This window comes from Sinocyclocheilus grahami, unplaced genomic scaffold, assembly GCF_001515645.1.
Source record: "Sinocyclocheilus grahami isolate Dianchi unplaced genomic scaffold, SAMN03320097.WGS_v1.1 scaffold228.1, whole genome shotgun sequence".
NCBI classification, from domain to species: domain Eukaryota; kingdom Metazoa; phylum Chordata; class Actinopteri; order Cypriniformes; family Cyprinidae; genus Sinocyclocheilus; species Sinocyclocheilus grahami.
In genome coordinates, this window is record NW_015505407.1 from 994,435 (window position 1) to 1,125,140 (window position 130,706).

General features: G+C 37.4%; 8 protein-coding genes and 1 long non-coding RNA gene across 17 annotated transcripts in view; 6 read left to right on the top strand and 3 right to left on the bottom strand.

Moving 5' to 3' along the window:
• Positions 1 to 5,754: 5,754 nt before the first annotated feature.
• Positions 5,755 to 22,371, bottom strand: LOC107597130 (akirin-1-like; the record flags this gene model as incomplete). The annotated part of the gene is made up of 5 exons (XM_016288075.1): positions 5,755 to 5,948; positions 6,070 to 6,141; positions 6,232 to 6,366; positions 7,389 to 7,535; positions 22,215 to 22,371. Coding segments are annotated over 5 exons (522 nt in total), but the record flags the coding sequence as incomplete, so codon positions are not given.
• Positions 22,372 to 24,335: 1,964 nt separating this feature from the next.
• Positions 24,336 to 27,414, bottom strand: LOC107597120 (cannabinoid receptor 2-like). Its single transcript, XM_016288058.1, has 3 exons — positions 27,391 to 27,414; positions 25,942 to 26,044; positions 24,336 to 25,401 (listed from the first exon to the last, which is right to left on the bottom strand). The coding sequence occupies exons 2-3, from the start codon at positions 26,021 to 26,023 to the stop codon at positions 24,338 to 24,340; spliced, it is 1,146 nt and encodes a 381-aa protein (XP_016143544.1). The 5' UTR covers positions 26,024 to 26,044; positions 27,391 to 27,414; the 3' UTR covers positions 24,336 to 24,337.
• Positions 27,415 to 30,862: 3,448 nt separating this feature from the next.
• LOC107597121 (proline-rich nuclear receptor coactivator 2-like) lies at positions 30,863 to 34,223 on the top strand. The gene is made up of 3 exons (XM_016288059.1): positions 30,863 to 31,033; positions 31,548 to 31,765; positions 31,962 to 34,223. The coding sequence occupies exon 3, from the start codon at positions 31,983 to 31,985 to the stop codon at positions 32,448 to 32,450; it is 468 nt and encodes a 155-aa protein (XP_016143545.1). The 5' UTR covers positions 30,863 to 31,033; positions 31,548 to 31,765; positions 31,962 to 31,982; the 3' UTR covers positions 32,451 to 34,223.
• A 2,800-nt stretch (positions 34,224 to 37,023) lies between these two features.
• LOC107597122 (protein dopey-1-like) lies at positions 37,024 to 62,790 on the top strand. Of its 4 annotated transcripts, none has more exons than XM_016288060.1 (38): positions 37,024 to 37,357; positions 38,812 to 39,004; positions 39,096 to 39,277; positions 39,357 to 39,527; positions 40,326 to 40,515; positions 40,636 to 40,734; positions 41,028 to 41,127; positions 43,545 to 43,654; positions 44,935 to 45,049; positions 45,150 to 45,270; positions 45,369 to 45,488; positions 45,565 to 45,676; positions 46,677 to 46,706; positions 47,270 to 47,503; positions 49,406 to 49,958; positions 50,086 to 50,357; positions 50,440 to 50,592; positions 50,701 to 50,801; positions 50,923 to 51,188; positions 51,283 to 53,392; positions 53,708 to 53,819; positions 54,837 to 55,019; positions 55,132 to 55,257; positions 55,344 to 55,478; positions 55,596 to 55,651; positions 55,741 to 55,845; positions 56,655 to 56,721; positions 56,846 to 56,990; positions 57,109 to 57,188; positions 57,466 to 57,575; positions 57,736 to 57,885; positions 57,990 to 58,051; positions 58,182 to 58,334; positions 60,284 to 60,420; positions 60,619 to 60,674; positions 60,828 to 60,992; positions 61,293 to 61,422; positions 62,204 to 62,790. In XM_016288060.1, exons 2-38 carry the CDS (start codon positions 38,867 to 38,869, stop codon positions 62,504 to 62,506), a joined length of 7,452 nt encoding a protein of 2,483 aa, XP_016143546.1. In that variant the 5' UTR covers positions 37,024 to 37,357; positions 38,812 to 38,866; the 3' UTR covers positions 62,507 to 62,790. The 4 variants fall into 4 exon arrangements, with proteins under 4 accessions (XP_016143546.1, XP_016143548.1, XP_016143547.1 ...); XM_016288062.1 differs by having other exon boundaries at positions 43,572 to 43,654; XM_016288061.1 differs by having other exon boundaries at positions 37,024 to 37,198.
• A 2,220-nt stretch (positions 62,791 to 65,010) lies between these two features.
• Positions 65,011 to 97,486, top strand: LOC107597123 (clathrin coat assembly protein AP180). 6 transcript variants are annotated; one of them, XM_016288064.1, is made up of 17 exons: positions 65,011 to 65,913; positions 79,440 to 79,582; positions 83,608 to 83,683; positions 83,889 to 83,991; positions 85,093 to 85,186; positions 85,368 to 85,479; positions 85,591 to 85,697; positions 85,804 to 85,845; positions 89,838 to 89,899; positions 90,050 to 90,055; positions 90,649 to 90,661; positions 91,739 to 91,857; positions 92,413 to 92,495; positions 92,997 to 93,011; positions 93,334 to 93,516; positions 95,537 to 95,617; positions 96,858 to 97,486. In XM_016288064.1, the coding sequence occupies exons 1-17, from the start codon at positions 65,784 to 65,786 to the stop codon at positions 97,166 to 97,168; spliced, it is 1,680 nt and encodes a 559-aa protein (XP_016143550.1). In that variant the 5' UTR covers positions 65,011 to 65,783; the 3' UTR covers positions 97,169 to 97,486. The 6 variants fall into 6 exon arrangements, with proteins under 6 accessions (XP_016143550.1, XP_016143555.1, XP_016143551.1 ...); XM_016288069.1 differs by having other exon boundaries at positions 65,784 to 65,913; positions 93,412 to 93,516; XM_016288065.1 differs by having other exon boundaries at positions 65,784 to 65,913; positions 91,742 to 91,857.
• A 2,092-nt stretch (positions 97,487 to 99,578) lies between these two features.
• On the top strand, positions 99,579 to 102,380 carry LOC107597131 (eukaryotic translation initiation factor 3 subunit F-like). The gene is made up of 4 exons (XM_016288076.1): positions 99,579 to 99,590; positions 99,713 to 99,836; positions 100,404 to 100,475; positions 101,576 to 102,380. Exons 1-4 carry the CDS (start codon positions 99,579 to 99,581, stop codon positions 101,803 to 101,805), a joined length of 438 nt encoding a protein of 145 aa, XP_016143562.1. The 3' UTR covers positions 101,806 to 102,380.
• A 3,278-nt stretch (positions 102,381 to 105,658) lies between these two features.
• LOC107597125 (uncharacterized) lies at positions 105,659 to 107,413 on the top strand. Its single transcript, XR_001610434.1, has 2 exons — positions 105,659 to 105,738; positions 105,884 to 107,413. It is a non-coding gene; the product is annotated as an uncharacterized lncRNA (long non-coding RNA).
• A 504-nt stretch (positions 107,414 to 107,917) lies between these two features.
• On the bottom strand, positions 107,918 to 113,311 carry prss35 (serine protease 35). Its single transcript, XM_016288071.1, has 2 exons — positions 113,105 to 113,311; positions 107,918 to 109,971 (listed from the first exon to the last, which is right to left on the bottom strand). The coding sequence occupies exon 2, from the start codon at positions 109,956 to 109,958 to the stop codon at positions 108,675 to 108,677; it is 1,284 nt and encodes a 427-aa protein (XP_016143557.1). The 5' UTR covers positions 109,959 to 109,971; positions 113,105 to 113,311; the 3' UTR covers positions 107,918 to 108,674.
• Positions 113,312 to 122,029: 8,718 nt separating this feature from the next.
• The window catches only part of LOC107597132 (NADP-dependent malic enzyme-like), an 87,927-nt gene continuing 79,250 nt past the window's right edge, over positions 122,030 to 130,706 (top strand). Inside the window, exon 1 of the mRNA XM_016288078.1 lies at positions 122,030 to 122,161. Coding sequence (XP_016143564.1) covers positions 122,033 to 122,161 — 129 coding nt within the window. The 5' untranslated portion in view covers positions 122,030 to 122,032. The remainder of the gene's footprint in view (positions 122,162 to 130,706) is intronic.

Consider the following 130,706-nt stretch of genomic DNA (forward strand, 5'->3'; position numbering starts at 1 on the left):
GGTTATTATATTTATTTTATTGGCATATATAACAGTTATCTGTATAAATTATAAAACACTATGACAAGGTAATGTTTAATTTATTATATTAATTTATTTGTTACATTTTATATTATCATCTCACACATGGATCGTCATTTTCTATAATGTCTAAATTCTAAATCAAAATACATATCTGATATGACTTAATATATAATTAGCATAAAACAAACAATATAATTCATATTCTCAAGGATTAAAGATTAAACGGAAAAAAATAAAAATGATTGCACAACCATCAATTAGGTGGTGATATGCACTAAGCATGTAAACGACCACTGAACAAAAGAAGAGGAAAGAAACAGCATGGGCGCTTTTTCTTAGCGCCCGTTTCCATAGCGACTCGTCGCTCTGTTGAGAATGTCTTGAGTCTTAACCAGGAACGTACTCTGATTTGAATGAACTTACTCCTGGACGCGTTTTTGAAACAACATACCTTGAGTAAGCAAGGTTTGGGATTAATCAACCGCAAGTTCAGAGTTTAGCTGACGGTAAGTTAACTGTGCTTTCTGGAATAGCCTACACCCCTGATCCACCACCACACGCGTGTACAGATTTCTCTTGAGAGCGCACCCAACAGAAGATAGACAAACTATTTTACCCGCGGAATTTTTTCTCTGTGGTGTTTTGCGGTGTTGGTAAATTCACCACTTAATGTAGAGTTAAAATATGTTGTTGTAACTTGCGTTACTGAGATTGTAACGAGTAATAATATTACCCAAATTTTATTAGTAATGCGTTATATTATATTACGATATATTACGTTACAGCAAAAAGTAATATACTACTGTAATATTTTTACTTTTGTAATGCGTTACTCCCAACACTGCACATGAATTAGTACTCGAATGTCTTGAGTCTTAACCAGGAACATACTCTTAGTTGAATGAACTTACCCCAGGACGCGTTTTTGGAACCACATATCTCGAGTAAGCAAAGTTTGGGGTTAATCAACTGAAAGTTCAGGGTTTAGCTGACGGTAAGTTAACTGTGCTTTCTGGAATAGCCTACACCCCTGATCCACCACCACACGCGTGTACAGATTTCTCTTGAGAGCGCACAGATCATTGCTCATTAATGTTGTTCGTTTTGAAATAATAAAAACGAAATAAAGTCTATATTTACAATATATATATATATCAGTAAAATAACCAAAAGATAGTTGTGAGACCACCACGGACAAAAAGCCTATAGACTTCCACCAGCTTTTCCGGTTCCAGTCTTCCTTCCTCCAGTTTCTATCTGAAGGGTGTGGGATCGTTTAGTGTTTACTTTTGTTGAACGAAAAAAGCAACCTATGACCCGCCAAAGTTCGGTTGACTCTCTACCTGCGCTTCCTCAAAAAAAAAAACAGTTTCGTTACCCGCGGGATTCTTTCTCTGGTGCTGTTTTGCGGTGTTGGTAAATTCACCACTTAATTTTGAGTTAATATGTTGTTGTAACTTGCGTTACTGAGATTGTAACGAGTAATATTATTACCCAAATTTTATTAGTAATGCGTTATATTACTGCGTTACAGCAAAAAGTAATATACTACTGTAATATTTTTACTTTTGTAATGCGTTACTCCCAACACTGCACATGAATTAGTACTCTCTCTCTCTCTCTCTCTCTCGGAGTTGTTAACTTTAGCTCTTCCTACATAAACAAACTCATACTGTATGAAATTATTTACAAGCCACAGGCTCTTACCTTTATGAGCAAAATTGACGGCGTATTTGAAGTTGTTTTGAAGTTGAATTTGTGATGATTTGAGAAGGCAAAATTGATCAAAAATAAGATCAATGTCCCGCTGGCCGCTTGAAACATTTTTTTTGAATCCAACAAGCAAAAAATGTTCCAAACATATTTCTAAATTAACTTTAGAACTCTATAAAGAACACTATAACTCTATAAAGAAATATAACCACTTTGCTATTAAAAACAAAACTGAGCTATTTTAATTGCTGCATCAGCAGCTGTGTACTGGGAGGAAGAGAGAGAGAGAGAGAGAGAGAGAGAGAGAAGACACGGGTTCCAGTCAGACTCAGGCCAGTAATTCTGAGAAGCTGTCGGACAAAGGCCGAGCTATAGGTCGTTACGATTTTTTGCAAGGAATGTTTAATATTTAATATTCTTATTTAGGCTACTTTCTTATTCAACTATATTATTTATTTGATATTTAGCCTATTTTAGAGTTCTGTAGGCTGCACGTTTGTTAATATGTCTGAGCCTCATTTAAAATCTGATTGGACCATTAAAAAAAAGGATATCTGTAATTTCAAATATACACACTACTTAAATGGCTACGCTTTTATCTTTGAAGGAGGTTTTTTTTATAGACATTCAACAAACTGTATTAAAGTATAAGTTTTGACAGTTAAAATTTGAAATCTTAACCATGCTAAAACAGACTATTGCTCTCTCTCTTTCTTTCGTTTTCTTTCTTTGCAGGCATGCATGATTTTTAACTTCAACCTAGAGAAGATGGACAGTTATAGGTTCAATCATAATTTTATGTACACGTGCAAATTTGTACATACAATTTTGTCTACTCTTAAAAATAAAGGTGCTTCACGATGCCATAGAAGAACCTTTGGTCACACTTGTAACTTGCGTTACTGAGATTGTAACGAGTAATAATATTACCCAAATTTTATTAGTAATGCGTTATATTATATTACGATATATTACGTTACAGCAAAAAGTAATATACTACTGTAATATTTTTACTTTTGTAATGCGTTACTCCCAACACTGCACATGAATTAGTACTCTCTCTCTCTCTCTCTCTCTCTCTCTCTCTCTCGGAGTTGTTAACTTTAGCTCTTCCTACATAAACAAACTCATACTGTATGAAATTATTTACGTGCTCTTCATTTCAGAAACAATTTTATGAAAAATAATCCTCATGGAAGAATGATTAATATATCGTTTGTTTTTGTAAACCGAAATGAACAAGTTTTTTTTATTGTAGTCTATCGAGCACGTGCTTTCTATAAATGTTTAGAAGTTGTTATTAAACGGAGCCAAATTTAGTGCCAAAATGTAGCTTTTTTATGCCCGAAACTATTTTGAATATGTAGATAATTTGAGAACAACACTTCAGTCAACTTACCACTTTCTTAATAAAGTCTATATTTACAATATATATATATATCAGTAAAATAACCAAAAGATAGTTGTGAGACCACCACGGACAAAAAGCCTATAGACTTCCACCAGCTTTTCCGGTTCCAGTCTTCCTTCCTCCAGTTTCTATCTGAAGGGTGTGGGATCGTTTAGTGTTTACTTTTGTTGAACGAAAAAAGCAACCTATGACCCGCCAAAGTTCGGTTGACTCTCTACCTGCGCTTCCTCAAAAAAAAAAAACAGTTTCGGTTCATCAAGACTTCAGTAAGCGCATCCGGTTTGTTGTCCTTATTTTACAAAAGCACAACGTTTTGTTGATATTGTGAGTGCACATAAATAGAAGTAGACCCTTTAGCGTTCCGGATGTTACGTTACTCTCTCTTACCTTTATGAGCAAAATTGACGGCGTATTTGAAGTTGTTTTGAAGTTGAATTTGTGATGATTTGAGAAGGCAAAATTGATCAAAAATAAGATCAATGTCCCGCTGGCCGCTTGAAACATTTTTTTTGAATCCAACAAGCAAAAAATGTTCCAAACATATTTCTAAATTAACTTTAGAACTCTATAAAGAACACTATAACTCTATAAAGAAATATAACCACTTTGCTATTAAAAACAAAACTGAGCTATTTTAATTGCTGCATCAGCAGCTGCAAAACGATTCATACTTAAATATGAATTCTGCATGTCTCTGTGTTAATGAATGGCGCAGACGCGCGGTTTTGTGAAGTACTCGTACTGAAACGCTCGTGCCGCTTCCGGTGATATTAACGTCTGCCGTCTCACTAATGAGGACATAAATACACAAACCAGGCTGCTACTACTACTACTAAAATTATTAAAACCTTATTTTTAAGGAATAAGCATTCAATATTTCTTCAATGTTTTAATTGTAACATTAAATGACCTTTATTTTCCAAAAAATTCAATGTGCTTAATTTTCATTACTTAAAAGATAGATTAAATTAATGTTTTATGCCTTAAAACAAAATGTACAGAATACACAACACAGAATTTCTGAGCAAAACAAATCATAAGGCTATTGTAAGAATAAATGAAACTTGTTTTATGCTTTCAAATTAGACATGCTAAAACAGAATTTGGTTACAATAAAACATAAGGTTGGACAAATAAAACATTTCATAGGGCCCTAAACGTAATATTTGTTAAACTTTTAATAAATTGATGTTAAATTGTTTAAGTTTCATGATTTTAATTAGACATGCTTTTTGATTAATAAAATGTAATTTAATCATTAAAAAGGAGTCCAGAAAAAAAAAAACGGAATCTACCCCTCCAAAGCTGTAAACCTATAGGTGAAACACTGAGGTATTTTTACAAATATAAGTACAATGTAAAAACATGTACACTATAAGTGCATTGTATCAAATTATTAATTTAAATGCAAGTACATAGTAGTTAAGGCCACTTAATATAAAATGGGACCAAACCTTTTTTGTCTAAATGGTTCCATAAAAAAACATTTCATAAAATGTTCTTTGTGGCGAAAGAAGGTTCTTCAGATTATAAAAAGGTAAGAAAGAGATGGTTCTTTAAAGAACCTTTGACTGAATGGTTCTTTGTGGAACCAAAATTGTGGCATTGCCGTGAAGAACCTTTTAAGCACCTTTATTTATAAGAGTGTATATCTGTGCAATGGAATCTTCTTCTCACCCAAAACAAATCCCGTGTGTTCAAAAATACTTGCCAATAAATCTCTTTCGCATTCTGCTAAATAGTACTTTTTCTGATACTCTTCACACAAAAGGAGGAAGATCAAATATTGGTTCGAATAAATATGATTTTAAACCGGATGGAACAATGGTTCTATAAGAGGATTGCACTTTGCAGGGATTCATATATTCACAGGGCCCTATAATAACAGGAGTGCCAGGGAGCCCTCCTACTAGATGAAGATCCTTGTCTAAGAGGCCTTAGGTTATATGGGACCCATATATTAAAAATACATAAACATTTGTTTTCATTGTTGTTGGCTTTTCTGTACCAAACTGGATGGCGCACCCTTGAGGCCCAGGGTCTTAATTTATTCACTAATAATCTTCATCTATTAGCAAACTCTCAGTAATTTTCAGTTGAAAATAACCGAGCCGATTATTTTATTTTTTTTAACAACTTCAGTGCACCATCATTATTAAATCCTACAGCAGATACCAACCAGCATATTCTTTGAAGTTTTTTTGTGTTACACAGGGGAAAAGTCAGATGTTTGGAACATCATGAAGACGAGTAAATGATGAAGGATTATTCATGTTTGAGTGAACCAAATCAAATTGACATTCAAACAAACACAAACCTACACAATTTATTACAAAATATCTGCAAGAAATCGAATCCGTACAAATGCTGACTTAACACAGATCTTTTATTTGTCAAAAAAAGAAAAAAAAAAGTTGGAGTTAAAAAAAAAACAGACTGAAGGATAGAGGAAGAGTCTGGTATATCTGCTGCAGGTCAGTCACATTACATTATACAGAGATGATCGCATCAGCCAAGCTTTTTACAGCGGTAGTTTGACATCTTTTCCCACAAATTCTTAAGAGATTAAACTTTCTTAGAATGCATCTAGATTTGCATGTTTGGTGTTGGGCCATAAGTAACAGTTCAGCAAAAGAAATGAGTTAAATGTGGATAGACCATAGCACCCAAGCATTTTTAAAGGGAAAAATAGAGAATCAAAAGTATGAGGAAATTTCAAGTGAAACGAAGGGAGCTGGTTCTACAGCAACCAGCTGCTGAGGGGTGGCTAGTACCATCTATAATGTTCCTCAAGACACATCTGAAAATAAAGAGAGACAATAATCAGAATTTGGACAAACAAGAAAAATGAATGTGGGAGAAAAAAAAAATGAATATGACAATGTTAATGGCTTGCTAATAGAGGAATTTAATATACTTACAGCTTGCAGGCCTGGCGCCATATCTTCGCATAATCTGATCCTGTGTGAATTTCACAAAGGACTCATATTGTTCTTGAGGTAAAAAGAAAAACAGCACATTAAGAACACAATTCAGTCAATTCAGCTAATACATTACTGTGTGGAATCTGCAATGTGTTGTACCTGCAAGCTTTGTGTTCAGTATCTGTTCATACTCTTCGCGCATCTTCTCCTCATGATCTTTAATAAGGCGCTCGCACAAATAGCCAACCTGCCTCAGCGTGAACAGTGGCTGATCCTTCTTCAATGATGAGGCACCTAAAAACATACACACGAATCGGAATATCCATCCTTGACCATGTCACTTTATTTTCAAAATTACAAAATCCCTACACCACAGTTCAAACTAATTGTGTTTTTTTAAAGAACTCTTATGGTCACCAAGGCTATATTATTACAATTGAAAGTAACTCCTTTTTTGATATTTTTTATAAATGTAATTTATTCCGGTGATGGCAAAGCTGAAAGTATAGAAATCTCTCCAATATCCTGATTTGGTGCTCAAGTAACATTTCTTTTCTATGTTTTTTTCAGTTTTTCTATGCAATATTTGAGTGGAAACCATGATAATTGTTAAATATTTTGTAACAAATGATAAAAAGTGACAGCAAAGACAAATTTGATGCATCCTTGCTGAATCAAGGTATTAATGTTCTTAAAAATATATATAAAAAAACTGTCACAGTTATCATGGGATGTTTCTCACCCTCATGACAAATCACAACACTTGCTACTGATAAACCACCTTTTTAATGGTGAAACTGTTCGCATGTGATCAGTTTGTGCTTTTTTGCCATAACTCATCTCTCTCTTACATTTCTGTGTATTCAAACATGAAAGAATCATCACCATTCGACTTTACTGACAACAAATTTGGCACACTGTATCTTCACACTCCACATTATACCTTCCTGTAAAGTGCAGCTACAATCCTAATCAAAAGCATCTGATCCAGCTAATTAAAACATTCAGGAACATTTAGTAACTACAGCTGGTGTGTTGGAACAGGGTTGCAACTGAATTGCAGAAGATTTCCAGGAACAAAACTAGCCACCCGTGGTGTAAATAAAATGATTGATAAATGGTTTGAGCACTACAACAACCCCACCCCACCACACCCCAACTAAGCACAAGTCTCAACACACCTAATTCAGGTCATCGGCTCCTTTGTTTCATGAGTGTGCCAGACAAAGGAGACATTCAAACTGTGCAGTGTTGGGGCAGGAGGGCTTCAGGAACAAGTCTGAAACCACTGGACATTATGTCTTGAGTGGACTGACCTGTGGGAGAGCTGGGGGAGGTGAGGGCCGGACTGGAGCTCTGGATATCAGTGGAGCTGCAGGGCTCAGTCTGGTTAAAGGCCCCTTCCAACTGCCGTCGCCTCTGATAACGGTTGTACTCCTGACGAATGTTCTGGAAGATCTGCTCTGTGAGGGTCAAAGAAAGACAATCGAGAGTTAATAACAATGATAATTGAGCTTAAATTAAAGAGAGAGAAAAAAAATAAAAAATCCGTGTCCCCCCCCCACCACCAAGTTTTTCTGGAATTCCATAATTTCCAAGGAATAAACTTCCTTATGTTCAATCATCTTCAAAAACAAAGTAGTGAAGAACAACAGTAATCACTGGCGTTACTTCTTCAAGCGCACACAATGCACAGAGGATATCCTGCTTTCAGCACAGATCCCATGACGAAAAGAAAGAGGGAAGAAATAAGTTTCACTTCAGTTTTACAATCAGCCACAATGGTACACTGACAACGTCACTAGCAAACACATACAAGAGAAAAACGGGATGGCTTTAAGGTGGGTCAGGCTTATTTCTGGAAACCAAATCTGGGTGACAGGACTGCAATGCGGAGGGGAGCAATGCAACCGGGAACATCCTGAGTCTCTTTCTAGAAAAACTGGGTTGAGTTTGGTCTTAACCTTCAACCAGTGGACGAAAATTAGAATTAGAAACCAGCATGACTTTCGTGAGCTATACTCTATAAAATTATCTTCTCTAGTCGTCTTAATTTATCACAAAGGAGAGTATTATTTGGAGGGCGAGTATCTTATCTTCCTGAATGTAGGTCATTTAAAGCTTTAAGGGTAGACATCTATCTGAGGATGTTTGCATCACTTATCTTGGGTGGGGTGCTCGGAGTTTACCCTTCTATTAGCATCGGCCTTCAACTAAAGGACGGAAAAAGGGGAAAACTCAAGGAGTGCCAGCTTCTCTAGCTTGATGCTAATGCATTCCAGCAAAGCAGGCAGTGTGACTACAACCTAACAAAGAGCCTCACTGCAGAAGAGACTTCCTGTTTACAATGTAGCTCTCATCTGATTGGTTTTTATTAGTTTAAACACAGGAAGGCTTAGAGTTCCCAATAAAGAGGTGTTATGGGGGCTCAAGCGCAACTTTACACCAGCGTTCACTCTAGAAAGGAGTACATTAGAAGAAAAAGACTCACTAATGAAGTGTAGATAATCTCTTATTGAGGGTTCTTCCTCACAATAGAGGTACTTACTTGATGACAACAGCACTACTAATGTACATTGTACGGTTCTGGCCCAAAAAAAATAAAAAATAATAAAATAAAAGGCCAAGTTAAATAGGACAAGTTCACCCAAACATTAAAATTCTGTCATCAGGTACTTGTCCTCATGTCCTTCTAAACCTGTATGACTCCCTTCTGTGAAACACGAGACGATATTTTGAAAAACAAATCTTTTTGGGGGTGAGTGGCACCCAATGTTGCTTTGCATGGTGAAAAGTTTTTGTGTGTCTTGCAGAATAGGGCTACAACTACTAAATAAAAATCAATGAAAAAAAAAACTAAATCTGATTAATCGTTGAATCGCCTTAATGCACTATACAAGAAAAACATTTCTATGGACTACCCATCTTGAAAACAGCGGAGGGTGCAGAATAAGATGCTGCGAGAAAAGTGCATAGCCTAAGATGACTTAAACATAAAAATGTGCCATTAAGCACTTCAAACAAAGCATGTAGTTTAACTCGACTTGCCCTCTCACTCAAGATCTGTTTTCCTCAGCCCACAACTTCAATTTTACGATTGCATCCTTATCTACTTAAAGGGGTCATATGATGCCATTTCAATTTTTCCTTTCTCTTTGAAGTGATACAAGCTCTTGGTGCATAAAGAAAATCTGTAAAGTTGCAAAGACTAAAGTCTCAAATCCAAAGAGATATTCTTTATAAAAGTTAAGTCAACCACGCCTACCTAAAACGGCTCGTTCTAACACGCCCCCACATGCCTACGTCATGATGTAGGAAGACTTGCATAACGCCGCCCAAATGTTCACGCAAAGAAAGGCGTAACTTTTACTCTAGCTGTAGTATTGTTGCTGCCACCATGTCATGAAGATGCGGTTTCGTTGTGAAAGCGAAACTACTTTGTTTGGCCTTCCAAAAGAGGACGGTATCCACTTCGTCATGCCTAGAGCTGTTCCGTGCTGGTCGCTGAGGAAATATATCAACTTCACGCTGTGGATTGCAGGATCGGCTTTCACTGTGGCCAAAGCAGAGTACAGCCCTACTTTGTTTGGCCTTCCAAAAGAGGACACGAATAGAAATCAGTGGTTAAGTTGTATTTACAACACTGTTCCAGAACAGTTCAACCCAAATATTCAGATGTGTGAAGCACATTTTATGGAGGACTGTTTCCTGATCCTGGAAGAGTAGACTACAATGCCGGCTGTTCTGACTCACAGACTGCAAGTAAATTTTTTATATTAAAGAATTTGCCACCGAGGATTCAAATGCAAGTTTTGAGTCTTGTTGTTTGTCATTTGCAGACATGATTTTGTGTTTACGCAGCACGCTGCAACGCGTAAAAAGACATTATAATCCGTAATTATGTCCCCACTGGATGCAACAAATGCCTAGTTTATAATGGGTTTTAATGTTTTTGTCTCGTCGCTCCGGCCGGGACACAGGGCATCACAGTATGGTAAGGGGCGTAACATTTCAGTCACACGATTCGGCCAATCACAACGCACTGGATAGCTGGCCAAACACAGCACACCTCCTTTTTCAGACCGATGAGCTTTGTAAAAATCGACACGTTTCAGAAAGGCGGGGCATAGAGGAGAAACAATAATGTACAGTATGTGGAAAAATGTTTTTTGAACCTTAAACCGCATAAACATTTCATTACACCAAATAAATGTTCTTTTTAGCAACATATGACCCCTTTAAATCTAGGGCTGCACGATTAATCAAATGCAATTGTCATGCGCATCTTGTCAGTAAAGCCGGTTCTGTAATCAGTAGTAAATCTCCATCACATGCTTTCAAATGGAGCAGCATTTACTACACAGAGCCGTAGTTCACTGACAAGCTACGCAATATCGCGTTCATAATCGCGCAATGAAATCGAAGAAATCGTTCCGCGATTATGAAAGCTGTTTGCGTCGCTTGTCAGTGAACTACGGCTCTGTGTAGCGAATGCTGTTCCATCTGAAAGCACGTGAAAATACCATTTACTAACATGTTTTTACTCCAAATTCACTTCATAACGTCAGACGAGTGTTTGAAATAAATCCTTCTGTGAGATGTGGCTTCTTGCACAATAAGACACGCAACATATTTCATAGTATTCCAAGCAGTGATAAAGGTTATGCAGTGATATAATGTCGATTAGCATTGCATTATTATTATATACTTCATTATAATAAAAATTATAATAAGATGAACTCAGATAAACAAAATATATTGTCGTAGTCGTGTGTTTCGTCACATTGAATCAATGAAAGCAGTAAAATCTTCTGTTTATTCAGCAACCGCTATAGGAATTTCTTGTTTTCTTCTGCGGGGCGTATTTGGAGTTCCAGTGCGAAAGCGCCCTCTGATTTTGGATGGAGATTTACTACTGATCACAGAACCGTACTTCACTGAAAGATACGCATGAAAACCGCAGCTTCTGCCTAATCGCCATTTATCGCCTTTCAAATTTAATTGATTAATCGTGCAGCCCTACTTAAATCTCTGTTCAACTTTACACTATAGTAAATGAGAGCCAGGCATGCATATGCATCAAACAGTGCAATAGATTAGGCGTGCATTAATTCCGACTCAAATATACTTTTCTAAAATAACTAGTAAATGGATTTTTTAAAATTTTATTTTGAAATTTAAACAAATTAAATTAATAACCAGATTAATCAATTATCAAAAAAAATCCTTAGTTGAAACCCTACTGCAGTCCAAAGAAAATCTAACAGGTTTTGGATGCCATGAGAATGAGAAAAATAAATATTTCTGATTATGCAAAAGTCAATTTTAGATACTACAGCTACAGAAATATGCAAGAAATTGTCAGAGACAGTTACCGGGCAACACCAGCCACCTTGAATGACAGGTGAGGCCCTCCGCCTATATCAAATGCTGAGACTAGGTCCAACGGGTTACTTAGCAACTGTAACCTTATATGGTCAAACCAAGCAATCAATCACAGTGGCTTCCTGAGAGAGGATGGGGAGCGATTCAAGGCCCAAAAGCACAGAACAGGGATAATACGACCACAATGGAGGTGTGGGATTAACTGGACTGGGGGGGAGGGGAGCGTAAGTGGGTGTAGAGTTGAGGCGTCTTATTCACTACACTGCCGAGGCTTTGAGGAGTGAATTTAAAAACCCCAAACTGGCAGGAAGTGCCCACAAGTTAAGGGGCTCAAGCCCATGGTGTGGTCCTGCAGTGAGCGTGATTCGCTTTGAGATTTGGTGTGTTGTAGATGATCACGTTAATTAGTATTAAGCAAAAGGCTTTCGTGTTTGAATGTTAGATGTTAGAACACAACAAACAGGATGAAGCAACCTCAGACATGGCTTTAAATATCAAGACAGAGGCTCATAAACAGATCCTGCGAGCTGCTGATCAAGAACATAAATGGATGATATTCAAATGTGGCTGTCAAGAAACATAAACCTAAATGAGGATATTAATGAGGGTTGTTCTATGAAAACAATAAGGGGCATTTGGCTTCACAAAGGCAAGGCTATCAAACACTTCAGTGGGCTTTAAGGGCAATTACATTCCTTGCCATTTCAACCAGGCACTGATGAGCAGGCTTGGGAACAGAGAATAAGCTCTCTGAAAATGTTCATGACATTTGTCATGCAAGATACAATCCCCCCTAGGACACTAAAGCAATTACACTGGCTGAAGGAACATAAAATGGGTTCTCTATATGGCACCTGATTAGAAATCCTTCAAAATTCACGCTATGACGCATGCCACTTAACTTTGTAAAAACAACTACTAATTTTAAACAATTATGTCACAAATCTCATTATTTAAACCAAACTGAATGAACAATCAAATTAACATGTAAATGATTATTCATAACGCTAACCAATTATTTTGCCATCTCAGAATACTAATAACAATAACAAACTTAGCATACTAACACCCCATTAGCCTGCTTAATTTACTCACACAGGTTACTATAATACCATTTTGTGAATCTAAAAATAGGGGAAAGAAGCAGTAAAAACACTTGAATCAGAGATGATGAATTAAGGCCTGTTCACACCACCATTTTGCACAAAAATTTGTTTTCTTTGCATTGTGATGGAAAAGAATGATGAAAGGCAAATGTTTGTGTTGGTCCAAACATTTAAATTGCATCAAATTTGTTTGTGTTAACAGGCCTTAAAACTGAATCACAAGTGATTACTTTTATCATGTTCGGCTCAAAGTATTTCAACTCTGATCAAATATTCCCTCTGGGGCTGTAACAACTAATCGATCAAATTGATTATTATCGATTATGAAAATCATCGACAACGATTCTCATTATCGATTAGTCGGTTCTGCCCACAGTGCACGTCCAACTTCAGCCGGTCGCGTCAAATTACAGCACAGAACTATGCATTTTTATGGGAAAAATGCATTTCAAAATAGTGGAGGAAACTGAATGAGATGCTGCGGGAGAGTTACGTGATCCAAGCTGCCCAAAACATGAGAATTCTTTATTTTAAAGAGCAGGTCATATGGGTTTTTGAAAAATATCTCTTTTGCAGTTTATAACGTAGCTATCCTTAAATGAAAACAATCTGCAAAGTTGTTAATCAAAAAAAGTGCATGATAAATAAAGATATTGTTTCTCAAAAGAGAGTCGATTCTGAATCGCCTTAACGCGTCATCATATTTTCGAATCTTTTGCCTGTTACCGGTATACGTCACTGGGTAACACATTTGCATAATCCCCGCCTGCCCGCGAAATATGAACAGAGTCTGACCTGTCCACAAACACTTCCGCTAGTTAGTGCGTTTACATCATGTTGAGAAGATGCTGTGTTTAAGGATACCACAGAAATACAATTCCAACCTTTTGTTGTGCGCGTGTCATTTTACCAAGGACTGCTTCTCTAATCTTGGCTTTTATCTTCATTGGCTTCTTCTAATCTTCTTAATTTTGACTAACAAGCTCTCCGAAGCACAACCTGCAAGTACTATTGATACGTTGTGTACACATTTTCAATTGAGTGCTCAAAATATCAAGTTTTTGTGCTAATGTGATGTGCACCTAGTGCAGCTTTAGGTTTCCAGGTAACGTTAAAGAAATCTTAGAATGTGTCGATTAATGTACACTGACATTGTTCTAATCACTTTGTTTAATAATAAAGAATGTAGTGTAGCGCACAGACCTTATAATCATTGTGAAATTGCTGTTTATTTTGCTGCACCGGCAGTTAAGGTTTAATGCGGGAGAGACGAACGAGTTAAGCCGGTGTTATACTTTCCGCATTAGCAATCCGGACGCATACACGGACAGCGCGGATGCGGACTACTTGTATTTATACTACCGAAAGCATACGCTGATGGTCCTCTCTGCGGACGTGTTCCATACATGCGTAGTAGATCGGCTTGAACAAACAAACATACATGTGAACAAACAATTGGCCAGAATTATTGCACATCAGGCTGTCTTTATATTGTTTTATCGACGGATTGTACAGGTTTGAGTAGCAACGGGCTTCTTCACAGCCTGCGCATGCGCAGTAGCCTACTGACCGTGCATACTTGTGCACATGGTCACAAAAAATGGGAGGCGCGGAGCCTTCACGCACACTCTCTGATGACGATTTTTACGTCACGCATACCATACCCTAGCGGACACAGAAAGTATTACAGGCTTTAGTTACAAGAACGGATTGGAGCACTATATTATTACACACATACACACATACACACATACATACACACATACATACACACATACATACACACATACATACATACAGGTCTGTCCTGACAGTCTGTGCTAAGTTTTAATCTTTACTGAATGAGCGGCGGGCGCGTGCTCGCGTGTCAGAGACGGAAAAGAGAGAATTAATAATCAGCGCAAAAACATTAATTGTGCTGAAATATCGGTTGTTGAAAGTTAAATCGAGGTTTAAAGGTTAACATGCATTGGGAGTATTTTATGAGTGTAGGAACTTTAAGGGGATAACAGCGTGTAACTGTCTGAATATAAATATCAGACGCTTCATAACTGCCTATTACAGGATAAAGAAATGACAGGAAGACGTGACTGTGGTCAAAGTGAACGTGTGTTCCTGCAGAACATTACTCTTACCTATTGGTTACAACTGAGTTTGTGATTTTTCATCTTTATTATTGTAATTTTTAATGCAAAGATTTAAACTATATACACATAACTATATAATAGTGCTGGGCGGTATGATCAAATTTATATCACGGTACTTTTCAAAATTATACCGGTTTCACGGTACATGACGGTATTTAGAGAAATGACAGGAAGACGTGACTGATCAAAGTGAATGTGTTCTTGCAGAACATTACACTTACCTATTGGTTACAACTGAGTTTGTGATTTTTCATCTTTATTATTGTAATTTTTAATGCAAAGATTTAAACTATATACACATATAACTATATAATAGTGCTGGGCGGTATGATCAAATTTATATCACGGTACTTTTCAAAATTATACCGGTTTCACGGTACATGACGGTATTTTTTTTTTCATGCATGACCGGGTGTTAACCATATTTTCTACTGATTGAGAGAGGAAATACTGCAGTATATTGACTTAGAATGCCCTATTTTACTGTCATGAGTGAATAGTCAAAAAATACCACTCTAAATAGTGACTAAACACGACCCCTTTTAATACATGTTAACCAGGAGTCCCTCTCATTTATAATCGCGGCATCGTCTGATAAAATCAACATGCATCTACACTAAAGAGTGGCTATGCGGTTGTTTTGGCTAGATTACTTTGTCTCATGCAGAGCACTGCCTGCGTCTGTGTAACAAACTAAAAACAACAAACTGATATTAACAGACGAACTACCCTCATATTTATAATTCCAAACAATCAGTAAGCAACAGGTGCTTGGAAACGCTGTTTTGTACTCATTTATTGACGAGTCGCCTGCGTTGCGGCCAACTGAATGAGCTGCTTCTCTGCCGCTCACTGCAGAGAACAGATGCCGAGAGAGGTGACACTTCTCCCGGAAAGTCAGACCTCGCGTTCGCGGGACAGCACTAGCGAAATCTTCCAACTGAACCATAGCTAAGGTTTATCCAAAAAAGTCGCTAGGTTTGTCAGTATGAATATTCTATGGGAAAAAACCTGCTAAAAGGGTCTGAAAGTTGCTAAATCTAGTGCTAAAGTCGTACTTGTGTGTGAGAGACGCAGGAGCTGATGGAAATTGTGGATGAGTTCTTCTGTGTCATCACGTTCTATTAGTTCTACAGCTTCAGTTTTGGCACTTTCACGCTTAGTAACACATACAGCTGTTCCCTCACCACAGTGCAACAGTGAAAAGGGACCCCTTTCAAACAGTGTCGCGTTCCGAATGTTGTTTAAGCAACATACACTGGTATTGCGGAATTTAAAAAATTCATATCATAAAAATAAACACCAGTATTCGGTATGAACTGGTATACCTCCCAGCACTACTATATACAATGCTTAAATTTATTAAAACAAATTTATGCAAGGTTAACAAATTATGGTTTGTGCCACTGCTGCTCTAAACTAACAGTAGGCTACTGGTGATTACCAAAATAATTTTTTAGCTTTCTGTATTGGTTAATCCTCCAATACGTGCAAGCTCTTTAGTAACAGTAGTAGGCTCTTTCTAATGCTATAATACAATTACTGCTGTTTTTTATGAAAGGCAGAGAGCTTTATAGTGTTTTTTTTTTTTCAGATACCCAATTAGTCAAAAAGTACATAATGCCAGCAAGAATGCAAGCTGTTATGAAGGGCATAGGAGGCCCTTTTTGTGAATAAATACTATTTAGTTGTTTAAGTTTATTTGCCCAATAAATGACAATAACATTTTTTGATTTAAATTTTTTTTTGACATTCATAAAATGTGTTTTCTCTTTATTATGGCAGGTGGTCAAATAAATTGTTAAGCACTGTATGTTTTCAGAGCATTCAGTTGGCACGTTTGTTTGAAGGACATTGGGCAGAATGTGGAAGTGTTTTTTGTCAATAAAAAAAATATATATATATATTTTTAATCCAATTAATTGAAAAAATCGTTAGTTGCAGCCCTAATTCCCTCCAATGTACTAGAAGAGTTGTTAATTAAATGGGAATCGTTAAAAACCTGAACCCAAATCATAAATTTTCTTATATTCCCAATCCTACTGATGCAGGGCTCGCAAAATTTCAAAATCCCTGGTAGCCCTTCAGGCAGGTACTCTTCAGATTTTGGTAGCCCGAAAATGAATTTAACTAGCCCCAAAAAATATACATATAGAAAATCAGATAGGAGTTTAAATGTCAATCAAAAATATTTTCAATACACAAATATGAAGGAAGGAATTTTATTTAACTATTTACAGGGTATCTGCAGAATTATTTTTTATTTTTTTTAAATGTATGGCGATTTATGGCCCATTTTAAGAGCTGCACAAGTAAAATGAACGCACATGAGTGGTGTTGGACAATGTCTATGGTAACACACAGTATTAAGCCATAAAACATGATTTACAGTTCAGATACAGGTTTTCACAAAAACAAATCTTATACAACAGCATTTCAGCCTTTAGACCATTTTTATGAAAAGGGATCAATCGAGCATATAAATTATTATGTCAATGTAAAACGTATAAATATCTTAATTGTTTAGATTTTTAGAAGGCACATTCACTTCGTTCTCATTTACAACTCTGTGTTTGCTGCGTAAAAACATGGTTGATATTTGCATTGATCTGACAAAGAAAGGCTTATTGGAAATGCAAATTCATTCTCTGCCACGAGGTGGCGCTTCAGGAGCTCTGAAATATTGCGGTTTCCCCGGAAACGGCTGTACACAAAGCAGCTCCGCACTCATAAACGCAGTTTTATCAGGAATTATAGGTCAAATTAAATTAAAATGCCAACGACACGTTTCTGAGGACCGTCCGTTCCCTTCAGCTACATTCAAATAAAGACACCCGCACCGCATTTTGACTTGAAACGTGCAGCGCTCACATTTATTCAATGACATCATTGCCTTTTGAAGTTTAATCCAGCCATATCGCAACTCTTGTCTTTCCGTCCCCAACTGAAAGACCTCTTGAAATTATAATTAAGACATTTCTTATACCATTTAACATTTAAACATTTTTATGGCCTTAAATTTGATAACTCGCTTTAGGAGTTTTTAAGGACCCGCAGAAGATCTGTATTTAAGATAACCCGTCGGGCTGAGTGGTGATATATTTTGGTAGCCCGACTGGAAATCACAACAGCCCCGGGACTTCAGGCAAGCGATTTTGCGAGCCCTGTGATGAGAGCTGAACTTAGCACCTACATTTAACAAATATTAGATTAAGGTATAGTGCAAGAATTTGCTTCTAACTTTACTAGTGTTATTTATTCCACCCATAGTTTACTAATCTATTCATTGTGGCATCTTGGATCTTTTTAAACGTAATAAAGCTGGTGACTGTTTTACAAGCGCTAAACAGCAGGATTTGGGCAGGTTCGCCAAGGGTCCATAAATTTCACATAAAACAGTATTACAAGTATTACAGCCTATATTAAAGGGGTCATATGATGCTGCTAAAAAGAACATTATTTTGTGTATTTGGTGTAATGAAATGTGTGCATGCGGTTTAAGGTTCAAAAAACACATTTTCCACATACTGTACATTGTTTCTCCTCTATGCCCCGCCTTTCTGAAACATGTTGATTTTTACAAAGCTCATCGGTCTGAAAAGCGAGGTGTGCTCTGATTGGCCAGCTATCCAGAGCGTTGTGATTGGCCGAATACCTCAAGCGTGTAACGGAAATGTTACACCCCTACCATACTGTGATGCTCTGTCCGGCCGGAGCGACGAGACAAACATTAAAACCCATTATTATAAACGAGGCATTTGTTTCATCCAGTGGGGACATAATTACGGATTATAATTACTTATACTGTCTTTTTACGCGTTGCATCGCGCCGTGTAATAGGGCTGTGCGATTAATCGAAATCGCGATTTGAGACATTGCAATTTCCTAATCGCAAAGCCTGCGATATGGACGCGATATTACTCTGTTCCAGAGCATATGCATGACAGCCTTGAGTTGCAGTCTTACTAACCAATAGAGAGCGAGCGCACATCCGTTCTCCCCAATCAGCACTGCTCTAGCCAACTGCGTAAACACCCACCATCAAAAAAAACAAAGAAAAAAAAAATCCAGAAACCGGGAGCGAGACAGAGTGGGATTATGGCGTCTACTGGGTCAGATCGATAGTTAGGCAAATTAAAACTAAAGAAAAACGTATGCAACTTAAGCTTCGAAATGACAGACAATGAACAAAAAAAAAAAGGTAATTTCCAAGAGCTGCTGTCACAGCGTATATCAAGGGCTCCCTTATCGGTTCTGTTTTCAGTACTGGAGAATAAAAGATACATTCTTAGATGTTTTTGTTAGTAAGTGAACGTTATCTTACACATTTTATCTCCCCAACAGATTAATTTGAAAAGTTTATAATGCATGTTGGCTATTCCCAATTCAGAAGAGTGCACACACAGCCTGTGTCTGTGAATGCTTCTCATACTCGCACCTCTCTGCCCCACGCGGCGCGAATCTAAACCTTGAAATTAAACCTTCAGCACATTTTCCACTTGCTCTTAATATCCCAAATACTTAAAATTAATAAATCAGCCAATGTAACATATGTAATACTTTAATAATTGACTTAAGAAACAGTTCTTTATTTATAAAAAATAAACAAATATTTTCTGTGAAATTCAGTAAAGTAGTTATAATCTTGCCTGCTAAAAAAAAAAAAAAAAAGAAAACAATAGAACCCCCACAAAGCAGCTCCGCACTCATAAACGCAGTTTTATCAGGAATTATAGGTCAAATTAAATTAAAATGCCAACGACACGTTTCTGAGGACCGTCCGTTCCCTTCAGCTACATTCAAATAAAGACACCCGCACCGCATTTTGACTTGAAACGTGCAGCGCTCACATTTATTCAATGACATCATTGCCTTTTGAAGTTTAATCCAGCCATATCGCAACTCTTGTCTTTCCGTCCCCAACTGAAAGACCTCTTGAAATTATAATTAAGACATTTCTTATACCATTTAACATTTAAACATTTTTATGGCCTTAAATTTGATAACTCGCTTTAGGAGTTTTTAAGGACCCGCAGAAGATCTGTATTTAAGATAGCCTTGAGTTGCAGTCTTACTAACCAATAGAGAGCGAGCGCACATCCGTTCTCCCCAATCAGCACTGCTCTAGCCAACTGCGTAAACACCCACCATCAAAAAAAACAAAGAAAAAAAAAATCCAGAAACCGGGAGCGAGACAGAGTGGGATTATGGCGTCTACTGGGTCAGATCGATAGTTAGGCAAATTAAAACTAAAGAAAAACGTATGCAACTTAACCGCGTCACAGACGAGCCGTTCATGCTTGCCGCACTCACACAGCCTGCCTCGTAATGCTCGTTTATACTCGCACCCGGCTCCGCAAGTCTCCACTCCACGAGTGCATCTGGCAGTATGGATGAGGCTTGACGCACGCACAACCTGTGTCGACTCGCGCCTGGCTCCGCGTTTAAAACAAATGTTAAACCTTGAAATTAAACCTTCAGCACATTTTCCACTTGCTCTTAATATCCCAAATACTTAAAATTAATAAATCAGCCAATGTAACATATGTAATACTTTAATAATTGACTTAAGAAACAGTTCTTTATTTATAAAAAATAAACAAATATTTTCTGTGAAATTCAGTAAAGTAGTTATAATCTTGCCTGCTAAAAAAAAAAAAAAAAAAAAAAAAAACCCCCCCCCAAAAAAAAAGGGCTCCCATGGGCCCGGGGGGGGGGGGGACAAGCGTTGTGATAGATTAATTTTGTTTGCGCCAGCGGCGCTGCACACACACACAAAGCCACAGCTCGGCTCGGACAGCACGTGAGTAGGCTAAACAAATATTTTCTGTGAAATTCAGTAAAGTAGTTATAATCTTGCCTGCTAAAAAAAAAAAAAAAAAGAAAACAATAGAACCCCTCCCAAAACAACAAAAATGTTATGGATTTCAGGGTTATAATGTGAATTTGTTTGGTTTTAATGTAAACTATAATGGTGTCTATTGGTGGGATGTAATCTGGCAGATGGCAACCAATAGAACAACAGTAATTCCTATTGGAATAATGCCCAAAACAAAAAGGAATTTTGTAATGGTTTAATGATTTAATGGAAACTATAAGAACTTCTGTGATGGTTTCTATTGTTTTTTTCAGCAGGGTAATGATACCCATACTGTGCTGCACATTATTGGCAATATTGAGCTGAAGCTTGACTTTGCAAATTTAAAGGGGTCATATGATGCGATTTCAAGTTTTCTTTTCTCTTTGGAGTGTTACAAGCTGATTGTGCATAGATAAGATCCCTGAAGTTGCAAAGACTAAAGTCTCAAAACTAAAGAGATATTCTTTATCAAAGTTAAGACTCTGCCACGCCCCCCCAAAATGGCTCGTTCTAACACGCCCCCACATATCTACCTCACTATGTGGAAATATTAGCATAATGCCGCCCAAATGTTCACGCAAAGAAAGAAGGCGTGGTTTCAGTAACCGCAGTTAGTGTTGAAACAGCCATGTCAGGAAGACGCTGTTTGTTTCAGTGCGAAAGCAAAAGCACTTTATTTGGCCTTCCGAAAGTAGATGCATTTAGGAATCTTTAAGATTACTTACAACAGAACAGCAATGCATTTTATGGACGACCGTTTCGTGAACCTAGGAGAGGAGGTAATTCATAATCAGCTACGGTTTTGTTATTAGTTTAAGTATTTGCTACTGACTGTTCAAATGCGGAGTTTTGCGCATCGTGTGTGTGTGTGCGCGCGAGCGAGAGAGGGGTGTGTGTGTGTGTGTGCGCGAGCGAGCGAGAGAGCGCGCGAGAGAGATACATCACAGTGGAGTCAGCTGTCTTAACCGTGGCTTGTGCAAACACATATTCATCACTGTGTCTGTCAGGAGACTCTGTTCCCCTTTCGGGCTCTGTCTTTACCTTTATTTTGAAAGATGAAGCTCGCGATTAGGGTAAGGGGCGTTACATTTCCGACGAGTACTTGAATGCCCTCGCGCACATACCCACCTTTCCTCTTTGTTTGGGCATAATGGTTCAATCCTGCTGATAAACTAACTGGCTGAACGCAGCGATAAACGTTAACCATCCAGGCCAGAGCTAGGCGTTTATAGAAAGACTTTGTCATGTGTATTGTTTAAGGTAGTAATGGTCGATGACTGCGTGTGTTCACACAAAGCCATGGGAGTTAAATGAAGCTCTGTGTCACCTAGTCTGTATTAGCGGCCGCTTTCAACCTAACGTTAGCTAGCCGAGCTCAAAACAGCTATTCATCCAAACTGCATAATCAACTACAGCCCAAACCCACAACTATACCATCCATCAAGAAACAACCTTATACAGCTATTGTAGCTGTATAAGGTTGGAATTTAAAGGTTGGAATTTAAGGGGGAATTAAATTAACGGACTGTCGAAATTCAAATACCCACTAAATTAGCTGGTTAGCTGAGATTAAACAACCCCCCATTCCCCTCCTCCATGTCAAACAAACCGACATTAAATGGCGAGAATCAAGCATTTTACCACCTGGAGTTAGCCTGTGTTCTCCACCCATAGACTGGGGCGACATCGAGTGTGACGGGCTCTCTGTTGACGGGCGAAGACTGCACCTCTGCGGGGAAGGAGTAGTCGGAGTCCCCGGTAGAGGATTGCACCTCCTCCGCTTGGGGGACTGCGGGCTGAGAAGGGGGTCAGATTATACACAGGTTTGTTTTTTCACCCAGTAATTTTAGACATTAAATCATATTTAATTTGTTATTAAGCAACAAAAACATACACGCGATACAAAGTGTAGTGCATAAATATAAAACATATATTAAAATATCTTTACTTTTTTAGTAAATCTACTACAGTAGTAATCGTCCCAACCTATGATAATAGGTCTGTAGCCTATCGGTCCAAATAATGAAAGTGATAGTTATACTTACTCAGGTTTACGCTTGCCATTGTTTAACTTTTCCTGTATAAACAGGCCTCCTGCGCCAACGTTTATGTGCAATAACTTGTTTACTATAAATTAATATAATATTAACAATAAGTTCCATATACGATCATTATCTACCTTTTGTATATTTCTAATTTAAACAGTCTTTACATGCACACTGAACTCTTTCAATTTACCTAAACTCCTTGTGGATCAGTAGCCTATTTTATAACTCTTAGAAACAAAACTTTCAATTTGAGAAGCTTTGATCTCAGATGCCCACTCCTCCAACAGCTTAATCCTGATTGGTGCCTTGCAGTTTTATGACTCTGATCAACATTTTTTGAGTGCAATAGTTTATTTAGCAAATGGCCATTTTTCTGAAGGATTTGCATATTGGTTACTGTTAGGTTTCAAAGCAGTCTTTCAACTCACAAGGAATCATTTCCTTACCGTCTCGTCACATTTAAACCACCTATATGTTCTGTAGAGACACACAGTGTGGGTGGGGTCATTTCACACTTTTGACTCCTTATGAATATCACACTTATTCACATACCAACATTTGTCAATTTTGACCCAATCCAATGAAAGTACCATAAAAAGTAAAACATGAAAAATAGCACAGAATTTTGTAGGCCAAATTGCTAAATAGATAAGTTGATATATTAATACAATTTTCATAAATATGTCTAAAACAATATAGAGCTCCTCAAACAATGCTGTTTAAATAAATTGAAGGTTGACATCTAGAAAATGTTTTTATTGATGTATTAGACAATTAATTAGAGTAAAGTAAGTATGCATTTATTAAACAATGTAGCAGTACATTTTTATAGTCATGACATACAGTATTTTATATAGTACTTGGTCTAAATACAATAATACAGCAGAACTTCTTCAACTTGAAGTTAATATAAGAAATTAACATAACAATTACATAGCATTTTGCATTCATAGCAGACTCTTTCCAACATATAAGAATATACTTAGTGTATCATAACAGTTACAGCAGTGTGAAGCAACATTTTTGTTCGCAGTCATCAATAAAGCTGAAGGTATTTTGTTTCACAGGGTAATCTATATATATTTTGGCGTCTTTTACGCTTGGGTCAAAATGTAGCTGGTGAGTCAGCTGTTCTAAATGTGTGTTTATAGGTTTGATTTCACTACTATAAAAAGGTGCTTAGAGAAACAACATTATACATGGATAGCTGATCACAATAGCCACATTATGCAGACCTATTGTATGTTCCTAAAAAATAAAATATTTTAGATTTTTAAATAGTTTTTAAAACACATTCTGTTTACAAATATATTAGCTAAAATATAGCTAATGTCTTTCTTAACGTGTCAAATGAAGTCGTCTCAATACATTCTACTCCTAAAAATATACAAAATACAATTTATAAAGAGTATTTCAAGCAGTAAAATTCCATGTGTGTCTGTGCACGTTAAAATTCTTAAGTTCTCGTTAGTATGCAAACCTTCTTCATTTGATATTTTCATATTTTTCACTGCTATTTATTTGATATCCTGCAATTTCATATCACAAAACAATGTTTTCTGGAATTGGGAAACGTACAAAAAAAAAATATATATATATACACATCTATAATATTCATACAATGAATGCTAACCTAAATTATAATCCTGATTTAAAATGTATTAAAAGTTGGCAAATTATTAATACGAAAAGGACGTTAAGTCATATTTATGTGCTGTTTTACTGCTTGTCTACGCTTTCAGAAATAGTATCTGGGTTACTATCACTAACAGCCTGATCTTTGCTCTTTTTGCTAATCCCAGAACCATTTTCCTTTCTTTGGCCACGAGTGTTTCCCAACGTACGTTCCCTGCATGCCTTGCAACATGCCAACAATGCAAACAGTTCTGCCCTCAGCTCTTTGCAGCGTAGGGCATATAGAAGCGGGTTTACACACGAGTTGACCAGGCAAAGCGTGCAACAGAAAGCGAACATTCGTTGTTGTTTGTCTGTAAGGATCACGGTGACATCCACCATCATAAAGGACAGGACAGGCAGCCAACAAACAGCAAGGATTAGGAGAATCAGACTGAAGGTACGTGCAAGTTGAATGTCCATTCGCATTCGAGCCTGTCCTTTCACGCTCTGCCTCCCCGACTTTGGTCCACCCATAGCTGCTTCATGGCGATTTGCTTTCCACAGGATGAGGACATAAGCCACTATGATAAGGAAGAGCACCACAAGTTGTAGGCCCGTCCAGAAGGCCAGGTAGTGATCATCCACATAAGGGAAGAGAAGGGAGCACGGAGGATGAAACTCGGTTGCGCACCTCCAACCCATCAGAGGAAGAAATGAAATTATAACCGTTGTACACCATAATAATACAATAGCCAGCTTGGCTCTAGTGCGTGTCAGTAGCACCTTGTAATTGGAAGCCTGGTAGATGCAGAGATAACGGTCCAACGCTGTCAGCAACAGGCTTCCCACAGAACCAGTGAAAGCCATTGTGACACCACCCAGCTTGAACAGAGAGATATTAGGGCCATCACTCTTACTATAAAGATGGAAATCTAGAAAACTGATGGTGAAGAAACAGCTGGCAAAGGTGTCAGCTAGTGCCAGGCTGCTGATGAACAGATACGATGGCCGTCTGCGCAGAGTGGTGGAGCTTGCAATGACCAACAGGACCAAAATATTCTCCAGGAATGTCACAGGGCCAGCTATCAAACAGATTGAGCTAATAGCTTTCTTCTCTGATTCGTTCAGGACCATGTAACACTCTAGGCTGTTGCACAAGCTTGCACCTGTAACAGTACGGATCAAAATTTACTCACCTTTTAGGATGAACAATTAATATACACAGCAAAATCCCCGGAGTTAAATCAACTCTGGGGATTTTGCTTCCAATCATTTTATCAATATTTAAAATATTTTCATGTTTTTTAATTAATATTTGAATTACAGTTATTTTTTAAATAAATTCAAAAGTTTGGAATCAGTATGGTTTTTAATGTTTTTGAAGTCTCTTATGCTCACAAAGGCTGCATTTATTTGCATTTATTTATATTTGTTTCAGAATTCCTTAATTAAACAGCATTTATTTAAAGTAGATGTATTTATTTTATGTAAAAGTCTTTACTTTCACTTTTCATCAATGTAGTGCTTTCTTGCTAAATAAAAGAATAAATTTAATTTTAAATAAAACTTACTCACTCCAAACTTTTGAACGGTAGTGTTTGTTGATTTATTATTTATTTTGTAATGTTTAAATGTGCAAACTAGTATATTTGTCACAACAAAACTTGAAAAGACAGACCATAGAAAATCTTTATGAGAAATAATACCTATGTTTGTAATGTTTGGTGTACTTTCATTTAAATAAAGCGCAGTGGTAGCTTCTTGATTTTGTTCCAATTCTGTCTCCATTTTCCCCAGGACAGAAATGGTCTGTTAAAAATAAATAAATGACAAATGGTTAAAAAACAGCAGACACAATTATTCATGTGCCTCATGTGACTACTGCCAATAGAAACATGAAAAAAAGTTGTTTGAATTTGAAGTTCTGAATATGACATGATTAAGAGAGATAAACCACACTCACAAAACCCATTTAAAGTCGAACATGTCTCCAAGCAACATGTATTAATGCACTCTATAAATAAAACTGCATTATTCAGACTACATGGCTTAGATTTGGAAGAGAAGTGAAGTTATCCTTAATGTAAAATAATAAGCCTGTCCCACATGTCTATTCAGGACATTTTTGAATATAAACTACTGGTCACTGTGCCCTAAAACTGTTCAATAGATTAGAATGTTAGATAACGCCCCCTGCTGGGCAAAAGACGACACGAGTTTATTACAAGAGAAGGATTGACAAATAGTTCGTATTTTCACAATTATCCACTAGAGAAAAAAAAGAGCATAGAAAAGATTAAGCATAGGAATTTTTTTGTTGTTCTGTAATTACCTTACAAGCATAGTGCAGAAAGCAGACACATTCTTTGATTAAGTATAGAATAAAGACTAATCTGTTTAGTTTGGTAAATAGTTAAATGAAAAAGCCTGCTCTTAGAGGTTATTTTTCACTGTTCCCTCCTTCCACTTTCACTTTATTTATCCTTTCCTTACAAGAAGCAATAATATTATTCTTTGTATCCTCCCACATATTCATCACAAGGCATATTAGCTCCATGCCATCTCAATGTTCTTAAAATTTCTGAAAATATTGGAAAATTTTCAGTTAAAGCTACTTCTGGTGTTAGCTCCAACAGAAGGGCTTCCCCTCAGAGTCTTGGTTCCTCCCAATATTCCTTCCTCGTGTATTTTTTCCTAACCATTTTCACCTTTGGTGGCTCACTGGGGGTCAAAAGGCATGATTTTACTTTATACCTTAAGTTTCCTATTTTCTGTAAAGGTGCTTTAGAACAATGTGTATCGTGCCAATGCCAATATTGGTTTGAACTGAACAAAATAAGACAAAGGTCTTTACAAAACACAGTTTTGCTTTCAGAAGCTGCTGTTATTTGAAAACTTAAACACCGAAAAAAAACATACTGTATGCAATAAAAATGTGTCACAAAAATGTAATCAGGCTACAGCTCTTTCACACTCACAAGTGAAACGTAGGAAGTTCTTAAAAACATATTTGTCATTTAATAACACACTATGACATATGGCTTACAAATAAAGACAAGAAAAAAACTGCTGTTCATTAGTACCCATTAGAGTTGTTTAATTTCACACTGGATTTTTGCATAGCCTACACATTGATCAAATGAATTGGTTCTTACCGTCGTGTTTTGCTGTTGGTAAAAATTGTCTGCTGTTGGCAGATATGGTCTTTCACAAATCTCAAACCTCTGATTTCAACACAAGAGCATACACCACACCCCCAGTGAGGGAAAGAGAGAACCAAATTTTCATTATTATGTCCTTCCAGACAGCTGTTAGGGAATGAACTGTGCTGTATTCTTCACTTCTGAGCAGGTATGCAGATGATTAAAGAGACTGAAGTGAGGAGGACACATTATTGAGGAGAGAAAAGCAACAGATGGAAAGTACCAAAGCTGTTTTTCTCTGAGATGAAAACTGACAACCAAAGAGGAACCTTAGTGTCTCATCACCACACGATGACATACGTGTAATAAATGCTGAAATATTTCTTTTTACCACAGCTTCCTCATGACGTTCTTCCCTCTGTCAACAATCATTTTAATAATTTAACAAAAGACACTAAAACGTTTTATTCTGTAACATATTCTTCCCAAGGCGGATTAGCTCAATGCCACCTCTGTGCGTCTCAGAGTTCCTAAAATTTCTCATCACCACAAGATGACAATAGGGTAAAATGGCGAAACAATTCTCTTTATTACATCTTCCTCGTCTTGTTGCTGACCTATTTCACAAATTTGATCATGGAGAGCAGATGGTGGAGTAAAATATCGGTTACCTCTCACTGCAGCTGTCCCAATTTTTTATACATTTTCATCCCTGTAATTGCTTACTCTTTGAAAGGCTTTGGCTGAGAAGCCATTTTTGTGAGGAACTGTAAAAAACAAAACACTTTGAGCTCCCAGTAAAACATAGTACTAATGAATAAAAAAATAAATATGTTGATGTTTTATTCTTGGGCGAGTGTAACCCACAATATACTGACAAATTTAAATCTGCCTGTCATCAATATCCAAACGGAAAAATTAATGTCCGCCTGTGATATCTTTGAAATTATATTGTCTGTAACTCTGTAACTATATTGAGTGTAGTGTTATTTTTAAGTAACAGATGGCGCTTGTGAAGTAACTTCAAATTGGCTCAAGTATGAGAATGTGTCGAAAGCTGGCATCTATCTATCTATCTATCTATCTATCTATCTATCTATCTATCTATCTATCTATCTATCTATCTATCTATCTATCTATCTATCATATATTTAGCCATCTATGAATAAATTGACCATAATATACCATAACATATACAATAATATAGCTCTTTAACATATACAGTGGGTACGGAAAGTATTCAGACCCCCTTAAATTTTTCACTCTTTGTTATATTGCAGCCATTTGCTAAAATCATTTAAGTTATTTTTTTTCCTCATTAATGTACACACATGACAAATTTAAATCTGCCTGTCATCAATATCCAAACGGAAAAATTAATGTCCGCCTGTGATATCTTTGAAATTATATTGTCTGTAACTCTGTAACTATATTGAGTGTAGTGTTATTTTTAAGTAACAGATGGCGCTTGTGAAGTAACTTCAAATTGGCTCAAGTATGAGAATGTGTCGAAAGCTGGCATCTATCTATCTATCTATCTATCTATCTATCTATCTATCTATCTATCTATCTATCTATCTATCTATCTATCTATCTATCTATCTATCTATCTATCTATCTATCATATATTTAGCCATTTATGAATAAATTGACCATAATATACCATAACATATACAATAATATAGCTCTTTAACATATACAGTGGGTACGGAAATTATTCAGACCCCCTTAAATTTTTCACTCTTTGTTATATTGCAGCCATTTGCTATGCATAATAAATACTTTACATGATTTGTCTTTTGAGTGTAACAGTAGTAGGCCTGTCATAAAAGTATATGCTTTTTGTGTGCATGTAGATGTTTCTCCCTCAACATTGTCAAATTTGGTCATTTGACCTCTTCTCAAATCGTGTTTGACCGACAAGAGCCTCCCACCCGACCTACTTTCCAAACATAGGATACAAACTTAGGCCAAGCCCTCTGGAAAGCTTTAAACCAATGTTGCACCCAGAGGGTGTGCACTTCCGTCACCAAATAAGGATTTTGATTAAACAGGCAAACAAGCGCTACATTATGCAACAGGTCTGCTTAAGGAATAAGCAGGAGTAGGTTATTTAATCCACATATGAAGGAATTTTAAATGAGAAAGCAATCATAAATAGCAATTATAAACATTGACAACTTTCAAATGTTTAAAACAAGACTAGCCTCCTTCAATAAAAGTTACTAAATGTTTTTTTTAATTAACATTCTCTAAACTGTGCAATTGTCACAACGGTTTAATGAGACATCACAACTCATATCTGCAAAATGTAATAACTCCCCAAAACATGCTTCAAAACCTAGTTCTGTGCCACAATAAAACATGAATAAAAATGTTATGTTAAAATATTTGTCAAAACAACAAATCTCTTAACATAAGGCAACTACATATTGTATTTTTCTAAATAAGTCTAGCTTAGATTGTTTCCGTTTAATTCATTTAGACCTGTTCAGATAAAACAAGGTTGGAAACAGGTTAACAGGTAGAAGGTTTAAATTTGGCCCGATAATGGTTATCTGTCTTCTTACAGCTGTTCAACTTAAAACATTCTCAGAGTTGGAGTGCCATAAACAATCTAAGCAGACATTTTGTTTCAAGAACACCAAATGGCCCATATGCCTCCTCCAAGCCATTCATTGATTTATGAAGATACACCCCCAAAATAACACCTTTATCTGTAGCTTTTCAAACAGTTTTCCTCCCATTGTCATTTGGCAATAGATACCACTTCACAGGTTTTTATCTATGTTGTCACATGCCAGCAGGTGGTGTGTAGCCTATACTTCTTAAAGAATGTGTCAAGTTTCTTGGTTTCAAGACCAGCTAGGCCTATTTCCTGTATCCCACTCACACCTTTCCAGTGATTGTGATATTGTCTGCGAAGTGTCTATTTTATTAGGTTATATACAATGGATTTAACAACATCTCGACATGCTCACAATTCGGTTCTTTTTTGTCTTTTATCTCTGTATTCTTTAATCTTTTCCACAACATATGGAAGTGTCTGAAAGTTTACTCAAGTAGATCAGATTCTTAAAAGTAATATTCCTAAAAACTATTCTTGTATAAGCGAATTGGACATCTAAAGCCTTTAAAAACTGCTTCACTGTTAATAGAATTTGACAAGGCATATACACCAGTGTTGTGCCCTTCGATGATGTGCCGCCATGGACATTTATTAGTAGGTTAACGTTTAAGTGTTTGCGTTTTGAGATTAAACCAAACCGGAAGAAGCCATGTGATCATTTTTTATGCCTTCGAGTTATTACAGTAACGCGAAAACCAAAATTCCCCACAAACAAACACGTAACGCTCGGTGACGTAGGAAGGATGGCAACAGGCGTGTTCTTCGCTCCTATTGGTCACGCGTCAGCAGTTCTGCTCCCTGATTGGTCGGCACACCACAAATCTGAACTACTTAGGCTTTGTCGAGGATCCATTTTGTTGTTAGACGGAGACAAACCAGAGAAGGAGGACAATACCATTCCGCTGTAGCCTCAGATTTGAATAAACATTCACATATCGGGAAATATTTTTTCCATAAACAGCTACAGCTGACAGACTCGACCAAGGGAAGACGAAGGGCTTATTCCATCAAAGCCTGAGGAAGTCGGTAAGTTGTTTTCTACTGCGTTAAAGACATTGGGAGTCGTCGACGGTACTGACGCCATGTTGAGTACGAGAGTCTTTGTTTTGGTCCGGGGCTAGAAAACATGACATAATACCAATTTTTCTTATCATTTGAAACAAGTTTTTAGTAAAACATTATAGAAATGATCTGCAATTCCGAACATACTGAAAATGTGCTTTTTTTAATCGATAACAACCGTGAAGACATTGAGCATAATCGAGGAAGATTAGATGTTATGTAATACCATATTCACAAAATATTTCCTACTATTCGTGGTTTAAATATAGCATTGTTTAAATTACAGATTATATGCAACATTGTTTTATTGTTTGACCCGAACTAATTTTTTTTACTCTTGCCATTTTCACTCTTTACACAAACAACTAGTTTATATAGGGACGTAATAATCGTGAAGATAATAAGTGTTACTAAATATTATTTAAATCGAATGCATTTAGCAAATATTATTGGTGACATAAATGGTTTCTTTTGTTAGATTCACGGCTTCTTGAGCACCGTGCGCCGAGGTGAATTCATGTTCAGCTCGTTTACACGACAAAACAACGCTCATTGGCACATGAAAACTTCAGATCTTGCTGGACACAGATGTGCAGCGAGAAGTAGATCAACTACTTCGAGGACCTGGAGCCCGATTGGTGAAGAGAAATTAAAGAGTGAGGAGTACCACGCACTCAACTTTTCTACAACAGAGAGGTACGTAGAGGAAGCGAGTGGGGGATGGGCGGGGACGCGCTTGTTGTCTCGCGCTGCACGTAGCCCGTTGTTATTGTCAGTCTGCTACACGGGCCGTTTAGTAGCCCGTTTTTAAAGCAATTTGCACTATTTAAACATTGTAATTCAAAGTGTATTTATTGCCCTTTCATTAAACAAGTTCTTTGTCTTCTGATAGGTGACATTCAGTCAAAGCAGTATGGGAGGTGGTGAGAGATACAACATTCCAGATCGCCCAGTGCCCAAGAAGAGCCACCAGATTGGCAGGGGCAAGCAGAGAAGTCTAGACCAGAATGGAGTGGTGCATTCCGCCTCCTCAGGAGCCTTAGGGGTGCCCCATCACCACAGCCATCGCAGGGGTGAGAAGGGCACCAACTATTATTGGTCTCCTGAGGCGCGGCAGGCCGCGTCTGTAGACATGAAGAATGCCTCAGTTCGTTTTGCCACACCTTATGACCAGAATTGGGAGGGTACAGTGTCCCATCTGAGCAAACTTTTGTCAGCTCAGTGTGGTCAGAACTATGCTGGAGCCAAGTTTAGTGAGCCCCCATCCCCAAGTGTGCTACCCAAGCCCCCGAGCCACTGGGTGTCTCTTCCCATGGGCGCTTGCGATCATCGTGAGATGATGACCTTTCAGTTAAAGAGCCTCCTGAAGGTTCAGGCCTAAGAAGTTCTGTCACTGCTGCTTTCTTAAGCCAATATATGAACGAAGGCTCTGCTTTGGCATCTCACCCTCTTCTTAAATGCTCCAGCTGCGTAATATATTTTAAAGCTATTTTTAGATTTGCATCTTAATTAGGTGATGACCATTTGGCAGGCAGATTTTGCTCCTGATGTCCATCACCTACATTAAAAAAAGAAACCACTCCTAGTTATTACGTCGCTGTGGCCTTAAGGGGCGGGTGAGAACTTTTAGCGGAGCCGTATGCCATGACAAATGCTGAACTGGATGTCCTCCTTAATAACTCATTGCTCTGTTATGCTCCTGTTTTGTTTTGTTCTTTTTTTTGATGGCTGTTTGTGACAGTGTGTTTTTTCTTCTCAACCATGCCTAGGAGTAGACAAAATTAACACCATTTCCTTTCTGAAATCTCGCATTGTTTTTCGCTTGCTGAGGTTTGATGCGCACTCTCGACTTGAGTTTTAATCATGCAGGGAGTGTCAGAAACCTCTTGGTGCTAAGCACAGCAGCATTTGTAGCGTTCTAGTGCATACTGCATTTCCAGGTATCTATTTTTATTTTGCTTTTTGGGAAGTAAAAGCCACTCGACTTCGTTCTGCAGGGAGACCTAAGTGAACAGAATACGAAGGGGAACAAACTTCAGTGAACATAGGTCATTTGACGAACCCTTAAGCCTAATGAGGTGGCACAATGGACCTTGTGCTTTCAACACCTGTACTTTTTTTTTTAATGGCGCTGTGCGCATTGCACTATAGGTGTTGAAATTCACCAAGGTTCATAAGCTCTATTGCAGCGTTAATTATTATTTTTTGCATCCCTTATGTTATAGCTTAGAAAACTGTGTGATTTTTTTTTAATGTTTACCAAAGCTAAGTAATCAGCAGTTTTCTGTTGGAACCCCCCCTTCCTTTACCAGATCTGGTTACAAGTGCCATAAATCATCGGGTAAGGCATTAGTGTATATCAAGGTTTTGGTTGACAAATCATTTTTGAAAAATTATTTTTTATTTTTTGACTTTGCTGTACTTTTGGAACGATTACAGAGCAAATATGCGGAGGAGGGTTATGATGCGAGAACATAGGACGGATGTTTTCTCTGGTCTCGTCTCATAGCCTTGTTTGCTCTGTGATTGTTTTGATACAAGCATCGTTTTATGGAATGTGTGTATTATGGCACGGGGGAACTGAGAAATAGGGCGCAAGTCCAGTGAGGACATGTTTACATTGTTTTATAAGAAGGCAGGCGGCTGACATCTTAGACACTGCCCTTTCTCACTTGTTATTCTTGCACTGCTGTTCATTTGTGTTCAAAAGTTTCAGACAATGTTGCTCTTTCAACTGTGGATGTGTCATGAAGCACCCCTTCCCACTTCGTTTTGAGTGTGGTGGAAACTACCTCTCTTGCAGAACGTGATGTTAATAGCCATCTTAAAGATGACAAAACAAAGCTAATGAGATTTAATGTGTGTAATAGAGCCATGTAAATAATGAAATGTATAAAATGTTGTAGCATATTGTACATTTGTGCAGGAATGTTTGAAACCTGCAGATAAAGTATTTTTTAGTAATAACACTGAATGTAAAAGTCACGCTAAGGACGTGGCTTGTTTTAAAATGCTGAAAAATATTTTGTTTAAAAAAAAAAAAAGAGAGAATTTTGCCTATAGTGCGTCAAAACCCCTGCACTGTGTGATTTTGTTGCCAGTGATCTTGCACATAATATTTTTTATTTTGTATAAGGCACTGTGTAGGGGCAAGTAAAAAAAAATAAAACATTTTGAAATTGAAAGGGACTTTTATACATTTTGTTTTTGAGTTGCCTATGCAAGTAGAAAAATAATTGTAATATTTTTGCGTTGTTATAATTCATTATTTTGCCCTTTATCCAGAGTCCAATAAAGCAGTGTTGCATTTGCCCCAAGGCATTGGTCTTTCCTCCACGGGCCAATGTTTGAAGCCAATGATGCTGCGTTTTACCTCCAGAAATGCCAGATTATATTTTAACCCTTTAAATAAAAAGTACATTTATTTTAATGGAATGTGTAAAAGTCCTTTTCCTAAATTTGGTTATCCTGAACAATTGGCTGTGAATTTATCCCAACCTTGAAAATGTCACTTGAAATGGAAGCTGAAAGCCCTTTTGGTAAGATTTGGTATGTACTAAAAGATTGTTTAATTTGGTTGTCAAAAAATTAAAATTCCTTCCCTTCCCCCCAGTACTGTTTGTGTGTGTTGTATTTTATTTTATTTTTTAATCTGTCTTTAGAGTTTAACATTAACATAAAATATGTAGTCTTTGTTGCTGTTTTATAGTTTTACAATTTTCGTTTTTTTTTTTTTTTCACTGAATTTAGAAGAACTTTCACCTAAACCCTGCAGTGAAAACGAGTTTAATTAGTCTTGCGTATAGGGTAGCAAATACATGTTATTTTAGTGATGTACAACTATTTGTTTTTGCCAGTAATCTTCAACATTACTGCCAGTTCGAGCAGCATGGCACACAGAACAACTGACACTGTGTGTTGGACTTCTGCCCAGAGTTTTGAAACCATTTACCGCCTGGCCCATGGTTGGTTGTCAAAAAATTAAAATTCCTTCCCTTCCCCCCAGTACTGTTTGTGTGTGTTGTATTTTATTTTTTAATCTGTCTTTAGAGTTTAACATTAACATAAAATATGTAGTCTTTGTTGCTGTTTTATAGTTTTACAATTTTCGTTTTTTTTTTTTTTACACTGAATTTAGAAGAACTTTCACCTAAACCCTGCAGTGAAAACGAGTTTAATTAGTCTTGCGTATAGGGTAGCAAATACATGTTATTTTAGTGATGTACAACTATTTGTTTTTGCCAGTAATCTTCAACATTACTGCCAGTTCGAGCAGCATGGCACACAGAACAACTGACACTGTGTGTTGGACTTCTGCCCAGAGTTTTGAAACCATTTACCGCCTGGCCCATGAAACCGATTATCTGTTCAGACTAGAACTCGGTGTCTGCTCATGTAGACGACAGCACCCATTGGAAACGTTTTATAAAGGTGATTTATGGTTACGACATGTCATTAACAGAATGATTTTTAGGAATTGTGGAAAATTAAGTTCTTTGAAAATATTTGAGTATACTTGGATACAACTTTTTAAATGTTTATATTGCATCATTATTATTACAATATAACAAAACAGGCAGATGATTAATGAAATATCTGCCAATAGATACTAACGTCAGACCAAAAAATAAGAGATGGAAAAAATTACAACTTAAAAATGAAATGCAAGAAATGGTTGGTGTCTAAAGTGATGTTTGCTTTAGAAAAAAAAAACGTTGATTACAAACGTAAAATTCGGGCTGCAGGGAAACAGGTTTGTATCAAGAACATCTAGCTCGCAATGGCAGACAATATCATCTTCACTATTGTAAAATGATTTACATATGGCAGTGCTTACGGTTTCACTGTTGTTTACATTCTGTGGTTCGCATGCAGTATTTGTATTTGATTTAATAAAGTTATAATTACTTTAAAGTATACACATTATAAATAATCGGGAGGCAATAGTAACTAATCCCTACAGCAAGTTCAATTCAACCCTAATTTTTAACCTGTGGTTATTTCAGCAAATGTCTTAATAAATAATGTATTTTGGGGGGAAATAAAAGTGCGCAACGTCGAATGCAGTGGTTTCTGTTTTGTTTTCGACAGCACCATCAGCTAGCAACAAAACTACATTACTGGTTTCGATGATGCAGACGTAAATTATTGAAGAAACAACCTTTCAGTCATTTAAATTGAATTCAAACCACTTAATACAGCCTGAGTAGTGAGATTTTTCTTTTAGCTAAAAGCAGTAGTAGGTGTATAGCCTATTACAAACTCCTCACTTCGTAGTACACATTTAAAAACACAATGTATTCAAAAAGCAGTTTGCTGTATGAATGCGTGGTGTATAATTTGCGTTGTAGAACAAAACGTGAAACTCTCTTCCTGTAATATTAACCACAAATCTTATTTTACACATAAATCGAAAATCTACCGTGAAAAAATGATTTCCGGGGTTTGCCTACAAAAAGTGAGGCCAGGACTGTACGGCGCAACACGGGAACTTTTATTATGAAAGATTAACAGAAAAATAGTGTATGATAGAAATTTGTATATTTGATGTACTTTTTTTTATACAGAAAACGAACATTTGAATTGTAAAGAACAACATATTATACATTTGTTTATTTTGTTAGGAAAATTCCATATACATAAGAAGAAGTGGGCTCAATGTAAACCAAATTTTGCACATTTTATAAATGACTTAAAATTATATGTAAATCTCTTAGAACAAACAAAAAACAAAAAAGCACTGAAAACATGTATTGCTCTGAAAGCATTGAACGTTATGTAATTTTCTTTCTTTTTTCCTCTCTTTTTTTCCTCTGGCAGCTAATAATGTTAATTTAACAATGTGAATATGTAATACATCATGTTCTTGTGGCATTGAATTAATAAAGCTTTAAAAGAAAAACTTTTATTATGAAAGAGTGACGGTTTTTTTTTAAAGCTCGGAACTGCTCGCGCATGCGCAGAACAAAGCATTTCACCTGTCGACGACTTTCATCAAAAATGGTTTCATCCGCAGAGTGTCAACGCTACCTGGACCGACGTCAACATTAACGCTGCGGTATAACAGATGGCTTTACTGAAAGCAGATATGTGATCTCGTCAGCGGCATCCGGGAAAGCGTTTATTGCTGTCAGTATACCCACCACCGACGTCGCATTTGGCCGTACATCGTTCATAACCTATAAATCCAACCATTCATCCATCTATCTATCCATACATCCACCTAAGACTAACAAAAACAGACAGCCCCTCACAACTCAGACCTTCTCAAAAAAATCGCTGACAACGGTAAGCAGCGGCAGCAGCTCACTGGAGACTATCCGCAGCTCTACACCGAACGTACAGTAGCTTAGCTGTTAGCGTGTGTTTATGATCGTGTTTGGATGGTTATTCTCACTCTGTGTGTGGGAGATATCGTACCAAGTGGGGTGATTTGGAGATATGTTTACCATGAACCACTCATTCGTCATTGTCACACCAGCTAACTGCTTTTGAGGACCTCATAGGGGCCTTCTCATCACATTATTTTGGTCAATTGTTCCCTATCAGCCGATCGTGGGAAGTGACAATCAGCCTGCCAGATGCATTGATACTATGTACAATTTGTTGGATTTTTGAATGTAATTCAGTTTAGTTGAAAAGTGTGGATGATTTAAAAAGGCTTCAGTTTATGGTCTTGTTTTGGCTATAGTAAAACCTGTGGGATGTTATGGTGCATCTTAAAGGGACAGTTTGTCCCCAAATAGAAATTCTGTTATCATTTACACACCCTCATGTTTTCCAAACCTGTATGACTTTGTTTCGTCAATAGACCTCAAAAGGAGAATTCAAGCAGAATGATAGCCTCAGTCACCATTGATTTTTTATTGTGTAAAAAAATGACAGTGAACGATGACTGAGGTTGCTCTTCATATGTCCTATTGTTTGGAAAAAATATGAGGGTGAGTTAGTGATGTTTTGAGGATGAACTGTTGGTTTAATGCATGGTATTCATTTCTATTGTAGTAGTTTTTTTCAAAGAAATTCATGTTTTCAGTAACATGGGAAATAACATAAGGGTGGATTAGAGTGCAGAAAAATATGGCTGTATATATTTTTTCCCCCATTCAGTGCTTTATTGTTGTTATTATTTGCCCTTTATAGCTTTAAAGTGGCTCACCTGCAACTGAGTCACACCTGTTAATAATTCAACAGCCTCTCACAGTATCTTCACCAGTGACAGTGAACAGTAAAGTGTGTTTGGTTGAGTGTAAAAATATACCATACACTAAAGCTTAAAGGGATAGTTCATCCAAAAATGTACTCATCCTCAAGTTGTTCCAAACCTGTAAGAGTTTCTTCTGTTGAGCGCAAAATAAAATATTTTGAATAATGTTGGTAACCAAAAAGTAGATGGTAGCCATTGACTTCGATTGTATGGGGGAAAAAAGTACTATGGAAGTCAATGGCTATACCGTCAACTGGTTACCATCATTATTCAAAATATCTTCTTTTGTGGTTAACAGTAGAAAGAAACTCATAACGGGTTGAAACAATGTGAGCATGAGTAAATGATGTCAGAATTTTCATTTCTGAGTGAACTATCCCTTTAATGTTGAGTGTACTGGAATCTGGGTGTGAGCTCTTTTTTCCCCATTATCAAGCATGTGATCTACACTGTAATATTACTCTTTGAGTACACTCCTTTTGATTGAGTTTAACCTTTGTGCAAACTTTTTTTTCTTTGTTCCTTTACACTGAAGGTGTGATGTTCGTACGTGACCTTGGAATTGGCTTTTAGTCCCATTGTGAAGGACGATGAATGCAGAGGAGTTGGAACTCCTCGGTGACTCGAAATACAGGAACTATGTGGCAGCGGTAGATAAGGCCCTTAAAAACTTTGAGTACTCCAGTGAATGGGCCGATCTGATCTCAGCGCTCGGGAAGCTCAACAAGGTCTTTTTCTACACCCCCTTGATCACATTTAGGAGCACTTCTAAATGTGGCAGATGCTTTACTGATCTTATTTTATGTATTTTGTGGACAGGTCTTGCAAAACAATGGCAAGTATCAGGTTGTGCCCAAGAAATTGACCATTGGAAAGCGTCTGGCCCAATGTCTCCACCCGGCGCTGCCCAGCGGAGTTCACCGCAAGGCCCTGGAGACCTATGAAATCATCTTCAAGATCATTGGACCAAAGCGCCTGGCAAAGGATCTTTTCCTTTATAGGTAGAGATTGTGCAAGATTGATTATTCTGCTACAGTGACTTTTAGTGCCTAATATATTCCTTTTCACCCTCCTCCTCAGTTCTGGCCTCTTCCCTTTACTATCCAATGCTGCTATGTCTGTGAAGCCAGTATTACTTGGGTTATATGAGATCTACTACCTGCCCTTGGGGAAGACTCTTAAACCAGGCCTGCAGGGACTCCTGACCGGTGTACTGCCTGGTCTGGAGGAGGGCTCAGAGTATTATGACAGGTAAAAGAAAAGGTTTTTAATCTAGAATGTACAAGTTTCATGTTTATTTAATATGTACACTACTGTGCCATTTTAAAAATATTTTTCATGCATCTTTTAAGGATTTTAGGCTCTTCAAGGCTTCATTTATTTGGACAAAAATATAATAAAACAGTAATATAGTAAAATATTATTACAATTTAAAATAGCTGTTTTCGGTTTTACTATATTTTAAATGTAATGTATCCTTTTGATAGCAAAGCTAAATTTTCAGCAGCCATTACTCCAGTCTTCAGTGTCATGTGATCCTTCAGAAATAATTTTAATATGCTGATTTGGTGCTCAAGAAACATTTCTTATTATTATCAATTCTAAAAACAGTTGTGCTGTGTAATATTTTTGTGGAAACCGTGATGCAAGTTTTTCCCCAGGATTCTTTGATGAATAGAAGTTCAAAATAACAGATTTTTTTTTCACAATGTAAACATCTTTATTGTCATTTTGGGTAAATTTAATGCATCACTGCTGCATAAAACAATTAATTTATTTAAAAAAAACGTACTGACCCCAAACCTTTGAACGGTATTGTATATTCTAATAAATATTCTTAAAAAAATATTAAATTAAGGAAATTTAAATGTATAAATAGAACAAATGAGCATGTGCAGTGAAATATCCAATGTTGGCCAAAATATATCCTATATTGAATAATACAGATAAAGAAAAATAATCTCCACTATCAGCTGACAACTGATATGTTTCCTGATATATTGTGTGTGCATCTCTAATCTTTAAACTTATTTCATCTGTTGTCTAAAGGACCAATACCCTGCTAGAAAAGGTGGCAGCAGCTGTGGAGCAGCCGGCCTTCTACAGTGCCCTGTGGGGCAGCATCTTAACCAGCCCTGCTGTGCGCTTGCCAGGAGTGTCTTTCGTCTTACTGCACCTTAACAGAAAACTATCCATGGAGGACCAGCTGTACATCATTGGCAGTGACATCGAACTGATGGTACACTGATCAATAGACATAATGCAAGCAAAACAGCCTTTAATAATGAATGATTCAAAATATAGAAATTGTTCAATTGCACACCACTGAACATGATGTTTATATCATTGTTTTCATCAGGTGGAAGCAGTCAGCACATCTGTACAGGATTCCAGTGTGCTAGTGCAGAGGAGCACCCTGGATCTTATCCTGTTCTGTTTTCCCTTCCATATGAGTCAGGTAACAAAACGGATTAAAAAATGTTGATTTAAAAATGATTTTACCTCTCATTTTGTCCCAATGATAGAAATATTTCCTATATTTCTTGCCAAAATCCATCTTTTAAAGATCTTGCTGTGTTGCTTCTCAGGTGGCAAAAAATTGACCTGTCCACCTTTAAAACAGATATTTGTAGATTTGGTTTGAATTATGAGCTATTCACTAGTCACAAAATAGAAATGTTAGTTTAAAGTATTTGACATAGAAATGAAACGCTAAGATGCATTATACTGTAACTGTGTGGTTCATTTCAGGCTACACGTCCAGACATGATCAGAATTCTATGTGCAGCTCTTCATGTCGTTCTAAGAAGAGACATGTCCCTGAACCGTAGATTGTATGCTTGGCTGCTTGGTGAGATACCCACACTTCACACACAAACTGTATGCCATCCATTCTTTTTATTTTTGTCCCTGTTTTCAATGATATGCCATTCCTTTCCAATGATTTGCCAACAAACAGTTTTGCTTGTGTTTGCATATCTACAAGCAGATACACTGCACGGCTGCTTTTATTTGATCAAAATTACAGTAAAAGAGTACAATTTTGAATTATTATTACAAATGACTGTTTTATGTAATGTCCCAAAGAACTGCATTTAAATGAAATAGAAATCTTTTGTTACGTTGTAAAGTCTTTAAAGTGCCCCTATTATACCTTTTTGAATATTAACTTTCAAGCAGTGTGTCATGTAGCTGTATGTGATTGTGAACATAAACTATCTGAAAGTTGTGAAGCCGACAGTGCATGATAAATAAAGTTATTGTCTATCAAAACAAGTCGTCAGGAATTCAAATTTTATTCGGCTCTACGTCACAAAGTAACACATTTGCATAATGTCTGCCCACGTTCTACGTCGCCAACTTGCTTGCCCACAAACAAGCAAAATTTCCGTGTAGTTAACATCATGTCGAGAAGACGCTGTATCCTACGCTGTGAGAGTAAATATGTTTTATCACATCTTATAATTACCACAAACTTGTTAACACTTGACACTTACCACTGAGAAACGTCCTGCTCCAGTCGTGCTTGTGAATCAGTCTCTTGTCGATCAGGCACTTCAACCGTTTCATCATCAGACTCCGGCTCAAATTGGTAAGATACAATCGATACCATCTTTTCTATGTATTGACAAGTCTCCAGGGCTGTCATTCCGTCATGGCAATGTTTCGTTTCTGACACTCGCTGTACGCGGTAGACTAATCCAGAGCCAATCGCTCTGGACCAATCACAAAGGACTGCGCCATCTGACCAATCACAGCAGTATATGCCATTCCTTTCCAATGATTTGCCAACAAACAGTTTTGCTTGTGTTTGCATATCTACAAGCAGATACACTGCACGGCTGCTTTTATTTGATCAAAATTACAGTAAAAGAGTACAATTTTGAATTATTATTACAAATGACTGTTTTATGTAATGTCCCAAAGAACTGCATTTAAATGAAATAGAAATCTTTTGTTACGTTGTAAAGTCTTTAAAGTGCCCCTATTATACCTTTTTGAATATTAACTTTCAAGCAGTGTGTCATGTAGCTGTATGTGATTGTGAACATAAACTATCTGAAAGTTGTGAAGCCGACAGTGCATGATAAATAAAGTTATTGTCTATCAAAACAAGTCGTCAGGAATTCAAATTTTATTCGGCTCTACGTCACAAAGTAACACATTTGCATAATGTCTGCCCACGTTCTACGTCGCCAACTTGCTTGCCCACAAACAAGCAAAATTTCCGTGTAGTTAACATCATGTCGAGAAGACGCTGTATCCTACGCTGTGAGAGTAAATATGTTTTATCACATCTTATAATTACCACAAACTTGTTAACACTTGACACTTACCACTGAGAAACGTCCTGCTCCAGTCGTGCTTGTGAATCAGTCTCTTGTCGATCAGGCACTTCAACCGTTTCATCATCAGACTCCGGCTCAAATTGGTAAGATACAATCGATACCATCTTTTCTATGTATTGACAAGTCTCCAGGGCTGTCATTCCGTCATGGCAATGTTTCGTTTCTGACACTCGCTGTACGCGGTAGACTAATCCAGAGCCAATCGCTCTGGACCAATCACAAAGGACTGCGCCATCTGACCAATCACAGCAGTAAGGGTTCACGGAAAGGAGGGGTTTAAAGAGACTGATTCTTTGAACTGCTTCGCACGAGTCGTTTACGAATCATTTAGAAATTAGGTAAAATTAAATCTATTTTTTGAGAAAAGTTACTTCTTTTTTGACCTTGCATGCATGTAAACCTATTTTAGGAGACTCATAAAACAATATTAGTGATCTTAAAATGGCATAATAGGAGCACGTTTTATCAATTTAATGTGTCCTTGCTGAATAAAAGTATTCTATTTAAAAATGATCTTACTGACCCCAAACTTTTGAATGGTAATATACATTAGCGCTAAAAAAACAAACACATTTCCTTGGAAAACCAGCAAATTGGCAATTATGAAAAAATTTGCTCACTAAAGACAGTTAACAGTTGCAGTGCACACTGTACTTCATTTGACAACTTCATAGAAACAACTCAAATTTGCTGAAATTTTGTTTTGGTTGACCTTATTTTGTCTCTTACTTGCTGTCCATACACTGTGGATGAACATTGCGGTAAGTTTGTATTTCTACAAGTAGCCTGGTATCATATTTTCATAAACACTTCTTTATTTATTTCCTCGTATCACTGGAAGTCAACAAAAGTGTCTAGGAAAACTGAACATCTTTGTGCTCATGTCAGTGTGCTAATTGTGTTCTTGGTGGTGTTTCAGGCTTTGATAACAATGGTGTGCAAGCAGGCCCTCGTAGCACCCGACTCAGTAATCCAGAAGAGCACGTCACACACTACTTCAACACTTATTCCAAGGACATGCTCGTTCAGGTAAGGTGAAATGTATAAGTACAAAGCAGAATGTAAAGTGCAAACCGTGAGAGTATCACCCATTTTTTGTATTAGTGGTGCAATCCAAATGTAGTTTTATGTCTCAAATTAAAAAGGATTGATGTGGCTCATTTTGTTGTTTTGGGCTCTGAGCATCAATGGGACATCAGAAATCCCTGGTGTTCATAGTGCTCTAAACAAATATTTCCAGACACAGAGAAATCAAAAGCAGTGAAGAAACTTCTAAAGTTTTCCTTCTTGACTGAGTTTCCTTTTGTTGTAAGTTCAAACTGTTTTTATGTCATGTCTGCAGTGGCACACAGGTGCATGCACACATTTTGTCAATAGGCCACTCTGTGAGGCTTCACTTCTCTCCATGTGGTCTGTATGCATGGTTTAGCTTGCAGTGAGACACTGGGCCCAGTGCAGGCACAGACAGACCCATTCAGTGCCATGCGTTTAAAACATCCTGGTACCCCTGGGGTTGAGTTTGGGGCTTCATCAGGGGGAGTTTTGTTTTTGGCATTTTCCTCTCTTGTTTTATTGGAGGGGGCATTGTTTGATTGTGTGCCATCTGGTTTGGGCCACTTGTTGGATCTCGCTTGTTTGGGAAGTAGGTTATTGCAGGGACCGTCTGTTCCTCTGTCTGTGCAGCCATGTGTGACCAAGTGTGAAATCCCTAAAGAGCTGAAACGCACACACTTGCACAGGCATTCACAGTATAATGGAGACAACTTTTTTTCTCAAGGGAAATGCAGAGGAATCTATCTTGAATACTTTAGTTACATTTAGATTAACTTTGCTGTCATCTAATGCTCAATTAAAGTTAAATTTTTAAGTCGGCATGAAATGTCTATTTTGTAAATGCATTTTATAGATATTATTGTGATTGATTCATTCATGTATGTGTGTATATATATATATATATATATATATATATATATATATAGACCTTGTAATGTTTAATCAAAATGTCATAATTCGATCATCTCAAAATCCACTCTGCAATCGATGGATAGATGTCCCTGACCCACTTTTTTTTTTTTTTTTTTTTTTTTTTTACGATAATCTGGTAAACTGGATATATGTCACAATACAGTAGAAAGTAATCTGCTGCTACTTCAGTTTCATTCCAACTTTAAGAACTTTAATAATTTAATTAATAACACTGTTAAATTTAATCTTCAGCTAATTTTGAAGTAAGGCTATTTTTAGTTACCCTTACTTGCTATTTTTGCGATTTTGTCAGTGCATGCCTAAATTTATCTGTGTGTTTGTAGGCCATGGTGGGGATCTTGCAGGGGAAGGCTAGAGGAGGGGAGGAGGAGAGCATCCTGATGCACGACTTAAAGCCATTTCGCATTCTCATCAGCCTTCTCGACAAGCCTGAGCTGGGTACAGCCATTATTACATGATGCCTTTGGTAGACAAATGCTTAGACTCATGCAACGAGTGCTTGCAATTGCCCTGATACATTTTTGTCCACTTTATTAAGGCCCAGCAATCTTAGAGGATGTTCTGATAGAAGTGTTTCGCACGCTGCACACTCAGTGCCGCGCTGAGTTGGACCTTCAGAACCAAAACCCCTTCAGCAAAGACCAAACTCAGCTTAGCAGGTCCGCACTGCTTTTGTCTCACTAATAGTTTTTACAATTGTGCAGTTGTAATGCAATATTTTCAGTGTAAATTTATCTTTTGTGGTGTTATTTTTCAGCAAATTAAGAGAAAACAAGAAAACAGCAGAGCTCATTAAAACTGCCAACCTCCTGTTTAACTCCTTTGAGCCCTACTACATGTGGGACTATATTGCACGCTGGTTTGAGGAGTGCTGCAGGTGTGTGTGGGATAATGGGAGAAAAACATAATGCATTTTTGGTCCATTCTTACTTAACCTTTTTTTCTTTTTGTAGGTGGACTCAGAGCAGTCATAACCCTGGAAAGACTGTGAGCTCTGAAATGTCAGCACGCTCATTGGTTGAGTTCTGTGAGCTGGTGGACTTCTTGTTGGACATTGTATCTTTGGTTGGTAAACTTTACACTTAGGCTACATTTACACGACAACGATGTAGTCAAAAACGGAAAAGTTTTTCCCTTGCGTTTTAAAAAAGTTTCACGTATACACGACAACGTTTTCAAAACGATTCGCGTTTACACATATCCGCGAAAACGGCCAAAAACACTGTATTACGTATGCCAGACCAGTAGTTGGCACTGTCACCTTGTTAGTAAACAGTACCTGTAGGAAAGTGACGATTATTATATGTTGTATATGCATCTCCGCTGTTGGTTGTAATATTGGTGAAGTAAATCCACACTTTTCTGAAGAAGCGTTAGCAAACTCTTGAGCAGCAACAACAGTACCATGTACTCCGCCATTGTTGTGTATGTTTTTTTGCGCTTGCCTTTAAAATCGACACGTACTGTGCATGTCTACATACCTAACACGTACTACGCACGCACATGACGTCACTGTTTTCAAAGATTCCCGTATTGGGGGTTTACACAGAAACGATAACGGTGGTGTTTTCAAAAACTTGCACTTTGAAACCCGTTTTCAAAAATATGCGTAAACGAACAGGCAAAAACGCATAAAAAGTTTCCTGTTTTTGGCTGAAAACGTTGTCGTGTGAACGGTCCCTCAGATATGATAATTTAGCAATTGAAATGTTTAGATCCCTGCTTTATTATTCCCCATTATCCATTTTCTACTTTAAGAACGTAACTTTGAGTAAACATGCTGAGATTTATGTGGTCTAATCTCCATTGGTCATTCTGTATGTTAGTTATAGGCAACTAAACTACTTAATTTTCTTAGCCTCATAGCTTAGACATTTTCTACATGTGTAAAAATTTTTATGTGTGTGTTGATGTCCTTGTGAAAGTTTCAGAGATCAGTTTTAGAGTCTTAGTTTCTCTAACACTGGTTGTGAATGAACCAATCAGGGTTTCTGAAGTGTGTTTTCTGGCCTCTGCTTGCTTTTGTCTGTCTGAAAATCTCTATTCTCTTTTTCTTCCCTCGAAGCCTACTAGAAGCATGAGGGTTATCTGCCAGGTACGGTACTGCTCCTACTTGCCTCTTCACCTCACCTTCACTTCACTCTAATTGTTTGGCTACCTTACCAGTAACATCCATATTAAAGTGCCTGTAATCATTTCAGGTTTTCTATTTCCTGCTCCCTGCTTAAAAATCCTGCATCTCGCTCTAGACAAAAATAAATGCCACTTCAGCTTCACACTGCTCACATACTCTGATCTGAAATGCCATGAAAATAGATAAGCGGAGTGATACAAAAATGAAAATGTCTCTGTGCTGCTATATTAAATTATATACTGTTATAATATTTCTAAAATGTTAAGATATAATTGCTCATCATGTTTATCTATGGATGTTGCGGAAGGTAGAACCATAAACTTGCATGTGCCCACCAATTAAAAAGCTTGTGACCCTCTTTACTGCACACATAAAGCCTAAATTGTTCTTATTTTCTTTTGCAGTTTTGTTAACCATCACTCTTGTATAGTACTGACTGTAATGCAGGACTGGACCTCCAGCTGCCATAATATTAACGTAGAACTGAACCTCACTCATATCTTTCTGTCTTTTTGCCTGTCTAGGAGACGTACATTGAGATCCAGACAGAGCACCTACCTCAGTTGCTGCTTCGGATGGTTTCTGCTCTTACCACACACCTGCAGGCCCTGGGCCTCAGAGAGCTCACCCACTGTCTGTGCCTCTGCTCGAAGATCCTCAGCAAAGTCCAGCCCCCTCTGGTGTCGCCCCTTGCACTGCCCTCTGGTCCACCTTCTGCTGCAACTACCCCTTCCGCTAGAGACAAAGATGAGAAAAGGGTGAGAGCAGACAATCAAATCATTAAAACATGTTCAGTGAATACATACTCCAAGCTTTTTCACATATATGACTGACTTTCTATATAAATTACATCTTTATCAGTACATTATAAACTTAAGCATAATATAAAGCATAATATATGCAGGGTTTACACAGTCATGGAAAGACTGGGGACAAACCTGGAAAATACATGAAAATGTCAATAGAATGTTTGTTTTTTTAGTTATGTGCAGCTCTAAAATATTTCATCATCATCTAGAATTTTCTTTTTTGAATGTTATCTTGAAAATAATTTTCTAAAATCTGTATCCAGTATTTTTCAGGGATTCTCCGGTCATGGAAAACCTAGAAATATATATGGGAATTTTAAAATTGTGATTTCCAGACCTGAAAAATTCAAACAAATAAATATATAAAATTAAAAATAATTCTTAAGTCACAAAAAATTTGTAATTGAAATTCCAGCTAGAAGTTGAAGTATATTGTATGTGATGTATATTTTAACAAATATCTCTGTCCAGTAATCAAACCTGCAGGTAACAGTAGGATGGACCTCCTTTATTTCTATAATTTCTATGAACTTTTATTGTGAGAATTGTGAGTTTTCTGCGATCATTTGATTAGTAATGAATATTTATTAGTATTTTTTAATATATGTAAATGCTGACTATTTACGCCTCCCTTGGTAACTGATGAAATAAATCAAAAGAAAGTAATAGAATCCAATTTTAATTTTAGTGGTTTTGAGAAGCTTTAATTCAAACCCAACTAGGGAAATACATTGGCACCAGTGCATAGACAGTGTGTCACTGTCACTCTCATCTCTGCCCTGTGCTTCATGTACAATGTCTTTAGGCTTTCCACACAGGATATATGTAGTGCAGATTAAACAGTAGCTTGATTTAATTGTTAAGAGTTCAGTGCTGAAATGTACTCTTTTATTCTCTGACTTTGTACATCACTCAGTACTTTATCTAACTGCCAATATCAACAGTAACTCTGTCAACTTAGAATGTCTCTAATTGTTTTGAAGTCTTTGAAAGCAGTCCCTACAGCATTAGTCTGTTAAAGACAAGCCAATATGGCCTGTTTACTATACAAGCACTGGCCTGGAAACAACCATCCTTTTGCCTGATGGTGCATGTCTTCCACTGACTCCCTGCTCTGGGGCCAATAGACAGGATAGTCCTTCCTCATGACATAAGTTTGTTAGGGTGTGTGTGCACCATGACCTGTTTGCTACCTTTCTAGGGTTATGTGTCTCTATCTTAAGTGAAGCTTCATCGAAATTATGCCAGACTCTCTGGATGGTGCCTGCATGCAGGGAGAGCAAGCAAGGGAATTAGGGATGAGACATTCATGCACAGCTGAGTGCCTCTCTATAGTGGGAGCCAAGTCTAGCCTCTGAGGCCTAAGAGTCTGTCATTTCCACTCAGGTGAAATTGGCCTCCAACCTCTCAAGCTTTCGCCTTTTCCTCCTCTGGGGCTCATGCAGTGCACTGCTTGCCACCTGAGTCTGGCTCTGTGCTGCTACACAGTTGGAACCACTTAGTTGTGGACGTCTGAATGTTTTATAGCCAACCCACAGTGAGATGGGAAGGGCTTCATGTAAAACTGTAGGGCTGCGAGTGATGTGGTCTGGGCAAGAAATGGCTTTTGATTTGACAAGCATAAAAATCTTTGCAGCCGTGCTGTCTCTCTGAGTTTATAACAATACAATATTTTTGACATGATGCATATAGGGATTTGCAAAACTACAAATTTTCAAAATGGACTAGTTGGTAGGATGCCCAAATAGTCAGCCTTAAGGAAGCCCTATATAATTAGGCTGCTTAAAGTCTTACCTGACCAAATGTGTAAGAGTAATGAATATAAACTTTTTCATTCCCTATCTTTCTCAGTCTCTACCAGTCACCCTTGAAGTCTCTGGCAGTACTGATGTATTCGATGATGGCGAGAATGCTTCCAGCAGCCAGTTGTCAGAAAGTGGATTCACTGACTTCATCCAGTACCAGGCAGAACGTGGGGAGCAACCTGATAACATGCAACATCCCGAGGATGATGCTTGCAGCCCTGAAGATGCACCTATCCAACTCAAGCCTAAGCCAAAATCTGGGTTCAGTAGTTCAGCCCACATCAAGCCCCAGGACAAGCCAGTGATGCAGTGCTGCCTTGAGCATTTCCAGCAGTTTCTTTCTTGCCTAGTGAGGCTTTACATTACCCCAGGTGGTCAGACAGAGCCAGGGAAGAGCTGCAGTGCAGAAATGGGCACTCTAACTGTGGTGGCTGATAAAAGATGCACAAGTGGGTTTGAGGAGCAGATGTCTTCAGAGCAGATGGAGTGTCTGGCTGCATTCACGGCTGCCTGCCAGCTCTTCCTGGAGTGTTCCAGTTTTCCAGTCTACATTGCTGAGGGCAACCTGAAGTCATCACCCACTAGAGAGGAGCAGGCAGGTAAAATTATCTTCTGCTGCCATTTCTAATGAGTTAATGAGTATAATTTATTTAAATACAGGGTTTGTTTTACACTCGAAATTCTTTTATGTAGCATATTTGTATTGTGCCAATGCTTGCCCAACAGGTGAGAGTGTTCAGCCAGCGTTGTGGCTTCAGACCCTGATGGATGCATGCTGTTCAGCTGCTGATTTCAGTATTCAAGCAGTGGCTATCTCACTTGTTATGGACCTTGTTGGACTCACACAGTCTGTAGCTATGGTGACAGCTGAGCGTGTGGCAAGTCCAGACTTGGGCCAGCCAATGAGTCCTAGCCAGGGGCGTGTTGCAGTGGTGATTCGACCACCACTCACACAGGGTATCTTGAAGTACATTGCAGAGAAAACCAATTTCTTCAAGGTGTGAATTATTTCCTTACTCTTTTGCATTCTCTTGTAGTCTTTCCTTCTATCTTGACCACCTTCTCGCTTCTCTCCTGTAGAGTGTAGCCCTTATTTTATGGGATCAGTTGGGAGAGCAGACCCCCCAGTACCACAAGCGCAGTGTGGAGCTTTTTTACCAGCTTCACAATTTGGCTCCCTCACCCAGCATTTGTGAAGATGTCATTAGCCAGCAGCTCATGCATCGCGACAGGGTCAGTCATACATGCACCCCACAGACACCCCACTAACAACTGGCATAGAGTTGCACAAGTATACATGCACAGATTTGTTTTCACAACTATTACCATATTTTATTTTAGAGAATACGTCTGGAGGCTCATGTAAAATTCTCAGTTCTTTGGCACCTAACCAGAGACTTGAATATCACTAAGTCCTCCCCTTTTAATCGGACCTTTGACAGGTAACAGCACTTCTATGGTAGATGAAGTCTAATTATGCAAAAACAAATATGGCTTGGAGAATTATCTCAAGACACTGTTCACTGATTGTTCAATCACATCACCGTTCTCTTCCTCTTGTAGGTCTCTGTTTATCATGTTAGATAGCCTCGGTTATTGGGATGGCTCTGTAAGTGCTGTTGGCAGGGCCTGGCTGAACCAGATTTTGCAGAGACATGACATAGCTCGTGTTCTTGAACCTCTACTGCTTTTGCTGCTGCACCCCAAAACCCATCGTGTATCCATACAACGGGTTCAAGCACAGCGCCACTGGACCCAGGTCTTTCCCAACCCACCAGAACAAGAGTGCTCTGAACCTATTTACATGATGGATATGGGCTGTACTGAAAGTAAGAGGATTCTTCTAGCAGTTTAGATTTAGTATCTACATTTATTTATCAAAACAAGTATATGCTAACAAACATACATTTGTCTCCTCTGCAGATTATAGCCAGATATCAGGGAATGGCCACAGGGGTGTCCAAACATGTAGCAGATGCCTCCCATTGGATGATATGGAACCCTTTAGTCTGACAGTTAACCCTTTGAGTGACCGTCTTTCTCTCTTGAGCCTTAGCAGTGAGAACCTGCAGCTCTGTGGCGAATATCAACCTCCTGATCAGCAGGGGGAGCACCAGAGCACAGATTCAAGTGGCTCTCAATCATCCACTGTAGACAATGGCAGCTTTGATGAACTGGAGGGAGGTGGTAGCACTGTTAATATATCTGATCCTGTACTTTGTCAATCTGTTTCATTAGAGGAAGAGTCCTTGCACAAGGCAGTGTCTGCTGTGCTTTTTGAGATAGTGGACAGTGTGATGCAAATGGTGGAGAAAGAGTCCTCTGAGACACCATCTCTTGATGGCTGGCCTCAGACAGACTCTGACTGTTCCAACTCATCCACTGATATGTCCAATGGGCCATGCATCACCCTTGCCCCCTTCTCCAACACCCAACCTAGAACGCTTCCAGAACTGGTTGCAGGGGGAACCTTGGGGTTCCTGGCTGTGACGTCAATTGATGCTTCAGGGGAAGAGGAACATCGGGAAGGCATTGCTCGTCATAGCTCCTCCCCTTCGATCATTACACTGCCGGATGGTGGTGGCAGTGCTGCCACCGAGCAGAGTCTCCAGGTTGATGACCCACACCGCAAGCGCAGCCACAGCAGCACACAGCTCAGCCTAAAGGGCAAGATTATGGAGCGTCTTGTTGACAAAGCTCCAGGAGCCAAGCCCAAAATCAAAAAGATAAAGAGGAAAGATGAAGAGAGACGCAAGACCAACCAGGCCGAGAAGAGTAGGCCACCCAGCATCTTCTTTGGTGACAGTCTTGACCTGGAAAACTGGTACAGCTGTGGGGAAGGGGAGGTGTCAGAGATTGAGAGTGACATAGGGTCACCCAGTGGTGGGGCTGCTGGTGGGGCGGGAGGATCTCACACCTCTGGGTCATCTCCTCGTTTTAACATCCATCCCCTATACCAGCATGTGCTGCTGTATCTTCAGCTTTATGACTCCTCTCGGACTCTACATGCGCTCTCTGCCATTGCAGCCATGCTACGTGCGTCACCAGCAGGATTTGTGAGTGCCATCTCCACCACCAGCATAAACAACACATACACGCCACAGCTCTCTCTTTTGCAGAACCTGTTAGCACGCCATCGCGTCTCTGTCATGGGAAAAGACTTCTACTGCCCCATCTCGCAGGACTCTCACTCCCACTCCTTCCGAAGTGCCATGTTCCTGGAGATCATCATTTCCCTTTGCCTCTATTTTCTGCGCAGCTATTACTCGGCCCATGTGGCCGCCACATCACAGGACCTGGCTGGCAACCATGCCATGCAACTGACCAGCGTGGAGGTGTTGACTTTGCTCTTCAGTGAGCTCGTCAAGGTCACTGGGGGCTCAGCCAAGGGCTTTGCGAGCTTTATTTGTGACGTACTGTCTAAATGCAAGGTGCAGAAGGTAGTGCTACACTGTTTGCTTTCCACCATCTTTAGTGTACAGAAGTGGCATGAACACCGTGTCCGTGGCACCAATGTGGCTGCGGTTGAGGAGGGCCTTTCAGAGGACAGTGTCATAAATCTGTCAGAGGACCAGTTGGACAACTGCAGCGCCATACAGTCACAACTCTTGCGTCTGCTGCAGAGCCTGGTGGTGTTGGAGCACCGTGTGATGATCCCAGTGGATGAGGGTGGTGAGGGAGGTCCGGGGTCGACTGGGTCTAGTGGAGGACCTAATGTCCCCGGGGCTGGGTTTGAGCTGATTGGAGGCGAGGTAGAGCATGTCAACCCACAACAACCTATGACTTCCCTGCAATACCTGCATGGGCAACCCATCACAGCTCAAGGCATGTTTCTGTGTGCTGTGATCCGAGCCCTGCATCAGCATCATGCTTGCAAGATGCACCCACAGTGGATTGGACTTATCACAGCCACTCTGCCATACATGGGAAAAGTGCTTAGGCGAGTAGTTGCATCTGTTGCTCTTCAGCTGTGCAAAAACCTCGACAACCTTATCCAGCAATACCGCTACGAGACGGGCCTCACGGACACCAGGTACTTATCCACTTCAGTTATGTAGCAGAGAAACAGTGACATATTGCAAAGTACACTAGTTCAAAAATGGTCAATAAAGAGTATAATCACAAACATATCAAAAAACAAACCAAAAAACTAAGTGGTTATTGTGGATTGATGTCATGTGGTAGTATATTTACATCCACAAGAGGTCACTGTTCATCATCAATTCCTCAGTGCCCTAACAATGTCATGGCAGGCTTTAAAAGGCACTTTAAGGAGTATAAATTAAATACTATGCATTTTTGAAGTAATACTTTGTTTATTAAGGGAAAGCCAATGTGTGTTTTTTAGGCCACAGTGGATGGCACTGTGTATCCCTCCTGACCTGATTCTGACTGTACTAGAAGGAATGACAGCCATAATCCATTATTGTCTGCTGGACCCAACATCACAATATCACCAGGTGAGGGAGCTAGCTAGCCATGTTTGTGTTTCATGGCTCCTAAATGCTTAAAGGGTTAGTTCACCCAAAAATTCTGTCATTAATTTCTCACCCTCATGTCGTTCCAAACCCGTAAGACCTTCGTTCATCTTCGTAACACAAATTAAGATATTTTTGAGTAAATGTGAGAGCTCTTAGACCCTGCATAGACAGCAACACAACTGTAATGTTCACAGGTCCAGAAACGTATTAAGGACATTGGTAAAACAATCCATGTGACATCAGAGGCTCAACTTCAGTTTTTCGAAGCTGTGAGAATACTTTTTGAGTGCAAAGAAAACAAAAATAACAATTTATTCAACAATTCTTCTCCTCCGAGTTACGTCTTCTGCCATTTTTAGAGAGTATCAAAATGCATACTATCCCCTAAACGTAAACAACGCTGATTACGCAGATTACGTTAATGCTCGCGCTTTATCCCCCGAACGTAAACAATGCTGATTACGTCGATTATACTCTTGGGTACTCTCCAAAATGGCGGAAGACGTAACTCGGGGGAGAAGAATTGTTAAATAAATTGTTATTTTTGTTTTCTTTGCGCTCAAATAGTATTCTCATAACTTCGCAAAACTGAATTTGAGCCACTAATGTCACATGGACTGTTTTTACCGATGTCCTTACTACGTTTCTGGACCTGGGAACATTACGGTTGCGTTGCTGTCTATGCAGGTTCATCAAAAATATCTTAATTTGTGTTCCGAAGATGAACAAAGGTCTTACGAGTTTGGAACGACATGAGGGTGAGTAATTAATGACAGAGTTTTCATTTTGTGGTCAACTAACCCTTTAAATGCTGAATGTAGTGGACAAAATAAGTGAATGAATGATAAGAGTAAAATATAATAAGAATAATTATTATTAATATATAATTTTTGTATATGTAACAATGAGTGTAACAGTTTTTCAGTATTAATCAGTGCTTAGGTGTGGGCTTTGAATTAGATTTTTTCTTCATCTTTATGTGCATGTATTCCTCAGCTGCAGGCAAATGTAGATCAGAAGCACCTTGCAGATGCCCGTGCAGGGATTCTCTCCATCTTGCACACCATCATGTCCTCCGTAACCCTGCTGTGGGGCGTCCTCTATCTGGCTGACAGTTCTGACAGGCCAGCTGCAGCCTCTGCCTGCTCCACCTCCAACATCAACCTAGGATCCACAAAGGTACCATGAGGAGAATGGACTTGTGTCTTAAGACATGTGGTGACTGTGCTTTAATCCTTCTTGTTGTCCATGTGCTGTGTTAACTAGAAGTGTTTTCACGGGTTGTCCACAGAATCTCAGGCAGCAAATTCTAGAGCTGCTGGGCCCAATCTCAATGAATCATGGGGCTCACTTCATGGCTGCTATTGCCTATGTGTGGAATGAAAGGAAGCAGGCTACAACTTCATCTAGGAACAAGGTATGAACTACACCAGAAGTCATTGGTTAATTTTCTGCCCTGAAACTACAAAACAAACATCTTTCATGTGTGTGCCTGTGTTTTAGGTAATTCCCATAGCTAGTGAGGAACAGCTTCTCCTTGTGGAACTTGTTCGTTCAGTAAGTGCCATGCGAACTGAGACTGTGATACAGACAGTGAAGGAAGTCCTAAAGCAGCCCCCAGCCATCGCCAAAGAGAAGGTAAAGTAACAAATATACCCTGACTACTCTCTTTATTCCTCTCCAATCACTGTCAGTTACTGCTGTTGGTTTTGAAGGTGGCTTTAAGACTTATCATTGCCTTTCTTAATTTTACAGAAGCATCTTTCCCTGGAAGTCTGCATGCTTCAGTTTTTCTATGCCTATGTGCAGAGGCAAGTGAATTACACTAATATCAGTATATGCCAAATGTATTCTTTAAATTACCCTGTCAGTCTCACTGCCCTTGTCTCGTCTTCTTTAGGATTCCAGTGTCTAGTCTAGTTGATAGCTGGCCATCGCTCTTGGCATTGCTAAAGGACTCTGTGCAGCTCAGTCTGCCTGCTCCTGGACAGTTCCTTATACTAGGGTAAGTGCTTTCTCACTAGCACAGCCATTCTTTCATTTAGTGGTTTTACTTATAAATGGTGGAAAATGAAACACAACGAATGTGTCTAATAACAAATTATATGAAGTAAACCCTGTTTTAAATGAAAAGTTTACCCAGTGGTTTCATATTGACAATAGACATGGGCAAACTATGTATACAAGATGTCAATTTGGTCATTCTAGGCCAGGGGTGTCCAAAGTCCGGCCAAATACGGCCCGTGGATGAATTTCAAATAGCCCGCAGCTTGTCTGTTGAAATATATTATTTGTATTTTATATATATATATATATTATAATGCCCTCCCCCCAACCCCACCCCAGTGTGTCCACATCATTGAATCTGGCCCCCCTTAAAAAAGGTTTGGACACCCCTGCTCTAGGCTTACACATATATTTATTGAAAGATCACAAACTGAATTTCCAGTATGTGATTTTGTAAGACTTCATCAACTATAAAACACATTTTATTGGAATCCTTTTAAAATATTAGGCAACATTTTATTCAGAAACTTAATTAATGGACATTTTAAAAAAGATTTCTCCTGGGAAAATTATATCAAATATGAAAATGAAAAAGCTTATATAAATGCATCTCTTAGATAGAAAAGATCTATAAGATCTCTTAGTTAGAAAATATTGTTAAATTATTGTATACAATTGTTTTATTGTTTGTACATTTCTACACTCTGTGTTTGGCATAAAATAGCCTTTCCTGCTAATGTTAAATAATAAATAAACACCTATAAGTTTACAACAAGTATTAGAAATTAATTTGAATGTTTTCTTTAGTGTATTGAATGAATTTATTCTAAAGAATCCCACCCTGGAGAGCAAGAAAGACCAGCGAGAGCTACAGGTGACCTTTCACTCACTCTCTACCCTTACTTCCATTAAAAGGATGTTTTTTTACATGGTTTACATGGTGTCCACTGTTTCTCGTACACGTGTATTTTTAATTGCTCAAAACCATGATTCCCCAGGATGTGACCCATAAGATAGTAGAGGCCATTGGCACGATTGCAGGCTCATCCTTAGAACAGACCACATGGTTGAGGCGAAACCTGGAGGTCAAACCCTCCCCTCAGATCATGGTGGATGGGACCAGTTTGGAGGCCGATGTTGAAGGTCAGTGACTGTGTATCAGTGTTTATGTAAGGCATATTCCATGTATGTCGACTCATGTTAGCATGCACATCTGCATGAGTGTATGGCGAGTCTCTCAATAACAGTATGCACATTTCAGATCTAATGCTCACAGTGATGGAGGCCTCCAGCTTCACTCCATCTGTGTACAGCGTTCACGCCCTCACATTGCTGGCTGAGGTAAACGCAGGATGCCACATTCACACTCTTTTCATTCTTTAAGTACACATAATCTAAATCTTCCACAAATCTTCCAAATCTTATGGGTTTAGCAGATGTTTGTAGGGAAATTGGAATGTTGTATTGATATCAAGCACACAAGGAACATTCACAGGTCACCAGAGGTTGTGCCCTGCCCTACGCGTCTCGTATTTTTGCTTTATTTGCTTTGTTGTGTTGATTTGGCTTTCTGTGGAAAGCCATTAATGTGCTCATGTTTCCATGGGTGTCTTTGCAGGTCCTGGCACATCTATTAGATATGGTCTTCTACAGTGATGAGAAGGAGAGAGTGATTCCTCTGCTGGTCAACCTTATGCATTATGTTGTGCCCTACCTGCGCAACCATAGGTATTTAGTCTTCAAAATTCAAACTTGTAAACACAAGATGAGGAATTGTCAATTAATTGGACACAAAGTTACTGAAGTTGCTTCAGTGTCTTGTTTATTTTTTTCATAGAAAATTATTATAGCGATCAAGATCTTGTTGCTCTGTCCCCCTTTCCGCCAGTGCTCACAATGCCCCCAGTTATCGTGCATGCATCCAGCTGTTGAGCAGCCTCAGTGGTTATCAGTACACCCGCAGAGCTTGGAAGAAAGAAGCCTTCGACCTGTTTATGGATCATACGTTTTTCCAGATGGACTCCTCTTGCGTCAACCAGTGAGTACTGTACAGCACAACATGTCCTTTCTTCTTGTTGCAGCGGTTTTACTGCCACTCACAGGGCAATGTGACCTCTAGTTGACCACATCTCTCTCTTTCAGCTGGAGAGCAATCATAGACCACACGATGACTCATGACAAAACCACTTTCAGAGACCTGATGAGTGAGTCTTCCGTTTCTACTAAATGGGCTATCCAGCTGCGCCCATCTTATTGCTTATTCATCATCATCAAGCTGATGTTTTTTTGTGAGCTTTGTAGAGAGGAACTTGCTAACATTTTGTATATGTGCAGCCCGAGTTGCTGTGGCTCAGAGCAGCTCGCTGAGTCTTTTCACCAATCGAGATGCAGAGCTTGAGCAGAGAGCCATGCTACTCAAAAGACTGGCCTTTACCATCTACAGCAGTGAGGTGGACCAGTACCAGAAGTACTTGCCAGACATCCAAGGTACAAACATCCATTGATTTCAGTGAGTTCAGTTGTGCTTTCGGGAGAACCACTATGCTGTATTCCTGCTTTACTTCAAACTGACTCCGCTCTTTCCACACCCTCAGAATCAGGGGTGTCAAAGTCTGCTTCTGGAAGGCCAATGTCTTACAGACTTGCCTGTAAGATTCTAGGGCTGTATCCCTAGACACTTCGAGCACGTTGTTCACTAGAAGTGCTGCGGCATCTTCTGATGAGATACGGGAATTCATTTAGCATGACACTAAATGAACCTACAATTGACCTATCGGTAAGCCCCTCCCCTCGAACGCAGATGAGCCAATGGCAGTCGAGTATCAGTTGCACGGGGAGTAGAACTCGGACGTCTGTAGGTTTCAGCGCCAAAGAGAAACATTGGAAGATACGAAGCTCGCATCGTTTTTATGGGGTTTATGCTTCAAAAAAAATGTGCCTGGGGCACTTGTAACAGTGATTTCAGGTATCCTGAGAGGATAGGCAATGGAATTAATTTTATCTCTAGTTCCTAAACCAAAACAAAACGGAGCAAAATGTCCCAAAGCATTCACCCCCAATCCCAATGAAGACAAAAATGTTCGTTTTCTGGTTGTCATGCTCTCATTGTTACAATTTTCATCTGCTCAAGCAGAACGTTAATGTCATCTTGTGCTTTAGCAAGGTATCTCTGGCTAAAACTAGCTAACGTTAAAGTTAGTAAGTCCACAAACCTAAATAGCGAACTGTTCTCGTGTCTTGTACAGTGTAGGACAAAAACACATAAACGAAGGTCTACATTTCACTGTCTCGTCATATTAAACTGGTTAAATGTAAATTCATTTAATCGTACCCTGCGATACATGAACAGTGTGAACAGCAGATAACAACATCCGGGATGTTGTTATCTGCGATCGTGACGAACGTAGCATGAGGCTTCTCCCGCTTGCATTGTAATCTGTAAACCCTTGCTTCCAAATTAATACCCACAATATTTATTTTCAAATCTTTTATATATCCCTCTATGGCATATTTAAGTCCCATTTGAATGGTGGCCCTTCTGTGTCCAAAATTTATCAAAACGATATAGGGACAAGGTTTTCACACTAGACAGCTGTCATTGTTAGACAGTAGCAACTCAGTGTTTGTCCGAGTTCGCAACAGTAACTAAGGGGGGCGGGGCTTACCGATTGGTCAATTGCACTGGTACCTAGGCCTGTCACGATAACAACTTTTTGTTGTGCGATATATTGCCACAGAAATAATTGTGATAAGCGATATTATTGTCATTTTAAAGACCATTTTATGCCACTGAATATATAATCATAATGTAACAGCATAATAATGCAAGAAGGCCTACACACTTCCAAATTACAACAAACTTTTAATTTTTAAGAATATTTAGATCATGGAAATTAAGTATCAAAATATTAGATACCTTAAAAAAACTGAATAGTAAATAAACATTTTCTAACAAAAAGTGCAAAGTAGAAAAAAAGAAAAATGCACAAAGAACTTGTATGTAGATTTTTCCATCAACAGATTTTTCCCTGACCTTCTTTTTTCTGTAAATGAAGGGTGCACACTATTGCTGAAAAACACAATCACTACTTAGCAGTCAGATGTCCGTATGCACAAAGGCACAGATCCCTAAACAAGAACGTATCTGCAGATGAAACTTTGTTTGTAGAAGCATTTTTTAAATTTGAACTAGCACTTCATGACTACACCACGTTATGTATGAGAAGCTGCAAAAGACACAGGCGCAAGTGGAATGTAAAATACATGGTGACATTAATATAAGTAAATATAATGGGCGATATATTGCATCACCAAAAATGATTGAGGTCATGTACATATGTTGCGCGATAAGTCGATATTGATTATTGCGACAGGCCTACTTGTACCCTGACACAGCATAAAAATAAGTTCTAAATAAAATGTTGGTGTCATTTCAGAGCGTCTTGTGGAGAGCCTACGACTCCCTCAAGTGCCCATCCTCCATGCTCAGGTCTTCCTCTTCTTCAGAGTGCTGCTACTGCGCATGTCCCCCCAGCACCTGACCTCACTCTGGCCCACTATGATCACTGAGCTGGTGAGGATATGACACACCTTGTCATTTACACATTACATATAATCACAAGCAACATCTCACAAGTAAGCTGTAAGCTCTGATGCTGAAATAACAGAAGTTCCCAAGGACAATCTAAAGAGGAATAGTTATTTGGTGGACTTTTTTGTCTCATTCTTTTGGCAAAGTTCAATAGGCTTGTTTGTTTGTTTCTTCCTTCAGGTTCAGGTTTTCTTACTTATGGAACAGGAACTCACTGCAGATGAGGACATCACCAGGTATCCATTATTAAAATCTGTAGCATTCCTCATTATTTCAGCTATTTTATCTTTTCTTTTTTATTTTAGAAGTAGAATCATGTTCCATGTAAGACATTATGGGTGATTCTGTGTGTGGAATACTGATGAATGTGCTTTCTGGCTTCTCTTCAGGACCTCGGGTCCCTCGGTTGCAGGGCTTGAGACAACATACTCAGGGGGCAACGGCTTCTCTACCTCCTACAACAGCCAGCGCTGGCTTAACCTCTATCTGTCTGCCTGCAAGCTGCTGGACCTGGCCCTCGCTCTGCCCTCTGAGAGTCTGCCTCAGTTCCAGATGTGGGTGCCCTTACACACTGAATGCTTAAAATGTATTTTAGTACAAGGCAGCAATGTTTCTTGTTAAAAGGTCATTAACAAAACCACCCTGAGACTCTGAAATTCATTTAAAAGTAATGCAATAGCTGTTTCTTTTGTAAGAGTGCTGTTCAGTCTGTTCAGGTATATTCTCAAGACTGTGTTTTTCAAAAACCTCAGTTTAGACTGTTCCAGCACTCTCTGTACTTCTTCATGGATAAAATTCATCACAAATATTGAGCATATTTAATGTGAAGGAAATAATATTACTCTATACCACAGGTATCGCTGGGCTTTCGTCCCTGAAGCCTCGGATGACTCTGGTCTGGAGGTCCGCAGACAGGGGACCCATCAGAGAGAGTTCAAGCCCTATGTTGTCAGACTGGCCAAACTGCTGAGAAAAAGAGCCAAGGTAATACAACCATGTAACAGTCACCACGATATACACTTAGGATGATAATACATGAGGAAATTTTGCCGGGCAACTTTTTTTAAGCAATGTTTCTTGGGCACTTTCACTTTGAGAATGGATAACAAATGTCTATCTGGATACTTTAGATCGGTCGTGGGCCATGTGTCTCATCTGGTTGCCCGTTAGCGGCAATAAAGTTGCCTGGCAACATTGCTTAAAAAGTTGCCCCGTGTATCATCAGCCTTAGGCCATGTCCACACGTACACGGGTATTTTTATAAACTGAGTTTTCTCCCGTTTTTAAAAAAATCTCCGTCCACATGAAAACGCAAACGCATGTTATGAAGCACTGTCAAGAGCATGCCAAACCAACAGGTGGCGATGTAATCTCAATCGTAAAGCCATGTTGGCCAATCAAAAGCCTCAAAAAGTTTACAGTAGGTAAAGTGGAGATTACACTGCACTACACAGATAACACTGCAACCGGAGTTTTTGAAAATCTTCACCCTGGCAGGCGTTTTCAAAAATGTTCGGTTTCAGTAACCTGCTGCTGCGTAGAAAAAGCTGCGGTTTAAAAAATAACCACGTTCGTGTGGACAGACCTTAAACTATGGAAATCTATTCAGTTTTGTCCTATTTGTGCCTTATTATTTTAATAGAGATTCATTCCACATCATTGGCATATAGGGCCTATAACATTTATAGATTATTCAGTAGATTTGCTAATGCTCTTAAGCCTAGGATGTTCACTACTCTCATGGGAATACCTCCATTAACTCTAGAAAAATCCAGAGGAAGACTGCTCCACACGCACTCTATCCTGGGAGCCTGGACAGCTCCTGCTCACCCTTTACGTGATCCGCAGCATGGAGCAGCTCCTCCCTTTCTTCAACCTTCTTAGTCATGTCTTCAGCAGTAAAGGCAGCAGCCGCTCAGGACCATATCACAGCCCTACTCCAAGAGACGGCCCATTCCCTGGCAAGGATGGCAAGCTGGAGAGCCAGAAAGTCTTCTGGAGCCGGGCCAGACAGAACATTGAGGAAATGGTTGAGAAGGACTTCCTTGAGGGACTCATCAAAACGTGACCTGGCATGAACAAAAAGTGAAAACTATTGAGCTATGGCAAAAACACTAACACCTCATCTTTTAAAAATGGAAGAGAACAAAAAAAAAGTTTGTACATTTTTTGATTTTCTAATTAATGTATTTTCCCCAACAAATATACTATTTAATTTTAAGTCTTTTACTTGTAAATATAGCCCATTGTGATTATTTCTTTCATTTGTTTGAGCCCATAGGATAGTATGATACTGTGCCATTCCATATTGTGGTGACTTGCCTAATAAAGAGACATATCATGTGAATTTAATACATTTTTGAACTCCCTCATCCACAGAAAACAAGGCTTGTAGCAGACCTCATGTCCATAACTAATCAAACTTGCACTAATATTTATTTCCTTTTGGATTAGTTTTCAGTGGTGTCAGCAAAAACCTTTTGTGTAAGAAAAAAAAATACATGGACAGTTATAAGTGATGTTGCTTTGAAAATGATCAAACCCATAATGAAAAAAATATAAATTGTTGCATATCAGAGTAAGTGGGAGAGAGGAAATAAATCAGAAATGTGTTACGTGCACTACAGCTGTTTTCCCCTTCTTTAAACTGATTTAACCGAACAAACCTAACGAAATAAGCCTTTAGTTTTGCATTATACTTACGTTAAGCAAACCACGCTGATTGTAATGTGCCAGGTTAGTTTGTGAACTATTCACCTAGAACGATTCTTTGACTTGAAGGATTCGAATTTGTTCATAAATTGGTGTTTCAGTGATTAGACTCAAACGAATTCAGCTATTCTAGTCGAGTCGGTGTTAATCCGTGTATCATTCGATCATTCGTTTTTTGATTTAATATTGAAAGTAGAAAAATGAGAAAACGGCTGGAGGGTTTGGTGATAAACAAACTGAAATTGCTTATATTTATTATTATTATAAGTTATTATATTTTATGAAAATCTTGCGTTGCAGTGCATATCCTTTTGAGATATCAATTATAATAAATTTTAATAAAACACAAGACTACATTATATAACTCTAACAGTAGGCTATTTAATATCTGTTGTTCTCCGGTTGTCAGTCAGAATGACAGTTCTTGCGTGAACATAGGCCTATATATACCCAAGCCAATTTATTATTCCTTCCTTTTTGTCTTGGTGTTTAAAATATTTATTTTGAAACAAATTAATTAATTACTTAAACAGACTTACTGGGGGACCAGGGTAGGCTATGACAGTTGTCATATCATACCCTGCCATGCCCAGCTGATGCAAAGAATAGAATTTATATCTACACAGAAGAAAGCCCTGTCTAGACTCTGCCCAGGCATGAGTTGTGTTGAGCTATTCATTAGCCTGTTTGTTTGATGAAAAAAGACTAAATGTAGTTGCAATAAATGCGTTAAGAATCCATACAACTGCAGCAGTGGAGGACTATTATTCTGCTGCGTGATACTGCAGAAGAACTGATGACGGCACGGTTTGATCTTCGGCTGTCCAATCAGCTGAAAGGGGCGTTTAATTCCCGCCCACGTGTAGAAATCGAATATTCAAGCTGTTTATTCATTTTTTTTTACCCCTGAGCGAAAAACGAAAATTTAAGCTGAATTCTCTTTTTTTCAATTTTTGGAAAAAAAAAACTAAAAAGGAGCCGTTTTCTCATTTTTCTACTTTCAATATTAAAGGGGTGATATGATGCTTTTTTTAAAGATCATTATTTTGTGTATTTGGTGTAACAGAATATGTTGACATGCTTTAATGTTCAAAAAACACATTATTTTAAATAATGTCATTAGTTTTTACCATCAGTTTAAGCCCGAAAGGGGAACAGACACAGTAATGATGCAGTACACAAGCGGTTAAGACAGCTGACTCTACTGTGATGTGATGCTGTCTCTCTCTCACTCACACACACACGATGCGCAAAACTCCGCATTTGAACAGTCAATATCAAATACTTAAACTAGTAACAAAACATACTTAGTCGCTGATTCAGAAGCGCCAGATTGTCATAGCAAAGTCAGAATTACCTCCTCTCCTAGGTTCACGAAACGGTCGTCCATAAAATGCATTGTTGTTCTGTTGACGATACACGGATTGTGTTCGAGTCTGAATGGGACTTTTCGTTTGTGAACGACCGGAATGAACTGAAGTGTTTGTGTGTGAACTTAACAAACAAAAACAAGGGAAGGGGGTTAAGATTATGTAAAACGAGACCGTACAACAATACACCACTAAAATGACGTAAGTACTTTATTTAAATAAAATATTTTATTTGATGTATTCATGACATTTTGCTGTTGTTTTATGTAGCCTAATAAAAAAAGTCACACCAAGCAGATGACAAACGTGATAAGAAAATTCATGATTCTTGAACATTCTTTCAATCACGGATAGTAGCCACTGAACTAATCCGTGATTGGATCTTTTAGGTGAATTGACTGAAAAGATTCGAGTCTCTAAAATGAATCAAAATCCCCACCACTAGATACCATAGCAATAAAAAGCACAAGTACATTGGGCGCAGATAGTAAAGCGCACGCAATCTGGGGTTTTAATGACGTGTGACTTGACTCGTGCGTGGGGGCGGAGTGATAGCACAAATAATTAAATATCGAGTCCAGCGGGGACCGCGGCTTCCCGTTATCGCAGCGTTTCATCCTCCTAGTTCAGCAATTGTCCAAACCTGGACATAGCCACGGGGTGAAGGAAAAGGAAGGCGAGCGGTTTTTAGAGATGAGGAGAACAACGCAAGCCGTTTGAAGGTTTGGGTGACTGCACATCGAGCGGGGTTTGTCAGGAAGATTAATCCTTGATCTGGAGGAGGAGAGAAGGACGACTGGACGAGCCGAGCATCATCGTAACAGCCTCTTCCAATACAACGCGGAAATAACGAGGAATATCTTTTAAGACTTTATAAAAATTGTCTTTAATAACCTTAAAGCCTATCGTTTACTCTTTATAAATAACTATTTGCGGTTGAAATAGTCATTACGCATCTCTTATATGCTCCCGCATCCCCACGAGGCGAATACACGGCGCAGGCGTTGACCTGAAATTTATATTATAGTAAACACAGAGTCTCGCTCTGTATGATTTAGTATTGCCTTAAATATGTCCGTTGCTCATCATCCATGGTAAAGACTTTATCTCAGCTTGGTCTTGATAACAATCACATCGTATTAATATCGCAAATTGTGGTCGAGAATCCATTTTAAAGGGCCTCGTTCTTGTGGACGCTTTGGAACATCTCGACGCGTCTCTTTGTACGGGAATAAGGGCGTTTGAATCCGCGAGGGACGGAAGATGTCGGGTCAGACTTTGACGGACCGCATCGCCGCGGCGCAGTACAGCCTCACGGGATCCGAGGTGGCTCGTGCGGTGTGTAAAGCGACCACGCATGAAGTGATGGCACCTAAAAAAAAACATCTCGAATGTAAGTGGGTTCAGGTTCAGATTACACCTTTCCTTGCCTTGTTCATACCAAATATACTTACGCAATGGGTCCGTTCACCCATCCACTTATTAATCGTTTATTTGCCCATTATGTTCATGCAATGGCTACTCAAAGGTCATCAGATACCACTGAATCGGTTAGAAAGGCATATGGTGCTGTTTTGGTGTCAGCGTTGTGGAATGGAAATGTGCAATTGCTCTGTGACTAATGGGCCCTCATTTCACAGTGTGTCTGTCACAAAGCAGAGAGACGCCAGAATGAGCAGAGAACATGGCTTCCGTCCACTGTATGGCCTGGAAAGAAAAGCAAACCATTTTTCTCACTCTTCCAAGTAATTTGTTTGGAATGTCATTTATTTGGTTTGAATGCATTTCATATGCATTTCTTCTATCTATCTATCTATCTATCGATCTATCGTCTGTCTGTCTCTGTCTAGCATGTACAATATAGGGAGAAATATGTACTTTGAATGCCAAGGTATTCTAACTATAAACTCTAGTCTAGTACCTTTTGTCTACTAACTTGTAAGTTTACCGTAAGTGTACTCCGTGTTGAAAGCATGATAGAAAGTGCACTCAGAGCTAAACTGAAGTAATCAACCTCCAGCAGCAGGTGGCCTGGAATGGTTTTGGCAGCCCCAGTCCGTTTCATTGCCTCTCAGATTCACCCCTGCTGAATTATACATTCCTCTTTCAGGTCAAAGGTGAGGATGTCACTAGGAACATTAAGTGGAGAATTTGATACAGACGTTCCACCCCTTTGATATTCTATTGTAAAACTCAGTCTTACTGTGTGTCATGTAAAATAATTTTATGGAATGACAAAATATGCATGTTATTTACCCAGAACACTGGTAGTAAAAGGAGTTGGTTGAAATTGGACACAAAACAGGCAAACTATGTAAAATACACTTTTGTGTATTAAAGTGCATGTGATATTTAAAGTAAAAATACAACAAACAAAGCTTTTAAAATGGGCTCATGCTGAAATTTGAGCACTTTCTCTTTGAAATATGGTGCATTGTGATAAATCAATGGCTTTCAAATAGTCCTGATCAGCATCACAAAAGGTCTCAGTTTGTGGCAGGTGTCCCAAGCTCCTAAGCACTGTGACACACCCACATCTGTCTCAGAAGAGCATGGGTAATCAGAACACGTCAATTAAATCGGAGATAAGCAATTCAACTGTGTGGCTCAGGACAAAATCACATGGTTGGAAGTTTTTGTCTGGTTTCCATCCATGTGATCTTCCCGTGCTGAATATTTATTCAGTTTATAGTTTTAAACCCCGCAGTATTATTTTGCTTGCACCGTTCAGCATTCAGTCAGTTTCTCAGCAATCTCTTAAATGTGCTGACTCATTAGTTCACCTCCCATTTTGTAATGTACACTCATTTCAGTATCATAACGTGGCTTGTCTTTATTTTTTTTTTAGATTTTGTGTACTTGATTGTAATTTTTTAATATTTTGATATTTTAAAAAAGCAAAAAATGAAGAAATTAAATTGCATTTTGCTACATGGACATTTCCACTGAATAGGAACAGAAGAATGCCAGTCTAAACCTGCTGGGTGGATTGTGCTGCTGAATTGGTGCATGTAGAGACTTCTTGTTTCACCTCACTTCTGAGGTTTCCAAATCCTCCCTGGGCTGTTTAAAAATGTAATTGCCTCAATTTTATGTTGAGTGACAAGGGAAACTGCACAGATGTTTATCAACATATTTCCGGCTTACTAAAGGCTTCCTTATATCAGGCCATGTGTTTGGAATGGTCTGCCTCATTAAGGGACACCAGAAGCAACAGTAGCCATGAAACAGTACTGACACTAAAGTGTCTTCGTGTCATTGCATTAGATAAGAAATATCAAATCAACTAGCATCTGCAAACAAATTATGCTAGAGCTTTTCTCAGAACTAACTTTACTTAACTTATTTTGCAATTATGTCTTACCAACTGCTGCTAAGGTGATTTTAGTGAATGCATGAAGTAATTTTCCCTCAAGTTCACCGAGGTGTCCTAGCAGTAACCATAGGTGTAGATCATTACATTAACTGAACATGTTCCGCTCTAGTGTTCATTTTGTCAGCCATTTTTTATTTAGTCTTAGTTTTACTCTTAATCTTTTAAATTAGTATTAGTCTTAGTCCTGGTGTCAAATGTACTTTTTAGTTATCATATTTAGTCAACCTTGTTCTGTTTTTGTTTTAGTCGACTAAATGTCTGAGCATTTTAGTCTAGTTTTATTCAATGAAAACTTTTCGTCACATTTTCATCATGCTGTATAATAGTTAAACTGATTAAAAAAAAAAAGAATATATATATATCAGAGTCACTGATTTGCGGATTTGAACTCTTGATATCTGGCAACCGCACACATGAAAGCTTATACTAGAGCAGGGGTGGCGAACGTCAGTCCTGGAGAGCCGCAGCCCTGCAGAGTTTTGCTTCAACCCTAATCAAACACACCTGAACATGCTAATCAAGGTCTGAAGGGTTACTAGGAAGCTACAGGCAGGTGAGTTTTAATTAGGGTTGGAGCTGAACTCCGCAGGGCTGAGGCTCTCCAGGACTGGAGTTCGCCACCCCTGTACTAGAGGCATGTACAGCAGTCTGCAATAACGTTTTGTCTCCTTTTTTTTCAACAAAAATAAAAAGAAATTTTGGTATAGTTTTTTAAAAAAAAATACATTTTAGTCTCGTCTTTTATCGTCAACGATATTGCATGTTGATATAGTCACAGTTATCGTTTATTGACCTTATCGTCGGCTCGTCATCATCTTGTCTTATGGAAAAATATCTCGTCAAAGAACATTTTTCGTCATACTTTTTGTTAACGAAATTAACACTATTCTACTCATTACCTCTGTTCAGCAAATGTTTGCGGACGAAATCCAATAATTTCAACAGGAATCCATGCAATCTGGAGTCTTATGTGAGGATGAAATATTTCCCATACAGATTTTACATTGAGTTTAATTTGGCATGTTCACTAACGGAAAGCCGTTTGAAAGTGACTTTGCGAGCTGTGCTTACATTGCTACACTTTTGACAATAAACAACTGATCTTTTTGCCCACAAAATTGCTCTAATGTCATAACACCTTAAAACAACTTTAGTCAAACAGAAAATGTCCTAATACTTATGAATGTGAACAAGCTGTTTTGGAAAATTACTGGATAAACAAGCACCATTTTGTATAAAGTTAAAATAAGGGGTTAATATTGAATAACTTACTGCCAGTTTCTTTATGTTTTTACTCCACCAATGAAAAGGGTTTCAAAGAAAGCCCAGCAAACTGTTGCACATCATCTAGTAACACAGTAGCAGTGTTTTGTTCCTGAATCAATATTTGTGAACGATTCAGTTGAGTGAATGATTCAAAGACTCATAAAGACAGCCACTTGTTTCTTTCCTGAATTATTCCAACGATTCAATCATAAAGACCATCACTTGTCACCTAATACTGGTTTATTGATGTAACCTGCAGAAAGTTTCACAAAAAAAATCCCAAGACTGACAAGAACATGCAAACGGCAGAGTACTACAAACCATGAAACATCCCAGTGCTGTTGGACAATTATATCAGCATTTTATAGGTGACATTTCTGCAAATGTTAGCAATGTTAAGATGCTTAATTATCTGAATTAAATGAAAACATGTTGTTTGCATTGGCTGCTGACTAGATATTTTGCTTTTCTGCTTTAAGCATAATCTTATTCTAATTGGATGCATATTCGCGGTACTATGCATATTTATAGATGAGTCAAGAAATCAAGGAATGAAAAATACACATAGGGATCTGGTTCATTCTATGTCGATACTATGTGTGGAGACTGAAGGTAGAATGGCCATGTGCGGCCAGACAATCTGGGCAGGGTGTCAAACTCACACTTGAGTTTCAAACATCAACAGTATAATGAAAAAGATTTATTTTGTCTAATAACCATAAGGAGATATATGACTGATTCTCTGCTGGATGGGAGGGACTAAAGAAGTAAATCATTAATCTGAGTTTCACAAGAAAAAATATTGAGGCCACCAGGGTGTCATTTTAACCAAAGTGGTGATTTAAAGAGCTTCTCTTCAGAGTAAAATTTTAATTTAATTTAGTTAGCTTATGAAATGCATTAAACTCACCACATTACTCAAGAGAGAATACTGCATTCAGGCTAAGATTAATTTTTTAGTACATCTCTGTGAATCGGTTTCGCTCTGTTCTGCTCTTTTTCTTTCTCTTTGTCTCTTCCTGTCTGCGTTGCTCTAGCTTGCTCTTTCTGTACATGTCTTTCAGCAATTACAAATCAAATGGTGCAACATTGATGATACTCTCTTTGCAGTGTGTGAAAATAAAAGAGGGAAAGATGGTGCTGCACTGATGTCACTCAGCAAGAGAAATCAGCAGTACTGCTGTGATGTCACAGTATTAAAATGTAGCTTTCAGCCAATCACGACAAATCATAGTGGCTGGCAGAGTGCTTTCAGTACCCTGGACAAGGACACCACCACTGCAACCAAACTAGCACCACCTCCTATTCTTATATTCTGCCATTTCCCATTTTTCCAGCACCCTTCCCCCCACACTGCTGACTTAGAGGTCATTGCGTCCTTGGAGCCTTATTCATTGTGCATTAGTCATTGTGCATGCTAATTTAAAACTCCAAAATGAGTCATTTATGATTTCATTATAAGCACGTGCACATAGTTGCACTTGAATGTAGAGAGAGAGATGTTCTTCTGTCCATTCATTGCACAGATGTTTGTAGCGCTGCTTGCTTAGTGGTGAAAGTGCTAAATTTGTCGCCCGGGTTAATCAGGCTACAATCACACTGGTAGTCGTGTACATGACATCAATGGGTGCTGTTAGTACACCGCTGTGCCATGAATAATGCAAGACGAGATGTGTTTCCTGTGTAATCTGACTGCCAGGCCCCCAGAAGCCTTTAAGAGCAGGGTGCGAGGATCTTGACCGGGTCTGCCATTAGAGATTAGGCCACAGGATGGTACTGATTCTCACATTGGAGGAGAAGTCAGACATACTGAGATTATAAATGTCATGCAGGATATTGAGATTAGTTTATCCAAATGGGGAAAGGGGTTAGAAATTCGAATGGGTCAAGGGACTAGAGATTAGTCTGGAGAGGTAAAACAGAGCACTGTGATTATAATAACACATGCATGTTTATCTGATGTCAGATGCTCAGTCAACACGAAATGTTTTTGCAAAGCATTTTGCTTCCATAAAGTGACTCATTTCAGTGTTACACACATTCAAATTCTGTGATATACCATATAATACCATATCAGTTATCGACTGGTATTAGAGATTTTAATTTATTGGGTGATATTGGATGTAACTCTGCATGCTTATTTCCTCTATTTTAATTATTTAGATTACCTTTGCTATCATCTAATACTCACTTAAAGACATCTTTAAAAACATAATTTGCTGCACATTATAATGCTATGATGCCTAAATTCACTTGTAGCATTAAATTATTGACTTTTATTTATTTAAACAAAATAATCTAGATTTTTTTATATTGTCCATATATTGGTTATTAGCCATAACATGATATTACCTGTTGACTTATCTGTATCGGCCAGCTTCTAATAATATTGGTGCATTCCTAAATATAGGTGCACAATATGTCTTTTTTTTCACCAAAAAAAGACATTACATTTTGAGTCACAGATCAGTCTGATAAAGTCTTTTTGGAGAGAAGATTAAAAATACTTTTTGGTAGCAAAATTGACATTATATTTTAATTTTACTCTTTTCAGAGTAGAAAAATTTAGGGCGAGACTTGATTTGATCTATTAGGAATAATAAATGGGGTTCATTAAGATTTCATATTGATTTTACTGCAAATATATTTTAAATGAATCACACTTAAACACATTAAGCAAAATTAAAGTCTTATAGTAAACTATTGGGATATGTACTCTAAGTGTATTTGGGCATTAGAATGTTTTTCAATATTATTAGCAAAATTGTCTTAAGGAAGTTAAGGGTGATTTACTTAAATATTTGTAAAATGTTAAAATATTTCCTTCAGCAGAAATAAAATTGTCAAATTGCCAGGTTTTCTAACAATTACTATAATCATGTTAATATATGATTTAAGTATATATATCATATACACTCACGTCTGCACTACAGAAAGGAAGATATTCTCCTGTACAGGCTGGTTTACACTGGTTTCTTCTTGGATGCTACGTAGCCACGCTGCTTGCCAGTGAGGGCACATGGGCAGTCTCTCAGTTGTTTTGCTCCAGGGAGCGGCCTATAAATAAATAGAGCTTTTCAGGCTTCATTCATGTGCAGCGGTACATGGCTGTTTTTGTTCTCGAAATACACGTATTCAGCTCTCATTTTATTTACACACTCTATCTTAAAAGCAATATTAATTCCAGTACGCTCGTCAGTTTGCATAGCTCTGCAGAATGGACATGGTGAAACGGTCAATTTCGGTAAAAATCAAGCAGCTAGTAGTATAGCATCTTTGGCTGGGGAATATTGGTAAAAATATGCAAACATTAAACTTGTCTAAAACAATAAGATAAGTACACCATGGCCAGGTTATTTAAGGTCTGAAATATTTAAGACAATCACTTGTTATAAAAAGCTGACTGTAATGCACCTTAGCATGCTAAGATTGGCATGAAATTGTGCAAGGTTGCAATAAAGCTCAAAGAAACTATCACATGACACTTCATCGACAGCTTATATTACAGAAGCATTCTGTGATATTAAACAAGCTTTTATGATATGACATAACAGTACATAGAAAATGACACTTATAGGAGTAGACATCTCCGCAATGGTTACTCACATTCACAACATTCAATATTACACACAATTAAGTCACTTTAACTAACAAAGAATGCACCTTCACAATCATTTCACATACTTTTACAATCTCTGTGAGTAATTGGATGCAAACCTAGTCAGAACTCACCCAGCCGCAGAGCATGCACTACAATAATAAGAGCTGTATGGAAACGGGTTAGTTTGAAATGTCACTGTTGCAGCAATATCTGATTGTGCCTTTAATTATTAGGATGTGAATCTATCTCTCTTCAGATTATTAGTATTCAGTTTTTGTGTCTTTATTGTGTTCTCATGTCATGTATTTTATTTAGAAATGTCTTGGCCTGTGATTGGATCCTCTTCAGTTGTCTTGTTATCAGGTGTGCTCTTATGTATTTCTAGTCCACACATTTCCCTTGTCCTGTGTCTAGCATTAGTCAGTGTAACCAGGTATTGATCAGTGAGTTGTTGTTTTATAATTAACACTAATGACTAAAGAAACATATGGGAACAATTAAGGCTGGTAATGAACATGACAATAAACACAGGAAACTAGCAAACAGGTAGATAATGAGGCCTAGCATGCACTTTAGAAAGTTGCAAGAGACACTATATTGTTTGTAAAGATTGGACAAACAATTTTTGTTCAACCAAGAACTCTAAAGAAAAAGTAAAACTGCAGTTGTCACCGTCCGCTAGTTTGGTCTATTGAGGTCAGGTTGCTGTGTGTAAGTTATTATCAATATATTGTTAATTTTCATGGTTTAGTCTTGTATTTCTGTTTGCTTTTAAGAGTTTTATGTAAAAATAGCCCTAAATTGATCATGTTAAAGATAACAGATTTTCTATGTCTGGTTGGTAATTCACTAAAACGAATGAACCGTACTCCGAATACTATCACAAGATTTGTAATTCACTGAAATTGCTGAGTGGTAAGCCTACTTAAAATACTAGTGCAAAATATATATTATAGATAAGATATATGTTATATCTTATTTATGATCATGTCATGATTAAATGTCAACCAGCCATTGAATGGTTTGCCGTTCAAACTAAAGTGTCTTTATTAAGTTCAATAGCATTGGCGCATAATGTCGTGTGTTGAGTCACAACCCGGATCAGAGCTGCTGTACACATGTACACATGCTGTTAGATCAAGTGGAAGTGGCAGTAGGTTTTCTTTTACAGTCTTTAGCTATTCTATTAGGAGGACACTCACTTTTAATTGACTTTAAACTGGCCTCTTGTCTCGCTCCATGGCTGTGTACATTGCTTAATTAAATGTTGCCGTGTCTTAATATTCAACAAAGGAGACCTGGTTTCCCGACACCAGACTAAGTGCTGCGGTTGCCAGGGAAACAGGCGGTTTAAGCATGTCTGTGTCCCCTCCTACTCACGTCTTTAGAAGAGTTAAAAATACTGGCTTAGTGACGGACCGCTCTGTGCATTTTAACACATGACATGATACCTATGTAATGTTGGTGCCTAGTTTGTAATCGCTATCTCAGCGTGCATAAATGTGAGATGCAATTACTCCACAATGGCCTTTACAGTCTGGGTGAACAGGCTTGTGTAATGATACCTCTGAAGGTTAATTGAATGTCTGAAGTGCGTTTTCTAGAGCTTTCTCTGTTGCTAATGGTCACTTCATTCTACTTAAGGTGTCCAGTGCATTTATTCACCTTATTTTGCAATGCAGAATTAAGCTATTTTCTTTGAATGTAGATTTATTAGCCATTAAATGTAAATATCTTGAAGAATAACAAAGTGCAGTAAAAGGTCTATTTGCACTACGAACCAGTGAGTTTATGATTCTGATCATAAATCGAAATAATATGATAACAAATACCAATTTGTAGTATAAAAAGTGTAACGGACTGTTTTTTTGCAGGTAAAATAACTGGAAGCGATGACACCGGCCTTGTACATTCAAGTTACACATGCCAGCATCCACACTTGTGTTAAAAATAAGGTGGATGGGGTGTTAACTATGAACATATAGACCAAGCTGTTATGAATTTGGGATTTTATTTGCTCAAATTTACAAAACAGTGACAACAAATGTTTTTAAATAAAAAAGTAATGTGTTAATATCCGTACATCATTCATGCTTAGTTTTTAAAATTATTGACTGTGTTTCCAGCAGATTTTCTGTAATATGTGCATCTTTTTGTACAAATGTACATATAAATATTTAATATGTGTGTGGGGGTCAGGTTTGGCCTACATTATTGGCCAAAATAAATTACAATTGATCATAATTTAACAATTTTAAAAAATGCAGTCTCGGCTAAAAAAAATATGCGCTGTATTTCTTATACTTTGGAGAAACTTCTGAAACATGCATGTTTTTATTGGTGAGTTTATTTTTCTTTAACTTTATTATTTTTAAAGGGTAACTGAGCTGTAGTTGCAAAGAATCTTTTATAGCATCAAAAATATTTGTATGGGAAAAAAGTTACAAATGCATATGCATATATTTCATATTTTATATATATATATATATATATATATATATATATATGCAAGAGGTGTTAAAAACAAGCTTGTATTTTTATAATTTTATCATAAGAAAGACTTTTAAAGTTTTGAATATTGACTTTGACCAATTGCAAAGGTCATGGGAAGTACAGGTTTAGGGGATAGAAAACTAGCTCAATATCAGGACTATAGAAGCCACTAGAAAGTCCCGCCATGAAAGAAAAACAAAAGTATGTGTGTGGCCAATGCCTCTGCCACCAATACTGTAATTTGCTCCTGTTATTGAACAGGGAAAGTAGAAAGTTGATGGTCGATAATAGTTGGGGAGCTCAGAGGCCATGAGGCTGCAGGGTAGTTTTTCAGTCTGCTATATGAGCTGGCGGTGCAGCTGCTTCTCACTGCATTTACAGTGTGACTGCTGCACTCTGATACCATTTGCGTATTGTGTGTAGTGCTTCAGTTTAGCAAGTTGTTTAATGCTTGGCTGTTTTTTCAAGATTTTGTGCATGTGTAAGCATTCCTGCCATGTGTAAAGTGAGAACCGTGAGACGCTTCATATCTGACTGCACTACTGTTTCTCCACCCCCAGCTTTTTATCTCTCTTCGTAAATAATTTAGGAAGTGAATGCTAAGTCAGATATACTGTGTCCTTTGAAATAGAACATGCACAAAACTCAAACTTTTAATATAGTATGACTCATATGTGATTGTAATTTGTTTTAGTCACAGTTGAACTTTATAATTCTCTGGTGCAGACTTAAAAAGAAAGTTGTTGGCTGTACTGTACATAAGTAAATGCTCTGCTTCACTGCATTGAGCGAATTCGATAATTCAGACGAAGCAAACTTTACGTCTTTCAAAGTTTATAAGGCTGAACAAACTTGTTTTACCAAACTCTTTAAGGAGCCATTTGTTTTATTGTGTTGTAACAGAGGCATTTGGCACTGGGTACTGAAATTATATGAAAGAACACATATACACTATTGTTCAAAATGTTGGGGTTTTAATGTATTTTATTTAATGTTTTTGAACGAAATCTCTTTTGCTCACCAAGGCTGAATTTATCTGATCAAAAATACAGTAAAACAGTAATATTGTTAATATTGTTGCTGTTGATTATACAGTAAATAGTTTTGCCATTTTAAAATAACAGTTTTCTATTGTAATATATTTTAAAATGCAGCCAGTGTCCCATGATCCTTCAGAAATCATATTATGCTGAACTGGTGCTCAAGAAACATTTATTAATGTTGAAAACAGTATTATTTGATAAAGTAAAAAAAACAGCATTTGTTTGGAATCTGAAACAGAAATCTTTTGTAACCTTTGATTCATTTGTTGCATACTTGTTGAATAAAAGCATTAATTTCTCTCTCTCTCAACAAAAAAAAACTTACTCTCCCCAAACTTTTGAACGTCAGTGAAATTTTTTTAAAAATATAAATACAATGACCTGAAGTATCTGTCATATTGTGAGGAAAAAGAACTAGGGCACAACAAATTTTTTTTTGTTTTTTTAGATTTAGTTCAGGTGACACATGAAGGTGGTTCTGATCTCACATTTCATCCCATCAGGCTGTGTTGATGTGCTTTAAGGTGCCAAACCAGGGTGATGTTCAATTTTTAAGCCTTTTTGAGGATGCCCTATTATTGTGGTCTCTGCGATTATGTTATCTCATCTTGTACATGAATGTGTGCGTACCCTTCCTCTTTCAGTTAAGGTGACTGCATCCCTCAGCCCCCTGGTGTTTTACTACCCTATTTTGCCTTTAAAGGGGTCATATGATGTTGCTAAAAAGAACAGTATTTTGTGTATTTGGTGTAAGGAAATGTGTTTATGTGGTTTAAGGTTAAAAAAACACATTATTTTCCACATACTGTACATTATTGTTTCTCCTCTATGCCCCGCCTTCTGAAACGCGTCGATTTTTACAAAGCTCATCGGTCTGAAAAAGCGAGGTGTGCTGTGATTGGCCAGCTATCTAGTATCCAGTGCGTTGTGATTGATTCTAGTCGTGTCCATTTTTGGAAGGCCAAACAAAGTAGTTTCGCTTTCACAACGAAACAGCGTCACACATGGCGGCCTACAGTGAGCAGAGGCCGGCGGCTAGAGTGAGGAACGGCCGGAGGGTTGGAGTGAGCGGCGACGGCCTACAGTGAGCAGAGGCCGGGGGCTAGTGTGAGGAACGGCGGGATGGTTAGAGTGAGCAGAGGCGCGGGCTTGAGAATGGCGCGGCCGGAGATTTCGACGAAGGAGCGTCCGGAAGGACATGTGACGACTCTGGGCTGGACTCCGCTTCGTCCACGGTTAAAAGCCGATCCGGCGATCGACAGCGCAAAGTTGTAGTATTTCATCATCGACCAGCACGTATCCGCTCTAGGCATGACGAAGCAGATATCGTCCTCTTTTGGAAGACCAAACAAAGTAGTTTCGCTTTCACAACGAAGCACACAGCGTCTTTACGACATGGCAGCGGAAACAACAAAACTACAGCGAGAATAAAAGTTACGCCTTCTTTCTTTGCGTGAACATTTGGGCGGCGTTATGCAAATCTTCCCACAGAGTGACGTAGGTATGTTGGGGCGTGTTAGAACGAGCTGTTTTAGGTAGGCGTGGTTGACTCTTAACTTTTATAAAGAATATCTCTTTGGTTTTGAGACTTTAGTCTTTGCAACTTTACAGATCTTCTTTATGCACCAAGAGCTTGTAACACTCCAAAGAGAAAGGAAAAATTTAAAACTCATATGACCCCTTTAAATAATTTATCATTTCCTATGTGATGAGAGGAGAAGCTGCAAGTTGTTCCATTGTGAAATATACATCATAGTCTCTTAATTGGATTATAATCATATATTAAATGATATCAGAATTATTGAGACTCTGGTACAGTGCTTGTCAGTATGTAAAAATAATGTTTGAATCCAGACACTGTGGTTTCAGGATTTGTGTTGTGATGTGTAGTTCATGATGAAGGATGTATGGTGTGGTCTGTAGGAGGGAGAGCAGGCTGCTTTGTCATAATCTCCTTAGAGACAGATACAAATCTGTGTGTTCACACACCTTCTCCTGTAGTGAAGGTGTGATAGAAAGAAAAGGAGGAGGACTGAGAAATGAAAAATCTGCTTATCTGTGTCTAACTATCTGTTAAACAATGTATCTCACTATGTCCGTCTATCCATCTGTCTAACTTTTCAACATTTTCCTTCTGTCTTTCTGTTGGTCTGTCTATCTGTTTGTTTGGTCGATCTGTCTGCCTGTCTAACTTTTTGTCTGAAAATCTGTCTTTCTGTTTGAAAACGTATCTGTCTGTCTGTCTACCTGACTTGGTAGATTGTCTGTCTTTATGTCTAACTCTCTGTCTGCCTAACAAACTCTTTCTTACTTTTAGTATGTAACTATCTGTATGTAACATTCTCGCTGACTACTTTACCAACTATTTCATCAATTATCTTTCTGCCTGGCAGCCTAACTATCCAACTGCCTGTCTGTTTAACAGTGTAACTATCTATCGGTCTGTCTGTCTAACTGTCTCTTGGTCTGTCTAGCTATCTAACCGTCTACTATATCTGTGTTGATCTAACTCTTCAACTATCGGTCTGTCTGTGCAACTGTCTGCCTGTCTATCTAACTATCTGTCTGTCTTTCTGTCTGTGTATCTATTTATTCTACTTCGCTTTCTAACTTTCCCCCTTGTCTATTTATTGCTCCCCTTTAAAATATTTTGGTGCATTGTCAGATGTCACATTGAATGTCAAAATGAGCCATTTTGTCATACACTGGTGCACCACAGAATTCCCATCACACTGCATTATTCAATGTTATGACAGCGCTGTAATATTAATCACCTGTTCTGTTCCTTTCATATCTGTATTATTTAGCCTAGGCTGCTCTTTATGGATACTATATGCCATACCTACATTGAGAATTTAAATGATAATGACTTAAAGTTGTGAACTCTCTCATGATTGAGCCTTCTGACCCTAAATGTCTTTTAATAGTATGTTTGATATACTAGCATGCTAAGCACAGTTCAGAAACAGAGCTGAAGCTGAATGCAGGACAACACTGAATAGCACTGGTTCCTGTGTGTTACTCTTACCCTGATGTTCTGGTATGTGTTGTGCCCGCTGCTTTTACCCAGAGTGTCATAATACAGTACGGATAAACTGTTAAATACGTTCAACTTAAAGCTACTTCATATTCCCTCACAGACTTGATCCAGGCAACCCAGGAGTCCAATGTCAATATTCCCCAGATGGCTGATACCCTGTTTGAGAGAGCGGGAAATGCCAGCTGGATTGTGGTCTTCAAGGCTTTGGTCACCACTCACCACCTGATGGTCCATGGCAATGAGGTGAGAATCAAGCAATTGATTACTGCAGTGTTATTTATATGATACTTGTGAGGTAAACGAGTATTAAGTCCTGATATTTTGAATGAAATGATTATTATGAAGACATAGTGTCAGGTATGGTTATGGATAGATGTTTGTGGTGCATATACTGAGCTGAAGTCTGTCTGTGTGCATATGTCAAACTGGGGCTAGTTGTCACAGGGGCTGTATCTCAGTAATTATACAGTTTTGAGTCAAAAGTCCACTTACACAAAATATGCAATCTCTCTAGTAGTGGTTTTATCATTCAAAAGGTAATTTTTGAAAAATTCCACAAAAATATTAATCAGCACAACTATTTTCAATGTTGATAATAATAAGTAATATTACAAAAAATCTGCATAATACTTTTTTTATGAATTTTTTGATCCACTAAATGCAGCCTCGGTAAGCATAATAATTTCGGTAACACTTTACCATAAAGTTCCATTTGTTGACTATATTTAATGCTTAACTAACATTAACTAATAATGAGCAATACATTTGTTGCAGTATTTATTAATCTTTGTTAATATTAGTTAATAAAAATACAGCTTTAGAAGTATTTTTCATTGTTAGTTTGTTAACTAATTATTACCGAAATTTCATTCAAAACTTTTAAACGGTCATGAATGTTTGTTTCACTGGACGGGGCAAACACTTAAAAGCTGAAAACAGTCAGACTTTTGCTGTTTGTGAGAATTACTGCACTGACCTGGCTCAAAATTCAAATTTCAAATCAGAATGTATTAAATGGCTCAATAATGCAACAAAATAAGTGGTTTGGAAAAGTGTTTTCTAATTGATTCTGGCTTGGGTCGCAGATGATTGCATTTCTGAAAGACTTTAATGCAGGGTCTGCATAATATTTAACCTACATCAAAAGTGTTGTTTAAACCGTGCAACAAAAGTTTGTGAAGTCTTGCCTTGAATTTGAACAATTTTCTGAGGAGCTTCTCCATACAGCTGACCACCTATTGCACTCAAAGCCCTCTCGCTTTCTCTTATCACCGTTATCACACCCATCAGACTCACAATAGGAGTAGAGACAGACAGGCGGGCAGATGCTCCAGCCTTCTCTCTCTTTCTGAAAGCGCAGTTTTTACTCTTTCAGTCAAGGCTGGCGCTGTGCGGCGACAGAGACATCGGAGAGAGAAAAGGCAGATGGCAGTGGAAGGCAGAATGAGATAAAGGGCGAGAAGAATGGATGATAAAATAAGGGAGCTTGAGAGGAATTTATATAAATTCAGAGATGGAGAGGTGCAGCTTCAAAGGATAATTGAATAAATATGAAGCTACAGATGCGGGCTACGTGTGAATAGGCCTCACTGTATTATAAATAGTGTTAGGGACAGGTATAGAGGTGTGCACAAGGATATGCTAGTTGTGACATGATAGAATGGCAAAGGTGTAGCTCATGAATATTAATTCTTGCACAACTAATTGAACAACCTCCTATTTCTATATATAGTACCATTCAAAAGGTTATGGGACGGTAAGAGATTTAAAAAAATGTTTCTGATGAATTTATTTGATCAAAACTTCAGTAAAAACGGTAATATTGTGAAATATTATTACAATTTTTAAAAAAGATTTATTTTTATATATATTTTAAAATATAATTAATTTTTATTATGGCAAATCTGATTTTTCCGCAGCCATTACTCCAGTCTGATCCTTCAGAAATCATTCTGATATGCTGATTTGGTGCTCAAGAAAATTATTATCAATGTTTCTTTATTTTCAATGATTCTTTGAGTTTAAAACAATCACATTTATTTGAAATAGCAGTCTTTTTAACATTGTACACATTTTTGTCACTTTGGATGAATTTAATACATCTTTGCTGAAAACAAGTATTAATGTCTTTCAAAATGATTAAATGAACTTGAGATATTTCATCCAACTGTCGTTCAGGGATTTTATATCACCAATGCTAATTTATTGATTACTTTACTTTCAAATGAATCAACAGATTAACATTTAAACAGAAAGAGACTGATTTGTTCATCTTGTGGTGTTTCGTTTTGAGTAAGAGGGGTCTATAAAATCATCCATGGCTAAAAGTGATGGTCCCCTCATATGCATGTGATTATGTAAAATACAGTGTTGATTACTCCTGAAAGCATTGCCTTTCATTCTGCTGAATATACAATGAGAGAAAATATGTCATAACTATAATATATGGTAGATGAGCTCACTTTCCAATATTCTAATTAAAGAGAGCTATTCAATTATGAATGTGACCTGCCAGGACTGCTTTGTCTGAGGGGACAGAAGTGCTGCTTGATAATCTTCCCCCTAATGTTTAATTCGTTATTGTGGATATGAAAGCAAGGAAGTGATTAGACTCTTATTCTCTCACTCTGGAGGAAAAATCTGCAGGATACGTGTTCTATAACATCAGGCTATTTGGTCATTTGCACAAGGGAAGTATTTACCCTGACACATGGATATTTGAAATGGTTAGTATTCTGACCTAGATGATTAAAAGTGTTAAGTACATTAAATATAGCTTCATCTCCCCACAAGCCTCTGTATTGATCAGCTGACACATCAGTTAAACTCTGAAAGGCAGAACTGAAAAGGCACAGCACACAGACATGGTGTAATGCTGGGATAGGTTTGCAAAAAATCACTTTGAAAAGATCATTCACGAGTAAATAAAATAATATATACCTTCTTTTTCCCCCCAGAATTCATGATCCAAAACTGCGATAAATCAGTTTCTTTCATCAGCATTTTTTCTCACTTTTTCAAGTAGAACATCTAGTCATGAAACAAATTTTAGAAACAAATTGCATTACATAATAATATTGTGGATATGAAAGCAAGGAAGTTATTAGACTCTTATTCTCTCACTCTGGAGGAAAAATCTGCAGGATACGTGTTCTATAACATCAGGCTATTTGGTCATTTGCACAAGGGAAGTATTTACCCTGACACATGGATATTTGAAATGGTTAGTATTCTGACCTAGATGATTAAAAGTGTTAAGTACATTATATATAGCTTCATCTCCCCACAAGCCTCTGTATTGATCAGCTGACACATCAGTTAAACTCTGAAAGGCAGAACTGAAAAGGCACAGCACACAGACATGGTGTAATGCTGGGATAGGTTTGCAAAAAATCACTTTGAAAAGATCATTCACGAGTAAATAAAATAATATATACCTTCTTTTTCCCCCCAGAATTCATGATCCAAAACTGCGATAAATCAGTTTCTTTCATCAGCATTTTTTCTCACTTTTTCAAGTAGAACATCTAGTCATGAAACAAATTTTAGAAACAAATTGCATTACATAATAAGGCTTTCTGTAGAGGATATACCTAAAATAAAATAATAAAATTGACAATGGGCTAAGAAAAAAACTAATTCAACATATATTCTCTAAAAAAATGTTTTATCTTATACAGTATAGTTTTGCTTCTCAAGTAAATGTATCGTGTTTTAAAGATTTGAGATATTTGTACTGATTTTTACTATTTCAGTTAAATACTTTATACTGTGCATGGAATCATACAGCATGTTCTGTAAATTTTTAGTAAATTATTTTCTGTACATTTCATTTTCGTTGCACTTTTTTCCCCCTAGTCTTGTTTACCTACAATTTTTCATTTATGTGTTAAGCCGCATCAATTTGTTTGTAAATTCAGGCTGTATTCACTGCTTATATGCAGCGAGTGTGCTGGTTTTTCTTGATAAAACCTCTGCTATTATTTCCATATTTGCATTCACTCCCACTCAGAGCTTTAATGTGAGTTCTGAGTGATTAGTCATTAGATGGTAATATCGGGTTTGTAGAAATTCTTCACTGAACTGCAATTTACATATACACTAATGCATTTCTTATCTCTGTATCTCTTTCAGTTGCTGTTGGACATTTTTTTAAATTAATTTATTAATTTATTAAGGGCAGTACTGAAATTGTAGTCTTTTGTGTTGTGAATAACAGCCTAACATATGAATGATCCCATATTCTGAATTATAATAATTTTTTTCAGAGGTTCATCCAGTACCTGGCCTCCAGGAACACCCTATTCAATCTTAGTAATTTTTTGGACAAAACTGGCTCTCATGGTAAGTATTATTTCATGCAGTGAATGCAGTTGCTGATCAAAATCTTGTTTGACATTAAATCACCATGAAAAGTTATGTGAGCTATAATTAATTGCACTGTTCTTAAATTAGCCACTGAGAATTCTTATTTTGTCAACTTTGTTGTCCTGCCCAATTGAATTTGTCTATGAATATGAATGTATTTATAAATGCTTGCACTTTTCAGGTTTCGACATGTCAACATTTATCAGACGCTACAGCAGGTATCTGAACGAGAAAGCGTTTGCCTACAGACAGATGGCTTTTGACTTTGGCCGAGTGAAGAAAGGGTAAATGAGTTCTCTGCTACATGGCTGTACCCTGAGTTAACAATTGTGCCAATTGCATTGGAACGCTACTGAACAATAACAGATTTGAGTGGAATGCTGGGAAATCGAGGACAACCTCTAGCCCCTGAAAAGAGCCTTGTGATGCTGCTGTAGAAAAGCAGTTACATTCACCAAGTTTCCTGCTCCCTTGGTACTATTGTGTGCAAGACCCTTGTTAAGTAAAATGGGGCATTACTCACAGACTGCCTACTGTATGTTGGCGACCAAGGTCTCATTGCAGGCACAATGAAGGAGCTACAACAAATAAATTGGCTGATTTAGCTTGCTCAGACGTCCTGAACAAAACAACTCACAGCTAACAACTCAAACACACACACACACACCAGATGATTAGAGACTAATGGCCATTGACATCAAGGACGATAATGAGATATACTTTAGAAAATCATTCTAAATTGAAAAGAATAACGGCAACAGTGGAATGATGTCATTGGAATCACTTTCAGAATGTGGTGATAACAATAAAAATGTTGACAGCCAATCAGAATCCAGCCTTTAAAGAGGCACATGACAGAACTGCAGCACATGCTTATAATAAACAGAACATTATAGTGTGTCAGTGTGTGGACGCTAATATAGTTATCATTATAGTTATCATTTTTGGTGTTAATGGGCCTTAAAAATAGTTCATTTTCTAGTCATGTTCCCTTAAAGGCAACCTCTCTTATTTCTGCTATGTTACTTATACAGTATATGGTTAGTTAACACCAAGTACGTTCATAGACTTCATTAAGATTTGAAATTAAAATGCAAACAGATGCAAAATTTTAGATGCTTTGGTCACTATTTCCTTTACATTTTTCACAATTTTCACTAGCTCATTTTAAATGGTCCTACAGTGTAACAAATTAAGTTTTAAAGGTTTGTATTATGAGATGTAAAATTCCCAAAAGTACTTTTAAGTCATATGATCTTAACATTTATGTTAGATAAAAACCCAAGAACTGTTATTATACCTGACAGTCTTGTTTGGATTACGTTCACTTACATATGATAAATTCTTTGCAATGCATGTCATGTGAATGTGTGTGTGTTTCTCAGTGCTGATGGTGTGATGAGAACAATGTCTACTGACAAGCTCTTGAAAGGCATGCCCACACTGCAGAGTCAGATCGATGCTCTGCTGGAGTTTGATGTGAGTCTGCTTCCTGTCATTATCACAGGCTGTTTTAACACCTGATGCTTTTACACAGGGTTCAAACTTGACTAGCATCATGCCTTGTTAGGATACACTCTTGCAAGATAAGAATCTGTCACTTACTGACATTTTAATGATGTTTTTAGAATTTGAAAAATAATAGAATCTGCACTTTCAGGTTCATCCAAAAGATCTTGCCAACGGGGTGATCAATGCTGCCTTCCTGTTGCTTTTCAAGGATCTGATCAAGTTGTACGCCTGCTACAATGATGGCATCATTAATCTCTTAGGCAAGTCTCAAGAATTTTATGAATGCATTGAGATTTCAAAGTCTTTGGTTTGACATCTGCAAGATTTGGCACAACTATGTGATTTATTATGATTTCCTTGTTCATTTTTAGAGAAATTTTTCCAGATGAAGAAAGGACAATGCAAAGATGCATTGGAAATCTATAAAAGATTCTTGACACGAATGACCAGAGTCTCAGAGTTCCTCAAAATTGCTGAGGTAAACAATGCATTTTATATCTTTGCTTTAATTATAAAATATTCATCAAAAATGACATTTGTGGTTCAAAGGTTATGTCATATATTCTTACCTTGTCTTTCAACAGCAAGTGGGAATTGACAAAAACGATATTCCTGAACTTACACAGGTAAGGCTCTCTTTAAACAGCATTTCCATTCATCATGATGCCAACACTCTCCACGTCAGTACTAACAATGCATGTCTGTGTTGTGGTGTTGTTTTAATATGTGTTGCATGTGTCGTAGCCCTCAAATCCCAGCGGTTTTAGCCAGTTGTGAGGTTGTAATCCTTCCCTGGCCACTGGGCCAGTCACAGACATCCATGTGCTACATATAAGAGGTCATTCTTCTCTCATGTTGGGGCATTTGTCAGATGGGACATGTTCCATGGATCCATTCTGTCCTGTCCCCTCAGGCTGATTGACAGATTCTGTACCTGTCTTCTTATTTCAGCGGTGCAGATTGATCACACAGGCTGAGAGTGTGAGTAGCGTGTGGAGTTTTTTCCACTTTGGAGAATCCTGCAGCTTAGGAGAGAGCAGTCAATCCTCATTAGCGTTCATCAAATAAACTGCACACAAAATTTCATTTTAGAGTGAACTTGGATGCGACTGAGCAGAGAAGCAGCGATGCTTGCTGTCTGAGATGAGAACTCAAGCTGCAGTCACTTTTGCATCCCAGTAATGCTGAAGAATCGCCAAGAATAGAGTTTCCACAATCATTAAGACCGCTGTTATATGTAGAATAAAGCAATTTACATAGAAACTATTTAAAGACTGACGATTTTGGGAATTTCAGTAAATTTCTCTCTGATGGAGTATTTAATTGAGTGACATGTAAGAATGGTTTCTACATTTTAGATGAGCAAAATATGAAAATAGGCACTTTCCATGAATATGGAGCACTTTGGTGTTCTCTGACTTTAAAAAAAAATATATATTTTAAGCATTACAGGCACAAATTGAATGTTTTTCTTTTGTAAGAGCTATTATGATTTTGGTAATTTTAGCTTTTTATGCACAAACTTAACAACTTAAACTTAACATTATTTTCACCATATTACAAGAAATGTATTTTTTTTTTTATTTGTTGCTCAAGAAGTAAAATTTTAACCCATTTCATACAGCATGACATTTTTTTTTATAGTCACTTTTCCAAATTTTTTACAAATATTGTTTAAATTTGACACCCAAGAAATACAATTTTGAAGACAGTTTTTAAAAATCTTTTTATTTTTATGGATTTTTATTGTAATTTTGCAAATGCTGTTGTGTTGACTGCCTCTGTCAGGCTTTCAAAACTGTTACCCAAAATAATCAAGCAAATATTATTTTTAAATTTATAGGAAATACACATTTAAATTATACAATTATTAGAAATGAAAAATATCCATAACATTTTTGACCTCCTGCCACCTTACCATTGATTGAAAAAGACTTAGTGACTTTTTTTTAAAAATAGTTTCAGGTTTGCACCCTATTCATAGAAAATGCCAACACTGTGAAACTAATCAGACTCTATAAAACAGAACGTCCGAATGGTTTTATGATTGTGGGAGCTCTGTTATGAGATTAGGAGGGTTTTTCATGCTGGCAGAAATGGGGGAGGCTTGCTCTGAAAGCATGCTGTGCGTGATGTTAGGGTAGGATGGTTGCCTTCTTCAGATATTCTGGATCAACGGCAGAGTTCAGGACATGCTGCAGGGAGACGTGCATGACTGCCTGGGTTCTGGATTTGGCAGTGGTTGTAATTAATTGGGTTTTGGCCTAGGATGCACAGCTGTGTAGCTCAAGAAATTTGATGAATTTTACAGGGTGTATTTATGTTTACACACAATTTAGATATTCCTTCTTACATTCCTATTTAAAGGTCTTTAGTGTATTGAAGTCCTTTGATAGCTGCATTTTGCATAGTTTGATAGATCATCTCCTTACATGATCAGTTGTGTATGCGATCACAATCTACATAACCAAACAGAATTTTCATTTGCAGACGATTTGTTTTTATCTGGGATTAGTGTGAAGAAATATTAGTTTGAGAAAAGCCTGGTCTCTTTCATTAAACTTGATGTAACCCCTCCCACTGACTGCAATTAGTAATCAAAAGAAATGTTTTTAACGCTCATGCATCTTTCAGTTAAGCATTTGTGTCACAACAAAAAACTCTCATGTCTTACTGGAGCTAAAGAGACACAGCACTAGAGTTTTTCTAGGATCTTAACCACACACATTTGTGTTTAACACACTGTTTAAAGATCACTGTTATCAGCTCAGTATAAAGCACACGGTAATTAATGGATTAATTGTATGAAAATTAATCTTCATTGTAAATGTGAATGACAGTGTTTAACTGTGTGTGTGTGTGTGTGTGTGTGTGTGTGTGGGTGAGACAGAGAATGGGAAAGGGGGTGAGTGATATTGAGGGTATGGCTAAGGTTAGAGGATTGGTGTATTTGACCAGAGGCGCTTCTCAAATCACTAATCTGTCTGCTAGAGCGCCAGTATAATTGTCTGAGAGTGCTGCCCTGAAGGATTGGTTTAGCTGCCACTGCTGGTATTACTGGATGAAATATCATACACTATTTTGTTGAACAGCAATAGATCATGTATATTAATCATACTCTGGAATACTCCATTCTGATTGGTCAAACACACCAACTTGCAGACGTAATGACGTATGTTTCCATGGCAGCACTGTAAATCAGTCAGGTAACCGATTTTGTGCTTAAATTGGTGAGGTCGCAGTTCATTAAATGTTTTGTTAAAATTATTATTAAGGACAGACTGTCTGTAACGCTTCTCAAATTCACTTTTCTGTATTTTAGCAAGCATTTTGCTAAATACAGACATACAGCAGGGAAACCAAATCTGACAAGGCAGCATTCAAGGTTACCGAAACCTGTAACTCCCTTCTCTTTTACACATAATTACTTTAATTTTCTGCCATTTCACTCTGGTGATGTTGAAATTACTCTGCCTTATACTCTAGAAAGTAGTTTTGTTTTATATAATATAAACCGCTACCGACACACAGCGGGGTCACCAGAGCCGATAAAGCGGTATTAGAGGTCACTGAAGTCTGTTACCCCCCTATGTTGTTTTGTTTTACACAGAATTGCTTTAATGTTCAGTAAATTCACTCTAGTGATTTCTAAACTCTTCTGTTTCATACTCTAGAAAGTATTTTGGTCTGATGTGAAAATGATGTGAACTGCTTTAGACATGCACCAGGGACATCAAGTCCAACAAGGCAGCATTAAAGGTTACCGAAATCTGTTACCTCTCTCTATTTTACACAGAATTGCTTTAATGTTCTGTAGACTTACTCTGTTGATGTCAAAATTACTCTGCTTCATATTCTAGAGTGCATTTTGTTTTTATATAAACCGCTACAGACATATAGCAGGGTCACCAAATCCGACAGGGCACTCCACTCATGATAGGTAGTTGATTTTATAATATTAATAATGATATTACAGACCTGATCAAACTATATTTCATTTTCAAGATGAATTTGAGAATTGAAAAGGCTTTGTGACACCAGATGTCATATCATGTATGTTAGATGTGTGTATTTTGACTAGACCTAGACAATCAATAAATGCTCTTTGGTGCTATGGCACATCATATCATATTGCCCTAGGCCAAAGACTTTATTTAGCTATTATTTGTGAACTAACCACAAAAATGGTCTAGTTTTTATATATTATTTTAATTTATATGATTTCTCTGGCCTATTTAGCTGTATTTGCATGACATTTTTACACATGAGATACATGCGATTATGTGGCATGTCTAACAAATAATGTGCTCTGAGTCTTTCTGTTGTGCCTGAATGCATGAGTGAGCATGCTGCAGTGCATTGTGGGCCCCACTGGGGCCGTAAACTAAAGCATTGTGCTTTGCATCCGAACCAGTGTAAGCCTTAAGACTATTGCTTGTATATATTTATTGTCTTAGAAACTTATAAAGTGTTATAGTGTTTCTAGTACATTTTGTCCTCTACTTGTCTTCATTTAGTGTTAGCAGCTTGACTTTGTCTTTTTGTGTTTTGTAGTCTGAAACAAGGTGTCCTTAGTGGTAGGTCACTTTTAACAGTGCATTGTTTTATGGCTTTGTAGGCCCCTGAGAGTCTTCTGGAATCTCTGGAGACACATCTCAACACGCTCGAGGGGAAGAAAGTGTAAGTGCTTTAATTCTTTTGAATAACATGAAGTAATAAAATAAATGAGTCTCTGCTTTTTCTCGAATAAACAAAACCTTTTTACTACTAATAAAATAACTACTTTTATTACAAATAGTAATATTGTTCCTCCTTTCCTTGTGTTAACAGTGATGAGTAAGTATTTCTGCAGAATTAACATAAATGTAAACATGATTATATTTTCGTACTGTAATGGTGATTTTGTCGTCATTGTGGTGTTCAAAGTTCTATAGATTGATGGTTGAAGTTCAATTTTAATTTTCAGCATTTTACAATGTTGAAGTTCCCTCTCTCTATAGAATTAATTATTTTTAGTCTAGCTTTATAATTAAGTTCACTCTGTACAAACTGAACTTAAAAAAACTAACAGTGCTAGCCCTGAATTGATCGATTTCTTAATATGAATTGATCAATTTTTCAATATGAATTTCAGTGTCATGTGCACATTTGTATTGTAACTGAATACTCCACATTCCCCAATGCATGCCTGGCGGGGAGGGGGATATTTTGGAATTGTTTATATTTTCCACAAGAACATTTTCAAAAAGTAGCAGAGTAAAAATGTATTTTATTTTCATTAATAATGTCTTGTTGACCTGCCTGCTGTTTGAAAATAATTTCTCATGTCATGAATTATTATAATTCCATCATTTAACCTTTTGAGTATGATGTTTTAGAAAAGTTATTTTAAAAGTCATTCTTACATTCTTTATATTTTCTATCACTAGGTCACCGACTAAGGTGAGTAATGAATTAAAAAAAAAACATTTTTTAAAATTTGATTATGCAGTATTACACTACAGTTCAAAAGTTTGAGGTTAGTCATTTTTTTAGGTTTTTGAAGTATATTAAAATGTGATTTATTCCTGTAATGGCAAATCTGAATTTTGAGCAGCCATTACTGCAGTCTTCAATATCACATGATCCTTCAGAAATCTTTCTAATAAGCAGATTTGGTGTTTATGAATCATTTCTTTTTATTAGCAATGTAGAAAACAAAAATGGGCTGCTTAATATTTTTGTGAAAACCGTGATATTGATGTTCTTTCAGTATTCTGGGCTAGTGTGTTTCTGGGCTAGTGAAGCCCAGAGAAATTAACTAGTGGATTAGCAATGTGATTATAAAATATAATAAATAACTCACTTTATTAAAACATGATTTTTTTTAATGATGACTAGAACTAATATAATAGTTCAACTTTACACAGAAACAAACTTAATTTGAACTGATTTATTATTAGTAGTAGTAGTATCTTTATATATTATACTAATTCATAATTAATGGTCGCGTAGTTTTACAACTTGTACTGTATATAGTTGCTAGTTTATAAATTTAAAGCTGACGAACACAATAATGCACTGAAATAAGAAGTATAGACAGTTCACTTATCTAGCTGTTGAGTTTCAGAGGAACTCTGAAAGCGCGCTGCAAGATGATCTAATGAATGCTAACCAGTCATTTTAATGCAACGCAGCAAGCTCATTTGGCTGCGTATGCAACATGAACTAATCGGCTTGTGCCGAGTAGTTTAACACTGTGAATATCATCAGTTTGCGATAAGGACTCGTCAGCCTGCGCCATCTAGAGTTTCATGACAGAACTTGGCATTTATTTGAAATAGAAATCTTGTTTATATTATAAATATATTTACTGTCACATTTGATCATTTTAATGCATCCTCGCTGAATGAAAAAATGACCTCCAACTTTTGAATAGTAGCTTATATTATTCTGCATAATATTATACAGTATTAAGACATTATTCATGTTATTGTGTATTCAATTAAATAAATGGTAAACTCAACATGACACATATAGAAGGGATCTCCAACAAATAATGGAACACCTGCTGGTACCCCTGCAAAAACCGCAGAGCCCACTGCTGCAGCAGCTGCAGTTACTGAGACCGCCGCAGCATCAGCTACAACCACCATCAAGTAAGTTAAAAAAAAATTGATAAAAATGTCTCATACATACAAACCCGATTCCAAAAAAGTTGGGACACTGTACAAATTGTGAATAAAAACAGAATGCAATGATGTGGAAGTTTCAAATTTCAATATTTTATTCAGAATACAACATAGATGACATATCAAATGTTTAAACTGAGAAAATGTATCATTTTAAGGGAAAAATAAGTTGATTTTAAATTTCATGGCATCAACACATCTCAAAAAAGTTGGGACAAGGCCATGTTTACCACTGTGTGGCATCCCCTCTTCTTTTTATAACAGTCTGCAAACATCTGGGGACTGAGGAGACAAGTTGCTCAAGTTTAAGAATAGGAATGTTGTCCCATTCTTGTCTAATACAAGCTTCTAGTTGCTCAACTGTCTTAGGTCTTCTTTGTCACATCTTCCTCTTTATGATGCGCCAAACGTTTTCCAAAAGTGTCCCAACTTTTTTGGAATTGGGTTTGTAAAACAAAAGCATCCTGAAATGTCTTGCTTCCTGTAGATGCATCACTCTCTCTTGTCTTTTTCACTATACAGTAGCGGCTTTAATGATCTAGTGGATTTTGATCTGTTGGCTCCAACCACAGGGGCTTCAGCGGCTCCCACAGCATCATGGGGAGGTGAGCTGGTGTCATTTAGTTTGTGTTGTAGAGTGTTATTGGGTTGTTTTATTACATTCTTTAATATTGTTTTATCAGGTCAGGTCAAGTGATCACGTTTCAGATTAAAATGTGCAAAAAATCCCAGCGCTTATTGTAATAGACTAAAAAAACTGGAGGTTTAGGTTGTTATCTGTTTATATATGATTCATATTACTATTATATACTAGTTACTTCATTGAGCTAAACTGCAGGAACCATTTCTTCCCAAATTAGGCCAATTATGGGAATATATATTGAGTGGGCACTCTAATGAGTTATAATGATAGACAAATGGGAAATGTTCCTCCCCTCTGCTTTTCTGCCCAAGCTTGTCAAGTCCCAGTTGTAAGCTACAGTTTCTTTAGAAAGACGAATTGTACTGTACATTCAACTAATTCAGGGACAGATCAAACATCTATTTTCATCTAACACACTCTTCTTCTTTTCTTCTTCCCTCCTCTTTTTTGGCTTTGGTTTCAGATCTGCTTGGTGAGGGTGAGTAAAAATGATGTTGCAAATACATCCAGAATTTATTTTATTTTATCGAAGCTTTTTTTAAGCATTTCAGAATTTGAATGGGCATGCCACTCTTACATCTTGTCTACAAGGAGCTTTCTGAACAAACTTTTCACTGTCCGAATCTTCATTCTACTTTTCTGATCCAGCCGTAGCTTTATGAAGTCATTTTGCTAAAATCTCTCCATAAAAAATCTCTGAGCTTTCTTTCATCCCGTCTACATCCTTGTCTCTCTCTCCTCCTCCTCTGTCATTCTGAATGCTGTGGTTTGGTTGTGGCTTGGCTGTGGCGGGGTTCCAGACTCTCTGGCCGCTCCTGCTGCTGCTGCCGCTAGCTCTGAAGCGCCCCTTTCTGAGGCTGACTCTGCCTCTGCCGCAGTCTCTGCTATCGAACCAGCAGCTGACGCCATCGCTGCCCCGGCCGCTGCCTCGCTGCCAGTGCCTGCCCCCACTGCCGCCATCTCAGACATGGATCTGTTTGGAGGTCAGTCAGGTCATCTCCAGGCTTAACTATCAGGGAAGAATGGGAGTTCATGGGTTGTTTAGCAGTCAGTTTGGTCTGTTTGTGTACATAGATTGATACTGGTACTATTTGAAGTCACTTAGCTGACATTATGGTACTTCAGCAAGGTACAGTAACTTGTCAGTTTAATATTTAAGTAAACACCCTTTGCCATATTGGCAACCTTTTCTTTAATAGCTTTTCCAAAATGTGGCCTGAAGTCACTATCATGTAGGTAAAAGCTATTTAGTTCAATGGACATACGTCATATGAACATAATGTATTATCAGTCCTTCCATACAGCTGAGCTGATTCATTTTTTTATGAAGCAAATTGCTAATATAGATAAGGATTAGCTCACTTGAGATTAGCTTGCTAGCAGGGATATTTTTCAGTATTTACATTGCCTACAGCAGACAAAAAAATATATACTGAATATATATATATATATATATATATATATATATATGTGTGTACTTAATGCACTGGTGGTTGATGGCATTATGACATGGCCAAGAGGGGTGGGATGTTGATCAGTACTGGCTTAGGATGGGTGTCATCACGTGTCTCAACCAATGAGAGCATTTGGGGTGGGCCGACTGCAGCAGCGTTCACATGAAGCGCTCACGACTTCATAAGTGGGAAATAGCAAATAGGAACTGCTGTAAAAAAGCACCTTATTTGTTTAAAGTGTTTGCAAAGCAAATGTTATTGCACTTTTGTTCATATAGCAGTACTTTTAAATGAAAAAGTGCACAATACACTAATTTTGAATTCATTATTGAATTTTGTGCATAACGATGCGATTAATCGCGATAAAAATTTTTAATCGTTGCCCAGCATTAATAATTTTGTGCATAACAATGCGATTAATCGCGATAAAAAATTTTAATCGTTGCCCAGCATTAATATATATATTTATATTTATATATATATATATATATATATATATATATATATATGCAATTTAAATGCAATGGCATCATATATTTACATAATTTAATGTCAGAGTATAATGTCTGTAGATCAATGTTATTTTAGTAACTGAGGTACTATTATAATTTTTATTAATATTTAACATTGTATATTTTCCATTCCAATTTTTTTTAATATCACTATATAGTTTTTATTAATTTTAATATCAGTTTTAGTTATTTTTGTACATTAATTTAAACTAAATGAAAATTAGAAATGTTACCTTGGCAACTAGCTGAAATGAAATAAGTTAAACATTTTTTATATATATTTTATTTAAGTAACATTTTTTTCTTCTTATTCTTTTTAGTTTTAGTTTACTATAATAACCCTGCTGTTAATGTCTATAAAAGTTTCACACAACATTACAGACACAGATCATGAATAAATCATCCACAATTTGTTTTCCATTCAAATGTGTAATTTTTACCCTTGACACTTTAATGTAAAACTGGGAATAAGATGCTAAAGTACAAGCAAAAGTCTTGTGCAGAATTAATGCATTTCCTTCAAATGCAGAATAATTCTATGTTATACAGGACGTTGGCTCATGTCGTACAAAGCTGTGCATTCTGTTGATTTAATACTCCTCTAATTAAATCAACCAGCAGTTAAACAACCCCAAGCTATTTTTATTTCTCTCAGCTAATAAATGAATTCATTCGTACCTGGATGTGCAGGTCTCCATGGGGTTTGTAATATTACATGCCTCAATGTTCATCACTGCCTCGGCTAACAGAAACCATGCTGTCAAAGCCAAACACTTTCTTTTACTCACTTGTTGGTCCTGACAGCATTGACAGGATGTTTCACGCAGCCCGACTCATTTCCGTCAGTGTTTGTGTGTGTGTGGACACACTGAATTAAACTGTATATAGCCCAGACTGGTATATTTTACTGCCATTTGGGTCATATAGAGTGTTTCTGTTCACTTGTAATCACTGACATTGAAATCTTTCTCTCTCTATCGCCTCTTCATCCCTGTTTCTGTTTCTCTGTTGGGTTTTGTTGGTCTGGTTCTGCCCAGACGCGTTTGCGCCCTCCCCAGACGATGGTCCGAGCGAGGGTGTGGCCCCAGCAGCTGCTGCCGATGCATGTGCCGGATCTGGTGGGTGCTCATCTGTACACAAGATCCACCCTGCTTTTATTTGTGTGTCTGGATTTATGGTTGGATATGAAAGGTTTGTGTGTATGGGTGCGTGCTTGAATGGAAACATGAAATCCAACAAACGCTATGGTCAGCGATCGCGCGAGAGTGCATGCAATTTTGTTTGCATTGCTTGAGTTATCAAACCCTACTTTTGCCCACACGTTACAGCAAAATCAATTTGTCCATGAGCTGCCTGAGCACATACACTGTTCTCTGCAGGCACAATTGATAATTTCTCTCCTTAAAATGCAAAAATCATTTTTATTCACCATTTTTGTCGTTTTACATTAAAAAGATGTTCACATCCTTAAAACATTAAAAGCAACACTGTTGATTATATGACTTGTCAGAGAACATACTTGTTTATTTTTCTTACCTTACCCTAGCGTGTAGTTTTTCTTTTGGTTTTAAGCATAAAACTCAAATTTGTTAAAAAAATTAATTCAAGATATATTTCCTAAAAATGTATGCTGAGTTGCTTCTCAAGTAAAATGGATTTTGCCTTCAGGATGTTTGCTTTACTTGAAACAGGACAAAATATTTTCAAGAAAATAATTTTTGCCTTTACTTTCTGCTATGTTAAACTTACTAATAATTCAGCTGCACACATTAATCTTTTAATTGCCCTTCCAGACTATATTTTCAGTGATTCATTCTAACAACCTTAACTTTTATTTTCATGAAGTCTGAAGCGCAGAAGCTTAGTGGTTGTATTTCCATAATGCAGCTACTGAGATATAACATGAAAAGGGTTACTTTTACCTTTTATATGTGCTTTTATTGTAACATTAACTTAGCTCTGCTTCCACATTAAGGCTAGGACTTTAAAAATCCGCAGCCTATGGCATCCAGCCTATGTATTTCCTTGTTTTTATGTAATCTACTATGACTAATAGTATCTCTATAGACAGCAAGCATCCTGAGGGATGTATAATTATACAAAACAGAATAAAAACCACATCATTTTTTTTCTAGGATGTTCATTTCGTTTTTATAGTGTATTTAATGGTGGTTGCAGTACTAAGGTTAATGGTGTCTTAAAGTGTGCTTTTGAAAGTAAAATCCATCTCCTCTCTCTCCGTGACTTCAGTGGTCCTGAAGTTATGAGCTTTCAGTGTGTTTCTTTTTTTGTTTGCAGTGTTTGTTATTTAACAAACCTTCCCCATTCCATTTTTACCCTTAATCCTTCCCATTAAAGACCCCTGGGCTCCATCGGAGGGTAGTGCAAGCATTGCCCCAGAGCTGGACCTCTTTGCCATGAAGCCAGTAGAGAGTGTCGCTGCCGCAGCATCCCCTACTAGCGCCGAGCCGAGCATCTCGCCAACAGCGGCCCCAGCTACCCCTTCTCCTCCCACTGCTACTGCCACCACCACTACCATCACCACATCTGCTACAACTGAGTCCGCAGCCCCGCCAACACTAGACCTCTTTAGTGGTAATGTCTCTGCTGTAATTCTGCCTCTGTCTTGCTTTACTCTGCATTATGACAATTTTAACTTGTTGAGCTAGTTCCCCAACATTATCAAGATTCTATTTTGTTTGATTTCTCTCATTTAGATTTATATTTTATGTTTTGGTCATTCTGGTTTGTGAATCGTGGCCTTAACCACCTTTTCAGTGCTGAGAAGTATTCTTGACCCTATCAAAATAAGTAATTTATCTGAGAAAAACATAATTACTGTAATTGTAAATATAAATATATCTGTACACTACTGTTGAAATAAAGTTGCAAAGAAATGAATACATTTGTTCAGCAAGAAAGCATTAGTAAACCCAAAAGGGATAGTACACCCAAAAATGAAAATGTCATTAATTACTCACCCTCATGTCATTCCATTTTTGTTTTCTTTGCGCACAACAAGAATTCTCATAGCTTCATAAAATTACGGTTGAACCACTGATGTCACATGGACTGTTTTAATGATGTCCTTACTACATTTCTGGGCCTTGAACGTGGTAGTTCCCTTGCTGTTTATGCAAAGTCAGAAAGCTCTCGGATTTCATCAAAAATATCTTAATTTGTGTTCTGAAGATGAACGAAGGTCTTATGGTTTTGGAACGATATGAAGGGTGACTAATTAATGACAGCATTTTAATTTTTGGGTGAACTGATCTCTTTAAATTGATCAAAAGTGACAGTAAAGACATTTATAACATTGCAAAAAAGGTGTATTTCAAATAAATTATGTTCTTTCTATTATTCAGAGAATCATGAAAAAATGGTGTCACAGTTTCCACAAAAATATTAAGCAACTGTTTTCAACATTGATAATAAGTGTTTTTTGAGCAGTAAAATGTTTATTTTATTTTATTTATTTAGTCATTTATTAGACGCTTTTATCCAAAACGACTTACAAATGAGGACAACAGAAGCAATCAGTTGTAGTATTAAAACAACTGAAAACCGATCCAAAACTAAAAGCTAAAACTTTATAAATATATTACCTATACACATTTTAAAAATAAAGAGATTAAATAAAAATGACAAATGCATACAACAAAATTTCAAAACTTAACATATAAATGAAAAACAAAAAATAAAGCTAAAAACAATTCAAAATATTAAAGAACAAAAGGTATAAGAGTATAATAATGATTCTAACATAACACTAAGCCAAACACCAAAAACACAACTACATTTGTGTGTATGTACAACCACACACACATACATATATACTGTATATGTACATACACATTTATAAATTCAATATATATATTATTTAATTTCCATTTAGTTTGTTGAAGTATCAAAATAAGTCAAATTAAATAAAACTAAAAACTTAATAAAAGACCTATACATACATAATAAATTCAGACATACTGTAACTAAAATTAAAATAAATAACAAATACAAATAATACAAATCAAATGACAGTAGTTTATCAGTAATCCTAAAAAATAACACTGCCAAACACACATGCTAAAAAACAACAACTTACTTACTCATAGTAAGAAATGGTTATAAAAAAACTGAAACAGAAGCGAAACAAGTAATAGGAAAGAGGAGAAATAAAAAGCGATATTTATCCTTTGCCGGTGTCCTGCCCGGTGGAGTCGCACGGTAGAGTCGATGGTCTTTACACTCTTCGGTCTTCACACGAGGAGGCCTTTACGTGACAGCTGCCGTGGTAAACTAAGCTTTTTTATACCCGTCTAACAAAATACTAAATTAATTCAGCTGGACACACTTTCCTTATTTTCTCCGCAACAAATGGCCAAGCAAGCGCAGACACTGACAAGATACGCGATACAGAACGAGACCAAACGTCTAGATCAATATACATATGCAAGTCACTAATTTAACAAATGCAATTTCAGAAGGTTCACTGACACAATCATCTGTAAAACAAATCCTTGTTTCTCTTCCCTAGGGCACCACTTCCTCAGCATAACTGGTGATAAGTTTCATTCAGACACAATTGAGTGCTTTCAAAGAGTTGCATAGTGAAGTGGATGCAGTCTTCTCTTATGAAGACCATCTTTACATGATCAAGGTTCATTTGTGCAGAAAATGACTTTCAACAGGCTTTATAATATTAGGTGTCTCTTAAACTATTGTACTATTGTATATGTTTTATATTAGAATGATTTCTGAAGGATCATATGACACTGAAGACTGAAGTAATGGCTGCTGAAAATGAATCTTTGACATCACAGGAATAAATTCAATTTTAATTTAATGTATTAAAATAAAATCTAGCACTTTCTATGCTATTTTAATTCTACTTGATCTATTTATCTCTCTCTATATATATATATATATATATATATATATATAATACCTTGCTACGTGTACTGCGTTAGGCTAACCGAGTTTTATGGTATTTTGTTTTCCAGTTGCCATTCATTCTAACTGCATGAAAAAGCACAGTCTTTCAAAATAAATTCGCCTTTTGTGATCTGCAGAAGACAGATAGTCATGCATGTTCCAGTGAACGATTCCTTTAATTATTAAGGATTGTATTTTAGTTTATGTTCCTTCAATGCACTTTTACTTCAACTATACATTACAGTTGCATCCCAAACTGCTAGTATTAGCTAGATTTTATTTAGAAATGTCAAAATCACTCCATATTCTCTCTTTTCCATTTAGACTCATTTGTTGCCCTAGCTGTTGCTCCAGTGGCTCCTGTCTCTCCTCCTAAAGCCGAACCTGGACCTGTGCTGGACCTCCTTGGTGTGTCTAAACTCGCTCATACGAAACACCAATCCAGAAAACCAATATAGAGATTGTCATATTCCATGGTTTCCGCTGTGGTGGAACCCAGTGAATTATGATCAGGGGTTTTTATCTGACTGCACAACATTTGAGCTTGATGAGCTTGTTCATTTTTGCTGAGCTTGTTCATTTTCTTAGCGTAGACATTTAAATTTATGAACTGGTAAGTATACACCAGCTGTTTCATAACCCAGTTTTTCAGTTATAGTGGCAAGTTTCTGTGGTTTGTTTTGTCTGTTAAGTGAGCAGACGATAATGAAGTTGGGAAGATAGATATTTGTTTGGTGTGTGTTTGAGTTTAGTGTATTTGCATTCTGTGCCGTCATGTGTACTTTGTAAGTGTGGGAAGATACACCGATCGCATATCCGTCAGTGTTTGTTGCAATGTAGGAGTTTGTTGCCTGTTGTATGATCTCGGCTCACTCTCTCCATCTGCCCCTCTCTCAGTGTGTTTATGCAGCTTTAAGGCTGACTAATGCTTCTCCTCCTTCATGCTGCGCTGTGGGACGTCTGTCTCTGGAACAGACACATTTGGTGACACTACTGGGGAGACCCAGTCCGCTGCTCCTGGAGCACCATCAGGTGACCTGCTTGGAGGTATGGGTCACATATCCTGATTAGGAAAATGCCCTTTTTTGTTGATGATGAAATGGAGAAGTTAGACGTGGCACTGCTGAAGAGCTGTTCTATTTATGTAATACAGTTAAGGGCTAATAAGCAAACAAACAAATAAATAAATAATAGTAATGAATAATTAGATTAATCAACATACAGTATATCAATAATAATAAAAGTAATAATTACTATTATTGATGTTTTGTTGTTAAATGTATAATATACCTAATAATAATAATAATAATAATAATTATTATTATTATTGATGTTGTTAAATGAACATTTGACCTAATAATAATAATAATACAAATTAATAATAATATTTACATAAATATATATTATTCTATAAACTAAAACTAGGAGATAAATATATACCAATAATAGGAAACATATTTGAATTAATGCTCATTTTTCAGTTAAACACAAATTGTTGTGTTGTTTTGTAATGGAAATTTATATTAAATTGAATTGTTGTTATTGTTAACTAAAAATAATTCATAATAATTAATTATTAAAAATAATTAAAAACATAAAAAATTATTTTAAGTAATTGAAGTTAAAATAAAATGAGTTAAAATTTAAAATAAAAAAGTGTAGATAAAAAGATAATAAATAAAATGTTAGATGAAAAATTTTAAAACAAGAAATAAGTTTGAAGTTGAAGTACTACTAAAAATGAAATTAAACTAAAGCTATATAAATACTTTTCAAAATGATAAACATGAAAAAAAATACTAAAGCACAAACTAAAATTAAAAATATTCAAATAAAAGCTCATTTAAAATATTAATAAAAACTATAATAGTATATAAATAATAAAACAACACTAAAACAACACAGCTTCTCAATTAATCTTTTGGACCCCACTGTTTATTAAGTAAGTTAAATTTAATCGATTGATAGCCTTAGCAAGAATACTTTTTAAAAAACTGTTAATGTATATTTAAACAGTAATATAGTTCAGAAACGCCATGTTTTGATATTGCTCTGATGCTGTTCCATAATGAACTGTTTAGATATTTAAGAACTGTATAGAATCTTAAAGTGTGCTATGGATTTGGCATCTTATCTGTTGTCTGCAGGGTTGATTTCACCGGTCGCCCCCACAGTTACACCAACCCCAGCACCAGTGCCATCCTCAGCCCCAGCTGACCTGCTGGAGTCTGCTTTTGATGCCTTTGGCTCTGAGCTGGAATCTGCCACACCAGCGGCAGCAGACAGCGCCCCTGCCACCGCAGCACCCTCTGGTGGCTTTGACACATCAAGTAAGAAATCAAATTATATATGTTCACTTGGGTTTTTGAACAGATAAATACACTCTTATTAAACATGAACACTTACCTATTTGGCAAAACTTCTTTTAGTTTCTCTTGAACACAGCAAGGCTTCTTTCAGGCTTGCTTGCTTCTCAGCACACTTTTGCCTTGCATGAGCACTTCTGTATCTGCTGACCTTCTTAAATAATACAGAGAGGATCTGGCAGCGCTTATAAAATGCATTCTCCCTGTGCTTTTTCTCCTTTTTCATTTCAATTTGTGTTCTGTCCATTCTTGCTTTCTTACTGTAATACTTTTTTTCTCAACTTTATGATCTGTCCCATTCTTCTGTCGTCTCTCTGCGCTTTGTTTCTGATAAATCTCTCTTTGCTCACTGATCTGGCTCATTGCTTGCTCCTGCTGTGCCATTGGTGAGTTGGCGAGAGAACTCAGGGCTTTGCAGCATGTATCGTTTTATCTGATCACGCCTAAGGGTTTGGGAGGTGTGAATGTTCTAGCGCTATTTGTTCTTCCTGCACACCCTTTACCCTTTGACCTCTCTGTGCAGTTTTTCCCTGCACACCCACATTACAGATCTTGTGCATTGCTGCTCAATAAATTGCCTGCCTTAGTGTTGTTGGTACCGGAACTTTTTTTTTTAATAAATGGTGCCTGTCGTCTCTTGTTTCTGATAAATCTCTCTTTGCTCACTGATCTGGCTCATTGCTTGCTCCTGCTGTGCCATTGGTGAGTTGGCGAGAGAACTCAGGGCTTTGGGAGGTGTGAATGTTCTAGCGCTATTTGTTCTTCCTGCACACCCTTTACCCTTTGACCTCTCTGTGCAGTTTTTCCCTGCACACCCACATTACAGATCTTGTGCATTGCTGCTCAATAAATTGCCTGCCTTAGTGTTGTTGGTACCGGAACTTTTTTTTTTAATAAATGGTGCACTAGGTACTTTGGACTTATGTTTATAGGCCTGGATCTTGTTATAAGAAAAGGTTTTTGGATACTAGTGCCATACTGTAGGTTTTTTTTTGACAATCAGTGTTAATTTATACACACTTTTTGTTCTAGTCATAGGTTTTGTATTTTGAATATTTTTTTAAACATTTTTTTTAATGTTTCATCATATTATATTCATTCATTTTAGTCCATTTGTCTCACAAAATGTTATGTAATTTATGTTGATATAAATAACATTCATATACAAAATGATGAGAATGTCAAAATTTTACAGACCAATCTTTAACCAAATTTTTTTAATTAATTAAATTCTTGTGAATTTTTCATGGTTTTTCAGAGTGTACATTTTATAACGTTTGTAAAAAGTGACATTTCTTCATTTGTTTAGATGTAAAACTTGCAGAAAGTCATTGTAAGCTGAAAAAATACTTTTAACAATTTTTGAAGACCCTAAACGTTAGCTTTTAAGGTTAAAGTTTTGGGTCATTGACTGGGAGGTGTTGGAACTCAGCCCATTTCCTCGTCCATCACAACTGGTTCTTCAGAAAGGATTTTTTCTTTGGTGCTTGACAGAATGCATCCAACCATATTGTAATGCAATGGAAATCCTGTTCATAAGATGTGTTGATGTGTGTTGCCAGTTTGCGACTTTCTAATGCATGTAGTAAACACTCCTGAATGCAGTTTTTAATACCTCATGAATGAATACCTAATTTTTTTTATACATTAATACATTACTGTTCAAAAGTTTAGGGCCAGTTTTTTTTTTTTTAAGTAATACAATCATTTAGAAAGGATGCATTAATACCTAATAAATGCATTGTTTCATTTGCTAACAAGAAATTGTATAATATTCTCTCCTTTGCTGCCAGAAAAAATATTTTACTTAATTGGATTAGTGATAAATCTCCATCACTTAAAGGTTGGCATAAGATAATTTTTAAACTGATTCCCCTGGAGCGTCTTACCTATGTATTACATCAAAAAACAGGCCTGTTTTATAAAGTCTGGACTCCATATCTGGACTATATGGAACCTCATCTTCGCCCTATTATACTACAAGGAATATTGTAATTGTGTAACTATCTGGACATTTAACTTTTCTGCCCTATTAATTTTTTTTCCTTCTTTCCCTAATCTGTTATATATGGGGTAGTCCTGTTTTATTTAATCATCTGAGCTGGGTGTGTGTGTTTTTCTTTCTTTTTCTTTTGGGCGATGCCTTGTTATTTTTGTATTACAGTGGAAATTCAATAAAAATAATCATAATGTGAATCACCTCGTAGCCGATATATACAGGTGGAGCTGGGGAAGGTGGAGGGTTTCTGAAGCAAGCTGCAACTGCTACTGCAAGCACTAATCATATATTTGAATGTTGAGCAGCGAGCTCATTGGCTACCGATACAAGAGAGAACCAATCAGCTGTGCCATGTGATAATGATGTCATTAGGTCAGATTGAGTTAGACTTATCGGACTGCGCCATCTAGAGTTTCATGCCAGGACTCTGTATTAAGGACACTGTTAAAATAGTCCATGTGACATCAGTCGTTCAACCGTAATGTTATGAAGCTATGAGAATACTTTTTGTGCACAAAGAAAATAAAACCAACAACTTTATTCAACGATTCATCTCTTCCGGGTCAGTCTCCGCAGTCATTCACGAGAGTACCACAACTCATGAATGTGCATTCCTCTGCTTGTAAACAAGGCGCAGCAGCATCACACGCATGCGTCGTGGTACTCTCGTGAAGGTCTTATGGGTTTGAAACAACACGAGGGTGAGTAATCAATGACAGAATTTTCATTTTTGGGTGAACTAACCCTTTAGACAATTAAAAATGTTTAAGTCTTTCTACTTCAAAATTTGACATTTAATTCAATGTTACTTGCTGTTTCTTTGTAATTATTGTTTTAATTTACTAGCAATTTCTGAGTGAAATTTGTTTCAATTCTTTATCAGTGTACTTGCCTTTCTTTGTATTTGTGAAATTTGCTAGCAATTTCTGAGTGAAAACTGTTTCGACACTGTATATTTTATTGTGGTCCTGTTGCGATTGTGTTTAGTCTGGCTCTGCCCCTGGAGCCCCCGGAGCTGCCGCCCCACCTGGAGCAATGGCACCACCCATGGGAGCACAGCCTGGCTTTGGCATGGTGAGAAATCACTGTTTAAAATGTTAAAGAGTCTCTGTATTTTGCTCTTACAGTATGCACTTACAGATGGATACTTTATTTCTTATTTTTTACTTAGGCTCCAGCAGCAGGAGCTCCCATGATGCCCCAGCCCGTGATGATGGGTCAGCCCATGATGAGACCACCATTTACTGGGCCAGCAGCAACAGGAACACCCGGAGCACCAGTAAATAACAACTATATATATATATATATATATATATATATATATATATAGAGAGAGAGAGAGAGAGAGAGAGAGAGATATAAAAAAAAATTACACTATACACAAAAATACTACAATTCAAACATTTAACGTTTAATAACATTTAATGTTTTTGAAGGAAGTTTCTTATACTCACCAAGGCTGCATTTATTTGATTAAAAAAAATCATTAAATTGTAAAATATTATTACATTTAGAATAACTTTTCTATTTTAATATATTTTAAAGTGTAATTAATTTCTGTGATTACTCCAGTCTTCAGTGTCACATGATCCATCAGAGATCATTCTAATATGCTGATTTGTTGCTCAAGAAACTTTTATTATTATTCCCAATGTTGAAAACAACTACATTGTTATAATGTAAAAGTCTTTATTGACTTTTTAATGCATTCACAATTTAAAGCATCCTTGCTGAATAAAAGTATTTCTTTCTTTAAAAAAAAAATCGTACTGACCCCAAACAGTAGAGTATATATATTTTTTTTAATCAGTTTGCATCATCATTTCCTCATGCACCCTTTACTTTCTCAGTTGTCTCCAGGGCCAGCTGCTCAGAGCCCCAAAAAACCTCCCACCAAGGACCCCCTTGCAGATCTCAACATCAAGGACTTCTTATAATTTCCCAGGTATCATTATCTTTCTAGTGGCTACTTAAATGAGGCACTAAATCACAAAGAACCGTGACGTTTTCTCCGTGCTCTGTTTGCAGTATTTGTTTTCTCAAAGACTGAGCTCCAGTGAGAGAAGTCTGCTGTCTGTTTACACCCCTAGACACCTGAGGAGCTGGAGCTAGATATCCACTGATCCCGCCCCCAACCCAAACCCCGCCCACACTGACCCACCCAGCCTTCCTGTGTCATGTTGTAGCACAAACCGTGAAGTGAATCATTGAGAAAACAAGCCGAAAAATGAAGATGTGCATATTTCGATGTTATCCTTTGTTTTGAATGAACCAGAATAAAATTATGAAAAACACACAAATGAAAATGAAGGATTAAAAAAAAGATGTGTATGTATGTCTTTTCCAGTGTTTACGTCTGAAATGAATGATGTGTGTATGTTGATCCCCTCAACTTCAGGTTCCTCTAGGACTTCCCTTTTGGGGTCAGAGGTCCTAAACAGGTTGTTGAAGCACTTTCTGTTGTATGTTAATTTTGGAGCAGTGTGCAATGTATCATTCGCAGAAAGTACTCTGTGTATTTTATCCTCATTGACCAAAAAAGGTCTCTCTGCTCAAATTTTTATCTGTGGACGACTTATTGATGTGAACCTGGTACTCGGATTATAAGTCATGCTGTTGTCATCATCTCCCATCATTGATTGACATGTTTGTTTACAAATAATATATATATGAAATCTAAATATATATGAATTATGTATAAATGAATAACATATCCAGGCTCCTCTATCCTAGATAACCCTCTTGGTGATTACATGTAATTTTTGTATTTTAACTGGTATTTATTTTTCAGATATATATGTATTTTTTGATTCTTTGGTATTAATTTAATTGTCAGTTCACGGTTTAAATACTCTCTTTGGACTTCCCCAAGAAAATAACCTCAGCAAATTTGGACTTTAATTCACTTAATCTCAGCGCTACAATTCTCAGACGATCTCTAAGAAAGGCCTTTTGCAGTATCTTAAAATAACAAATGTACAGTGACTTGTTAAACTGGTGATGTTTCCCAAAAAAGCCCCCAAGATTTCACAGTTGTAGTCAGTGGAATGCTGTGTTTGAGTCTCATAGTTACTTGTGCTTGTATGAAATCCAAATTGAAGCTGGTACATGTAGTGTTTTTTTGTATAATTGTAGAAGTACCCATCCATATGTTTGGTTCTCAGTCTTTCCTGCTCATACTATATTATGAACCCTGACCCTTGTTTGTTACATGTAATGGTTGATTCATGCTCCCTTTATTGGTGAGTAGTGGTACTGTAGATTGCACAGCAAAATAGAGTGTGGAGGAGATAAATTGGATGAAAATACCTGATTTCATAGAAACTAGAGCGTAGGTTCATTAGCAGAGATAAACTCTTAGATCTGTTAGAAGTTTTCAGGAGGTCACTGTTAAACAGTGTTACAGAAAGGTCTGATTGACAGCCCTGTATGGCCAAGCCTCTGTAACTCACTCTCCCTGTTAGATCTCTCGTGGAAATGGCAAAGGCAGATCTTTGGATCTCTCCTTTGTAATTCTCTTAAAATATTTTTTATTTTGATTTATTGATTCATATTTGACACCCCTACATAGTGCATGTAAGCCCTTTGAGATGCAATAAACACTGATGGGAAGAAATGCCCACCTGTGCCCCCCTGTGTCTGTTTTCACAAGGATGGCTCTGTATCAACACATGATGATTAAAAAAGATGAACATTATTCAAGTAATTTTTAAGCTGCAAAGTTTAAGGTATATGTCTATTTTCTAAATAATTATTTATATATATATATATATGTGTATATACTTTTTAATCTTTAAAATATCTTAATAGGTTTACAGAGAAATAAAGAATCGAGTGAAAATTAAAAGCAAAGTGGAAAAACAATGTAAGTTTGATAAAAAAATTTAAATTAACACTATTCTGTCCTCTTAGACCAATACATATAAATCTCAGTTTATTTGGTCCTCAATAAACATCTAGAAAAAGTGGTACAAATTGAAAAAGTATGCAATCTGTATTTGAAAACATCAATTTTATATTAAAATTTTCAATTTATATTTCCTATCAAGCTATATTGCTTTTCTCTTTATCATAATTACAATGATATGTATCATTGAGCATATCTAAATTTAAATAACCCTGTGTATTTTTTTTAAAGAACGTCATAATCATATGAAACTCATAATAGGAGTCTTACATTAAATACATACTTACAGTTCTACAGTAGACTGTTACTCCGACAGGTCATCTGATGTTTTATATTTTAAAATTAAATTAGCACCAAAAGTCAACAAGGGCATCTGACTCTGAAGGTTAAACCTCCAACTAATTGCCTTCACTGTAATACAAAAAGCAGAACAATTGTAAACGGAAGCCCATGAAGACAGGTTACAGTTTATGCTATCAAAGTCACACAATCATAACATTTAATAATAATGATAACAAAGAACACCAGCATATTGATAGTCAAATGCGTTCTTCAAGATGAAAAAAGGGAAGTAAAATCCACAAATAAACATCAAAGTTTTTTTTTCCTTGTGTCAACTAGTCATCTAGCTTTCTACTTCAAGATATCCAGACAGATTACCAGACAAAACAAATGCCTCCCATATCAAACAACACTGACTGAAGTACATTTTCTAATTCAAAACGACAGTTTAGGACAGAATTAGTTCTCGTTAGGACACCTTAATCTAGAAATACATTCGCTCTAACTGATTCATAACAAAAATGGTCTAATAAAATAAATTAAGGTATCAAAATAGCTTGGAAAAATTCAATGGTAGGTGTGTTATAGTCTTTAGTGTTGATGAATGCAGCAGTTTGTGTAGTGCACAAATGGGAGGCACAAGGGTTGCTGAGAGCCGGGACAGTGGCAGTCAGACGGGCTGATGGAGTCTCTCAAGTGCCCAGACACTGGCTGGAGTCCCCATGGACCCAGAGGCAGATTTGTGCGTACTTGGGGGGCGTGATTCGCACGGCCACGTTGTAATCCTGCTGCATCCCATTAACATCCACCCACTGGTGACCCGAGAACACTCCAATGATCTTTCGCTTCCACTTCTTCTTGCCAGGCTCTTTGAGCCGAATGTAGACACCCGAGCCACTGGAGCCAGGCTTTGCATCGCAGTACTGGTACAGCAGGTCATTGGACTCATCGGACACGGAGCAGAAGCGGTACACCAGGTTGCCTGGCCGGTCGTCGTCGAATCCCGAGAAATGGACACGTCCTGCAGGCAGCTTCTTGACGGAGGGGACGACACCGAGATCCATGTATTTGGTCTTCTGTGCCCTTTTAAGCTCCAGGATGGCGTAGTCATAATCAGCCACAACGTTCTCCGAGATCCCTTTAAACCAGCCCTTCGGCACCTGCATCTGTTTCACCCGGGTCCATCGGAACGAGGGCTGCTCGGAGGTGGTGCTGCGGCGACTACGGTTTCTCCTGCCTTTGCCTTTTCCCTTACGCTCCTGCTTCTCGCCAATCTCTATATTTTCATTGATTTCCTCCTCCTCCTCCTCCTCCTCCTCTTCTTTATGCTTCCTCTTGCCTTTCCCCTTCCGTCCTTTCCCTTTCCGTCCCTTCCCTTTTTGGCGGGAACGTTCTTTCAGCACACCAACGCTGAGTTTCTGTACCCCATCCAGGTAGTCCGTACCATTGTGGATGCAATGAGCAGCAGTCAGGACGTGTTTGGGGGACACCAACACTCCAGAACAACCCGTGGAGATCTTCACAGATGTGGAGAATGGATACTTAAAGGAGTACTGCTTGTCAGCGATGGTAAACCGTGTGTCCATGCCATAGACTTCTCGTCTGCGCCGAGAACGTAACCCAAAACCTTCCGTCCAATCAACACTAACGTTTAGCTCCTGTATGGTGACGGTGGTTAGGGTGCGGGTTCCATTTTCATACATCGTCTCGTAGGACAGTAGCTGCTCCAGATCGTCCAGGCTGGGCTCTGGGAGACCCCGCTGGCACTCAATGCCACATATTCCATGGAGCTCAGTCTGCGGCTTAGCCAAAAACTCAGAACTGCCCAGATGCACTGTTTGCTTTTCTTGTACCAGTGGTACTTTCCTCTGCGGCCAGGTGTAGTCATCGTCACCTGTGGGATCGTCCACTGCTGCAGACAACAGTACAGCTAGTGCTGAGATGCAAAGCAGGAGCGTTAAGGGTACCGGGCCCATTGCAGAGAGCCCCCTAAAACAGACAGAAAGAGAAAAAGAGAATCAACATTACTTAAAATATAGTTATGTAACACATATTTACAGAGCATAAATGTCAATGTAGCATAAATGAAAGAGCATAAATGTCAATAGGCTACTTGTGAACATTTTAATTTCTTCAGTACAAACAAATGAAGTGGGAGGGAATTTATTGTCTTTTGATGCAACATTTTCACCTTTGCTTGCTGAGAGCACAGGTCAGTTATAACCAGAGGAATGTTGGACTGCTGTTAAATTAATTAGTGGTATCAGCCAATATATGCATACTATTTACCCTATTTTTACATTTAGATTAACTTTCCAGTCAATCCCAAAGTACTGTATACTTCACTTTTTATGCATACATAGGGTATGCGTACAGTTGTGTGCATGCAGTTGAATTCGATTTTTCCAACCTCCCGCTAAGCATGCGCCTCCATTTTATTGTTTGTTTGCACTAATAAGTTGTAGTAGTCACTGCATTTTGCCCTGAATGTAAATAACATGCATGCAGTATATCTCTTTCAGACATTCCTACAAATTAGTGGATCTCATTCCTGGTCCCAGCACTGCACATTATGGATGTCTCGATTATATAGTACATCTTATTTATTTAATAAACTCTTTAATAGATAATCCAATACCTGAAATCTGTGTCAGATAAGGCAGAAGTCCAAAAATAATATTAAGCCTGCCTGCAGGAGAAGCAAGACTGGCAGTATTGAAATCAGGACCAGAGGATTATATTACTACAGTCATGACCACTAGGGGGAGACAAATAATAAGGCTTTGGAGCACTATTTCAAGACCCCTGAGAATATGTGTGTATATACTGTATATTTCTCCTCATTCTCCATCATCACATTCCATAGATATTTAGATCCAGTCCTAAGGTACCTGTTAAGTCAACAATAGCATTCTCACAGATTCCAAAGCAAAACGTTTGAATCTGCTTTTAAGACACACACAAAAATATTTTATTACAAAAGAAATAGTTAACACGAATGCCAAATTTGCTGCATTAGCTTTAGAGACTAAACAAACGAGTCAAACAGCACACAAATGTGCTCTCATTTAAAACCCAGTCTCTGAATGGTACCAGCTAGTAGAAAATATCTGCCATTAAGAGGAAAATGATGCTGCCTGTGGAGACTGGAGGTTTGTGGTGGGTACTGTAAGAATAATAACCCTGACGGCACTGACTCGAGTCAGTGGTTTGGAAACGTTTTCTACTGTCTTGCTAAATGTCAGTAATAAGTATATACTGGGGTTCTGCAGATGGTAAAGCAATTGGTACACTCTAAAAAATGCTGGGTTAAATACAACCCAGTGCTGGGTAAAATAGGGACAAACCCAGCAATTGGGCTATTTTGACCCAGCAGTTGACCCAGCACTACTAAGTCAATATCGAAGTCTGTTTTTGCCATGGGGAAAAATATTCTGAAAAAGGTATTTGTGATTTTTTTATCCCACAATTCCAAATGTTCTTTTCAGAATTGTTAACTAAAAAAAAGTCAGAACTGCAAAAAAAGGTTCTAATTATGAGATATAAACTTAGAATTCGCAAAAAAAAAAAAAAAAAAACGCCCAGTCACGATGACCTTTTTTATCCTGTGTTGAAAGCAAGCTTCCATATGCTAAAACAGAGTAATAAGTCAAAGTCTCTTTCAAGTATATCCATAAGCTATTCTTTTTATGAACACATAGAAGAAGAAAAAAATTGCCAAGCCACAAAGCCAAGCGTTTCACAGCCATAACTCTCACACATTCATCATATGTTAGATTGCTGAGCACCCAAGGAAAACAGACTGCAGCAACATTTTCTAATCAGTAGTCAGTTTAGGGGTGGAGAGGGTTGCTTCAGTACTTTCCCTGAGGAGCTGAAATCCCTCTCCTCCCACCTCCCACTTCACTATGACATGCCGTCGATGTGCATTATCTACATCAGCTGCTCTGTCTGCGAGAAACAATCTGTACAGACAATACTGTGATACAATACTCAGTAGAAAGTGTGAGGGGAAAATATGTGTGCGGGGACGTTATGGATCCAGGCAATGACAAATCAGATGTATCCCTACTCGAGAGGGCCTTGAGAAGTTAAGCACTTACAGGGGTCTAACAAATTCCAGTAAGACCATGATGTAAAACGTGCAGACAGCTCGAGCTTTAAAAAGTCTGCAAACCAGACGGACTCAGGCACACTCGGTCTGACATGTGATCTGATCTCCCTATCAACAGTTCTCTTGCTAAAATGAACATCTGCAATCTGACATTTCTCCATCGCTGCTGAAATATTGCTATGACATTTCCAATGACTTTTCTGTAATAAATACATCTGACTTGCTCATAAAAGATCTTGAGATGCTTAGATTAGTGGGGTTTTATATGTATAATATAGCCCCTTTAAAGACAAAAAAACTGTCTGTAGTGGTAGATGTAGAAAATCCACCTCCATGTCAGCATCATCCCATTTTTCCATTGCAAGGCACAGAAATTTCAATCTTGCACATTTGCTAACTTTTCAACCACCTTCATCAACCAAACGGTGGCGCTAATGGTCCCATTTCCATTGGTCCCATTAAATTTAAGACTAATTCATTCAAAGTTGGCAGATCTTTAAGTGCATGTCTTTCCCTCGCCCTCAATCATTTATGGATATATGAATATTTGCATTAACAGTTATAAGTTATCTGCATTGTAATCATCTCCTTTGCACAAAAATTACTATGATAACCAGACTTTCCACCAAAAAAGCTGTACAATTTTCGCATGGACTAGATGAGGGGTCTTCAACCTACCCAACTGTCATTATCATTCCTAATGTACAGATATATATTTAAAGTATTCAATGTATTTTCAACTCCCTAAACTTTCATGAAAAATAAAAACTTAATTATAGCCCATTTTTCATGGAAGCTGTGCAATCAATAACTATACCTGAGATGCTTTAAAGTGATGCCAAAGATAATGACACTTAATTTTTTCCCCCAAAGGCTAGAATGATGCAAAAAAAAAAAAAACTTAATATAGATTATATATAAATACATTTTATATAGAGATGAAACTTTTACAAATAACAATTACAATAATATTAAATAAATAAAAAGCAGCAGTGAAATGCGCCGTACCTGCTATCATTCGATTGATGGAGATGTTCAATCTGCGAACAGATGCTTGTTATTTAAGCAAGAACCGTCTACAAGTTACTTCATCTCAGAGGGCTTTCTGCTGGATGGGCTGATAGTCCGTTTCTTTTCATATCTGCTCCACCTTCAAGACAAGGAGAGCACAGAGACGAAGCCCGTGGTATGAATTACACTTGACGTTTAAGGGAAAGGGAGGAAAAAAGTCACAAAGAGTTTCGTATAGGGGAGGGACGATCATGCTCTGCAACGATGGAGCGGAGAAAGTGAAGTTGAGAGAGCGTTCAGCACTTGATATGAATGAATCACGGGATTTGAATAAATCTTTATTTGACAATTCAAAGAGTCGTTTATGTCCAGAATTCAAAGGGGCTTTCCACTGATTCGTTCCACTGAGAGCACAAAAGCGCAGCAGCGGCTTTATTGTGGTTCGGTTCCGTTCCCACATCACTGACACTTGTGTGCGTGTACATGATGTGGCAAACAGGCCAGCAGGGGGTCTGTCAGTTACAAGAACGCCTTCGAATTTAAGTGCACATGTATGCAGATTCTTGTGTGGGTCAATGATGTCACGTTCCTTTATTGTCCGCATCTATTTGATATTTAACAAACTAGATAAAATACAAATCATGCAAAAACGACTTTCTGTGCGAATGCGTTTTCAATTTCAGAATTCAGTTTTTGTGTGTGGCTAAAGGCATAAGCCTATCACTGAAAAAATAAATAAAAATAATAATAATAATAAAACTAATAGTAGTAATATTTTAAAACCTTTTGTTTCCTAAATCAAACTGTGGCAACCAAGAAGAAAACAGGGGTTTATGTGAATGTGTCAAGGGCAGTATTTATTTTTTAATACGACTTTTTGATCTTTTTATGACAAAGCATGTTTTTGTCAGGTCAAATTGCATAACCCTATGAAAAAGTCATGATACTGTTATTTGAACCCACATATGTTGTAAACTTCAAGATTTATCTTTACATTTCTGTTCATCATCCTTATTTGTCATTGATGTATACACAGTTTTGTCCTTCACTTAAGATGTGCTTAATCTCTTTAGAATAGTTCTAACAGCATTGCTTCATTCAGAAAGATTAACGCCATCAAACCTGTTTCCACTAAATGAGCTGCTGGAGCTCTAAGCCTTTGAATGATTGGGTCGTATTTTTTTTAAAGGGGCCACCAAACAATACTCTTGTGTGTAAACACTTCACACTAAAGTGCACAAATCCCGAATCCTTTCGTAGAATTAGAGCGATGGACCAGAAACAAGCATAGAGATGCAAGAACTGACTTTACATGTGATACGACGTATACATTCAGGTAAATTGTCCTTTTTTTCTGGTTTCTGTTTTCTAATTCTCGTTCAATACCACACGTCTTAAAATCACCTTTCTGTCTTACTCATTTTCCCCAGAGACTCAGTGAAAGGGTCAGTCTTTCAGGTTCCACAATGTAGGCTCACATCAGCATCCTGTGAGGTTCTCTGTCAAGTCTGAACAGAGAAAGGTGATCTCATTGCTTCAGACTGTGGCCTTCGCCCTCCAACTTAGAGAATGTGCTCCTACGATGATCATCGTGAGCTCATAGATCATCATCTCTCAATAGGTGTATGATTTTTTTATTTTGTGCACATTGGCATTATTTTGTTTTATTTTATCAGAACAAATGACACAAAATGATGGAGGCAGAGTGGGGGGATTCAAACTCTTGAGCCACTTCTCTTTGTCTGTAGCATATATGCACTAGCTGATCTGATTTTGCTACATCTAAAATGTATGATACTTTTCATAACTAGCAGGTTCCATAAATTGTTACATGAGTGTTTGGCAGTGTCGCACTGAAAGGAATGGCCTTACGTCATATTTCCACTCATGGTTGTGTGATACACTGCTTCCATAGAGGGTTTTTTTTGTCAGGAGAATAATCTCTTCATGATCCGGGGTGAACCTATAGGTTTTGTCCATGCATTTGCAGTTTGAAGATTGTGCCACTGAATATTGCAACTATAGTGTTCGTTTTAAACCAGTAGGATAGAGATACACTAATTTTTTTCTCAAAAAATTGTTTGAGATCCAAATCTTGTTTTTTTTTTGCTTCTTGATAGTCTTTAGTAGGCAAAACAACAGATTAATGTCCTCTCAGGTAGGTTTGCATTGGCCATTACTGGTTAACTTCCAGCTAGTTTACAGGGCAGAGGGGGGCTGGATCACTTCAAAGAACCAAGTTCAAAAACAGCTCTTATTCCCCCTTGTGTGACCTTTGACCTGCACTGCATTTTTGAGATGAGTCACATTACTGTGCATGCCTGGTTTCCTTGTTCTTCTCCTTGTCTCTCAGTCTGTCTCATTCTCAATTTTTTTATTTTTTGCATCACCTGTTCGTGTGATAGCATGCTTGATTACCGAGTCAGCCCCTGCCAAACACGTGCAAACACTTTGCATGATCATGTGAGACGATTAATCATAGCAGCATCATAGTCAATGATGGAAAATTTTCTGGCTGACATTCTGAGCACTATAAAGAACAAGTTCGTTGTTTTACTAGGGTGACCATACGTGCCATTTTCCCAGGATGCGTCCTGGCCAGGATTTCTATATTGCCTAAAATATCTAGGTTTTGGCTTTGTTTGTGTGTGCAGACCGATCGGTGCATGACATCAAAGTACCATACAGACAGTTATGCTTTCGAAACGCTCTCGAGGTACTTTGATGTCAAACACTGATCGGTCTGAGCCGCACTGCTTTTAAGTCGAACACACCTAATATGTACACGTAATTGCATCGCTTTGACCGTAGATCCCACCTTCTCACACGCCATGATTGGTCCATTATGTACAATGCTTGCATGTTATTGGTCAAACTACTTTTCGATCATTACCTTCAGCAAGCATGAAAACAGGAAAACAAAGCCAAAACAAATCCTGGCCGCGTCCTGGGAAAATGGCACGTACGGTCACCCTAGTTTTACTAGAGTTTGCCAAATTAGTGGCATTTTTATATATAAAAGATATTCAGAATTTTGCTACTAAGGTACTCTGTAGCAATATTTACAAGCAGAACTGTATATTCTGTTATGTTTTCTGACTGTGAAATAATCTTTTCTTTATCAAAATTTTAGATTCAGTGACAGACTTTTTGTTGTTGTTGTTTTTACAAATTTTGTGGGTGTTTTTACAGAATTTGAATGCTTTTGTAGTGTTATTTATTATTTTATTTTAATCATTTATTTATGTATAATTAATTTAATTTAAACAGGCATAAAGACAAAAGTTTCCAATTTTCGTTTGAAAAAAAAAAAAAACTGTAAACAAATACCTTATTTTTAAACATAAATGGAATTTAAATCTAATATCTGATATCAAGAATTAGTATTTTAACTCGTGAAAATTTGAATTGTTGATATCAATAATTCATATCCTGCTAATGAATTAAAGTCAAAACGGTTTGCCATAATGTTTATGCATTTGTCTATAGTGGAACTAAACATTTGTGCATTGTTTTGAATGAACAGTGGAGAAAATGCAATGGACATTTTAAAGCCTTGTTCTTTCCATTTTCCACCTATTCTGATTCAATTACTCTCTCGCTTCTTCCTGAACTACCAGTCTTTTCACTTTGTTTCTAAAAACAGTATTACTTTCTAACACATAAGCCTTGCCAAATTCACAGTTCTAGCCTATTCCAAATTACCCATGCAATTTCCATTATAAGCGCAGAGGGATCCCCTTACTCCCACAGCAGTTTCTCGTTGAATAAATTCTCCACTGATAGAGTTTATATTGGCAGGTATATATCACGGCACAAGGAGTATAATTTCCTCATTCCCGGAAGTCTCTGTGTTTGGTGCACACTATATGTAAGTATGCCTGTGTGTGTGTGTTAATACCATACATCACAGCTTCAGCAACACCAGGTGTTGGTTTTCAGAGGTTAGGGAGGAAGCTCAGCAATCCTCTGTAATCAAGATTGTCCTTCACTGTCTTTTCTGGTACTTTTTTTGAGATTTCTCTCACCCTGCTGTTATCTGGACAGTGTTGTGGCTTCCTTGATTCAGTCTGAAGAGTCCAGTCTTGTAAAAAAAAACAGGGGGGCTCAAACAGCCTAAATCTGGGAATAGCGCTTAATAGGTGGCTACTGGAATTCCTGTATGGAACAAAAAACCTTATTGCTGATCTGAACACCTCTGCAAATATAATTACACAGCAGGGAGCAAGCCCTGTTATTATGATATATCATGGCACAAGGAGGATAATTTCCTCATTCCCGGAAGTCTCTGTGTTTTGGTGCACACTATATGTAAGTATGCCTGTGTGTGTGTGTTAATACCATACATCACAGCTTCAGCAACACCAGGTGTTGGTTTTCAGAGGTTAGGGAGGAAGCTCAGCAATCCTCTGTAATCAAGATTGTCCTTCACTGTCTTTTCTGGTACTTTTTTTGAGATTTCTCTCACCCTGCTGTTATCTGGACAGTGTTGTGGCTTCCTTGATTCAGTCTGAAGAGTCCAGTCTTGTAAAAAAAACCAGGGGGGCTCAAACAGCCTAAATCTGGGAATAGCGCTTAATAGGTGGCTACTGGAATTCCTGTATGGAACAAAAAACCTTATTGCTGATCTGAACACCTCTGCAAATATAATTACACAGCAGGGAGCAAGCCCTGTTATTATGAACCAGATAACACACACAGAATGTGTGTTCACAGAAAATGGCATGTTTACCCTTGATGTTATTTCCTCTCTCTATTGTTTTGAAAGTGCAAATAATAGCAGTACTAGCTTAACTATTAGACTTTTGGGAACTACCATTCCTTATGCGAGAAGAAGCAGAGATAAAGAAAAGAAGAACCTGAGGCTTTTTCTTTCTGCTATTAAACTGCTTGTGTAAGATTATTTATAGGTTGTCTTGTTTCGCAAGACTGTAGCCTTGTAGTTTGTATAAGGCTGTCCAGTAAAACTATTTCCATAGACTGTTGCTAGGTAGAATAAATGTGACCCTAAATAAATGTGAATAAATGTGGCACAAAACCAGTCTTAAGTCGCTGGGGTATGTTTGTAGCAATAGACCCATTGTATGGGTCAAAATGATTGATTTTTCTTTTATGCCAAAAATCATTAGGATATTAAGTAAAGACTAATGACTTCCCCTAATGACTTCCGACTTCCTACCGTAAATATATCAAAACTTAATTTTTGATTAGTAATATGCATTGCTAAGAACTTAATTTGGACATCTTTAAAGGTGATTTTCTCAATATTTAGATTTTTTTGGACCCTCAGATTCCAGATTTTCTCGGCCAAATATTGTCTGATCCTAACAAACCATACATCAATGGAAAGCTTATTTATTCAGCTTTCAGATGATGCATAAATCTCAATTTTGAAAAATTAACACTTAAGTCCAGGGTCACAAATGGTTTTGAATGAAACAATTCAGCAAACAGTGAAACAATTAACTGAAATAATTCAACAGTTCAGGAAAAGCTTCTGTGCTCTCTAATAAAAGTAACTTACTGCTTTAATACTGTATATATCTTACACACTGCCTTTGTTTCATTAGCATTTAACATATTTTCCAAATATATAGCATTCATTTTATTTCCTTGCTTCTGTACACTAGCTTAAATGTTGGCATTGTGTACCCGATTTGGTAAATTTTTAGATGTATTTTTTAAAATACATTTATAAATATACAGAATTGGCCAAATGTTAAAAAATATTTACCTAAATAATACTTATATTTCTTTGCATATTTTGTCCATTTTAAAATATATTTTCAATATAATAAATATATATATACAGTGGGTACGGAAAGTATTCAGACCCCCTTAAATTTTTCACTCTTTGTTATATTGCAGCCATTTGCTAAAATCATTTAAGTTAATTTTTTTCCTCATTAATGTACACACAGCACCCCATATTGACAGAAAAACACAGAATTGTTGACATTTTTGCAGATTTATTAAAAAAGAAAAACTGAAATATGTGAAAAATTTAAGGGGGTCTGAATACTTTCCGTACCCACTGTATATATTGATATTCTCTAAAATATTTTTTAAAAGTTTGTATTTCATTGTCACTTGAAGTTCATTTTTAATATATGTTGGCATTTGAAAGTTTAAAATATTTTATATATTTTGGCCAGAATTTATGAGAATTATTTTATGTGAAATATTTTTGGCTCTTATAATAAAAATCATGTGCCGGTTCTCATTTGTAAATCACTTTGGATAAAATGTTTCACTACTAAATGAGTAAATACAAATTTCCTTTATTTACTGAATTATTTTTTCCCCCCTTAAACTGCATTGTTTGTATCTGTTGTACTCTCAACAGCTTTATCATCCTGCTCTGTTGGTGTGTATAGCGTAATGAAAAATGGACCGAATATGCTCCTATCTGAACCTCATTGTGCTTTTATCTGAGCCTCTATATCACAGTCTTGCCCAATTTATCGCTCCATTTATCTGTATGTAACTCTGTGTGACAGTGTTTGAACAGCCAGAGTTTGTTTTTTTGTCACATAATTTACAACGCCTACGCCTTCTCTGAAAAACCAGCCTTTTTACGATATTTTTAGTAGAATAAATATTTGATAGATTTAGCAAGCTAGGATTATATTTAGTGACATCATCTCAAACCTGGCACTGTCAGAGTCTGGTTTGTTCCTTGTTCTTGTAAATCATTTCCAATCTATTTCTGACATGTTTAATCATACATGGAAGAATCAAATGATACCCTATTTATCCTATTTAGACAGATAAAGTTCTAGATAATATTCTATAATATTTTCTATATCTATTTGTTTCTTTTTTAATATTTGTATTATGTAATAAAGAGCATTTCATATGAATAAAAATAAATAAATAATAATATTTGTATTATTTTTGTCAATAAATGTATAGGGGTTAAAGTTAGCTTTTTAGGTTTAAAAATAGGTACTGTAAGTAAGGACATAAATTCGGTAGAATGAAACTGCTGTGCATTTAATGCAGCAGGAAGTGTTAAAATGCAGTGTTCTACTAACTTCAGTTTTTTTTCTTCCCCTGAATACACTTAACTTCAGTATCTCCCATTTAGCCTGTGCAAGGCCAAGATAAAGTAACATACCTGGGTCTAGAAGGAATGCACTTGAACAAGGTGCCCTTGAGTCACCTTTTATACATTCAGGGAAGTGTCTGAAGGTCACAGAATATCATTAGTTTCAGGTTCCTAGCATTCTAGACAGGTTTCCTATCTACATATTTGTTCATATGGGAACAGTAATTGGTATGCACAAGCGATTTCAACATTTTTGCCCCTGGCATGCTGTGGTGGATCAGAGCCAAATGCTCTGGCTTTTCAAAACAGTCACAGTGACTAAGCGTCTCTGTAAGATGACCCTAACTACTTGTCCAAGTCTGTAAGAATGCGCATACCATACTGTACAAACCAGATATCTTGTACACTTGCACACACATACTGTAGGCCAGGGTTCAGCCGGAGCACTCCTCTCAGACATGCTCATTTGTGAAACATTATCCTTCTTATCATTACAAGACAGTTCAGCTAATTAAATGGCCTTTGTGCACTGTAAGGTGAGTGAGGTAATGCTCACAGGGACACAAAGACACACACACTATCTAAAAGTCTATACTGGGAACAATAAGTTGTCTATTCAAAAATCTGATGAAGAGGCAAATTGAGGCATACATGCAATAACGTTTTATGTGCAATATGTCTGATGTTAAGACTACCTTTTACCTAGACGTATTGCAGTGCATGTTGTACTCAGCAATTTTGGATTATTCAAAGCCATATTACCTCATCCAGAGCGATTTGTGAACTTCTCTTGCAAACTTGTGACCTTGCTTTGCTAGTCATCACCTGATACCACACCACCACACACCAGTTTTTTTTTAAATTAAACTGTTTAAACAGTGTACACTGTAATAATAATAATAATAATAATTAAAAAAAGGCCTGGTCATTTTCTGCCAGGACATTATCCATACATTTCCTGGACATTTCCATTAATTCTAATGGATGTCAGCTGAATGATGACATCACTGAATCATTAATAAACTGACTTTAGCTAGAAAAATGGCTCTTTGTTATTGTCTTCTCGTATTATTGACAAACTATTTTCCTGTGACACTGTAAAGCTGCGTTGACACAACCAGTATCGTATAGAGCGCTATACAAATAAAGGTGATTTGACTTGACTCTAAAAGCAATGCAGTGCAAAATTCAAAATACAGATAAAACACCTGTAAAAAAAAAAAAACAATACAGAAAATTCCTTCATATTAACACAGTACACTGTGCCCTCTTTTTCGTGCATAAATAAATATGACAAATTGCTTAAGACTAAATTGAAATACAATATCATTTCTTAGGACTGGTTTTATAAGTTAATTTCTAGGATAGGTTTAAAAAAATCTTAAAAACAGATTGAACATTTGTTATTGCCAAGGAAACTGCTCATTTAAAAGTAATATATATTTACTTTTATTGTACTTTCAATATGATACTTATAGTCTCAGACAAAATTCACAAAAGATATTCTAATTTAATAAATTATTGAATCAACATATAAAACCACTGCTACAGAAAATAAATTTTTATATCGACTAAATTCAATATTTTTATTCGACTAACTCAAAATCTTTCGATAGCTTTTGTGACAACTAGCCCCGGTCTCTTTTTTGCCCCTGTTCCAACCATGATAAAGTTACTTTGAAACCATGCGTGAAAATATTATGTAAAACCTTTATGTTCTGCTTCAGATAAGATTTGCCAGATTATTATCGACTTTTACAGCTAATAGTTTGCTGATAACAGCACACACGCAACTGCTGTTGACGGTCTCGCTGCGTAACGTCTTCCTATCTGACGCACTTGTTGAGTTCAGCGCTATTTAAAGGGGAAGCAACATGGCACGCGCTTTAGTCAAACAGGAATCTGTCGAGTGGGAGATGCAGAAGTCAGCAGACCAAAGCAAGACCTTTGTTTACACGAAGAAGAGGGGTTATGATGTTACACGCAACCCCCACTTGAATAAGGTAAAAGGACAGATTTTTTAGTAACTTCACAACGCTTTTTTTTTCAAAACATAACATTTTGTGTTGACTGTTTGCTAATACGACAGCAAGGCAGTGGATATCAGTTTCGAGAGGAACTATATTTAGACTTAAAGGGCCACACACTTTCTTTGTCCGCAGTTGCTGTCTGTGTCAAAAGCAAGTCCGTTTGTAGTTTACAGGTGCTCTTGAACTGACGTTGGTCATGACACGCTACCTTCAGGATCAGCGCACGGAGTTTTCTTTTAACAGTCTATATTTATCCGTTTTAATCTACAGAGATTTTGTTATTAGGCCCCACATTACGCTATACTTCAAAATAAAGAATAAACAAGACCTATAATCCTTATTTTTATAATCTTTTTGGTGAGCTCAACTGTAGCCTCTGTCCAAGGTGCTGACAAGTCGTTGCTATGGCATCACCTCAAGAAATTGCACCTGATGGGACAGTGATGCTTTCAAAATATTTGAGTCCGAATATTTGCTTTTTTTTTTTTGCTTGTGTGTATCATATATACACTGAATTAAAAACTAAAAATGCTTGTTTATATTAGGTTTAGAATTCAATTTTCTAATGCAAGTTCTTACATTTTATTTAAAATATCCACTCTTTGGAACATGCATCGCTCTCAAGTGTTCCAATAATTAAATCTAATTTGTTAGTAAAATAAAATGGCAAGACCTGCAAGTTCAGTGCTAACTTGTAGTGTTATAGTACAGACCATTGTCTCTTTTAACCTTAAAATTATATTTTCTGGTAACTAAAAGAAATGCTTAAGGGAAAATCTTTTGACACTTACTGATTCTTGCACTTTTTTTCATTCTGACCTTGAATGAAAACATTACTGACCTTAGCCAATTAACTGGTGTATTTATTGTATATTTAACATTGATAGTGTTTAGCTTCTGCTCTCTATTCAGTGTGATGAAGTCCAAACCTCCCAAACAACAATGAACAGCTTGGAATGATTCACTGTTTTTATTTATTTATTTTTTAAATACCACAGTTGTGTGAGAAAACAGTTAAGGGGTTGGGGTAGACCATTGTTTGCCCTTTGGAATTTATTTTCAGGGTCTTTTTTTCCCATTTCACGTTTGACCCCAAAAAAATCAAATAATTGAATAAATGGTCAATTGGAAAAATTCTTGCTGTTACCTTTGAAATCAAATCATAGTTCTTGTAAATAATGCACACAATCATAAAATTGGCATGTTAGCATATTTATTAACTCTCTACTGTTTGCAATGCAAGATTTACATTTGTTTTAATTAGTGTGTCCTTCACTTTCATGACATTCAGAGAATATTTTCCATAAGAACAGTTTGTATTCACTTCACACTATCTTACAGCAACAGATCATTACTATAATTTGTAGTTGCAAACACACATTTGAATATTATGAAGTATGCAAGTAGGCTTCTTTTTTTCACTTTCAGTGGCAATTCCTGGCTAACTTTTGAGCCAGCACAGTTTACATTTAAAATACTATCATTGTCCTTACTCTCTATCTTATTAGCTGTTATATTTAGAGTTTATCTCTCACCGTTTGACCCTCATTTGTGACTCACTGTCCCTGATCTTTGGTCAATTTCTCTTTGGACTTTTCCATTCATTTGCTGCGTGTGCCTGCACTGTGCACTTTTGTTTTCATTAAGGTGGACCATTTGCAACAGTTTCCCATGCTGAAATGAAGGACTATAGTCTGATCAAACGTCACGTCTCTTGGCACTTTGCCACAGGTCAGGTACTGATGACAACACAGCACACTGCCTGTCGTTAAGGTTAATGACTTCTGATCTGCACAAGAGATGCCACAGAATGAGGTCATATTTTCAATCCAGGTGCACACTACTAGAAAGTTCTGAAAGGTGTCTTTATGTATACATGAATGCATAGGGTTGGTTGAGGTATGAAGATCACAGGTTTGTGTGTTGTCTTTTTTTAGTGCACACTCCAGTCATTTCAGCTATGTTGACCATGGCTGAAAAATAACATTTTCATAGACCTATAAATGATGCAAAGTCACTCTTTAATCAAAACTGGCTATTGAAGTAAAACATTTTCAGTGACCCACTCATTATAGAGGTCATGATGCAGTTTTTTAAAGGGGTCATATGATGCTATTTTTAAGATCATTATTTTGTGTATTTGGTGTAACAAAACATGTTGACATGCTTTAATGTTCAAAAAACACATTATTTTTCAAATACTGTACATTATTGTAGGTCCTCTATGCCCCGCCTCTCTCAAACACAATGTTTTCAACAAAGCCCCCTCCTTTGACAAGCGCAGTCTGCTCTGATTGGCCAGCTGACCCAGTGCATAATCGCAGCTTCAGCTTTCAAAGTAAATATCAAGACAGTTAATAATGTCGTTAGTTTTACCATCAGTTCAAGCCCGAAAGGGCAACAGTCGTGTGACAGACACAGTGATGATGCAGTACACAAGCCGCGGTTAAGACAGCTGACGTGCTATGATTTCTGACAGGCAGTTCACTCTCCTGTGATGTGACCCTGTTCCCCTCACACACACACACACAACGCATTACTCTGCGCTGCGCAAAACTCCGCATTTGAACAGTCAATAGCAAATACTTAAACTAATAACAAAACATACTTACAGTCACTGATTCAGAAGCGCCAGATTGTCATAGCAAAGTCGGAATTTACCCTTTTTTATTTTTATAAATAGCCATTGTGCACAGCCAGCCTTGTACTCTTCTAGGATAAAAAAACTGTTGTCCATAAAATGCGTTGCACAAATTTGAACATCTGGGTTGTGCTGTTCTGTTGTAAATAAATCTTAACCAATGATTCTTAATTGCATCTACTTCCGGAAGGCCAAATAAAGTGCTTTTGCTTTCGCACTGAAACACAGCGTCTCCCTGACATGGCTGCATCAACACGACTGCTGTTGTTGAAACCACGCCTTCTTTCTTTGCGTGCACGCGTGCACATTTGGGCGGCATTATGCTAATATTTCACATAGTGATGTAGATATGTGGGGGCGTGTTAGAATGAGTCGTTTTAGGTAGGCATGGTTAAACTTTTATAAAGAATATCTCTTTGGATTTGAGACTTTAGTCTTTGCAACTTTACAGATCTTCTTTATGCACCAAGAGCTTGTAACACTCCAAAGAGAAAGAAAAACTTGAAATTGCATCATATGACCCCTTTAAGAATATAGGCTGTGTTTTTAGATCATGTTAATTTAAAAATGTCTTTCTGTAATGGCAAGATGTTAAATATTTATGTGTTTGACATGTGGCTTTTTGGATGGCTCGATTTCTGTATATTTTCAGTTGATAAGCTATTTTGCTTATCCTGCTATATTAAATTGGAAAAAAATAACTTATTACATATGATTTTGAAGCAAAATGCCCATATTTTTGTGTATTTGTATTTAGAGGTGACAATTTATTACCCTCAATGGTCCCCTTTCCTGTAATCAAACAAAATCTGGATTAATGACTCTCTTTAATGCGGCTCCTGTGCCTTTGGTGCTGGAAGTTGCCAGACTGGTGCCACAACTTAAAGCTGATGTGGTGCTTCGGGGTGTGAGAGCAGTTATAACGCTTTCATGTTTTTATGACGTGGCTTTCCAGTTCCACCCACGTCCTTGACTCTAATGAGCTAAATTCTGTGTTATTGTCTTGCTTTATAGACAGAGACGTGATTTAATTAGATTAATTAAAAGAGAGGCTCGGGTTTTGCTGTTTTTATTTGTATGCTTGAGAATCAGCCTTTGCTGAAGGCGTCAGGAAAATTGTGTGAAATGTGAAATCTCTGACATTATAAGGAAACAGGATTATAAACAAGAGAATGAACCTCCAGCACAAATGACTGTGCGATTGATATCATAATTAGCACAGCAATTAGCAAGCAATTAAAGTGCCTGTGTCATTACGTCAGACTCAGGGTTGAGGGCCATTTAGAGATACATTTAGAATGGATGCAGGATGAAGAATTACAATACTTTGAATTTGAATGTAAGGAAATAACATGAACATTTTCTGAAATTCTCACATTTTTAAACTAGAAAAGTTAAGACAATCTTTGGATCTTGCCTTGATAGATAGATAGATAGATAGATCAAAGAAATTCATGTTTGTGTAATCAGTCATTCATCTGATGAGTCTTATTTCACGCTTAGATAGTGCTACTCGCTTGTAAATACAGTCCCACATCGAGTAAAACATTTGCTCTTTCATACAGTTTTCTGAAAAACCAACCTCAAGAACTCATGAACCAAAACAAGGAAATTAAGAGAGAATGTAGGAAATGACCCCTGAGAGGAGCTGTGCGAGGCTGTACACTTGGTACGCTGTGGTTCTCCAGTGGCGCATTGTTGCCGTCCCATGGGCCTGGCTATCACAGGGCTTGAGTGTTCTCCCATTTTCTCACTCTCAGCAGCAGAGAAGCAGAGGACAACATGCTAATTGATGCTGTGGGACTGAAAACGTAGAGGACTCACGTCCGCAAGCTGGAGTTTACTCTCAGCACCCCTCCCTGGTATCCCTCTGACCTCCTCCCTTCTCAACAGCCCTTCCCTGTGTCTGCCTGAAGTACACGCAGGATATTATCCTTGTGTTTGTGGGAAGCTTTGCGCAGTAAGAAACGAGAGTGAGGAGAAAGAGGTCTCTGTAGAGCAAAGGAGAGAAAGAGGGAGCTGCCCTGCTCTCCACAGACCTCCTCTGTGTCTCTGCTTTATCTCTCATTAATGACCGCCTGTGTGAATCGAGGCCAACAGCGCTGGCCTCTGGCTCCGTGCCATGCCAGAGACCAAAAACACAGCACAAAACTCTCCTAGCATCCAAGCCGAGATCCTGTTTCACATGGGGAAATGTGCTTTTAGGATCACAGGTGACTAACAGATGCCCATTCAACTTGCTGTGATAAAAACAAGAGCTCAGTTGGAAATGTGGCACCGTTTGGGCTGAGCATTGGAGACTTTAAGGCCCCCTTGTGGTTGTTATGTGTGCCGATTGCCATAAAGTGGCAAAGAGCTATTGTTAGAGACAATGGCTATGTTCACACTGAATGAAAATGTGGCCCAAATCATATATTTTTATTTATTTTTTGCTCCTATGTGACTCAGACCGTTTGTTTCATGACAGAGTGAACAGCATAAATCACATGGAATCTGATCTTTTTTGATTCTGATTTGGGCCACATGTGGTTTTAAATCTGATTTCAGGTCAGATGTTTTGCAATGCGACCGCAGCAATGCGACCGCAGTCTGAACAGTCAAAATGGAATTCATGCAACTTTTACGACACTCTAGATCGACATTCGTCATAATTCCGCACTGACGGGAGTCCCTTTAAAGATTTTACAAACCGGTATTTCTTTGATCAATCAGTGAATATGACAGACAGTTGCGGATGTAGTCAGTGGAGAGACAGTGAGGTGTTGAACTCATAAGTATTTGTATTAAGTCTTAATTCACTGATAATTTTGAATGGTCCTCAATGGAGATAATGCTTTTTGCTGCCATGTTATGTAGTTCCATCATCTACCAGCAGGGGCTAATTGACCTAGTTAGCATGCTTGCTAGATTGCAGAAGCATCCAATTCAGACTGGGATTGGCAGTAGCATTTCGATGACAAGGACCATCTTTGCAGTTTTGGAAAGAATTGTCCACCTTGGACAATTGTGTCATTATTTAAACTTGTTTCTTACAGCTGCTTTCCCAGCATTCATGCTTGTCCTGTTCTGTCACAAACGTGGTGTGTTTAATCTCAAAAGGGTTGAGGTTTTCCATAAGACATGTATTTTTGCATTTAAATGAAAGTAAATATGGGTGAGGTAAATAAAATAAGCAAAAAGTCTAAGGCTGTCAGTGTCAAGTGTAACCAAGCACAGACCTTTGCATTTCTCCTCTATCATAAAGAAAAGCAGGCCTTTACAGCCTATTGCTAATGTAGCCTAGTTTAAACTGAATGCTCTTTTCCCCTTTAAGTGTGAATGGCTTGAGTTTGATGTTTTGAAAAATGTTTTAATGAATCATATTAGCATCTGTTTATCATTATATGTATATCCAATATTTGGTTGCATAATTTGTCATAATTTCATTTTCTGCATGAATCATTTTAAATTCATTTAATGTAAGTTTACTAAGACATTGACATTAGGATAACATGAATAATTTGAATTATTTAAATTATTTGATAATAACAGGATGTATAGAAATTCACATTCAGAGAAACATTTTGAAGATTCAAGCGTTATATTTTCATCTATTCGTGTTTATTTCATTTAGTACTATACTAAATGAAAAATTACTTTTATTTATTTTACTGTACCAGAAAAAACTACCAGCCAATTTACAACAACAACATCAAAAGTTTAATGTAGTAATATTTTTTAAAGGGGTCATATGATGCAATTAAAATTTTTCCTTTATCTTTGAAGTGTTACCCCCCCTTGGTGCATAAAGAAGATCTGTAAAGTTGCAAAGACTAAAGTCTCAAATCCAAAGAGATATTCTTTATAAAAGTTAAGAGTCAACCACGCCTACCTAAAACGGCTCGTTCTAACATGCCCCCACATGTCTACGTCACTGCGTGGGAAGATTTGCATAACGCAGCCCAAATGTTCACGCAAAGAAAGAAGGCGTAACTTTTATTTCGCTGTAGTATTGTTGCTGCCGCCATGTCGTGAAGACGCCGTGTGTTTCATTGTAAAAGGGAAACTACTTTGTTTGGCCTTCCAAAAGAGGACGATATCCGCTTCATCATGCCTAGAGCTGATCCGTGCTGGTCGCTTAGGAAATACATCAACTGTGCACTGTGGATCGCCGGATCGGCTTTCACCATGGACGAAGCGGAGTCCAGCCCGGGGTCGTCACATGTGGTTGCCGCAAGCCCACCAGCCGTTCCTCACTCTAGCTGACGGCCTCTGCTCACTCTAGCCCGCCGCCGCTCACTCTAGCCCGCCGTGTGTGATGCTGTGTTTCGCCTTGCCAGATTTAAAAAAAAAAGAAAAAAAAGAAAATGCTGGTGTTTTGCTCACAAAAATTAAATGAATGTCAGTACTTTCACCCGAATTCTAATGTTTTTATCTTCAGTTGCAGAAGGGTGCATAAAGTAAATCTCAATTGAAGATCTCAATCTCAATGGGGATTTTAAAATCTCCCATGCCAGAAACTAATGAGTTTGTTTCACATCAAGTCTAACAGATGTTCAGTTGGTATCTCAGGCATTTTAATTAGTTTCACTTCTACCCTATAAGCTGTAGAAATGTTCTCTGGGAGTCGAGGTTGCAAAATAATGTCAGTCTCTGTCATGTCGTTATATTAATGCTATGAGATGACAGAACTACGGTGGCCGAGAAGTGCAAAGCAAATCACAATTCTGAAAACAAAATAACAAATTACAAACGCAAATGCAAGTCTAAAAAAACAAAATAACAATTCAGAAAGCACAACAACAATTCAGAAAACATTATAACAAGTCAGAAAACACGGTGACAAATTCGAAAACAAAATAACATGTCAGAAAACACAACGACAAATCCGAAAACAAATTAACAAGTCAGAAAACACAACGACAATTCAGACGAACTGCTGCATGTGCAACAGAACATTATAGTGCGTTGGTGTGGACGCTGATATAGTTATCATTATCTCTATAGTTATAGTTATCGTTCTCTGTGTGAACGAGCCTTAAATCACAGAATACTGCATGTGTGGGTATTATTAGGATTCAACTGAGATGCTTATGATTGTGTGCAGGGTTTGAAATTAACACCCGCCAACCCGCCAAATGCGGGTAACGCTGTCAAATCACTAGCCAATTTGGCAGGTTACTTTTCGTAAATTATGTGTACTAATTAATTTCTTGAGGAAGTTCATGTAAGCCAAATCTGCGCAGATTTAGTGTAAATACTGAACTCGAGACTCATCATGATATATTAAAAAAGCCTAATTGCGCAGCATCTGGGCATATCTAGCTTTGAACATACCCAGTGATGTAGCTGTAGATATTAGGCGCTGTTTTTAAATTACAGCCCACGCGAAACTGCAACAAGCATGTAACCTACTCCAAAAGTGTGAACCAGTGCATCCGCCAGCCGCGCGTTAAAGCAGAGCAGGATCAGTCTCCTGCACAGCGCTGCGCTTCTGCCACGATTTATAAGAGATAAACAGCGCAAATCGCTCGATCCATTCAGAAATGATACAGAATTGTGTTATACAGTTGTGTGATATGACAACATTAAAGGTTCTGCCTGAAAACAGCCACGACAAGGTGAAATGCATGTAAACAAACTGCAATGTAAACAAACTTTAATAGCTTATTTTTAAATGTTTCATTCTAATTCATTTTAACTTAAGTAAAATGTTAATTCAGTAAGAGCCTGATTAAAGATAAAAATCAGTGTCTCTGTAATTTAGAGACACTTATAAATGAGGTGTTTTACATTTACAAATATTATAAAGTTCTTAAAGGGATAGTTCACCCAAAAATTAAAGCTGTATTCATTTAGGCTGCTCAGCATCATGTCATTCCAAACCTGTATTAATTT

Excerpts from the sequence above, each read along its gene's own strand:
- LOC107597120 (XM_016288058.1), bottom strand. The coding sequence starts at position 26,023 with ATGGAGACAGAATTGGAACAAAATCAAGAAGCTACCACTGCGCTTTAT. Across the intron at positions 25,402-25,941 it reads ACCAAACATTACAAACATAG|GTGCAAGCTTGTGCAACAGC; the intron begins GTATTATTTCTC and ends GTACTGTTACAG.
- LOC107597121 (XM_016288059.1), top strand. The coding sequence starts at position 31,983 with ATGGGAGGTGGTGAGAGATACAACATTCCAGATCGCCCAGTGCCCAAG.
- LOC107597122 (XM_016288060.1), top strand. The coding sequence starts at position 38,867 with ATGAATGCAGAGGAGTTGGAACTCCTCGGTGACTCGAAATACAGGAAC. Across the intron at positions 45,050-45,149 it reads TCTCGACAAGCCTGAGCTGG|GCCCAGCAATCTTAGAGGAT; the intron begins GTACAGCCATTA and ends CACTTTATTAAG. Across the intron at positions 55,020-55,131 it reads TCAACCTAGGATCCACAAAG|AATCTCAGGCAGCAAATTCT; the intron begins GTACCATGAGGA and ends GGTTGTCCACAG.
- LOC107597123 (XM_016288064.1), top strand. The coding sequence starts at position 65,784 with ATGTCGGGTCAGACTTTGACGGACCGCATCGCCGCGGCGCAGTACAGC. Across the intron at positions 83,992-85,092 it reads TTTGGCCGAGTGAAGAAAGG|TGCTGATGGTGTGATGAGAA; the intron begins GTAAATGAGTTC and ends TGTGTTTCTCAG. Across the intron at positions 85,187-85,367 it reads ATGCTCTGCTGGAGTTTGAT|GTTCATCCAAAAGATCTTGC; the intron begins GTGAGTCTGCTT and ends CTGCACTTTCAG.
- LOC107597131 (XM_016288076.1), top strand. Across the intron at positions 99,837-100,403 it reads ACCTGTGCTGGACCTCCTTG|ACACATTTGGTGACACTACT; the intron begins GTGTGTCTAAAC and ends TCTCTGGAACAG. Across the intron at positions 100,476-101,575 it reads ATCAGGTGACCTGCTTGGAG|GGTTGATTTCACCGGTCGCC; the intron begins GTATGGGTCACA and ends TGTTGTCTGCAG.
- prss35 (XM_016288071.1), bottom strand. The coding sequence starts at position 109,958 with ATGGGCCCGGTACCCTTAACGCTCCTGCTTTGCATCTCAGCACTAGCT.